General features: G+C 38.2%; 6 protein-coding genes, 4 long non-coding RNA genes and 2 pseudogenes across 19 annotated transcripts in view; 7 read left to right on the top strand and 5 right to left on the bottom strand.

The window, feature by feature from the left end:
- LOC126584349 (O-fucosyltransferase 16-like) overlaps positions 1 to 1,095 on the top strand; it is a 10,678-nt gene extending 9,583 nt beyond the window's left edge. Inside the window, exons 8-9 of the mRNA XM_050248757.1 lie at positions 201 to 509; positions 609 to 1,095. Of these exons, the coding sequence (XP_050104714.1) occupies positions 201 to 509; positions 609 to 1,077 (778 nt within the window). The 3' untranslated portion in view covers positions 1,078 to 1,095. The remainder of the gene's footprint in view (positions 1 to 200; positions 510 to 608) is intronic.
- A 7,029-nt stretch (positions 1,096 to 8,124) lies between these two features.
- Positions 8,125 to 16,244, top strand: LOC126585343 (uncharacterized). Of its 7 annotated transcripts, none has more exons than XR_007610449.1 (14): positions 8,125 to 8,643; positions 9,539 to 9,635; positions 10,461 to 10,545; positions 10,687 to 10,734; positions 11,374 to 11,491; positions 11,709 to 11,777; positions 12,698 to 12,837; positions 13,186 to 13,237; positions 13,485 to 13,580; positions 14,415 to 14,481; positions 14,788 to 14,983; positions 15,101 to 15,220; positions 15,708 to 15,879; positions 16,117 to 16,244. XR_007610449.1 is itself a non-coding variant. In XM_050249758.1 (5 exons), the coding sequence occupies exons 2-5, from the start codon at positions 9,591 to 9,593 to the stop codon at positions 10,705 to 10,707; spliced, it is 258 nt and encodes an 85-aa protein (XP_050105715.1). In that variant the 5' UTR covers positions 8,125 to 8,643; positions 9,539 to 9,590; the 3' UTR covers positions 10,708 to 10,721. The 7 variants fall into 7 exon arrangements, 1 of the variants encoding a protein (XP_050105715.1); XR_007610448.1 differs by lacking the exons at positions 8,125 to 8,643; positions 9,539 to 9,635 and adding exons at positions 10,097 to 10,207; positions 10,302 to 10,360; XR_007610450.1 differs by lacking the exons at positions 8,125 to 8,643; positions 10,461 to 10,545; positions 10,687 to 10,734 and adding an exon at positions 10,101 to 10,207 and having other exon boundaries at positions 9,599 to 9,635.
- A 4,193-nt stretch (positions 16,245 to 20,437) lies between these two features.
- Positions 20,438 to 22,424, top strand: LOC126585351 (uncharacterized). Its single transcript, XR_007610467.1, has 4 exons — positions 20,438 to 20,505; positions 20,632 to 21,219; positions 21,329 to 21,394; positions 22,019 to 22,424. It is a non-coding gene; the product is annotated as an uncharacterized LOC126585351 (long non-coding RNA).
- A 109-nt stretch (positions 22,425 to 22,533) lies between these two features.
- Positions 22,534 to 71,664, bottom strand: LOC126585314 (TMV resistance protein N-like). Of its 2 annotated transcripts, XM_050249706.1 has the most exons (7): positions 71,635 to 71,664; positions 37,482 to 37,902; positions 35,933 to 37,043; positions 35,422 to 35,727; positions 34,018 to 35,322; positions 33,024 to 33,870; positions 22,534 to 22,779 (listed from the first exon to the last, which is right to left on the bottom strand). In XM_050249706.1, exons 2-6 carry the CDS (start codon positions 37,664 to 37,666, stop codon positions 33,154 to 33,156), a joined length of 3,624 nt encoding a protein of 1,207 aa, XP_050105663.1. In that variant the 5' UTR covers positions 37,667 to 37,902; positions 71,635 to 71,664; the 3' UTR covers positions 22,534 to 22,779; positions 33,024 to 33,153. The 2 variants fall into 2 exon arrangements, with proteins under 2 accessions (XP_050105663.1, XP_050105662.1); XM_050249705.1 differs by lacking the exon at positions 71,635 to 71,664 and having other exon boundaries at positions 37,482 to 38,336.
- LOC126585347 (uncharacterized) lies at positions 23,316 to 32,053 on the top strand. Of its 2 annotated transcripts, XR_007610457.1 has the most exons (5): positions 23,316 to 23,544; positions 25,377 to 25,497; positions 30,860 to 30,919; positions 31,702 to 31,816; positions 31,891 to 32,053. It is a non-coding gene; the product is annotated as an uncharacterized LOC126585347 (long non-coding RNA). The 2 variants fall into 2 exon arrangements; XR_007610458.1 differs by lacking the exons at positions 25,377 to 25,497; positions 30,860 to 30,919 and having other exon boundaries at positions 23,324 to 23,544.
- LOC126584348 (uncharacterized) lies at positions 52,146 to 53,967 on the top strand (annotated as a pseudogene).
- LOC126584347 (disease resistance protein RPV1-like) lies at positions 64,388 to 71,659 on the bottom strand (the record flags this gene model as incomplete). Its single annotated transcript, XM_050248756.1, has 9 exons — positions 64,388 to 65,791; positions 65,887 to 66,158; positions 66,359 to 66,440; positions 66,545 to 66,621; positions 66,718 to 66,769; positions 67,458 to 69,461; positions 69,555 to 69,860; positions 70,020 to 71,118; positions 71,214 to 71,659. Coding segments are annotated over 9 exons (5,709 nt in total), but the record flags the coding sequence as incomplete, so codon positions are not given.
- Positions 71,665 to 84,282: 12,618 nt separating the features above from the next.
- Positions 84,283 to 86,505, top strand: LOC126585344 (uncharacterized). Its single transcript, XM_050249759.1, has 4 exons — positions 84,283 to 84,457; positions 84,598 to 84,833; positions 85,439 to 85,736; positions 85,889 to 86,505. Exons 1-2 carry the CDS (start codon positions 84,297 to 84,299, stop codon positions 84,749 to 84,751), a joined length of 315 nt encoding a protein of 104 aa, XP_050105716.1. The 5' UTR covers positions 84,283 to 84,296; the 3' UTR covers positions 84,752 to 84,833; positions 85,439 to 85,736; positions 85,889 to 86,505.
- On the bottom strand, positions 86,468 to 88,358 carry LOC126585322 (disease resistance-like protein DSC1; annotated as a pseudogene).
- A 261-nt stretch (positions 88,359 to 88,619) lies between these two features.
- LOC126584346 (TMV resistance protein N-like) lies at positions 88,620 to 109,958 on the bottom strand. The gene is made up of 7 exons (XM_050248755.1): positions 109,768 to 109,958; positions 107,233 to 107,797; positions 106,958 to 107,142; positions 89,255 to 90,365; positions 88,950 to 89,054; positions 88,740 to 88,813; positions 88,620 to 88,635 (listed from the first exon to the last, which is right to left on the bottom strand). The coding sequence occupies exons 1-7, from the start codon at positions 109,956 to 109,958 to the stop codon at positions 88,620 to 88,622; spliced, it is 2,247 nt and encodes a 748-aa protein (XP_050104712.1).
- A 12,695-nt stretch (positions 109,959 to 122,653) lies between these two features.
- LOC126585353 (uncharacterized) lies at positions 122,654 to 125,184 on the top strand. 2 transcript variants are annotated; one of them, XR_007610471.1, is made up of 5 exons: positions 122,654 to 123,315; positions 123,861 to 123,968; positions 124,065 to 124,181; positions 124,271 to 124,556; positions 124,751 to 125,184. It is a non-coding gene; the product is annotated as an uncharacterized LOC126585353 (long non-coding RNA). The 2 variants fall into 2 exon arrangements; XR_007610470.1 differs by having other exon boundaries at positions 124,271 to 124,606.
- A 2,058-nt stretch (positions 125,185 to 127,242) lies between these two features.
- On the bottom strand, positions 127,243 to 128,111 carry LOC126585359 (uncharacterized). The gene is made up of 2 exons (XR_007610477.1): positions 127,919 to 128,111; positions 127,243 to 127,843 (listed from the first exon to the last, which is right to left on the bottom strand). It is a non-coding gene; the product is annotated as an uncharacterized LOC126585359 (long non-coding RNA).
- Positions 128,112 to 129,789: the final 1,678 nt, after the last annotated feature.

Raw genomic sequence — 129,789 nt, 5'->3', positions numbered from 1 at the left:
CAACACTGGCTCTTGATGCCAAATAGAATTTTTTACGGGATAATTCCTTGTATTACTTCCTTGAAATATATACAAATACAATCCTTGTTCTATAAGGAAACTAAAAATAAAAAAGGACACAACAAATAATCCTTCCTAAAAAAGGATTCCTAATATTTACAATACATTTACATACTTATTTTTGAAGACTCACGTTTACAAAGACATGGTAGATGCCCGCTAACTCCAGAGGAAGTTGGTCTCATGCTTAGAGCGTTGGGTTTCGGAAGTGATATTCACTTGTACGTGGCATCCGGTGAAGTATATGGAGGTGAAGAGACATTGGCACCACTAAAAGCACTTTTCCCAAACTTCCACACAAAAGAGACTTTATTAAGTAAGAAGGAGTTGGCACCATTTTCATCCTTCTCCTCTCGAATGGCTGCATTGGACTTCACTGTTTGCGATGAAAGTGATGTTTTCATCACCAACAACAATGGCAATATGGCTAAAATGTTAGCTGGTCGAAGGTATTAAAACTCGAGTTAACAATACATTTATTTTTCCTCTGGTAAAAGGTTCTGATGTGATTCATGTTTTAGCTGTAACAAGTTTGTCTACTCACTCAGGAGATACTTTGGTCACAAACCAACAATCCGTCCAAATGCTAAGAAACTGTCTCCGTTGTTCATAAATCGTAATAACATGATATGGGAAGAATTTGCATCGAGGCTTCGAACAAGTCAAATTGGATTCATGGGAGAGCCAAATGAGATAAAGCCCGGCAGGGGTGAGTTCCACGAAAACCCAGCAGCCTGCATTTGTAGCGCATCTAACACAAAGGCTAAGGAAGTTCCAATTCCTCAAAATGAAAGTCCTGATATCCTTAAAATAGACAAGGACGATTATACGAACAAGGACAGTGGTTATGCGACAGATGAGCAAGTAACTGAGGATGAGCAAGATTGGTCTGAGGCGGATTATGCTGAAATTACAAATAGGTCTCTAGGGAAAGTGCTGCCTAGTGTAAGAGTTTCAGATCAAAGTCTTATACTTAAGTCAGACCAACCAGAACTCGAAGAATTCTTTTCAGACTGAAGTTTGACGACAGGATTTCCATTTTTTGGCAAGTTGGCAGTTTTGTCTTAACAAGCTCTTCACCAAATTCTTTGGGTCTTTCTGCCGCCCGTTTTGATAGGTTACTTACATGGATGAGAGTGATTTATACAATTGAAGTGGCCGTAACAGAAAACCACATTGTACATCCAGGCTTCAGCAGTTCATCAGCTTTGGCTTGAAATTACAGTAAGTGATGGCAGGCTATACAGGACTATTCAGATTTTGAACCTTGTACAGTGGTTCATGCCAAGGACAACATCGTATTTTCTTCATTGACGATTCTTTCCGTAAGGCAGGAACGTATATATGATGGAGATACGAGGCTTTAGGGTTTAGGGTGTGGTTATTGTATGCGCGGAATTCAGGTTTTACTTTCTCTTATAACTTTCTTCAGTTTCTGATGCATCGTCATCTGTTGTATGCATGGAATTCGTCAAATCTCTCTCCTTCACTCCAAATTTTGAGTCTCTTGTCTGGTTGTGGTTGTTGGAATTTGGAAAGAAAACCCTTCAATGTATTTAAGGAAGGCAAGATGAAGGAATGACAATGTATTTGTCTTTTTAAATTGGCTCTACAACTCGCAATTACACACACAATCCTAATCAGCGAGTCCGATTATCCGTTGTGTTTTTCCAATTTTAACAATAATCAATGAGTCTTTCAATTTAACCTTTTCAATTTGGGAAGAAGTTTTCATGCGATAAAGACAACTATTTGAGGAAGGCCAATGAAGTAGTTATTGTTTCCACACTATTTTGCCTGAACATTGTAAAAAGCAGTGGAGCATTTTGTTCCGTCTACAAGTTCAAAGCCATTATACCACGCAAACTCGCAAAAATGCGATTCAAAATCCAGACCCTCGTACCATTATAGTAATCGTTGAATGCACGCAACAAAAGATAGAGCGAAACCAAGAAATCTGTATGAAACCAACCAACTTTGTTAAACATCTCTCGTTCACGGTGACTAGTCCAAAAAGTGTATGTGGCACCGGTTCATAGTACAAAAAAACAGTGAAAAAGAATAATCCAAGTTATGGTAGCTCTACATTTACACCGCAACACCAGAGACGTTCAAAGCAACAAAACCAAAATCATCCTCCGCCACAAGACTTGCAACGCCGGCTACCACATTTGTTGTAGTTCTTCATCTTGCCCTGTATTAACAGCTATTTATTGGCTTCAGACTCGTCACTTCCCCGGGCTTCAGGCTCATCGCTTCCATTTGCCTCAGTTTCATATCATCCTTCATCTCCTTCTACTTGGGGTTCCTCCGACATGGCATCAATTCTAATTTCACCTACGGACTCCAACGAAGTCTGCTGAACATATCCAGCCGGTAGAAGTGAATGGAGAGGCCTCTGTGACAAGTTTGTAAAAACCAGCAGAGCATTTTTTTTTTCTCTCATCAAGTTCAAAAACTTCATACAACACGAATACGTGATCTGAATCTAATCTGCAGGAATAAACTTTTCGAACCAAACATGGAACTTGGAAAGGAAAATTGAATTCAGGGCCTTCACCATTGTTCATTTTGAAATTGTACTTGCATCCAAACTGCACCAGCCCATTGAACCAGTAAATCGTTGAGTGCAGCGACAACAGAGAGAGCGAAACCCAAGAAACCTTAACGAAACCGATTTGGAGGAAGCTTGATATTCATGGAAGATCCCTCATTGGGATTGTTGAACCAATATGGAATTTCATATCCCGGACCAACAATGGTAAGCAAAGACTGATTATAATTTTTCTGTAACGTTGTGGAGATCATATTATTTAATAGCTGAAGAAATACAAGTATTTATTCAATTAAGCAACACGAGAGAGAGAGAGAGAGAGAGAGAGAGGAGACAAGGAGTCCAAATCTTCTGCACCTAAAAATCCATGTGGCCTCTCTGTGTCTTTGTTAATTGAATCAAACATAATTAATGTTAATTTGATAATAATTAAAATAATAAAAAATAAAGCCAATTAACAAAGGTACAGAGAGGCCACAGGGGTTTTTGGGTGCAGAAGATCTCATCACGGAGACAAGTGGTAGCGGCAAACACAATAGGCCCCCCTTTCTCTTTACGTACAAAGTTTTGTTTTCCACCTATATCATTCGGTTATAATCGCTACGTTTTAACTCAATTTTTTTTTTATTTAATAGTTTTGGATTAAAATTTTAGCTTGAGATTTTTTTTCTTTTTTGGAGTAAAACGATATATTTTAAACTAAGGGATGATGGATTTTGACTAAGTCACATAATCGAGCGAAGAAGCCTTTTAACGGCCGTTGTAAACCAAGAACTCTACATGTGTTTTCCAACCAAAACGAAATTCACAATCCAACCAAAACAAAATTCACAATCCAACAAAATAAAAATTCACAATCACTGGTTAATGGAAGCTTCAAGCAGACTCTCCGCATAGTCCCATGGGTTTACACCAATCAAAACCTTCAAATTTCCAAAATCAAACCCCCAAATTCTTTCATTAAAAAAGGAAATACAAATAAAAAATCACTGATTCCATGTTTTCCAGTCGGTGCAGCGAAAATCCCGTATGAAATAAAAAAACCCAATTTTGAGTTTCTAATCCATTGAATTAAAGATATCAAGATGAAATCTCCCACGGATTTGAGTCTAAACCTACCCCCTCCCTCTTAATATAGATAATATCCTTTATTAAAAAAATAAAGGCAAACTTTCCCAATTTAATAGCCACCAGATTGGTGAATATGTGAACATAACAAACACAAGACGCAACAAAGGAATGCAACCAGCAGCAGCAATCCAAAGACAAAAGAACATTTTGCAATCACTTCATAACCCGCTACAAAGGAGGTTTTCACACAAAACTTCCGACAAAACTAGTTATTAGGAATATTTTGAGATTACAAATTGTTGGAAATTATATATTATAATATGAAATATTGTAATATATAATTTTAATAATTGAATGAAAAATAGTGTTAACCAATTTCTTAGAAAGATTATGTTGTTTAGGTGTATTCCCTTGATAAGTGATGTATACTTATAGATGAAAAGTTACATCTCTTTAATAAATAGAAGTTGAATTCTATATAAACCCATGAACCCATTGGTATTATATATAGAAAAATAGAGTTAATTGTTACTCTCTTGAGAAATAGGGTTTCCCCAACTTTGTTTCTCAAATGATTCGTGTGTCAAATTCCGAGTCGTGTCCTGAGAGTACGGATTAGATTGTTGGTGCAATATTAGAAAATATGAAAAAAAACAATATAATTCCAATGATAATAATCATAAAGAAATTCACAACATCAATTATATATGAGATTAATATAAACTACTAGAGTGAAAGTTAGAATAACTGACAAACTTGGAGATTGAGGCTTGCATAAATGCAATGTCCTAAAGATATTGTTGGTTATATGTCAACAATCTGTGATAATTTATATATGATAATAAATAATAAATGCAATAGGAAATAACAGAGTATAAACTAGAATACGAATTATAAAAACAAACAACTTGAAGATCGAGGCTTGCGTACCGCAATGTCCTTGAAATATAATTTTCGCCCCTACTCAGTGCTTGTAGTTCTACAGACGTCTGCTTCACCAGGATTCAACGATCTAAGTTAGAAATTCCAGCACCGGAAAATTGACTTCTGGCGAATATTAATGTGGTTCTCTCAGTAAGGATGTTTATGATTGCAGGAGAAGATTTATGATTTTTCTGTGTTCTAAATGCCATGCAGATGGATGATTATATAATGTGATTATACATATTCGCAATAGGTATGAGGAAGGGATGCATCTGTTGGGAGACATCTGCTGAAAATGGTGTTTTTTGCTTCTGCGTTTTCACACTTCAGACTTCATCTGAAAAGATGAGTTTGTTGGTAAAAATAACTAATTAATTAATTTAAATTCGAAATTAAAAATAATTAATTAATTCCTAAAATAATTAATTAATTTAATTATTAGAGCCCCAAGGCCCAAGACCCATCTTTTGACAATTAAATATATATTAATTATAATTAATTATATATATTAATTACCAATTAATTAGTACACCCCAAAGCCCAACCCCAAAGGTGAGCCCAATTTTAGTCTCCAGGCCTATTACTCCAATCACTTTCTATAAAGGACAAAGCCTTATAAAGTGATAAAATCTTTTGGGAATGACCAATGTGGGACAAAGAAATTTTTACTCAAACTACTCAAATTTCCAACAATACCCCACATTTGAGTTGAAATTTCATTCAAACTCCAACAATTACCCCACATTTGAATGCAAATGTAAATGCAAATGGATGATTAGGCTGCCTAAAACTGAGAGAGAATAGACATGATATGCATCGGGTGAAGTGTCTTTTGGACTTGAACTTACCCTAGTGAAAACATATCGGGCTTACTTGGTGACGCAGTGGATGTGGAAGATCTTGAACTGTTCACCGCAGTAGTAAACCGAGACAATATGCTACACACATATCATGGCTGCCACACGTCAATTCATACGGTTGTGTTCATTTTGGCCCTGAACAGATCCCGGATTTCGTAAGAGCTTTAGAGAATTTAGCCATATCAATTCTCATAAACATTTACTCCCATTTACTCCAATGAGTGTGTTTTATCAATGGTTACTCATGGTAAGAAAGCTTTTGTGATAACAAAAGAAGATACTGTATTCAAATTAAATCTTTGAACTCATTTTAGATGAGTTATTATCATCTTGAAAAGACGATGACTGGATTAAAAGTGTGGAGGTCTTTTTGAAAGAAATGACAAGACACTAAAAATGTGGGAGCATTTTGCAAAATGCATTAGACCCAATATGGCTTTATAATAAGCAAGCGTGGGCTTGGATATTTTCATGTTAGTCATGTATGAAACCAAAGCCAATTCCCTTGAGAAGAATTAGACATTGGAAGTTTGGGAATACCTTGCAATGATAAGAGTTTTGCTTTCTCTTGTTACTAGTCATAGCGAGGAAGAGTCAAATGAAATTTAAGATCAACATTCTTTGGCGGGGATTCTAGTCCCACGATAATTTAAAAACTCAGATGATAAAGTGTGAAAGCCTTTAAAAGCTTTTCCTGTAACAGCTTAGTGAAGCGTGAATGCCTAAAAAGATAGATAAAGTCTATCTTAGTTGTTCATTACTTAAAGTGGAAAATGTGATCGATTTAATGATAGCATTAAAAGAAACTACAATTATGAAAGAATTGTGGGGGTTGGTTAAAAGTAATTTGCTAATTGAACGACATTTAAGATGTCATGTCTTGTAATGAGTACTTGTTTAAGGTATGACAAGATTAGAGATCTTCTTACAAATAACTTAAATGTGGGGGAGTTTACCCAAGTGCTTAGTGTTAGCAAATTACTTAGTAATTAAGTCCTAATATAATTTTGAGGACTTGACATTTCAAATAATGTCAAACAACTACTCTCGTATGAAATATAATTTCATAAGATGGATTGTGCACACCATTAAAGATAGTCAACCTAAATGGTACCAAATATTAAAGGTTTGACTAGAGAGTAAGTTGATCATCGAGGGGAATGAGGCTAAAGCCAACATAACTAATGAATCAGCCGGGCGGAAACCTAACTTAGTTGATTGGAGATCCCATGGTCTAAGTTCAATAGGCAAACTGGTTGGGCATGATTCAAAGAAGTTAACACACTATATACCTCATTCCTATGATGGAAGAAGTGTGTTGTCTGCAGAAGTTTTAGGGTTTATATTTATATTTAATGACAGTGATATCTTATAAATAAGAGGAATAGAGCAGACTATTCTTAATCAGTGGTCACCTATGTGAGAGTAGAAATGGGTCGCTTCTATGAGAATGAGATGGCTAAATTCTCTAAAGCTCTCATGAATCCGGGATTTGTTCAGGACCAAAATGAACACAACTGTATGAACCAAAATATATTAGGATTAGTGATGTGTGTTGCTTATTGTCTCGGTTTACTGCTACGGTGAACAGTTCAAGATTTTATATTCACTGCGTCACCAAGTAAATCCGATAAGTATTCACTAGGGTAGGTTCAAGTCCAAAAGACACCTCTCCCGATGCATCTCTTGTCCGCCTGTACTCTCAAATTCTTCCTAATTTTTCATTCATGTGGGGGATTGTTGGAAATTATATATTATAATATGAAATATTGTAATATATAATTTTAATAATTGAATGAAAAATAGTGTTAACCAATTTCTTAGAAAGGTTATGTTGTTTAGGTGTATTCCCTTGATAAGTGGTGTATACTTATAGATGAAAAGTTACATCTCTTTAATAAATAGAAGTTGAATTCTATATAAACCCATGAACCCATTGGTATTATATATAGAAAAATAGAGTTAATTGTTACTCTCTTGAGAAACTTTGTTTCTCAAATGATTCGTGTGTCAAATTCCGAGTCGTGTCTTGAGAGTACGGAATATATAAAGTTCGCCAGAGTCCGAAGATTGAAGTGCTTTGACTTCGGATTATAGATTGTTGAATCCTAGGAGATGGACGCCTATTGAACTACAAGCACAAGAGTAGGGGCGAAATTCTATCTTTAGGACATTGCATTTATGCAAGCCTCAATCTCCAAGTTTGTCAGTTATTCTAACTTTCACTCTAGTAGTTTATATTAATCTCATATATAATTGATGTTGTGAATTTCTTTATGATTATTATCATTGGAATTATATTGTTATTTTTCATATTTTCTAATATTGCTCCAACACGAATTAGAAATTTTTTCTATTTAAGCCAACTTGTAGAGTTGAATTTTGTAATCTTTCTTAGTATTCAATCAATAAACTTTGAGGTTTTCCTAGATTGCTAATTCTAACTCAGGGTATTTCGCTCGATTTCCCTGTTACTAAATTGTGATTCGTTAGTTGGTCTGAGAGCATGTTTTCCTTGCTCCAAGGTGTCCTCAAATTTCAGAGTGCACCCTGATGGCATCCAGAAGGCATGTGCTATTGCATCGCTTGTCTCAAATGTGTCATCTATGTGGGTTCAATTTTCTTCCGGTGCAAAGCATCACGAATATTATTACTGTAGTCTAAAGAAGGCTTTGAAATTGGCACTATTCAAATGAACAGTGATTTGGGCCGAATTTCATTTTATTTACAAGGCTGCCACTGACTCTCTCCGCCGTTGATCATGATGCCCGCGTGTTGATGATCGTGGAAAGGCAGGGTGCGATCGTCACTTTACCGTTCTCTTCCTCCCCTCTTTCTCTCTCCCTCAGATCCCATTCTCTTCATCACTCTCTTTCTCTCTCCTTCAGTTTCAATCTGCTCACCCAAAATCCCCAGATCGAACATCCTCCATCTCAAATAAAAAAACCTTCCCCTTCAGAACCCATAGAATCATCACTCATGGAATAAGCAAGGATTTTTGTTGAGCTAATTTGATTGTTTCCTCTTTTGTAATTTGTTTCTGTTAGTTTATTGTTAATTTTTTTGTTTTCCGACTTGGAAGAGTCGACCATCGTATTCTCTCTCACAGCTCACAACGATGAAATCGCACAGGCTTCGTTGATTTCTGTCAACTCCGACCACGACCAGTATCGGGTAAGCTATCGACTACCCCCTCTCCATCTTCTTTTTCGTCTTCCGCTTCTCCCTGCGCATTCCAGTTTGACTGTATGTGTTTTGGATGCATCTTGATTTTCTTACTGAGGTATTTCCAGAGGGGTCACAGAGAGTGGGTCTTCCAGAGAGGGGTTTGGGTGTAGAGAATGATTCGAGGGAGGGATATAGGAGTAGAGAGACTAGGGTGGGTGCACGATTCACCTTTGATTTGGGGAATCGTTGCACGGACAGAGAGATGTGGAGAAATGTCGGGGTAGGGTTGGGGGGAACCCGTGTGCAGAGAAATGGGGTGGGAGGTATGTGCTGGTGGGTACGGAATTCTGGTCCTAGGGTTCTTGCTTCCCTTCGATTCAAATGTAAGCGTTTCTTTCAATTCCTAGGTCACTGTCTGTGTGCTTCTACAGGTGTTGATGTAGTTCTAGAAATTCTGGACTCTTCTTTCCATACCGATTTCTCTCACAAACCCTTTTGTTGCTCTCAAACCTGGCCTTTCCTCGCTCTCCGATCTCGACTTCTCTATCTTTCTTGCTGAAAACGACCAACCCTGTAAAAAATTGTTCAGATCTTCTTCTCGAAGACTATAAACCAGATGGTCTTATGACTGGAAAATAGTGCTTAGGAGTGTAAATTTGGATTTATAAATTTGTTTTTGGTTCAAATTTTATTATTCTGGTTTAGGGGGTTTTGTTTGTAGCTTTAGATCCTTCGACCTCCTCATTGGCAGCGGGTATTCCTATCTTCATTGTTTCTCTCCTCTTTGTATGTGCAAATCTATGCTTGCTCATTTAAAAAAAATGATTCTTCTAAATTTTGAATTGCTATCATTTTGATTTTGATTTTGATTTTTTTCTTTTTTTTTGTATTTTAATTGCAGAGGATGAGCATAATGCTCTATGGTTTTGGCTGGGGAAAGGGAAGCCACGTGAATGCAGGTTTATCTACATCTGATACTTGACAGTTTCACAACCAAGGTATTATATCTCAATTAAATATTCCAGCTTCTTGATTGGTTACTTTACTCCGTACATTATGCCAAGATTGATCAGACCCCATTGATCCAATTATAGATAGTTTATAATGGTTCAGGGATGAGGATGATTGATTATAGTTATTCTCCAAAGATTTTTCTCCAGTATATGACATGCCCACTGACTATGAAAACCATGCTAGGAATTTCAATATAATTGTTCTATCTATGAACATATATTGAGGTATTGATAACCTACCTTGATGGTGATATAATTCTCTCTCTCTCTCTCTCTCTCTCTCTCTCTCTCTCCCTCCCCGGTTACTATTCTTACTAATTCTGATCCATCCAATCCTGCTACATCTTAATCTTATGTACACTCATATCACTGCATCAGTACATCTTTTTGAGTTGGCGTGTGTAGTTACTGTTCTATTGAATATGATTTTCTTTTCTTGATTGTTTGTAGTTGGGTGAGAGGGCAACAAATATTTTTAAGCATCTCTTTCCAGTGCTAAAGCTGGATACGAAATGGATAATCACTTTCGGCAATCAATCTGACTACATTTCTTTTAGGTTGGTATGTTGTCACATCTCTATAAGGATCGTTGTTGATATATGATGTGTTAACAATGATTTTCACACTTCCCATAAATGCTACTATATGCAGACGTGGTGAATGTGGATAGGGCTTTCTTGAATGGTACCAAGTCGGCCTACTTTTAGTTGGTCAGAACATATATTATGCAACTGTTTTATTTGGTCATTAGATATGAATAACTGTTTTCCTTTGTGTTTCCATTTCCATTAACAATTTGAGAACCTACAGGCACCATGCTTATGAGAAGCCTGGAGGTCCTAGATCCATTGAGCTGAAGGAGATCAATCCTCGGTTTGAATTCAGGCTTTTTAAGGTTAGTACTCAGTATCTATCTTCTTTGTTGAGAAATTTGTGGTTTTTGCTTTGGTAAGCAAGCGCCCAAGAGTTCACAATTTGATTCTCATTTCTTTTGTTTTCGTTTCATAGTTAACAAATGTGTTTTTGTTCTTTGTAGATCATGGGTGGCAGATTCTAATGTCATGGTTGGGATCATTGAGGAAAAGTACCCTGAGCCTTCTCTCAAAACTCCTCCTGAATTTGCTTCTCTCTCTCTCTCTCTCATATTGTTGTTTGGAGCCCGTTTGGAAAACTGTTTCTCTAGGAAACACTTTTGCTAGAAGTGCTTTTATTATGAACAAGTTTATATTTTTATTAAAAACAACTTGAGAAACACTTGGAAGTACTTCCCGAAGTTCTCCATAACCTAGAAGCACACTCAAGTTAAAAAATTTCGATTTTTTCATTTGAGCCTTTTCTGTAAGAATATTTTTTTAATACTGTGAAAGTTGTGTTTTCTACAGTGTGAAAGTTGAATCTGTGGGAATTTTCAAATAAAAAAAATTATGGTGTCTTTGCTGTGCTAGGTGATGAAATTTGTAAAATAGTTGTAGTTTTATGAGAAAGTTGCGATTTTTAGTAATATTTTTCTCAATTGAAAGACTGGAAAATGATTGAAATAATGTTCTCTTCTTTCTTTTTTTTTCTTTTCAAATTTCTCTCGAGTTTTTTATTTCTTGGATTTAAAAGTATCTTTTCCCGATTGGTTAGAATGGTTATTCATCTCTCCAATTGGTTCTTTTTTATTCTCACGAACTTTTTTGTCTAATATTATTTTTTTTATTTTTTTTTTGACTTACTACAGAAGTTACAATGAGCTTTTCACATAACATGAATGATGAGTACGAGGTTGGGAGATGGTGGTGAGGAAAGTGGGAAAGTATGAGGTTGGGAGGACGATCGGTGAAGGGACCTTCACCAAGGTGAAGTATCCAAACATGAATCGCAACAGTTAGCTTTGATTCATGTTCTAATTAAACAAATAGTTATATTGCAGGTTTTAACTTGAATCATCTTTTAATATTAATATTAACAAACATAGTAAAAGCAAGAATGTTTATTAAAACAGTGAACTTTAGTAGTACTCAAAATTGGAAGATCTTTTTTCGATTAATTTGGTTTTGCTTTCTATCTCTGCAGCACTGCTCATTTTCCACCCTAATCGCATCTCAAATTCTTCCACTTTTGAACACGACATGTCCGGCGAAGGTTAGTAGCTTCATTCATACCCAGTTTACCTAAAGATAATTTTTGTTAGTGATGGGTTTTTAAATGGAGCTTCATTGTGTTAGGATTTTGTTGAATTCAATCTGATTTAAGGGTCATTTTCGCTGGTTTTGAAGAAACCAAATTAAATTAGCCTTTGGATCTTTCCATGTCATGCTTATGTTCTCCTTTATTGGGAGAGCGATTTAGTGTTTTAAATTGGTTCCATTATCTTATATTTGGCCTTTTTGTTGGTTTGGGAAAAACCAAATGGCATGTTCTGTCTTTCTATATCATGCTTAAGTTCTCCTGGTGGAACTTTTGTAAACTAAAAACCAACTTCATTTTGGTCATAAATGATATTGCTAATGTATGTGGTTTGTAATCTTGATTCGGCTGGTAATATTAATTCTATTTGTATGTTTTGTTTTATCAGGATGTCAATGTTTTTGGCAGATGCAAATTCTCCTGATCTTATGTGTTTCTTTTTGGCCAATCTGTGGTGTGCAGTAGTACTTTTTTGTTTTGCATCATTGCGGTTAGTGTTTTGAAGTTGTCTTACGCACAAATCAGTGCATGATCTACTGGAATCAGCTTTCTTTTTTCATCTCTGTATTTCCTGTATGGTTGTCTGTGATGTACTAGCTGGAATGGAAAAATATTCATGCATGTACAGTTTTGGATGCGGGTACTGAGTGAATATTCATGCATGTGTAGTTGTATGTGATGTACCAGCTGCATTTCCTGTATGGTTGTCGTTTAAAAGATTTTTGTTTGTGATTGATAAGAATTGAAGTTCAATTCAGTCTGCACACTATAGATCAATAGTGTCACCACAGGTTCTCTAGATATTACCTTTTGATTTTGTCCCACGATTTTATCATCAAGCATCATTGGTTCACTGTTTCTATTTTCTTCTGCAGCATGGAGAGCTGTGCAAGGCACCTCTGCAATTTATTGTAAAATAATGTTAAATTTTCCTTCTTTGGAAACAGCTTGAGCTAGGAGCAAGTCTGGTATCCAAGCTATACATTCATTGCATGTAGTACGGAGACAGAAGCATGTAAGTCATTCCTCTTAGTTTACGATTTTCCAACTACTTTTTTTTGGATAGGTTCAATCATGTATATAAGCATTTGATAGTGAATACATGTATGCTTCACCATTGAAAAGAGGTGGAATGGTAGTTTCAGGTAATTGTCAAGATTTTTGGTGATCCCCTTTTGTCATACTACCAATTTACGGTTCCTATCATATAAATTGGTTGACAAAAATGTTAATGTATGCAAAAAGGCTGTTGATGCTGCTCGGGTTTTTTTTTTTTTTTTTTTTCTCTGTAATCGATTTAAGAGTTGCTAATGTATTCTTAGCATAAAAGTTTGACTGCCACATATCCTTTTGTTTTCTACAGCTGCCAGTGCCTAAACCTCCAACAAAATGGAAAACTTTTGCCAAAACAAAAGGTAAATCATTACTGTAGGAGTCGAACAGTACCTTTCTTTTGTTTCTTTTTTCTATCTTCTTCCCCCTTATGGCTCTTTTTTGGTTTCTCATATGTGCCCATTTGGCGTGGGGAAATGTAGTTAGATTCAAGATTTTGAGAAATTGGAATATCTTTGAGGAAAATGAGACAGTTTGGGTTTGGACCTATCAGGTTGTTATAAGAAAAGTCATGGGTATCCACTCTGACCATTTTTTGATTTGTTGTAGGGATTTTCCCTAAGAGATGGTTGTGTGAGATGTTGAGAACCTATAAATTTGTGAGCTGTTCCAAGTCTGAAGGTATCACTCTGGAGAAACTCAGGAGTAAGTTACCAATCTATACCGATTTTGATTTTCAAAAATCCCTATTTTTCTTACTAAACTGAACAGTTCAAATGGTTTTGTCAGATGGTGCATGAATTTCCATATTCACTGTGGTAGTATGTTGTTACAGTAGTTTAACTGATGTTTGTCCATAGATTTTTGCTAATTTTAATTCCTGCATTCTCTATTTATCTATAAATTATTGTATAATTTTAACTTGAATTTCTTTGTTCTTTATTTCTTTTCTTTTCTTTCGTTGGTACTGGTGTTTGCATTTACTAAAATTGCACCAGATTGAGCCTTGATTATGCTGATGAAAGTGAGAGGCTGAACTCTTTGCATAAAATTGCTTCAGTTTATATAAAGATGAGATACATATGAACTCATTGCCTGTCTACCCCTACATATTTTTTGTTTTATCGTTCAACCTGGTCTTTTAAATCCTCCAACTATAGAAATCTGTCTATGTTTCACAAACCAATTTACGTAACAGATTTTTTTTTTCCTTCTTTTTCATCTTCCTCAATAAGTATTGTTTAATAATACTAAAATCTTTTAGTTGTAACAACCAAAGAAGCCAGTTAGATTTTCCTTCATTTTGAAACAAAGGAATTCAAACCTTTTTTGGTTTTTAGTATCTTCACATATTTCAGTTTTTTTAGTTTTCTGTGTATATATATTCTGTTTTGCATTCTTTTATTGGGTTTGAAACTACAAGTGAATATCAGAAGACTACCAACTTTCTATAAAGTGGTTCCAATAGTATAATTTTGTATATAAATTATAATACTCTTACACTATCTTTTACTAACTTTTCTTACACAATCACTGCAGGTCATGCTATTCAGAAAGTGGTTTGAAGAGTTCCAAGAGCTTGATTCACCCAATTTCTCCTCTTCATGTAAAAATTCTTTCAAAAAGCTTAAACATCTTTCGGTCCAAATAACATTAACTTTCTGTAACAATCTTTTATCCTTTTGAAACATAATCTTTTTATAGCCAAACCATGCTTGCTTTTGGTTCTATTGGACTCTCTGGGGGCATGGTAGAACTATTTCAGGCTTGCTCGGTGATCTGTCAAATGTTGCTTAATTGATCAATATTCATTATTATTTTATGATTTCTATATGCTGATGTGAAGTCTCCAGTCGTATGCATTATTACAATTATATATTTGTCTTAAACAACATGAATTTAAAATGTTCAGGTTTTGTCAGTGACCTTGGATGAATGGTCTGATGATGAAATTGATGCAATGATATGAGCTCCAAGAGTTTCTGAAACCTAGCTTGCGGATTAACTCAGGTCCTTCTAGAAAGAACTCTCTCCAGAGCACTCTCCAATTGAATAGTTTTTCTCGAAAGATTATCGATAGTTTCCGTTCAAATTCTTCATAGAAATCGGTAAATATTGTCACACCTTTTGTCTGCCTTTCAATTTTGTAGTTTGAGTATTAAAGTAAACGTTCATATACGTTGTGTGAGTGGAATATAGCTTTTTTCCATACTTGAAATATGCAGCAGGAAGGCATGGTAGAATTTATTGGTTTATTGAAGGTTAAGGTGATTAGAGGCACAAATTTAGCCGTTCAAGATATGATGACAAGCGATCCTAATTTCATCCTGACTCTTGGGAAGCAGGTTAATAATTCTTCGATTTTCTTTTTCCTTGGTATTGAAACTACAGAATCTGCTTGATATGCAAAAGCATGTAGAATTTATGAGATCCCTTGACTTCCTAGCCTCCTGGTTACTTTCTTTTATTTGAGCTTCATGTCAAAGTGAACATCCAAAATATCCCCAGGAGGGATATTAGAGAGAGAAAAACAGGGTTTGGACTTTGGAGGGACGAAAAGAGGGGATCGGGGGAGAGGGAGAGAGTTCATCTTTAATTGTTTTTTTGCATATAACAAGGAACATGGGGGTAAAACTTTCAAAGAACAAGGTTGTTGACACATGCGAACGGCTAGATTTGATTAAGCGTATTAGCCTATTTATAGATTGCGAACCGATATGTTAATTGTTTGGTTGGTTTGTTGGGATCTTTTTATATTATTTTGATATGGGTTGTTGATTTTGCTTTTCTTGCATTTTAGTTTGATTAATATTGTGAACCTTCTCTCTACAGTTTCCCAAATGGGTTCTGTTTGAATTTAGGGTTTGCTTTCACTGCGATGTATGCTGGGCTGTATGTGTGCTTGGATAAGAAAGTTGGGCCTGTTGCTGCTCTGCTCTGTGTTCTCTGCTGGGTTCAATCCACCCTGCTTGCTAGCCGTCTTGCTCACTCTCCAAGCCCAAAGGTTCCAATTTTTTGCATTCTTTTGGGTTTAATTATTTATGAAATTTGATGACTGATTTTTAAATAATGAGAAACAAATTTTTAAATAATGAGAAATTAGTTACTCGTTGTGAAATGTTCATTTTTCAGTGTTTCTGTTAAAACAACAAAATCTTTCTATCAAATGGGTTGTAATTTCATATGTTTTAATGTAAACAGTTCACTGATTATAGATGTGGTGGGTTGGTTTGAATTGCAGGATTATTAAGCTATGGAAAAGTTGCAGGTTGAGATGGACCAACTATTTGAGACCAGACTTGAAGAGAGGTCTTTTATCAGAATATGAAGAGAAGATATGTGGGATGACAAGGTGAGCGAGAGAAACTGTGAGGTTTTATTTTCTAATTTGGATTTTGAAACTGAGTAATTTTCTGCTTTGTGTCTTTTGAGTAGGTGTGGGATTTAGTTTCATGCCGGGGGTTGGGTTTTATACATCTCTTTCTGTTCATATTATTTCCTTTTCATTCTTGCTAAATTATTAGGTTATTTTATTTGTGTACAGATATTAGTGTATTTGTTAGTTGGACTTCGATAATTGGAGTTCAAATATTACATTGTTAAAGAGATACCAATTTCTCATATGATTGCAATTTGCGTGTGGATATGTGATGTTTGATTCAATACCCAGATGAGGCAATCAGATCATGAATTGAAATTTGCGTGTGTTGGGTTTTTTGGCTATCCTCTGTTTGGATGCTCGGAAAGTTTGGTGGGAATTGGAAATTTAGTTTGGAAATGAGAATTTGGAGTTGTTTTCTATATCGATTATGGGATTGACAATTTTCGGTTTAGCTTTGGCTAAGAAAGAATTAGACTGTTATTAAGTTGAGTTAGGAGGATTGCGGTGTCGAAAATTAAGAAGGGTTAGTGCTATTGTAATGGCACTTGCATTTGTTTTGAACCTATAAGACATTTGGCCCTTTGATTCATGATCTGATTGCTTGAGAAGGTCCATTTCTTGAAATAGCTTGCATCCTTATTGCTGGTTTGACATTCATTTTGTGGCTAATTGTGGTTGTTTCAAGTATCGTGTTGGCAATTTTCAATTCATGATCTGATTGCTCGAGAAGGTCCATTTCTTGAAATAGCTTGCATCCTTATTGCTGGTTTGACATTCATTTTGTGGCTAATTGTGGTTGTTTCAAGTATCGTGTTGGCAGTTTTCATGAACATTTTAATTGGATTGTATGCATCAATTGTAGTATATTAGGTTTGCTTACACAAGACTAATCATTGTAATCTCCTTGGCCTTTTAGGACACATTATATGTGTGAACTACATGTTTCTTCTCTTTCTTAAGGAAACAGAACTTTTTTGGAAACCATCTTTCTAATCAAAGACTTTCAGTTTCTTCCCACTCATTGTACAATGTGTTTATATGCCAGCTTGCTTAAATGTATATAAAAGCAAAACTGCTTATCTTATCGACCTCATTCACTCATGTATCTCTTTGTTTGTTCATAATTGTATTGAATTTATACAATTTAAATGTGTTTTATTCATCCGATTATGCCTGAAACAGCTGGTTCCCGCAACAACGTGCGGGCTAAATTTCTAGTCTATTCTAAAATTGAGGGGGATTTGACTGTAGCTTACCTACAGTCAAACCTTTGCTACTCGATTTCACGCTATTTACCACAATGCCACAGCCAAATGGGGCTGGTTGGAGGGTAATTATCAAAAGGTTGGAGGGTAATTTTGTCTCTGAACATATTTCGATATATTTACGGTTTTACCAGTATAATTCTAAAATGGGCCCTCGATTTTGCATTATTTACATTTCTGTCACTGTGTGTGTGGCTGTGGTGTGGAGGGTTTTCAGGGAGAGAGGCGTGGGATGGCAGGGAGGGGAAGGGAGAGAGGAGTGAGGCTGCCAAAAAGTGGGGTTAGGGTTGATTTTTTCTCTTCAAATCAAGGGTTGGTGTCAGTGATTGAGAGATTGAGAGGGATGGGAGAGAGAGACAGAAACACACCCGACCTTCATTTTCCCCTTTCTGGCAGCCAGAACCCGAAAACTGAGCCCATCTCTGTAATAGCATCGACTCTTGCTTTCCAAAACCACACAAACCTGCCCTCCATTTCTGTAACTCGAGAGCTTCATCTATCTTTGTTTTCAAAATTATAGGCTTCGATCATCTCCCCAACAAACCCAGAGCCTCCTTTTCTCCCGTTAAGCAAAAGAAAATCATCAAGGAGGCCTGCAACTTCGTTTGCAGTCCACCACTGCAAATCGGTCTGGAAACTGGAAAGTCCAGAGGTAAAACACACCGATCTATTTGATTTTGGTCTTTGCTGTGCATTTTAACAGACAAATGATAAACCTAACACATGCATGGTCTGATTTCCTTGGTAGGTTTCTTGAAATATTTGCATCTCATTGGCGCAATATTTTTCATTTTCTGGATGTGCAAAGTTTGGGTGGTACACATCATCGGGCCAAACATTTCCCAGGTAAGGAATTCCGTCGCGTTTGTTGAAATTATCTGCTTCCTCCCCTCTGATGTATGTGTATGTGTGATTTTAGATTGTAATGTATCACAATTTCGTGGCATGAAAATTGACATTTTTAGACTTACCCTGTGGTAAGATTTTTGCATGATTTTTTTTTTGGGGTTTGTGGGGTTTTTTAGAGATTTTTCTGTGAAAGCATTGTTATATGATTTTTTTATTGTGGGTTTTGATTGTTTGGTTATAATTTTGGGTATCTGTTTTGGTTTTTTGAATCGGTTTTTGTGCAAGTCAAAGTTTTATGTCGATGATCGTTGGTTCTGAACGAACCGAGTTACATATATGGCTTTGCTTCCCATCTACTGAAAAGGTTACCCTTCTTCTCTCTACAAATTCCCTTCTAACTGTCCACACTTTTACAAAACCAAAAACCAACTTTATAAATTTTGATCAGATTTTTCTTCAGATTACAGAGAGAGAAAGGGTCGTATATTTTTGCTATATTCAGAGAGAGAGGATTTGAGGTGGGTGGAGTGAATGAGTATTTAGGATTTTTTATGGGAGGGATGAGAAAAGAGTAAAAACGATTAAGAAAATCGAATTCTTTCTCTGAAAGTTCATCAACACTTTGTAAGAACTCCAATTCTGTCTCTCATATTTCATCCGTTTCTGTTAATTTTTGTAAATTTTCAGATTATGGGTCGTTCCCAATTTCCATTTTTTCTTTGGGGTATATGTCGTTTTGATGGAAAAAGGTCGTATTAGCAAATAGATGATATTTCAAAATTACAGTCGTCTGATTCACTTATTTTTGTTCATCTCTAATTTTCTGGATTTTTCCATGTACGTTACAAAATTTACTGACACTTGATAAATGTTAAACGAAGTCCTTCAATGAATCTCTCAAGGTGCTCGAAGCTGATATTCAGTTCGCCAACACTCTGTAAGAACTCCAATTCTTTCTCTACTTACACAATTCCAAAGCACTGTGTAATAAACAGTGGAATTTTTGTTCAGATTGTAGTAATTGCTGTGCAATTGTTTCCCAATATGTTTATACACTTATGGTACTCCAATCTCTCTCTCTCTCTCTCTCATTTCTTTTCGGTTTTGGAAATCTCTGACTTTCGGTGGTTTTGTTTTCTTGCAGATGTCCATGAATTTTACGGACTTCCTCTGTAATCCTTGCCTCAGAAAACAATCTCGACGCCGTTGCTGGTGGAGGAATGCCGTCATACGAGCCCCGGAGCACGCTGCTGCTGGTAATTTTACTTTTCTGATTTTATATGAATTTGTTGTTTGTTTGATGAGAAAACATGGGAAACTAGAGAAATTTTTTGAATTTAAGGTTGCTATAACACAAATTTTCACTATGATTTGTGATGGATTTTGGGTATCTTTCCTTTCTTATGCTTTTTATACTGCCTGCATCAACCCCTTTATGCTTTTTGTCTTATCTTCCAACTTATGCCCTCAATGATATTAGATAAGGCATTTTTAAATTTATTGCTAATATTTTGAACTTTATGTTGTACTAATGCCATAAGGCATTTTGATTTTTGACATTTTGTTACGTTGGTTGGAGAGTTGGAGACTTGCTCTCTTTGCATTTTGCTATGCTGGTTGGAGACTCGCGAACTATTGATTTTGAATGCTATTGCCCTCGGTATTCTTTACAATTATTGATTTTGAGTGCTATTGCTTCCTTTATTCTTTAGAATCGAGTATTGGAATTTTGAATGAGACAGGATTGGATGTATGACTTTGTGCTTTCCTGAATGGGTTTAGTTTTGCACAGCTTGAAATGTTGACATTGTTTTTGTTCATGTAACTTTGGTTCATTGTTCGTTGTGGGATGAGATTGGGATCTATTTCTTTGTTTCAGTTTTTGCATATCAAATTTTCAAGAGCTATTTGATAAGAATCAGACCTGTTTAGAGTCAGGTTTTATAACTCAAACCATTTCCAATTGCCATTTGGTAATAGGACAAGTAATTAAAGAGTGAGTTCATATATATGAAATCCTATTTAAGCTTACTTTTTCCCTTATGAATATTTCTTCATCTGATAGGCTGATGCTTGGGCTATTGAGAATTTTGCCTCGGTAGCAAAATGCCCGTCTGGCCAAATTATAGGACAGGTGTGCGGTTCTTATTTATTTAATTTTTTCTCCTTTCTCTCTTTTTGATACTTTTCATGTGTATTCACTTCGAAAAAATACTTTAGTCTTAATGATATTAATGTTGCATGATCTATTTTCTTCTAGAGCCATAAAATCTGCAAGAGGTTTCCAAGTATACAAGGAGGTTGCTAGCCTTTCCGGGCTTAACTTTGCTTACACAGATTACACTGCAGTATACCATACAAAGGTTTTTTTATTCCCTTTTTCCCCTCTTTTTGGGATATTAGTTACAAAATCTGTTTGGAGCATAAGTGTGAAATTAACAGGAGGGGTTGTTAATTAGTTAATATGATTATCAATGTATATGAGTTAGAGAACTCATTGCGACTTGCAGAGATTGCCTAAAGACAAAAAGAAAACAATGTTTGTTTTGAGTACTTCTCATGTCATTGAGGCACAAATGTTGTACCTGCATTAATTAATTTTCTTTATATCGAAATTGAATAAATCTAATTTTCCTAGATATCCAAATGTATTAAAGTAATTGTGATTGAAGTTTGTTTATGTCTGCTTTCCAAGATTCATTTTTTGGTTACCAGATATCTCACTCCGTTTACAAGTGCTTTTTAGTTAACTAAAAAAAGGCTTTTTATTATTTGGCTTACATGAGTTCTATTACCATTTACAAGTCAACCCCACAATACCAAAGTACAAGAGAAACAAAGATTGGAGGTAATTTTTGCTCTAACTTCTTTAGAAGTTAACTGACAATAGTTTCTAGGATATGTATTGTGCATTTGGCTAGTGTTAACTACCGAATCGATTAAAAAACATTATGTAGGGGCTGCCCCACCATTCAGTTACTCTTGGGCACTTGAGGAGGGTGTGATCATATGCCTCACTTCGGGTACAAGCTCTCACTATGTTTATTTGTTCTCAAAAGATTTGTAATTGATGTTGGAGCAATGTCATTGTAGTACTAATCCCTAAATGTATTTCATTAATGTAAAGTTTATAGAATACAAAATCAAACTGAAACATTTATTTTACCATGTGTATTCAGCTGCTTTGATTGATTCCTGAATTATATAGAGATCGGTGTGTTCAATTGTGGTTTGCAGAAATTTCTGAATTAAAATATTCATTAAATGTTTTGTGAAATAGGCATTTTTCAATAGGGTAGTTGTGCTGCTGGTTTTTTGATGATGTGCCTAATGTTTATTTTGGATTGAATTTCAACTTCTACATAGATTTATGATTAGTAAACTCTCATGGCAGTTTGGAAATGATAATTTGTTCACGAGCTTATGTGTGCTGTAATTGAGTGTGTTAGTGTTATTTTACTTTCCGTTCAGATGTTAAGAAAAAATTCCTCAACTTTACAAGGAATGGGGAAAGATGAATATACTAATACACTTCGTTTTCTCTTCAATATCAGTGATGAATATACTTCGTTTGCATCTTTCTTGATAATATTTTCCTACGTTCCCTTTAAAATTTGCTGATTTTGCATTTGTATTTATTTTTTTAGGAATTGATATTAGGAGGTGTTAAATGGACCGTTGGAATTGGGTTTCGAGTCTCTGAGGGACATAATGAGATGGGTTATTGATAAAAGGGTTAGGAGGAGAAGGTGGACAAGAAACCAGTACATTGGAATATTGGATGCACAATATCAGTGATGAACACTTTTCCTTTTCTTTGTTTAGAAAAAAATTGAAAGAGCCACTGGTTTTGAACGTGCTTAAATGCAAAGATTAGTTGCAAAATTTTGTTTAAATTTTTTGATGTTTAGAATTTTATTCCATAAAAATTGTGAGAGGAATATATAATGATAGACAAAAAACTATGTTAAACAAGTTTGGATGGTTTAAATTATAGAATTATTTTGGTTGATGGTAGAGACGGTTTCAAATCCCGCGGCAAAGCGCGGGCATTCCTGCTAGTTATAGCTAAGAAACACATATTGTACTTTTCCTCAGCGGGAATAGCAAAAGCAAAGAAGCACTCGTATCCATTACCTAAGAAAACCGACAAGTCGCAATATGCAAATGTTCTTGGCATAGATTATAGCTATGATGTATCTATATATAACTCATAACCTGCAAATCCACACAGCACACACAAAAGAGCATGTAAACTAACAACACTAGCTAGTGACAAAGTATGCAAGTGTACATCCATTTTTTATTCAACGCTGTTTGAGTCTACCGAGTCCTAGACATCAAATGAGCCCCAAGAAAGTAGATCATACAGTAAGGTCATAAATGTGGTAGCGCTGCAAAGTTGTACCTACAAAATAATTAAACACCTTTCATCAAAGACCAAACAAAATTATATAACACATAGAGCTCATGATTGCTTCCAATAATCATAAAAGCTTAACACACACGATAAGATTGCTTCCACTCTGTCAAGGTGCTTTCTTTTCTCAATAGCAATCAATCATTCAGCCAACATTTATTTATTAGAGAAAACTTTAGAATTAGTCTTTGAAATTTTTACCATGTTGATTCATCTATCTCTTGGTTTTTCAATTGCTTGGAGTTGAATGTGTTAATTTGTGGTTTTGTGGGAATTGCTCGAGTAAAATGTGCGTTATCTAGATTGCTACATTTGAGAATGCAATTGTTTGAGTGTACTTTTCTATGAATATTATCCAAGGTTGTTGTCAATTATAGTTTGAAAACCCGTAGCAGAGCGTGGTCAATTTTTCTAGTCTATTATGAAGTTGGAGGGGAATTGTTGTAGCTTAATTACAGTCACAAGTTTGCCCTTTGATTTTACTTTAATTACAAAAAAAAAAAAAAAACATCTGATCGGTGCCATCGCGTGATCTGCACTCTCCTTCCTCTTTCTTTCCTTGGTCTGCGTTCTTCCTCTGCTCTTCCTCTGTATCCGCTCCCCATATCTCTCGACGTGAAGCCCACAAACCAAGTAGTGACGGTCGACAACCCTCATACACGGCGGACGCGTACTGCAGGTACAGCGACGGTCGACAACCACCTCTGTCATCGATGAATTCAGCCGTCGGAAAGCGTCCTCGCTCCGATTAAGGTATGTTGAATTCCTCGAATTTCCGCCGTGTAAGTTTATCTTACATTGCCGGTCCCAAACCCGGATAAAGGAGGAGGGGGAGGGCGTCAGGTAGTCGACAGCCGGCACTCCATGATCACGTCGAATCCTTATGAAAATGAATCCAGAACGAAATCGCGCTAAAGCTAGGGCGTCACCCGTAAGTGGCGCGCTGTGTGGCCTGAGCACAGTGATAAGTGAGCAAGGGTCGCTGTATCTCCATCGGCACCCGGATGCAGTGTTAAATGAGCAAGGGGGCTATAGAAACTTCTTTTCGAACGACTCCACTCAAAGTTGTTTGGGAGCTGTTGACCCTAGAAACTACAAAAACCTACGTGGCGCGCAGGCCGAGTATTTTCTAAGCTAACTACGTCCTTCGGTGATTGCGGGGCGTGCCAACTCGTCGGCCGAGCTTAGCCGAGGAGTAAATTTGTTGATGTTGCGTTGAGCGCGCTGTTGACTTCTGTGTCTTGCGATTGCGGCCGAGGAAGGAACAATTCTCGGCCTCTTGGGTTCTAGAGCCTGAAGACAAGGCTGCTAATTTGCGAAGTTCAATCTCAAATTCGGCTGTCAATGTGCCGAATACAGTAACCTGGTAACACCTCACTTCGCCGAGAAGGCTGATGAGATGACCTCGACCAATAAGGATTTGGAAATCCTTCTCGACCGAGACTTGGATAAGTAACCAGTCGTCCTCGCCGTAGTGCTGTTGATGCCAACGGAAGATGCTGCGAGATCGGCTGATTCTACGGTGACAGAGCTATCTATGCCGACTTAAGATATCACCGGTTGCTTCCACAGTGCTGTTGATGCCAACGGAAGATGTGTCAGCGAAGAAAGGAAAAAGAAAAATCACAAGTTGTGAGAGTTTGCGCAGGGCAATTTTGTATTGATTTTGTAGGGGTCCTTTGAATGATCTGCCGCTTAGTATTTATAGAGATTTGCATGCTCAAGTCGTGGAAACCAATCCCAATTGTACTGTGACTCTAAGTCTTTATCTGTTGCTAATCCCACACCTTATCACATCAACCACAACTTGCCGACATCTTGAGAACCTGACCTTCCATCAAATTCGGCTTTCACATATTTATCCTGATGCAATCTTGGCAATATTCAATGCACTTTGTTGTTTTGATTATGTAGAGAATAAAAGAATATTATTTTATTCTTTACCATCTCTATCTTTCGCATGCCCCAAGAGACCATATCCATTTTAAATTATATCTCCTCTTAGATGGCACTTATCACTAACTTTTTGCTTGGTCAAGTTCCAACTTGATCCATTCTCATCCATGCAGATCCTTTTTCATATCTTTGTGCTGATCACTCCACGTATACACAAATTGCATGAAAAGTCCCTCACCCACACGCATATGCATCTCGCATGGAAGAAAATCTGTAACGCTAAACGGCTTCGATCACTCGAGCCGATTGTGTAATTTTAGGCCCAAACAAATTCATTATTAAAGATAATTATTATGATTAAAAATCATAATATTATCCTAACAACAAAATTATCCTAACTTTTCTATCTGACGGTGTGGAGCTATGCTTACTCAACGGCCTAGATTACTTGGGCCGATGATGTAAAATCGGGTCCAAACAGGAGCATATGCTCCTATCAACTTTACACGGGACACACAAAAGAAGTACTTTGATCCTATTAGACGGGGAAGGGTGAAGAAGCTAGGACAGAAGGGTAGAGTTCAAGAGAGCAAAATGCGTTTAGGAACGTGGAATATAGGAACCTTGACGGGAAAATCTATGGAAGTAGTAGGGGTTTTAGGGTTTCCTCACTCCTTTTTTTTTTCCAGAAATTTCACTGTATTTCTCAGATCGGAGCTGTTGTGGTTTTGAAAAAATCGGCCTAATTTTGATTTTTGGTTTCGTCTCTCTGATAATTACTTTGAACCCCCAAAAGATTTGAAATTTTTGGTAAATTTTTGTTAGAACCTAAATCTCAAACCTTAATGCACATAGAAGAGAAGGAAGGAGGAAGATAGAAGGAGCAGAGCTCCAATATTTTTGTATTGATTTGTTTTGTAAAATTCTGTTCTGTTTCAAACCAAAGAGCAGGTGCTCTTATACATGAAGTGTGATTGCCAGCTGGCATTTCTATCAAATTCCCCTAATAACCAGTAAAAACCCTCAATTACAACTAATTTGACTCTTTACTTTAAGCATAAACCTCAATTACAAATTGGGTTCATAACAATATTTCCCCCTTGAAAATTAGCCTTGTCCTTAAGGCTTAAAAAAGAAACTGTGGAAACTTGTTTGAACGCAGCAGCACTCTCCTCCAATTCCAGAAATGTCCATTGCAATCCCAATATCAGCAAGTTTCAAAGTAGGTGCCTCATTCACTCCATCAACAGTCATAGCAACAACCTCACCATCAATAGCTACTTGTTTATTCCGCACTGCAATTACCTTCTCAGCCATAGCATTTAGTTCAGACACCTCAAGCACACCATTGTTGACTTCCTCAGGATCAAGGAGAGGTAACTCAAATATAATGGGTCATAAGTCATGAGGCTCAACTCCATTTGTTCCTTTACCTTCTTGGTCCATAGCATCATTTCTCACAACATTATAGCTAGGCTGCAAAATATTAAGCACCATATCACTTTTATTCCCAAGTTCCATAATAAAACTCAAGTCCTGCACATCAACAATGTTTGCCGTTTCAAGCATTGGATAAATTCTGACCACACATTTGATGTTGTTCTCAACACTATTTATTGCTCGATGACATGTTGATCCCTTATCACCTGTACAACGAGCCCTGAAATTCCTTTTTGTCTGATGAACAACATCAACAAAAAACTCAATAACAAGTTGTTCCACAGGGTCCCTATCAATTGATATATCTAAGAAGACATGAGGGTTCTTCTTGCTTTGTTCCACAGGGTCCCTATCAATTGATATATCTAAGAAGACAAGAGGGTTATTTTTCTTGCTCTTATCTTCAATGGACGTTGATATTCCTTGTAATTTGATACCGTGAAGAGCCCCACCACCTCTCCGTAAAATCTCAGCAACCACATCTTCATTTCCAAGTGAATTTATAGAGCAGGCAGAGTACACCATTATTCCATGGTCTAATGCACCCGAATGCCTGCACGCAGATCTTACACACACAACCATTGCCACGTCTAAGTCATCGATAACCCAAGGTTGAGGGATAAGATTTTGACAAGTAACTAAAAAGGACATACCCTTCTTTGAGAGAACTTCTGCAAGCTGTGCATAACCAAGATCAAATATATTTCCAGCAACTATTCCTCTAATCAGATTCTCTACCCACTTGACTTCATCTTCAATAGCATCACTAAGGTCCACTACATTCTCAAACAAGGATATGGCCTTGGCATTGTCTTCATCCACATGTCCCACCCGGTTCAAAGCCTTAATTCTTGACAAAGCTGAGATCACATCCCCAAGAGCTGAAAGAGATTTATTGACGTTTTGAGCTTCCTTAAGGCTTTTCCCTAGAACTTCAGTTTTTGCTGGACTCTCACTGCCACCCACATTCACAATCCAAAGCTTGCTCATTGTGGACCCTTCATCGAACTTAAGCTTAAGCTCATTACACTGTGTAACCATCGCTGGAATTGCAGAAACCATATTGTTGAATTCGGAAATCACATCAGCAAATTTATGCACTTCAGAAAAGAGTTGAGAATAACCTTCCTCCCTCACCTTGACTTTACTTTCTATATTGTCAGCAAGAGATATACAATATTCACGAGACAGAAACTGGTTAAAAGATTGAAATCTGCCCTCACATATCGATCGTAAGGAAACTATCAAACTCAACAGGGAAGCTTCTTTTATTTTCTTGAGAGATACAATATTAATGTCCTGATTGTAGTCCGTGTTGGCCAAATATGCAGCAACTTGTGCAGCAGCCATTGCATAACTGGCAGAGTTTGAAGTTGGGTCTACAAACTGCATATGTCCTCTTTCACACCACAACATGTGATTCGCACCACAGCAGGGACGTACATCAATAGCCGCAGATACAAAATCTTTACCATACTTTTCCTCAAAAATATGCCTTAGTGAGATCAGTTTCAAAATCTCAGAACACCTAGAAGAGGCCAAGATTAAACTAGCAATTCCTTCTTTGAGACCAGGCTGACACTCCTTTTGCTCTGCGATGATAGAAAGTCTAGATATTACTAATTCACAGAAGAGCTTAATGAACTCATTGGTAGCCAAAGTGTTATGTTCTCTAATCACATGTTCAACCCGAATTCGAGCAGTAGCGTTTTTACCAGATTGTAGGAGCAAGGCAATGGCACGCCTCATTTGCTTCACTACCACCTGCCCCTTGTTCCTCAGCAGCTTTATTCGAGCCACCGCCATCTTCAATTGCATTTTGTTGAATTTAAAGCCTCCACCCTTATCCCAAATGCCATTACAGTAACACATGTCACCAATTGGCGTGGAGGAACCAATTATACTGGCCCCAAATGCTGCCTGTGATGTTTGAGTTGGACTTTCAAAATGACTTGTTTGAGCAAGATTGGACCCAAATGCTCCAAACATAGGCTTTTGACTAAAACCAGATGAACAAGCAAAAACTCTACCTAAAGCAATTGTACTTCCATATTCAAAACCAAGGTAGCAATTTAAGTCAAAATAATGGAGCTGGATGGCAAGATAGTCGAGATGGAGAACTTCAATACTGTGAACCAGTGGCTGAATGAACATATTGTCATTCTGTCTCTTAGACATTTCATCAAACATATCCAATGCATATAAATTTTTCTTCACAAATTTACCCACAAGATACCAATTAACCCATCCAAATTTATCTTTCAGGTATGCACCGTAGTAATCAGTCAAAAGAGAAGGGAATGTAGCCTCCGGAGTTGCTAAAATGATACTCAAATTAAGAACTACCTCAGGTCCAGTTTTCGTAGTATCAGAGAACGGGTGCTCATGGAGTAGTGGCGGAGCAGAGGTCATCATCGAAGTATGAATCCCCGTCTTCGATTCCGTAAATGAAACTGTAGCTGCAGCGGGGTGTTTCGAGTGTGGCTTGACGGCCGAAGTTGCCAGTGCTCGCAACAACGGTGAAGATGAGAGTAGCGGTGGAGCTTGGATTGTCGACGGAATAAGCTGCGATTAGGCTTCTTCAGCACAAATTGGGCTCCGAGGTAGCTGGATAGGCTCAATCGCAGGAGAAACATGATGATCAATGGCAAGAAGGGCATAGATGCCTACTGCGGCACCTCGAGAAAGCATTCCCCGATGAAATTTTTCAAAAGAGTCATCGAAGACATTGTCGAAGGCCTTGGCGTACTCAGTGGCGATGAGGGAAGGTAAAGAGGCGATGAGAGCCGCCAAGGAAGCCTCCACGGCATCAAGACGGGACTCCAAGGCAGAGTCGCAAGTAGCAGCGGATCGGCGGGTGTGCACAGAAGGGAATCCAGGAATCGATATGGGTGATACCATTGTTAGAACCCAAATCTTAAACCCTAACTCAAACCTTAACTATTGCACATAGAAGAGAAGGAAGGAGGAAGATAGGAGGAGTAGAGCTCCAATATTTTTGTATTGATTTGTTTTGTAAAATTCTGTTCTGTTTCAAACCAAAGAGCAGGTGCTCTTATACATGAAGTGTGACTGCCAGCTGGCATTTCTATCAAATTCCCCTAATAACCAGTAAAAACCCTCAATTACAACTAATTTGACTCTTTACCTTAAGCATAAACCTCAATTACAAATTGGATTCATAACAATTTTCTCATTGTTTACAGACTCACTATAAATCTTTGAGCTATTGTACGTGTGGTGTGCCTTTTCTTTATGCTTGGTGTTTTGATTCTTTTTGCGGTTTAGTTATTGTGTGCGCTATTTGAGTCCACCGAAATCAAAATTCGTATTGGGCTGTTTATACAACAATATTGTATGTGGTAATACATATTACACAAAACGAAGTTAAAGATGGTAATTATAAGAGTACCTATGAGTCTTTGCAAATCAATTCTGATCTTGCCTTGCAATTACAATTTATAAGAGTGCCCCTGAATCACTGCTAATCACTTCTTATTTTTTGTATCAGTGACAGGTTTTTAGATAATTGCTTTTGGAGTAGCCTTTTTAGCTAGTGCTAGCTCTGAACCTATCTTATTACTTCGTTTTCGAGCAAATCCTTGCAGTGAGAAGTTGAGATTTCCTTTGATACACGCTGTTGGTGAGTATGGGCTTGCACAGAGGGAAGGATACAGAAAGAGAAAGAGGGAGAAAGAAAGCGCTTGCACAGAGAGGAGGAGACAGAAAGGTATCCATCTCTCTCTTTGGCTTTTGCTTCGTTTTTACCTCTTTTTCCATTTTGGGCTAACATTTTGTGTTTCATAATTGGCTTTAAAATGAAATTTTTGAAGCTACGCATTTGGTTATGTTTGATTGTTTGTCTATTTAGGGTTTTTTTCTGTTTTGCTTGGTGGGTTCGGATTCATTTGGGTTTATATTTGATTTCGAGTTGGTTAATTTTTTATTAGTTGCAGATAATATATTACTGTGGAACTTTGAGTCTTTGCGGTTGTTTCACTGGTAGTTCTTGGGTACCTTGACATTTATCCAAAAATAAGTTGAAGACATTGGTCATGAAACAATTTTATGTTTAGTTTAGGAGAATGGGGTTGGTTCAATGAGATTTGGATCCAAGAGCTATAGACCCAAATTTATGAATCTTATCTTTTGTCTTGACATGTATGATTGTGCGTTGGAGATGTAAACGGAGAGAATGAATGAGAGGGTTGAATTGGAATCAACCTTGTGGTTGGGGACTGAACGGATGTAAAATGTTGGATCTGGTATAAATTGGATAGTTGAGCAGCCCAGTGCGGTTCTCACTTTGGTTTTTCTGAGAGCATATCTGTTGTGAGTGTGCTGTACTGACTACTTTAATTTTTGATGACCCTTAAAGATGGAGATTGAACTACAATGTTGTCGGGTGAAAAGTTATCTGAAAATATTGGAATGAAAATTTTCTGCATTGTGATTCTTTAATTGTATGATAATGTTTCCAATGTTTTAGATTACATTGATCTGTATTATTTTAAAGTATATATAAAGATTAGTTTTTAGGTGTATGCACTTAATATTGGATATATGGTATTTTCAGGTTATTTGACATACAATTGCATATAATCTCAATTTCCTCGTGCAATTTTTGTCTAAGCTTCGGAATCGTTGAAAATTGTCTAAATAATTCATTGATTGAACTGGCTGTTAGTACTGAATGAGGTGTTTACTGTTTTTTGGTGTGTACAGACTACAGAGTGAATGGTATGTTGTTAACGAAAAACAAGATGCAGTTTGCTGCATATAGAAAACGGAGGTTAGTTTGATTCCAACTCCTTTTCTTAGCTTATTTGAATAAAAAATTGGTCAGTTCGAATCCAATTTGATGATTTCTTGCAGATTCTGTAATCAGTGATTTTCTTAACCCACATCACACGTATGGATCCTATTTGATAATGAAATAACATAGTTATTTTAGTTATAGTAAGGATTAAAAACTCTCTTTTATCTGTCCAATTTTTCCAAACTTAATAGATTAGCTTAGTTCTTAACACCTTTTTTATACTGATCAATAAAAAATTTGTTTATCATTTTTTAATACATATAAAATAAAAATTTTACTTTTTACAATGCATTTTAAATCTTTGCAAATAACTTGATTCAATATTGTCATATGGTATGCATATTTCTTTGCTAAGTGTATCCAAATTAGTTTAGTTGGATCACAAGTTTAGATCACATGTTAATAAACTTGAGTCCAATTCTGTAATTTGTTGCCAAACTCTAAAATCACTAATTTTGGCAATCCTAACGACACACATGAATCCCGTAAACAACGAAATCACTTGGTTGTCATACTAAAAACTAAGAATTCCTTTTTTATCTCTCCAGTTTTCCAAAGTTAACAAATCAAATTAGTTTTCTATACCTTTTTCATGCTGATTGGCTAAGAATTTGTGTATCCTTTTAATACATGTCAAATAAGTTTTCTGCTTTTGCAATCCATTCCTAATCTTCATAGATTACTTGATTTAGTATTGTTATATAGTATATAAATTGAAGTTATTTAGTAGAGTAATTATGTTTGTTTGAATGTAGGGATCTTATTGAAAAGCAAAGAAGAATTGAATTATTTTATTGCAGAGCTCAGGATAAACTATGCTTCTTTACCAGAAAAATTTACGAAATAAGAGTTGGATAAGATGGTAAGTAGGTGGTTTTGATATTCAATGTGGTTGAGTTTAGTTAATTTCTGTAGATTATTAAATGTTTGAATATGTCTATCAGGCTGCGGTAGAATCTCTCATTAGGAAAGAGAGGCCAGACTTGAAATTGAGTGATCACAAAATTCCCTCTCGGATGAGCACACAACAATACTAGGTATATTTTAAATTTTCTGTACTGATTCCTCTATATTCTTACTTTCAGTATTCAAAGATGCAGTCAACTCTTAAACAGTATATTTTTACACTGTTCTTTTTGGGTTTATATGCTCGTCTGGTTTTATTTATAATCATGAGACTTGACTGCAGCAAGGAGCATAACAGTAATGGTTGGTTTGTCTTATTTTTAAAAATTTTATAGTTTAGCAAAGCCACTGATGCAAAGAAGAAGGCTACAAACAATTTCTGATTGGCTTAAGTACCATATTCCTTTACCCCAACCTCTCAGCTAAAATATTGGGAAGATTCTAATCTCTTTCCATTCACATCATCTTTCTCCGTATAAACTGTATCGATAAAATATTTCATATATGAAAATATACTTAGCATTGTCAACACAAAATACATCGATCTTCTGTCACACAAACTTTTACAGTAGAAAATTGGGGTTGCTGCCATTGTATTGTGATATGGTAGAAACTTGGGGTTTCAGATGCAAATGACAAGATGGGTATGTGTGTTTTTGCAAGAAATAGTGAACTTTTTGTTGAGGAAGAAGATTGATATTGATTCAGAGATGGGTTTACATTTTATGGTCAAATTTTTGTTAGAGATTGTTGTCTGAGATTACTGTAGGCTCAACATTTGTTTTTCTTGTGATTTCTAGACTTTTAGATTAAAAATGTTTGATGCATATGTAACTTTATAAGGGGTTTCAGCATTATTGTGTTTGCATCTATGGCAACTAATCACATTAGTTTTCAGTGCATGAGATTGATCTTTGTTTTATACTAAGATTTATATTAAGATGCCAATATGGATAGTCAAATTCTAATCCCGCAGCAACATGCGGGCATTACTATTCAGTATATCACATACCTATATTTTGTTTCTTATTGAACATTAGGATGTAAATAGATTTTGAGATAGATGTAGACAATTTTTAATATATTTCACACGTTTTAAAACCCGCGACATCGTGTGAGCCCAATTGCTAGTACTTACATATAATTTTAATTGTCAATTTCAACTACGTACCTTCTATTGTATTGTGGAATTGTGGTTGAATACTGGATGAACTCGATTTTCTATCTTTAACTATTTCTTTGATTGAAGTTTAGGAGAGGCTTGAACCAGCAAAAGACTCGTCATGTCCACTTGCTTGCTCCTACTTATCTCTTCCACTTGCTTCCTCAGACTCATCACTTGCTTCCTCGTCGCTTCCACTTTCTCCCTCATAGTCATCGCTTCCACTTGCTTCCTCAGACTCATCACTTGCTTCCTCGTCGCTTCCACTTTCTCCCTCATAGTCATCGCTTCCACTTGCTTCCTCAGATTCATCGCTTCCACTTAATTCCTCAGATTCATCACTTCCACTGGCTTCAGGATCACCACTCCTACTTGCTGCAGGCTCATATTGTTCTTGTAGCGACATGACATCAAATTTTAATTTCTCAGCATCTTCGGCATACAACAGGCATATCCCACACTTTTTCACTTCATGATCGAATAATGTTTCCGGTTGGAAGTGAACAGAGACCTTAGTGACACGGTCGAAAAAAGCAGAGGACCAGTTTGCTCCCTCTTCATATTCAAGTTCTGTATACCATACCCACACATTCTCTGAAGGTTCGGTTTCCAGAACATCGCGCACACAATTGATTTCAAGACTTTCCCCCTCTTCAGTTTTGAAAGTGAACATGTATTCACACAACAATAATGCTTTGGCTGTAACAACAGATAGAGCGAAACCCAAGAAGCCTTCACGAAACCAATTTGCAGGAAGTGTGACATTTATTGAAGCCCCCTCATTTTGATGTACGAACCAATTTGGAAGTTCAGATCCCGGACATACAATGATAACAAAGGGCTCAGAAGACTCATCCTGCAGCATTAATTGACATCATGTTACTTAACACACGCACGCACACACACAGAGACATACGTAATATTCCTCTTCTTTAAACTTTCCCTGCAACATTGATTGACATCATGTTACTTAACACAGAGAGAGAGAGAGAGAGAGACGTACGTAATCTTCCTCTTCTTTTAACTTTGAAGCCGCAGTTGCCACTCGCATGATTCTAAGCTGTGCATCAACCATTATGCTGCTCCTTGCATCATCACCCAACCTTGGGCAACCCGAAAAGTCAAGTAGCTCTTGAAGTAATTCACATCTATTCCAACATTGTGTAATTGCAGTCCTTGAACTCGACACTGTCTTCAGTGACTTGCAGCCATTTGCTTGAAGACAACTGAGCATTGGGAGCTCTGGTAAAGATTGAAGCCTCGTGCAGCCGATTAAGCACAGGCAAGACAGCTGAGAAGCTTGTTTAATGCTTGAGGGTATGCTCCGAATTTTGGTTCCTTCCAGCTTAAGAGCCCGTAATAAGGTTGAGCAAATGAAGCCCTCGGGGATTTCTAATATACCGCTGTATTTGAGGTTTAGTACTTCAAGAGAGAGAAAACCAACTGAGCCAGTCGGCTGAGGAGCTTGTTTAATGCTTGAGGGTATGCTCCGAATTTTGGTTCCTTCCAGCTTAAGAACCCGTAATGAGGTTGAGCAAATGAAGCCCTCAGGGATTTCTAATATACCGCTGTATTTGAGGTCTAGTACTTCAAGAGAGAGAAAACCAACTGAGCCAGTCGGCTGAGTAAAATTTCGAAGTTTCCGACAGTAACTAAAGCTGAGCATTTTGATATTTGTTAATTTGTAGATGCTACTTGGAACAACTTTTAGTTCATAGCAACCAGTGAGATCAAGTTCCTCAAGAGATTTCAACTTACAAATGCTCCTTGGGAGACTTGCAAGATAAATGCAACAATGCAGTTTAAGTCTGGTGAGACAAGAGAGACGCTCCATTGATGATGTGGGCAATACTTTTATTGCTGTGCGAGACCAATCTAATTCACCAATACCCCTGGGAAGCTCCCAAACCTTTTCAAGAGAGCAGCAGCCATATAGACTAAAAGCACCAGAGACTTTCAGCTTGCAAGTGTTGCTTGGAAGTTCCTTAAGTTCTTCACAAAATGTAATATCCAAGGAAGAAATTTTTTCATGAGACCAAACTGATGACGGCAACTCCTTTATGCCACTGCCTTGTAATCTTAAGAATTCAATATTGCCTGGCATCTCTGGAAGATATTCCAGACGCTCGCACATTGAAAGATCAAGATAAGTAAGTTTGTCAAGATTTTTAAAATACTGAGGAATTTCAACCAAACTTTTACATCCAGAAAGATCCATGTGCTCGATATTTGGACTCCTCGAGAGGTTTGGAAGTGCAGTCAGACACAAGGAGGAATGAAGATTGAGCACTTTTAAGTTGATAGGATTCTGTAACAAATTAAAGAGAAAAGGTAAGAATTAACAACTTAGTCTGAATAAGTTTCTACACTACATCTTACACAAACACACTATAACAAGCACATATACCTGGCCTCCATCCCAAAGTTGCGTGACTCTGTTGTAGGGCATATGAAGCTCAACAAGATTTTCAAGAGAAAATTCTGGGGGCAAAGATTTCAAAGGACATCCCTTCCAGGAAAGATAACAAAGAGAATTGGGAAGAGATAGAGTAAGCTCAAATTTGTAGAAATCTCTAGACATGTGAAGTGTATAATAACTATCAAGACGGAGCAATCTCAGATTATACATATTTTTAAAGTCTGCACGATCCACGTTGTGCCCAGGCCCAAAGATGGACCTGTTAAAGGATATGGCTTGAACCTTTTCAGTTCCCTGACAACCAACAACAAAGTACAAATGTGAACACACTAACACACAACAAAATTTAATCTAAACTACATTTGTAGGAATATGACTTATTTTTCTTGTAAATGAGTTTTCTCTAGCTGCCTTCTCATAGGAAGTACACGGTATTTTATTCATCTCTTTCTTTTCTTTATTGTTTAAAAGAAAAAGTGAATGCACTTTCGGATCTTACCGTGTTATTTTTCAATACATGATAGACATCTTCAGCTTTGAACAGCCTACTACGTTTGCCGGGCTCTTCAATACATTGTTCGCAAACAATTGCCCAACCCATTTCTTGTACCAAATCATGCATCTCTATGGTTTTCCATGCCGAATCAATCGATATGAGAGACCTATCACGGAGAACTCTAATTCCATCTGCCGCACATGAACCACCATGCATTTGGCCAAAGTCTACCATCTTTTTTACATCCTCAATACGCTCCCCTTTATAAAAGCATGCTATATCAAGAAATACGTCCTGCGCATTTCTTCCTAATCTATTATAGCTTACTCTGAACGTATTTTGAATTTCTTCATTGGGATAATTTATCAGTGTGCTCAATACATCTTCCCACTCGTCTTTGCTCTCACATGGAAACAATAAGGAACCCAAAACTTCAAGAGCCAGTGGAATGCCTCCAGCATATTTTACCACCCTTGCGGACAACTCTCTATATTCTGCTCTAGGAGAGTTATCCTTGAAGGCATGAGATTGAAAGAGCCGAAGAGCATCATCAGTTTTAAATTTCTCAACCTGATATATATATTTTCTCTCTTTAACAGCTTTCATGAGTACGCTCCATTCTCTACTTGTTACAATGATTCTACTTCCATCGCGGTAGCGAAGATTATCTCCAGCTAGATCTTTTATTTGCTTCCAGTCACTAACATCATCAAAAACAATGAGAACCTTTGTACGGCCGAGCCTTTCTCGAACAGAAGTCGAATCTATTGAGAGATTTTCTTCCTTTAAGATATCTCTAAGAAGTGTTTTTTTCAGTTGATTGACTCCATCTGTTTGCTCTGCTTTCTCCCTAACATTGCTAAGAAAACAACAAGCTTCGAACTTAGAAGAGAGTCTCTTGAACACAGCCTGAGCAAGGGTGGTCTTTCCAATGCCACCCATACCCCAAATGCCTACAGTGCAAACACCTTGCGAATCATTATTGCTTAATAACGATTCAACTTGCTCGATGCGGCTTTGAATTCCAACCAGGCCATTTAAGTCATATGAGGTTTCACGTTTCAATTTCGTTGAAATATCTTCCACAAGTTTCTCAATTAAATCGGCCTCCGTCCTGCAAAATATGATTACAAATGAGAAGCAATATATAGTAAGTAATGCCTTCATTAGTCTGTAAGATTTGTTTTAGAGTGGCGGAATTCGGGGGTCGGAATTTCAGGGCTGCGCGAGGAATTCGGTGGTTGGAATTTCAGGTCTAGTCAGGCAGAGGTGGAGGTTGTATGTTTCGACTCTGAAGGCCAATGATTTCTGGATTTTCGCCGGCAGATAGTATGCAATTCAACTGATATGCTTTTCCATTTTGGATTTTCGACGGCAGACTTAACAAACACAAAATTTCACTCTAGCTTTTATACATTCCTACTTTTAAATACCTAAATCAGGTAGTTGAAGTCTATATAATGAATATGGTTCCTATAAAAAAAAATTAAAGAAAAAAATTGAAAAGAAATAGTCACAAGTAGAAATTGATACAAGTTACAAAGTTACTTACCTTTTTTTGTTTGAATTATCGAACCCAGAAATATTGGCTGCAGTCCTCAAAGCTTTCCTCCACTTGCGCACCTTGCCCATACCGTCCTTGAAACGTTTTTCAAGTTGAGCAAATGCATCTGCATAACTCCCCTCTTGTTTTCGCACATCTGATGGATTGATGTCGTAAAATATGGGTACAACCATCTGGCCTTTTTTCTTTCTGCATTTGAGTATATGCACAAGTTCACTCAAACACCATGTGGAAGACGCATAGTTTTTGGAGAAAATTATCACCGAAAGCCTTGATTTCTTGATTGCTTTTAGTAGGGTGGGTCCAATTTCGTCTCCTGGCTTCAGCTTGTCGTCTATGTAGGTTTCGAATTTCTTCCTTTCCAAAGCAGCACGAAGATGGCTGGTAAAAGTAGGGCGAGTGTCCTCACCTCTGAAACTAAGAAACACGTCATACTTTTCTCGAAGAGGGGGGATAGCAACATCATCATCATCATTGTTATCCTCAACAGCAGCATCAGCAGCACCAGAAGAAGAAGAAGTCGACGAAGAAAATGTCAATGATCTACCCAACATGTACAACAGAGTCCCGATGGCGATTACGATGATGTTGAAAACTTGAATGAACCCAATCAACTCCATCTCTCTCTTAGAGAGAAGAGAATGAAGCCAGCGAGTATTTGATTGCAGAGCAGAGAGCGAATCCGGTCTATAGTTGAACCTGAGACTAGATCAGATTTTAGTACAGAAAAATTGAAATTGTACTACTTCTTACTGAGCATGTGCACAAAGTCACAAACACGCAACGGAGGACAAAAATTAAAAAGCAAGCACCTTTGATTCTGATTTTCTGAGAAAAATATAAGAATAATTCGATTGAATTTGGACCAAGAGAAAAATAAAAGGGCAATCGTTTATGCGAAATTACCAATTTGGTGTTGACGGAAAGGGCGGAGAAGACTTTGAACAAGCAAAAAGCAACCCCCTTTGATTCTGATTTTCTGAGAGAGAGAGAGAGGAGAGAGAGAGAGGGATAGAGAGGAGACAGAAGTTTCTATTCTTTGTTTTGTATTTTATCACCAATATGATTCTGATTTTCTGAGAGAGAGAGAGAGAGAGAGAGAGGAGAGACGGATAGAGAGGAGACAGAAGATTTCTATTCTTTGTTTTGTATTTTATCACCAATAAAAGTAGAAAGTTTTAGTTATAATAGAAACACAAGTAATACATCATGTATTTTAATAAGAGTGATGTAATATCTCATGTAACGATCACATTGAAAAATCATGTGCAATCAAACGTAAGAAAAGGGAAGAAAAGAGTAACAATATACCGCCAGTGCAATCAAACGTAAGAAAAGGAGCAAAAACCATGTGCATTCAAACGAAAGAAAAGGACGACGAAAAAAACAAAAAAATGAAAAAACGAATTTGCTAACCACTTTCGGCGCATGTGCATTCAAACCCTAGAAAAGGGAAGGAAAAGGTATAGAATCATTCGCTACTCAAAATGGGTATGAATTTTTATTCAAAATTCTTAGTAGTTTAATTACATAGTTTTGTGTTTATGATTAGAACTATTCATACTATGAATCACACGGTAAATATTATATCTGTAAAAAAATAAATTAAAACTAAGGTCGTTTAGTCAATCTATTATAGCAAATACATAAACGGTTCGTAATGTTTTTACCAATTTCGTTCATTGAATTTAGTGTTTTGTGACGCATACTTCGTCACATATCTCCTTGAACCAGGTATTCTAATCAATTATAGAGGCAAGTTTGATGAATGTATTTAATTAGACTACTTTCAAGTACATTAACAATATTGTACTAATGAATCTTAGCTATGCAGTCTAAAATATTTCAATTGAAGTAGTTTGTCATACTAATTAATATTTAAGATAAAATTTATAAATATTTTTCTTTTAAAAATAAAGTATATTTAGTAATTATTCTTTATTTGTTAAGAAAATTAAATTAATAGCATATATAGTATTATACATTTTTTGGTCATTTCACACCGTCACAGCTGTTTTACATAAAAGTTTATCAAACACTATCATATTGCTTTTTTTTTTTTCCAAAAGCACTTTTACAAAAAAAGTTTACCAAACACTCTGCTGCTTTATTTCACAGCCGCTTATTCCCACAGCATAGCAGAAACAACTTTTTTTCAGAGCACAACAATACCAAATCAGCCCTAACTCATCCAAACAATCATATACAACTTTTCTTTGTCAACAAAATAATTCATCATCTAACACTATAACCCACACTGAACCGTGTTGTCACCACCACTCCTACCAACAGATAAAACTGCGGCTGTCCAAGTGTCCATCTTTCTCTGTTTTCTAGGAACCGAAGGGCATAGGCTGCCTTTCTTTTTCTCCGTGCTGATGGGAACCAAAAGAAAACCATCCACTGCCTTGTACTATTGGCTGCATTAGTTCTTTACTTTTTTACATTGGTAACAAACGAATTAACGGAACATAATTTTTTTTTTTAAAAAGAAAATTTTGAAATAGGTTCAATTTTATAAGCTTACTTTTAAAATAAATTCAATTTTTAGTAACTTTTAACTTTTGAAATAGGTTCAATTTTTAGTTATTTTGGACTCATATCAAAATATCTCTTTTTATCCGTTGATCTTCTAACATGAATATATATTCTCGGGTGTGTTATTCACACGAAACCTTAGAGCTGCCTGGCTCAAATGATTCCTCACTTCACATTGTAGTTTAACTTTATAACATGATAACACGTAATAAATTAATTACATCATTATTTTAACGTTTTTGTTTCATATAAAAAATTAAATTTTTATTTAAAAATACAAATATCAAAATATCATGGTTATAACAGTATACCTTACTATAGACCACCATAAACGATCATATTAACATTTCTTTGTCAAAAAAAAAAAATTCACAATCTAACACTATGACCCACACTAAACCGTGTTGTCACCAACACCCCTACTACCAATAAAGTACTCGGGCTGTCTTCCTCTATTTTTCAGAAACCAGAAAGGCTTACATTTTCTTATACTTGGCAGTTTTTGACACGACACGGTGACACGACACGAAAACGACACGAAAATAACGGGTTTCGGATCAACACGATAACTTATCGGGTCACTATCGGGTGACCCGTTAAGAACCCATTAATAACGGGTTCTTAACAGGTATACACGCGGGTAACACGTGGGTAATCCGTTTCGACCCGTTAAGAAAAAAATTATTTTAATAATTTTAAAGTTTAATTACTAAAAGATTTATTATAAAATACAATAGTCATATTAATATTTACAATATATTCTATATTAAATATATAGTTTTGTATTATTGTTCTATATAAATTATAAAAAAATTTAAAAAAAAGTTTTAGTCATTATTTATTTTTATTATGAGAGTTCCTTATTATCATTACTAGGATAAATTTTACATAACATATTCTTGTCCAAAATTAAAATATACTAGTATAGTATTTGTATATGCAAGAACTAAGAAGACATACATACAAGTATGAAAAATGTGAAAAAATATATAAACACTCGGGATTTATCATTATTCCTCTACGAATAGATAATTGTTACATTTATATTATCGTTTAGATTTTTAAAATCCTTCAAACCCTCATGAATAATGTTTTTTATTTGAGGGCAAAATTAATAAAATTAATAATAATTATTGTAGAAGTGTAAAAAATGTAAAAAAATATATATACAATCACTCATATATAAAAAAATGTAAATGCTTTAAATTAAAGATCAAATTTATTCATTACATTCTTATAGGGTCGAGGAGTGTATATGTACAAAATCATCAAAATCGAAGCTAAAATAACCGTTAAATTGTGATTTTTCGTTTATAACCGTCGAAAACTTTTGTTCCGTTACGTTATCTCTGAATGTTTGTTTTTTACGATTTTTTTAAGTTTGCAATCTCGGAATGTGTACAAATAAGTTTGACGGTTGGATTGTTGAAAAATGTTTCGTAGAATGCATATTGCGTCAAAACGGTATATTAAACAAACACTTAGAGTTAATATTATACTTCTATTAAGTATAAAATAAGTTTTTGTGGTATCCACTAGTGTAAATACTTTAAATTAAAGATCAAATTTATTCATTACATTCTAATATGGCTGAGGAGTGTATCTGTAAAAAATCATCAAAATCAGAGCTAAAAGAACCGTTAAATTGTCATTTTTCATTTATAATCGTCGAAAACTTTTGTTCCATTACGTAATATCTGAATGTTTGTTTTTTACAATTTTTTACTTATGCGATCTTGGAATGTGTACAAATAAGTTTGACGGTTGGATAGTTGAAAAAAGTTTTGTAGAATGCATATTGCGTCAAAACGATAGATTAAACAAACACTTGGAGTTAATATTATACTTTTATTAAGTATAAAATACGTTTTTGTGGTATCCACTAGTGTAAATACTTTAAATTAAAGATCAAATTTATTCATTACATTCTTATATGGTCGAGGAGTGTATCTGTAAAAAAATCATCAAAATCGGAGTTAAAATAACCGTTAAATTGTGATTTTTTGTTTATAACCGTCGAAAACTTTTGTTCTGTTACGTAATCTCTAAATGTTTATTTTTTACGATTTTTTACGTATGCAATCTCGAAATGTGTATAAATAAGTTTGATGGTTGGATCGTTCAAAAAAGTTTCGTAGAATGCATATGGCGTCAAAATAGTAGATTAAACAAACACTTAAAGTTAATATTATACTTCAATTAAGTATAAAAAACGTTTTTGTGGTATCCACTAGTGTAAATACTTTAAATTAAAGATCAAATTTATTCATTACATTCTTATAGGGTCGAGGAGTGTGTCTGTAAAAAATCATCAAAATCAGAACTCAAATAACCGTTAAATTGTGATTTTTCGTTTATAACCGTCGAAAACTTTTGTTCTGTTACGTAATCTCTGAATGTTTGTTTTTTATGATTTTTTATGTATGCGATCTCGGAATGTGTACAAATAAGTTTGACGGTTGGATCATTGAAAAAAGTTTTGTAGAATGCATATTGCATCAAAACAGTAGATTAAACAAACACTTAGAGTTAATATTATACTTCTATTAAGTATAAAATAAGTTTTTGTGGTATCCACTAGTGTAAATACTTTAAATTAAAGATCAAATTTATTCGTTACATTCTTATAGGTCGAGGAGTCTATCTGTAAAAAATCATCCAAATCGGAGATAAAATAACCGTTAAATTGTGATTTTTCGTTTATAACCGTCGAAAATTTTTGTTCCATTACGTAATCTCTGAATGTTTTTTTTTTACGATTTTTTACGTATGCGATATCGGAATGTGTACAAATAAGTTTGACGGTTTGATCATTGAAAAAGGTTTCGTAGAATGCATATTGCATCAAAACGGTAGATTAAACAAACACTTAGAGTTAATATTATACTTCTATTAAGTATAAAATAAGTTTTTGTAAATACTTTAAATTAAAGATCAAATTTATTCATTACATTCTTATAGGGTCGAGGAGTGTATCTGTAAAAAATCATCAAAATCGGAGCTAAAATAACCGTTAAATTGTGATTTTTCGTTTATAACCGTCGAAAACTTTTGTTACGTTACGTAATCTCTGAATGTTTTTTTTATGATTTTTTACGTATGCAATCTCGGAATGTGTACAAATAAGTTTGACGGTTGAATCGTTGAAAAAAGTTTTGTAGAATGCATATTGTGTCAAATCAGTAGATTAAACAAATACTTAGAGTTAATATTATACTTCTATTAAGTATAAAATAAGTCCACTAGTGTAAATACTTTAAATTAAAGATCAAATTTATTCATTACATTCTTATAGGGTCGAGGAGTGTATCTGTAAAAAATCATCAAAATCGGAGATAAAATAACCGTTAAATTGTGATTTTTCATTTATAACCGTCGAAAACTTTTGTTCCATTACGTAATCTCTGAATGTTTGTTTTTTATGATTTTTTACGTATGCGATCTCGGAATGTGTAAAACCTTAAATTTTGTAATCATCAAAAGGTTTTGGACCGCCAGCAATAGATAATTTTGTAGTAGTAAAACCTTAAATTTATTTAACCGTCGATTGTCATTTACGCTTGATTCTTCTTACTGAATTTCATTTTTGAAATTTTATTTTTTGAAAACATGATCATCTGGCGGATGTAAGAAGATGATATCACGTTTCGATATTTACGGTTAACTGAAATATGAGTCAATGTCATATAATTTGTAGAAACTTTATAAACATCAAGCAATATTTTCACTAACCGTAAAACTCTAAATATAATATCAACGATCCAAACCGTTCATCTACCTGCACCCTCTAATAGATCATGTTTTCAAAAAAGAAAATCTAAAAAAAAACGAAATTTGATGAGAACAATGAAGCATAAATGTAAACAACAATCAACGGTTAAATTTTGATCTATGATTTATATGATTATAGTGGCGAATTTCGAAGTTAAGCTCTTGATGAAAGTTATAAAGTTTGTCATTACGAGTGTTTATATATTTGTTTTCTATATTTTTTTACACTTCTACATTAATTAAAAAACTATTAAAGACTTTATGTAAGCGAAAATATACTTAAAACAAAATTGCGTTTTTATGTTTTGGATGTGATAATATGAAATGTATATACTTATTTAGTATTATGTTTTTCATTTGATTATTTATTGGTTTAAAATATATTTTCCTTAACGAGTAACGGGTCGGGTCATATTACCTGTTAATATTATCGGGTCGATTTCGGGTCGGGTCATTTTACCCGTTTATTTTAACGGGTGTTACACGACACGACCCGTTAAGATATCGGGTATGACACGAAAACGACACGAACACGGAAAACACGACACGAATGCCAAGTCTACATTTTCTCTTTGCTGATGGAAACCAAAAGAAAAGCATCCAATGCCTTGTACTATTAGAATTTTTTTTCATTGTGACCGGAACACGAGTGATACATTGCATATTTTTATATAAATGGTAAAAAAATTTATTTTTAAAGTTAATAACTTTTTAACACATATATTTCACTATTTGTATAATGACACGTATTGTATCATCCCATATTTCGGTCATGCTGAGAAATTTCTCGTACTATTGGCTGCTTGCTGCCTTTTAACGAGAAATTTTTAGTTGTGATGGGAATACAAGTAGTACACCATGTGTTTCAATAGAAATTGTGAGAAATTTTATTTTTTAAGTTATTAACTTTTTAGCGCACATATCCCACAATTTATTTAGTGACATGTTGTGCATCACCTCGTGTACTGGTCACACTAAAAAATCTCTCTTTTAACATAGTCATCACGTGGCTTTCACATTGAGCTATTAAAATAGCCAATTAATTTTTTTTTTGACAAACGATATTATTTATACTAAGAGCTGAGGAAAATGGACTAAACCTCACAATAGATTAGCAATAATGTGGTTCAAAATTCGTTTTTTTGCGAGAAACGAATATAAAACCTCTCACTTACAAGTAAAGATGAATACCACTAAATCATAGTATTAAGTAGCAACAGCCAATCAATTGGCTTCAGTAAAAAAAAAGGGCCCAATCGGAAGGAGCCAGACCTACTAAATCCAATAGTAAGTCATCTCTAATGGAAAAGGCTAAAGGTCTAAAAGTAAAAAAAGACATTATTTGCCAAAAACTCATATTTAATCGATGACCAGACTGTAGTTCTACGAAGCCCACCAGACTATAATTTGGCCAAAGGGCATCATGCTAGTCAAATGTAGCCATCCCCCATCTTGTCATTACACATTTTTTTTGTTTTCACATGTCATTATTTCATTAGTGGTTATAGTTGACAAGTAATAATTGATCAAGGAAAGACAAATTTTCCTTTGGATTTGACGAAATAGTGGATGGAATCTACCAACAAGGGGTCAATTGACTGATTTCTAAGGTCATCTCCAACCGAAGAGTCAAGAGGGCCAGAGTGTCGAAAATAGCCCGAAAACTGTCTTCAACTGAGGATTAGATCAGATGGCTCGTGGGCCCTACGGAACCTGAAAGGGCCAAAAGGCTAAAGGGCTGGCTAGAAATTCATAGCAATCATGTCGGTTATAACTGACAAGAATATATTTAATATAAATATAACCGACATGATTGCTTAAAGAAAAATTTGAATCCAACGGCTAGCTGACGCTAGCTAGCTATTATTTTTGAATTTTTTTTTACAGTTTTATTTAATTTTTTTATTTACAAAATTTTTTCTATAACTTCTATTTTTTTTTTCTATAACTTCCTATAACTCCTATTTTACAAAATTTGTTTCATATTTTTTTTTAAATTCTATTTTTTTTCCTATAACTTCTATTTTACAAAATTTGTTTCCTACTTTTTTAAATTCCATTTTTTCCTATAACTTCTATTTCACAAAATTTGTTTCATATTTGACGTCACTTAGCCGTTGGATTTGAATTTAAGTGGTGGTTTTTAAATAATAAATTTTGTTTGGCCATTTGGCCCTCGGTTGGAGACAATTTTTTGTGACAGGGCTAAAACGAGCCCTATGGCCATTTGGCCCTCGGTTAGAGACGGAGGCAAATATGATCATATACTGTTCATTAAAATATTAATATCTTAGAGGGCCAGAGGGCTAAAACGAGCCATCTAACCAGCCCTTGATTGGAGATAGCCTAATAGTTCAGGAGGTTAATTTACCAAAAAAAAAAATAGTTCAAGAATCAATTTCAACTTGAATAATAGTTCAAAGAGTTAACTGATAGTTTACCCTAATATTAGATATACATACTTCAAGAAAAATCATCAGAAATTGGACACAAAAACATAAAAAATAAAAAGACGAAATTGTTGAAGCACTTTCGGTGCAGAAACGATGTGCATTCAAACGGAAGGAAGGGGTATAATTTATGGACTTAAAGAAAGAAAGGTGAAATGACACACCCCGTCCCGAAGGTGGGCATGCTGGCCGTCACATGAGAGTGATGTAACCATTTACACAGTTCGGAAACTTTTAAGATACAATTGCTAAGATGTAACCCCCGGGGGTGAGTCCTACTTTTAAAAATTCTATCAGAACACCGTTGGACTCCTCGTGGCCACCAAAACTCTGCTATCTTGAACCTGGAGGGGCGCAAAACAAGATTGAGTGGGTCAGTAAAACAAAGCTTTAAAAAAAAAATCATCTCATTGTCAAATTGCTAACCCATCGCTGTAAAACCCGTATACTTTCCAAAAAATAAGTAATACGTATATTTGTTTCAAAACCATATTCATAAGTAGTGAATTATATGCCATGCCAAAATATATCTCAACAAAACATATAAGTAGCTCATGAAAAATAATGTCAACCGGATCCATCTAAAGTGGCATGTACGGCTAAAACTATAGCTCATAATCAATCTCATCAATCAATCTAGCCGGAGTCATCACAAGTGACCTGTACGGCACTACACTGCACACAAGTCGGAACCCCCGGAAAGGTCTGTACGACTGGGTGAATATAGTTATGCTCACATTATCCTCCCCTGATAGCTATGCGATAAATCGCTAGTCACCTACGAATCAGAACCACCTCTAATGGTTTGTACCACTGGGCACCTAAATTGGATCCAATTGTGAGCATATGGTGCGGGGGTGACTCTATATATACAGGCCTAAATCATCTCTATCAAATCACAATCATCCTAGTGCAGGTTTATGAGCTTTCCATCATATCAACTCAACAATTACATAATTAAATTTATGAACTTACCTGGCACTTACCTGTGCGTCCGCAACACCAATCATGCATGTATGCAATTACTAATGCGTAAATAAATAGGCATATATTTTGCATGGCATTTCATATTGCATTTCAGTTAAATTGACTTTCTGGGAAAAATCTCATTTATATAGATATATACGGAAAACAAAACTGCCCACTCACAGATATGTCGAAGGGTCGTAGCCCCTGAGCCTCCCTTAATTGTGCTCATCATCCGTATAAACTTCGCCTATATGAGAAGTAACCGAAATGACGTTATTTAAGCACATAACTAACTCTATCTAATAACTTCTCGTATATTGCCCAAATTGGGTATATGAATATACCACTGTGATCCACACAACCTCAGGAACATCCCCATATTTTTAGAATTATTTTTGGGTTCCCCACGCGCCGCCACACACACGGCCAGACGCGCCCCCACGCGCGGCCACGTGCGCTGCACACTGATGGCGTCAGTTAACGCCGTCAGGAATATTCCGTCTAATCCTAACAGAAACCATTAACTTTAACTAACGGTGTCAGAATATTCCGTCAAAATTGATAGAATATTCGTCGTCTTCAACCTCCAGCTCCGGCGACCGTCGCCGGCGCCGGAAAACTCGGAAATTTTCAAACCTCTTATTCTCCGTTAATTCTCAACCATTTTTCACGCAATTTATACCAAAATGAAGCCCTAAGCATGTAGAATCACATTATACAAGTTTCAAGGTCTAAAATCCATTAAATCTTACCTGAGAAAGATCGATAATCCGGCCAAATCTGCAAAGCTTCGTTCTCAGTCCTCCGACGTCCAATTTCTACCATCTAAGCACCCCGAAGCTCGTGAGGACCTCCTCGAGCTTGCTATGGTTCTAAAATTCACGAAAACTTAAGGGTTTAAAAGTTCGTGAATAGTGACCAATTCGGAAATTTGAAAAACTAGGGATCCTTACGTCCAATTCCTTTAATTCTTCTTCTCCGAGCTTCCTAAGAACCTCCCTAAGCTTCCTAAGAGCTTCAACTTCCCTAAAACAACCATATTTACGTCCACATGAACAGTACTCAAAACTGGGGTTCAGATTTCACAAGTTTCCAAAGGTTCTAAGTTCCAAAAATGGTACCAATAAACTCACCTCTTACAAGCATTCTAAAACTTACCTTTTTAGTATCGATCCGTGAAGAAATGGACAAGTTCCACCTTTGTCCGTACGTGCACAGTGCACGGGAAGAAGAAACCTAAAGGAAGTCCACGGGAGAGAGAGAGAGCAGGTTTGTGTGTGTGTGGTCCACACAAAACAAACCATACTTTAATTCCCTAACCACACAAATTGTAATCAACTTTTAATCCACTTAAAATTTTCCAAGAATTTAGGAGAGTATGAAATATTCAAATAAACATGTCACACATACCTTAGCAACCGTTAATGGTAATTCCGTCATTTCACATCCCCAAGTATGAAATTCCGGGACGGGCTGTGACATGAAATAAAGAAGGATTTTTATCACCAATGGTCCTTGAGATTGATCAAACTCATCATTTTGGTCCCTCACTTTCAAAATCAATCAATGTTGTCCTTGACATTTACCACCGCAGATCAATTTGGTCATTCCGTTTAGATTCTGTCATCTATTTATGTTAGTTTGCATGTGAGACCCACAAATTCAATAAAATGGTGACATGTGAATTACACAAAAGAAGGGTTTTGATCACATATAACTTTGCCAAAGATCTCTGACAAAGTTTAGACACATAAATTTTGAAGGTCCAGCTACCCTACTATTATCCACAAGGGTAAAGCAACAGCACCACTGCTTGATAACTGGAAAGTCTCTATGTGTGTCAACCTCCGTGCTCCGTGGCAAGGCAGACTGGCAAAAATGCCCAACCTTTACTTATATTTGAGAAAACACTCCCAACAGGATTGTTTGCTTAAAAATCGAAGAGGCACCGCTCTCCCAATCTCGAGAGACAAACTCCTAACAAGATTACTTGCTTAAAAATCGAAGAGGCACCGCTCTTCGAATTTTGAGAGCCAGACTCCCAACAGCATTACTTGCTCAAAAATCAAAGAGGCACAACTCTCCGAATCTTGAGAGCCAGACTCCTAACAAGATTGCATTCTCAAAAATCGAAGAGACACTGCTCTTTAAATCTTGAAAGCCAGACTCTCAACAGGATTGCTTTCTCAAAAATCAAAGAGGCACCACTCTCCGAATCTCAAAAGCCAGACTCCCAACAGGATTGCTTTCTCAAAAATCGAAGAGGCACCGTTCTCCGAATCTCGAAAGCCAGATCCCCGATAAGATTGATTGTTCGAAAACCGAAGAGTCGTCGCTCTCCGAACTTCGAGAGCCATATTTCCTTGGATAAAGCTTGTCTGCAATCTTCATATGCAACATCAGCTTTCCAGATACCACAAACTACTTTTTCAAAGTGCTTTGACAAAGTTAAAACACGTGAATCTTGCAGCTCCCACTACATTGTTATGATCGAGAATGGTAAAGGAATAGCGTTACTACTCGCTTTTGGGACAATTCCTATATATGTCGACCTTCATCCTCCACAGCGAGGTAGACTGGCAAATAAAAAAAAATGCTCAACTTTTCTTCACATCTGAGAGGGCACTCTCAACAGAGTTTCTCGAAATACCCAGCTTTTTTCCCCCCGATAATACCTTTGCAAGCAAGCCACACCAGAGCAAGAGTATCTCATATCATCAGGGTTAAAAGCAAGAGTGTCCTATATCATGCTTTTTTCCTGTCTTTTCCTTTGCCCTTGTTCTTACCTGCAAGACAAGAAGAAAGAGAGCAATCAGTCAGCACTTGGAATCAAGCTTCCAGTCAGGAACTGACTACCTGAAACTCATTGCCTGATTACTTACCTGGCATTGCTCTCGAGTACTCATCTTCAACATCTTATGCTTCCAGAAAAGATACCGCATCTGCCTGAGGAACAGATAGGGCAAGTGAGAAGGATACAAGGAAGCATGTGGAGACATGCGCAACAGAACACGTGCCGATTCATTTATTACTTTGTCAACAACAAAAGTATCTCATATCATCAAGGTCGAACACACTATTAATTTGATGGACTTGTTTTGACCCTCAAATCCTTGAGTGAGCATTATACTGTGGAGGAAACTAGAAAACCTTCCAGCCCAGTTCAAGAATAAGCCTGTGGAAAGTTACTTCTTCAAAAGAAAAAGTATCTCATATCATCTCGTCTCCATGTTCTTTTCTTTGTCCTTGTTGATGTCTACAGAACAAGGAGAATGAGAACAATCAGCCAGAACACAAGATCAAACTTTCAATCTAAGACTGACTGCTTGGAACTCTGATTGCTTACTTTGTCTGTCACTTCTTTCGGCAGATCTCCTCGCTTAGAGACTTGGGGGGCTCCTACTATAGGGTTTGTATCAGGCTTGACCAAGCCCAAAACTACAAGTAACCTTTAAGTGAAATTGATACATTACCTTGTGCATCTCCATCGGTTAAAGATATCACCTTTGGATGGAGGAAAAGTACTTCCAGAGAAGATGCCACATCTACTTATAAGACAGATAAGACAAGTGAAAACGATACCACAATTCAGTACTTAGAAGTTTCATGATTACTCAACGGCTTGGATCTTGCAAGTCCCCAACCGAGGAGCATCCCTCACTCGGGAACTTAGGGGAGCACTGTTTGTACCATACTTGACCAATCCTGAAACTACCAAGCACCGGTCAACGTTATACTGTCAAGGACCTAGAAGAGTTTCCTTCTAACCAAGAGGACAATCACAGCACAACACGTGTCGACACCAAGAGACCAATCACATGGCGACACGTGTCAACACCAAGAGGCCAATCACAGGACGACACGTGTCAACATCAAAGGCCAATCACAACATGACACATGTCAAGACCAGAACAAAGCTAGAAACTCTCTTCTATAAAAGGAGATCATTCTCCCATAATAATCCCGAATGTCATTTGTACTAAATCATTCACTAGTACTCACTAAAGGAGAGCTTGAACCTATGTACTTGTATAAACCCTTCATAATTAATGAGAACTCCTCTACTCCGTGGACGTAGCCAATCTGGGTGAACCACGTACATCTTGTGTTTGCTTTCCTGTCTTTATCCATTTACATACTTATCCACACTATTGACTGGAGCAATCTAGCGAAGGTCACAAACTTAACACTTTCTATTGTACCAAAGTCCTCACTGATTTTGTGCTTCAACAATTTCTCTATTGCTTCGAGAAGGGCAGGTCCAATTTTATCTCCTCTCTCAAATTTGTAATCTATGTGGGTCTCAATTGAAACTAAAAAAGACGTTATATTTTTCTCGACGAGAAGTAACAACAACAGAATCATAAGAAGAATCAGCCATATTCACAACGTGCAAACCCACAAGTAGTCAAAGCATCATATTCTCCCAAAAGGCCTTGATTGGTATGAAGGATTGGATTGGAATGGATAAGCCAAGGTATGTTGAATGAAGAAATGAAAAAATTATGGTCAATTTGTTTGGGGGCAGGAAATGGATTACTCAAGAAGAAAACTTATCTATTCCATTCTTCCCAAAAATGAAAAATAATTCTCCTCTAACTTCACTTTACGTTGAATTTAGAGGGTTATCAATTCCAATCCAATCCTAAACACCAAATGAGACATAAATGTAAATGAAGCAATCATGCACCAACCAATATAACCAGTGTGATTTTGGCAAGATCACATTTTCAAATTTTCATGTCAGGAATATTACAGATACCAAATTAGCAGTTTCAAGATAGGTAAGTTGCAGAGAGATGAATTGCAAAGTGAGAAACAATATAATTCAAAAGAGAGTAAGGTGCTAATAAGCAAGCATCAGGTTCTAATTAAGCAATTGAGATAGAAGTTGCTGCCACAAAGACTACCTTGGAGCAATTGCATGCATAGATTTGATCAGGCTTTAGCAGTTGACATTGCAGTTGACTATCAAGTTACCGAAACTACAAAACCCAACAGTGAAAGGGTATTAGGGAGGTCCTATATGACCTACCCCATTGAACTACTTTCTCTGTCTCCTTTTTAGCATAGTAGTCCACTATTTTCAGGAGCCAAGAAGACTCACAAATGTATTTTAGCCTCCCTTTGCTACCATCGTGTGATTCATTAAGGTCAGGAATAGAACTCTGGACATACTATGTGGAATCGGGTCTAGAATAACTACTTTCTCTTTCTTACTTAAGTTCTAACATGTCGGTAGCAGAAGCTTCAAGTATTTTTCTGAAGAAAAAAAACAGTCCAAGACTCCAAACTCCAGAGTCCCTTGTCTCCAACATTGGGCTTAAGTCCATAACTTGAATTCAAGTTGGTCGGGTCGGGTTAGCGGCTAGTCTGATGTGAGCAAAATTGGTGGCATAGAAGTGGCCGAAATCATCCACTTTGGCATCATTGAGAGCTCCATCTTAACTTTATATATGATATTTGCCTCTGTAAATTTTGTCTGTCCAAGATTAATATGGAAATTATAAACCTAATTTTTCACCAAAAAAAATAAAAATCAATAATGATTTGTTCTATCAACGAAAAGAAGACATAATTCAACTTTGTCTTTAGTTTTCTCTAATTTCTTGCTCCATACACCTTGTATCTATATATATTTTTTGGATAAATTACACAAAACTACCTCAACTATGAGTCGAACGACATTATCATACCTCATCTTTTAAAAATGACAATGTTATACCTCATCTTACGAATTTGTGCCAATGTCAAACCTCCCTCAGTTTTTCTGTTAATTTCTCTGTTAACTGGATTAAAAAATAATTAAATATATTTTTAATAATCAAATATTAAAAAATTAAAAATAAAATTATTTTTTTATATTAAATTGTGGGATCCACCTTTCTCTCTCATCTTTTTTTCTCGCCTCTCTCTTTTCTTTGCATCCCCAAAATCCCAAAGCCCATAAACCTTTCCTGCCCGTCCCTACAACCTTCCTCCACCACCCTCTCTCTCTCTCTCTCTGAGCAACCCTTCCCCACCTCCATCGCCACCACCAAACAACCCCTTTTCTCCTCCACTCCCAATCTCATTCCCAAACTCCAATCCCCCTCTTCCTTTCACCATGACTCTTCCCACTGCTTTCCGTCGTTGAAGAAAACCCCCCCACTTCCCAATCCTCTCCGTCGCCAAAACCCCCGTCTCCCTTAAACACCCACCAACCACCGACACCCCTACTCCGACTTCCAAGAAAAAGTCCTCTACCTCGACTCCATCGGCCTCGACTTCTTCTTCCTAATCAACCACCACCCTCTCATCCTTTTCTTCCATCTCTCCCACATCAAACCCATTCACTTCCTCCTCACCTCCATCAGCTTCACCTCCTTAGAATTCTGCCTCCTGATCGGCATGTGTCTCGAAATCCTCTCCTCCCGCGTCACCGAAATCGTCCCAGTCCCTGCATTCCTCCTCCGCGAAGCCTATATCAACGACTCCGATCTCCGCCGCATCATCAATCGCCGCCCCAACTCCTCGCCTGCAACGTCAAAAGCTACCTTTGCCCCACCCTCTACATCCTACAGAGCATCAGCATTTCCCAAGTTAACAAACACACCTCCCTCATCTCCTGCAACATGGAAGACAAGCTCTTGTCCCGAATTGACTACCTAGAAAAAATCGGCTTCTCCCGCCGCAACGCGATGTCGATGTTTCGGCGGTTCTCGCAGCTGTTCTGCTACAGAAAAAGGGAAGAAAGGGAGGTTTGATGGGATTTTGGGTTTTGAGATTTGTAATGGGATTATGGGTTTTTGGATTTTGGGGATGCAGGTTGCCTAGAGGAAGAGAGAAAAGAGAGAGGGGCGAGAGAGAGAGGATGGTGGAGGAAGGTTAGGGGGGATGGGTGGGAAAGGTTTCTTGGCTTTGGGATTTTGGGGATGCAGAGAAGAGAGAGAGAGAGAGAGAGAGAGAGAGAGGAGAGAGAGGTGAATCCCACAATTTAATATAAAAAAATATTTTAATTTTTAATTTTTTAATATTTAATTATTAAAATTATATTTAATTATTTTTTAATCCAGTTAACAGAGAAATTAACAGAAAAACTGATGGATGTCTGACATTGGCACAAATTCGTAAGATGAGGTATGACATTGTCATTTTTAAAAGATGAGGTATTAAAGTGTCGTCAGACCAATAGTTGAGGTAGTTCTTTGTCATTTACCCTAATTTTTTATTTCAAACAAAATAAGTAGAGGAAGATCTAAGAAAACTTGGAAATAGACTTTAAAAAAAAAGACATGAAGTAGTTAGAGCTAATGGAAGACTTAATGCAAAACCGAGCGTAATGACGTTTTAAAATTAATATAATTGACCGCACTTAAAAAAAAGTCTTTATTGTTGTTGTACATGCTCTACGATAGCCATGGAACATCAGATGGCCTTTTACTTCTCCTTCATTTCTTTCTTCTCCTTCGTTTCTTTCTCCCTCAAAATTTCAATCTTTTGTATCTGGATTTTTGTAATGAAAATTTGCCCCAGCAAATTAATTAGCTCTTCAATATGCAAATTAGAAACATAATTTTCCCCAAAAAGTTTACAAACATAATTAGATTGAAGGCATTCAACTTCTACTAGAAACCTGTCATACTCAGCACTCCTCTTTTTTTTTAAATTAAAAAAACAATGCCACTTCCACTCCAACGTACCTATCATAAAAAAATGCGAGTTTTAACAAAACACTCTCGGTACTGTTCACTTTTAATGAAAAACCACATTTTTACCTTTCCCTAATACTATTCACTACACCTTTATTTGTTATTTTTCATTAAAACTAAATTTTTTTTGGACTTTTCATTAGTTTTCCTTAAAAAAAAGAAAGACATTATAGTGAATATATTGAAGAAGAAAAAAAAAATAAAGATACAAAAAGTTAGAGGGAACATGAAACCATACCCTAACAAGAAGTAGAAAGATGACTAGTGGTAAAAGTCGGATTGCGAGGCTTCCTTCAAATTAAAAATTGTAGGTCTTGGGTTTGAAACCTGCTGCTGACGTGGAAGCCAGACTTGTGCCTAGGGAGAGGCTGAAATGCCTGAGGCCCCCAGAAGAGGTGGATAACTGTGGCACGGAGGACAAGAATTCCACCAATAAACCCCAACATAATCAACACCATAGTTTGCCAAACAATCCACCACTTGATTTCATTCGAAATAAATGTGAGAAAACAGAAAATGGATGGGGAGAGAGAATATGCAACAATTTGCCCAATCAACCGATAAACGGTAATGCACCTTGAGGAGATCCATTAAAAAGAAAATGCATTACCAAAGAAGAATCTCAATCCAAGGAGAATGCAAACCCCAATCCAAAGCTAGCCATATAAACAACATAAATAATACCTTTAAGTTCCACCTCCAAGTAGCAATTTGCAAAAATCCTGACACATTAGTTTGTTTTTGTTGTTTCTCTACTTGAACGGTGAATTGTTAACCTCCGGGTGGGACGTGGGTGGACTCATGTTTTAGTCTGTTTGTCTGTCCTATGCATTTCACATTGTATTCTTCAATGTAGCTATGGTTATTAAGACAACGCTCTTTGTACCCCAGAACCAAACTACCACTTGAACTTTTCTCATCAACCAAGTTAAGCTTCTATGTGCCATCTTAAATAGTTATAATTTATTGCTTCAAATTACTTTAGATGCAAAATTGTTTTTTTTTTTTTTTGACCAAGCGATATTATCTATACTAAAGGGGATGAGCTGAACTTAGCCTTACAATAAGCTAACAATAATGTGGTTCGAATTAAAAGTATGAACCTCGAGTTCATAACTCCCACAAATGAAAACATATATACAAGGGAATATATGTATAAAGATATTAAATTAAATTAAATGGGTTAACATAACCCAGGCCCAAATGTTGCGCTACGAAAGGAAAAATGAAGGCCAAGTCCCGATAAATAGGGTTTCGGATTTCATATGGGCTAAACGAAATAGGCCTAAAAGAAAATAAATAATTTTCTCTCACTTGGATTAGATAGCAAGTCAATTGGGAGAAAATAAATGGATTAGCATGGAAGTACAATATGCTTGAGAATCAAGGAAATCTATATTGATACATTTGATGAGTTAATTGGAGTATCTCACTCGGATTAGACTCGTCATGTCTCGTATCTTCTTCTACTTTTACTTTCCATAATCATAACATCAGTTTTAATTTCACGGCATCTTCGGCATACAACAGGCTGATACCATACTTCTCCACCTTCAAATAGGAAGTGGGTTGGCCGGAAATACTCATTGGCCAGAAATGAACAGAGGCCTCCGTAACAAGTTTGTAAAAATTAGTGGAGTATTTAGCATCTTCTTCAAGTTCAAAGGCATTGTTGGTCACACCATAGATAGAGCAAAACCCAATAAACCATTACGAAACCAGTTCGGGGGAAGGTTGATTATTATTGAAGGTCTGTCATTTTGATTCATGCCCCAGACATCCAATGGTAACCAAAGGCCAAGAAGAGTTTTCCTGTAACATTGGTGGACAATTGGACTATATATTTTAGATCAGTGAAAAGTAGCAACAGAGGGAAGAGAGAGACATACATCATATTTTTCTTCTCTTAACTTCCATGACGCAAGGCAAAGGATCTAGAAAACTCAGGGTTTAAACTATGGTATTCGGGCACAAATAGAACGAGAAACGGTGTTGGCATCATCGTGGACAAGACCTTGACACAAGATGTTGTAGATGTCAAGAGGGTAGGAGATAGAATCATGGCAATCAAGATTGTAATAGGACAAGAACTTATCAATGTGATTAGTTCGTACGCACCTCAAGTAGGGTTGGATACGAGTTCGAAGGAGAAATTTTGGGAAGACCTTGGAGACTTGGTGCAAGGAATTGCTCAGACGGAGAAGTTATTTATAGGAGGAGATTTAAATGGACACGTGGGTAGGGAGACAGGCAACTATGGAGGTTTTCATGGTGGCCATGGTTTTGGGGAGAGAAATGAGGATAGGGAAGCTATCTTGGATTTTGCAATGGCATATGATCTCTTCTTAGCCAACACATTCTTTAAGAAGAGAGAAGAACATGTGATCACCTACAAGAGTGGGTCGTCAAAAACACAAATAGATTTTCTTCTAATGAGGAAAGGGGATCGTATAACTTGTAAGGATTGCAAAGTTATACCAGGAGAGAGCGTGGCTAATCAACATCGCTTGTTGGTGATGGATGTACATATCAAAAGAGTGAGAAAAAAAAAACAAGACTTGGAAGTGCCCAAGGACTAGATGGTGGAATCTAAAAGAAGAAAAATAAGCCATTTTCAAAGAGAAAGTAATCACCCAGTGTGTGTAGGATAGAGAGGGGGAAGCTAACCAAATGTGGGATTCCATGGCTAGTTGTATCCGAAAAGTAGCAAAAGAGGTATTAGGAGAGTCCAAGGGCTTTGCCCCACACCAAAAGGAATTTTGGTGGTGGAATGAGGAGGTACAAACAAAGGTGAAGGCTAAGAATGAATGTTGTAAAGCCTTATACAAGGATAGGATCGATGAAAATGGTGAAAGGTATAGAAAAGCGAAGCAAGAGGCGAAGAAAGCTGTGAGAAAAGCTAAGTTAGCGGCTTATGACGATATCTATAAGCGACTAAATACCAAAGAAGGAGAGTTGGATATCTATAAACTAGCTAGAGCAAGGGAAAAGAAGACAAGAGACCTAAACCAAGTGAGGTGCATCAAGGATGAGGATGGAAAGGTTCTTGCTACAGAGAACGCGGTTAAAGACAGATGGAAAGGTTATTTTCATAATCTTTTCAATGAAGGACATGAAATGAGTGCTTCTTTAGGGGAGTTGAGTAACTCAGAAGAGTGTAGAAACTACTCTTTTTATCGTAGAATCCAGAAGGAAGAAGTGGTTGTAGCTTTGACGATATATCAATCGAAGTGTGGAAAGTTTTGGGAGAGACAGGTATAACATGGCTCACTGACCTTTTCAATAGGATTTTGAAAACGAAGAAGATGCCAAATGAGTGGCGAACGAGCACTTTGTGCCTATCTACAAGAATACGGGCGACGTACAAAATTGCATGAACTATAGGGGTATTAAGCTAATGAGTCATACAATGAAGCTCTGGGAGAGAGTCATTGAGCATAGATTGTGGCAAGAGACACGGGTTTCGGACAACCAATTCGGGTTCATGCCAGGGCGCTCAACCATGGAGGCAATCTATCTCTTACGAAGATTGATGGAAAGATATAGAGATGGGAAAAAGGATTTACACATGGTCTTTATAGATTTGGAAAAAGCGTATGATAGGGTCCCAAGAGACATTCTTTGGAGGATTTTAGAGAAGAAAGGAGTACGAGTAGCATATATCCAAGCTATACAGGATATGTATGAAGGAGCAAAGACTGCCGTAAGAACTCATGAAGGACAAACCGAAAGCTTTCCCATAACTGTAGGATTACATCAAGGCTCATCCTTAAGTCCTTACCTTTTTGCGTTGGTAATGGATGAGTTAACAGGACATATTCAATATGATATTCCTTGGTGTATGCTTTTCGTAGACGATATAGTGTTGATAGATGAAACTCAGGAAGGGGTAAATGCAAAACTTAACCTTTGGAGAGAAGTGTTGGAATATAAAGGTCTTTGCCTAAGCCAATCAAAGGCAGAATATATGGAGTGCAAGTTCAGTGCAAATGGAGGCCAAAACGAGTTAGGGGTGAGGATCGGAGATCAAGAAATACCAAAGAGCGACCGTTTTCGTTACCTAGGATCTATCTTGCAAAAGAACGGAGAATTAGATGGAGATCTTAACCATAGAATACAAGCTGGATGGATGAAGTGGAAGAGTGCATCCGGCGTGTTGTGTGACCGCCGTATGCCACTGAAGCTCAAGGGAAAATTTTATAGGACGGCAATAAGGCCGACGATGTTGTATGGCACAGAATGTTGGGCGGTGAAGCATCAACACGTACACAAAATGGGTGTAGCAGAGATGAGGATGCTTCGTTGGATGTGTGGGCACACAAGAAATGATAAGATTAGGAATGAGGATATCCGGGGTAAAGTAGGAGTAGCTGAAATTGAAGGAAATATGAGAGAAAATCGGTTACGGTGGTTTGGACATGTGCAAAGAAGGCCTACTGACGCTCCGATTAGAAGATGCGACTATGGTACAGAGGTTCAGGGCCGAAGGGGTAGAGGAAGACCTAGGAAAACTTTGGAAGAGACCCTAAGAAAAGACTTAGAGTACTTGGATCTAACGGAGGACATGACACAGGACAGAACACAATGGCGTTCTAAGATTCATATAGCCGATCCCACTCAGTGACTTGGATTTTCCAAGTCTCCAACCGAGAAGTTTTCCTCACTCGGGAAATTAAGGGAACACTACCTCAACCTATATGCTCCACTCACAAAGCTTCAAAATACAAGCTTCAACAAAAGAAAATTCAAAGAACTTAGCGAAGAAGGCTTTGGTGTATTTAACACAATACGTTGAAATGAAGGAAAACTTATTTATTGATATCCCCGATAAGTTACAAATATGTACATATACTTGAGTCAAAATAAACAAACAAGAGGGAGCCTTCACAAAGGTTGCTTAGGAGAAGTCTCAGCAGTCGGTAGAGCCCCAGAAAGAGAAGGCACCGGAGGGGGATCATTCGGAGCCTCAGTACTGGACAGAACCCTAGAAGGAGGAGGCATCAGAGATTGATCATTTGGAGCTTCATTACGCGGTACAGCCCCAGAAGACGAAGGCAATAAATGCCTTTGGAACAAACCCACAAATCTCTGATGATCAAGTAAAACCTGACCATCAGATTCCTTCATCTGGTCAAGCTTCTTCTTCATGTTTGTAGCATAGTCATGTGCGAGCCGGTGCAACTGTTTATTCTCATGCTTGAGCCCTCTAATCTTCTGTTTGAGACTCATCACTTCAGCCGCCAATGATTCAACTTGGCGGGTTCGAGCAAATAGGCGTTGGGCCATATTAGACACAGAACCTGCACACTGAACACTGAGAGCCAGAGAATCCTTAACAGCCAACTCATCAGACCGTTTGGAAAGTAGTCTGTTATCTTTGGGAGTAAGAAGGTTCCTGGCCACTACCGCAGCGGTCATATCATTCTTCATCACGGAATCCCCAACGGTAAAAGGACCAGTAGAGGAGACGAAGGATGGGCGCCATATGTTGTCTAGAGAAGTCGGGGCTGCCTTTTCAACAAGGTTCAAGTCAAAACGACGGTCGGAGGGGCCAGACATTTTCAAAGGTGTTGAAGAGAGAAGAGGTCGGACAAATCAAGATCTTAGAAGTGCAAGAATGGAACTTCTACGGGTGGATATTCAAGTGTGTTTTGGAACTTAATGTCAGCCCCTTTAAAATCTGCACTCGACGAAGCTTCAGAAATCGAAGAGGCGCCTGCTCAGAAATCGAAGAGGCGTTTGCTTTCTCAAAAGCTGGGCTGCTCAGAGACCACGAGGGTCGATCTCAGAAATCGAAGAGGCGTTTGCTTTCTCAAAAGCTGGGCTGCTTACAGACCACGACGGCCGATCTCAGAAATCGAAGAGGCTTGCTTTCTCAAAAGCTGGGCTGCTCAGAGACCACGAGGGCCGATCTCAGAAATCGAAGAGGCACCTACTTTTCCAGCCTTGTCAGCACATGTCACACGCACACTCAGCTTTGCGGAAATTATGGGCATTCTATCGAAGATTTCCGGCGAAGTAGAAAGCACATAAATCGTACTGTTCAATCACCCACTTCCCACACGCAACAGTAGCTCATGGGTACCACAGATAACTTTGCCAAAGTTCTCTGACAAAGTTGAGACACGTGAAGCTTGCAGCTCCCACTACATCGCTCTGACCAAGAAGGGTAAAAGAATAGCAAAGAAACAACACTAACAAAGTTTAGACACATAAATTTTGAAGGTCTAGCTACCATATTATTACCCACAAGGGTAAAGGAACAGTACCACTGCTGGATAATTGGAAAGTCCCGGTGTGTCAACCTCTGTGCTTCGTGGCAAGGTAGACTAGCAAACATGCCCAACCTTTACTCACATTCGAGAAAACACTCCCAACAAGATTGCTTGCTCCAAAATCGAAGAGGCACCGCCCTCCGAATCTCGAGAGCCAGACTCCCAACATGATTACTTTCTCAAAAATCGAAGAGAGGGTAAAGGAACAGTACCACTACTGGATAATTGGAAAGTCCCTGTGTGTTAACCTCTGTACTTCGTGGCAAGGTAGACTAGCAAACATGCCCAACCTTTACTCACATTCGAGAAAACACTCCCAACAAGATTGCTTGCTCCAAAATCGAAGAGGCACCGCCCTCCGAATCTCGAGAGCCAGACTCCCAACATGATTACTTTCTCAAAAATCGAAGAGAGGGTAAAGGAACAGTACCACTGCTGGATAATTGGAAAGTCCCTGTGTGTCAACCTCTGTGCTTCGTGGCAAGGTAGACTAGCAAACATGCCCAACCTTTACTCACATTCGAGAAAACACTCCCAACAAGATTGCTTGCTCCAAAATCGAAGAGGCACCGCCCTCCGAATCTCGAGAGCCAGACTCCCAACATGATTACTTTCTCAAAAATCGAAGAGAGGGTAAAGGAACAGTACCACTACTGGATAATTAGAAAGTCCCTGTGTGTTAACCTCTGTACTTCGTGGCAAGGTAGACTAGCAAACATGCCCAACCTTTACTCACATTCGAGAAAACACTCCCAACAAGATTGCTTGCTCCAAAATCGAAGAGGCACCGCCCTCCGAATCTCGAGAGCCAGACTCCCAACATGATTACTTTCTCAAAAATCGAAGAGAGGGTAAAGGAACAGTACCACTGCTGGATAATTGGAAAGTCCCTGTGTGTCAACCTCTGTGCTTCGTGGCAAGGTAGACTAGCAAACATGCCCAACCTTTACTCACATTCGAGAAAACACTCCCAACAAGATTGCTTGCTCCAAAATTGAAGAGGCACCGCCCTCCGAATCTCGAGAGCCAGACTCCCAACATGATTACTTTCTCAAAAATCGAAGAGACACCGCTCTCCAAATCTCGAGAGCCAGACCCCCAACAGGATTGCTTTCTCAAAAATCGAAGAGGCATCGTTCTCCGAATCTCGAGAGCCAGATCCCCGACAGGATTGCTTGTTCGAAAACCGAAGAGGCACCACTTTCCCAACTTCAAGAGCTGGACCTCCTTGGATAAAGCTTGTCTATAATCTTCACACGCAACATCAGCTTTCCAGATACCACAGACCACTTTTTCAAAGTGCTCTGACAGAGTTAAAACATGTGAAGCTGGCAGCTCCCACTACCGTGCTATGACCAAGCAGGGTAAAGGAATAGCATTATTACTTGATGTTAGGGAGACTCCTATATATGTCGACCTCCATCCCCAACGGACAGGCAGACCTGCAAAAATGCTCAACCCCTCCTCTTATCTGAGAGGGCACTCCCAACGAAGCCTTTCGAAATATTCAGCTTTCTTTCCCCCCGATAACACCTCTGTAAACAAGCTATACTAGAGCAAGAATATCTCATATCATCAGGGTTAAAAGTAAGAGTATCCCATATCATGTTTTTTCCCTGTCTTTTCCTTTGGCCTTGTTCTTACCTGCAAGACAAAGAGAAAGAGAGCAATCAGTCAGCACTTGGAATCAAGCTTCCAGCCAGGAACTGACTGCCTGGAACCCCTTACCTGATTACTTACCTGGCATTGCTCTCGAGTACTCATCATCAATATCTTAGGCTTCCAGGGAAGATACCGCATCTGTCTGAGGAACAGATAGGGCAAGTGAGAAGGATACAAGGAAGCATGTGGAGACAAGCGTAACAGCACACGTGTCGATACATCCACTACTCTGTCAAAAGCAAAAGTATCCCATATCAGCAGGGTCGAACGTACTCTAGATTTGATGGACTTGTTTTGACCCTCAAATTCTTCAGTCGGCCTTATACTCTGGAGGAAACCAGAAAACCCTCCAGCCCAGTTCAAGAATAAGCTTGTGGAAAGTTACTTCTTCAAAAGCAAAAGTATCCAATATCATCTCTTCTCATTTTTCTTCTCTTTATCCTTCATGCTGCCTGCAAGATAGGGAGAATGTGAACAATCAGCCGGAGCTCTGATTGCTTACCTTGTCTGTCACCTCTTTCAGCAGATCCCCTAACTCGGCGACTTGGGGGACTCCTACTACATGGTTTGTATCGCGCTTGACCAAGCCTGAAACTACAAGTAAGCTTCAAGTGAAATTGATACATTACCTTGTGCATCTCCACCAGTTACAGATACCACCCTGGATGGAGGAAGAGTACTACTAGAGAAGATGCCACACCTACCTATGAGACAGATAAGGCAAGTCAAGACGATACCACACTCCGGTACTTAGAAGTTTCGTGGTTACGAGATCATTCTCCCACAATATTTCCTAATGTCATTTGTACTAAATCATTCATTTGTACTCACTAAAGGACAGCTTGAACCTATGTACTTGTGTAAACCCTTCACAATTAATGAGAACTCCTCTATTCCGTGGACGTAGCCAATCTGGGTGAACCACGTACATCTTGTGTTTGCTTTCCTATCTCTATCCATTTATATACTTATCCACACTAATGACCGGAGCAATCTAGCGAAGATCACAAAAAGTGACCCTTTTCGCTACCTAGGATCTATCTTGCAAAAGAACGGAGAATTAGATGGAGATCTCAACCATAGAATACAAGCTGGATGGAGGAAGTGTAAGAGTGCATCCGGCGTGTTGTGTGACCGTCGTAGGCCACTGAAGCTCAAGGGAAAATTTTATAGGACGGCAATAAGGCCAGCGATGTTGTATGGCACATAATGTTGGGCGGTGAAGCATCAACACGTACACAAAATGGGTGTAGTGGAGATGAGGATGCTTCGTGGGATGTGTGACTACGGGACAGAGGTTCAGGGCCGAAGGGGTAGAGGAAGACCTAGGAAAACTTTGGAAGAGACCCTAAGAAAAGACTTGAGTACTTGGATCTAACGGAGGACATGACACAAAACCGAGCGCAATGGCGTTCTAGGATTCATATAGCCGACCCCACTTAGTAGAAAAAGGCTTTGTTGTTGTTGTTGTTGTTGTTGTTAACTTCCGTGACGCACTTGCAACTCGCAAAATTCTAAGTTGTGCATCAGCCATTATGTTGCTCCTTGCATTGTGCTCTAAATTTATGCAGTCAAAAAAGTTGTATTTCTTGACAAAATTTATCCCAACCTTGCGTGAGTGTTGTCCTTGAACTTGACAGTGTCTTTAGTGATGTGCAACCTTCTGCTTCAAGATATACTAGCACTGGGAGCTCTGGTAAAGACTGAAGCATCTTGCAATTGGTTAACCACAGGCGAGACAGACGAGGTGCTTCTTTGATGCATGCAGGTATGCTCCTAATCAGGGTTTCACTCAGATTTACCTCTTTCAATGAAGCTGAGCAAACGAGACTATCAGGGATTTCTGATATACCGCTGCGACCAAGGTTTAGTACTTCCGAAGAGATCAAACTGACAGTGCCGAAAGGTAATTCTTTGAGTTTCTGACAAGCATAAAAGTTGAGAGTTACAAGATTTTTTAAATTGTAGATGCTGCTTGGGACAACCTCAAAGTTCCCGCAAAGATGGAGATCAAATGTTTGAAGCCCAATTAGATTATCAATCGAACAAGGAAGCTTTTTAACCGCAGTCCCTTTGAAACAAAGAAACTCCAGATGTTCCATTGGCTCCAATATTTCTGGGAAGTATTCGAATCTAGAGCAACCAGAGAGATCAAGTCCCTCAAGACATTTCAACTTAAAAATGCTCGTTGGGAAACTTTCAAGCCTTTTGCAACCTTTTAATTGAAATGTTTTGAGAACAGGGAGAAATTCGATTGTTGAGTGTAGCTCTTTAATAGCTGTTTCTTCTAAACTAAGAAACTCCAAATGTTCCTTTGGATCCAAGATGACTGGGAAGTATTTAAATCTAGAGCAACCAGTGAGATCGAGTTCCTTAAGAGAATTCAACTTGCAAATGCCAATTGGGAGACTCCCAAGCTTTTGGCAATCCTTTAGTTTAACTGTAGTGAGACTAAAGAGGTGCGCCATTGATGATACAGGCAATAATTTTGTTGATGTCCTAGCCAAATCTAACACACTAATATCCTTGGGAAGCTCGGAAAACTCGCCAAGAGATAAGCAGTGATCTAGACTAAAAGTACCAGAGACTTTCAGATTACAAGTGCTGCTTGGAAGTTTCTCAAGTTCTTTACAATCCTCAATATTAAACTCAGAAATTCTTTCATTAGACCAAACTGATAATGGCAACTCCTTTATACCAGAGCTTTGTAAACTTAAGAATTCGATATTGCCTGGCATCTCTAGGAGATAATTGAGACTCTTGCACCATCCAAGTTGAACATAAGTAAGCTTGTCTAGAAATTGAAAATACGAAGGAATTTCAACCAAACTTGTACAACCAAAAAGATTTAGATACTCAATCTTCAAACACTGAGAGAGATTTGGAATTTCAGTCAAATTGCTAGAGTAACTAAGATCAAGCACTTTTAAGCTCATAAGATTCTGTTACAAATGAAAGAGAAATAGTAAGAATTAATACTTTAGATTGAACAACATTCTGCCCTGCATGTTATAAGAAGTAAAATAAGCATATGTACCTGGCCTTTCTTCCAAAGTTGATCAACTAGGATGTGGGGCATTCGAAGCTCAACAAGATTTTTTAGAGAAAATTTTGACGGCAAAGATTTGAAAGGAAATCCACAGCAGTAAAGATAACAAAGAGAATTGGGAAGATCTAGAGAAAAGTTTAATTGGCCACAGCTAGAATTATCAACATTTAGGAACTTCGGTTGATTCATTTTTTTGAAATCTGCATGATTCAAGTGTTGTTCTTCAATCTCAGATATGTTAAAGAAAACGGCTTCAACAGCTGAAGTTCCTTGTCAATCAAGAGCAAATTATAAATTTGAATACAATACACAACAAAAGTTAACCAGAATTACATTTATAAGAATTTAACTTATTATAAATGAGTTTCTAATAGAAAGTTAATGACATTCTGTAAAGTTAATGCATTTGGCTTATACCATATTATCTTTCAATACATGATAGACATCCTTAGCATTGAACAACCTCTTACGTTTTCCAGGCTCTTCAACGCATTGTTCACGAACAATTGCCCGACCCATTTCCTGAAGCAAATCATGCATCTCTATGGTTTCCCGGGTTGAATCAATTGATATGAGAGACTTGTCAATGAGAACTCTAAAACTAAGGCGGGTGTCCTCACCTCTGAAACTAATAAACACATCATACTCTCGGGAGGAGAGGGTCTAGATAAAGGAGGAGAAGAAGAAGATGAAGCCATATCTCCCTATCCACAACCTGCACACCTACAAGTCAAAACATGCAAATTGGCTGTATATGAATAAGAAATGAGTGATCTTTCGACAGATAATTTATGCAACAGAAAAAGTCAGTTGGATTACCTCCGGAGTCCAGACCAAGATAGAAGTTGCCAAATATTACGACCAAAACAACCTAATTAAGAAGGCGTTGCACTGATCACGACGAAATTAAGCATGAGAGCTAGAAAGCAGTTGCAGAGATCCCTTTATGTTTTAACAATTGTAGTGACTATTTGCACAAGAACAATGTAGGAAAATCACCAGACGTTAACAACCAAAAAAGTTAAACTTAAAACTAAAATTAAAAAAATAGAAACTTCCAAGGAATTCAAGCCATGCAACTCTGACTATCTGGTGGCAACTCAACAAAACTGCACAAATTTAAAATTATCATGACAACATAACGAGGCCCTTTCGCACGGTTTTCGAACATTTTGCTCTTTGTTTTTCTCTTCGCAAAATTCTCAGTCTTCCAGCTTGACGTGTGCTCTATAGAAGACCATACTTTTTCAATGGAGAAAAAAAAAATTCCAATTTATACGCTATTTGGTAGTTCAACTAATTTCATGAAATGTTTGAGGTAGAATACGTACCTTAAATCGTATTACAATCAAATTTCGGACGGGAATGATTTGTTTTATTTCTTTCGGTACATGGGAGAGCAGAAAGCACAAAACAAGAAAGACTACCACAGTTTTTAAATTAGACTACCAAGTCTACAATAGTTTTTTCTCTACAATCGAGCATAGTTGATCTTGCACCTCGAGTTTTGTTCCCTTTCGGGTACTGGTCATCCCCTTGTTTCTTACAAGAACTCAAAGTATCACTTCCGCTTGCTTAGTATCTTCAGCATACAACAGGCGGACTCCACACCTTTTTACCTTCACTGTGTATGAGTTAAGCGGTCTGTCATGATGATCTTTGGGGTAGAACTCAACAGATGCCTCAGTGACACCATTGTGAAGAGCAGTAGAGCATTGTGCTCCCCCCACAAGGTCAAATGTATTATACCACACAAACACGTGGTCCGAATTGAAATTGTAGCCGTTGCTTTCTTCACCTTGGGTTTCACCCCACAGTCGATCACACAAACGACAGCTAAATTCATGGCTTTTACCACTATTCCCTTTGAGTGTGGATTTACATCCGAACTCCAATCCTTGTTCAACATTATAGTTGTCAAATTCAACAAGAAGAGAGAAAACGAAGCCCAAGAAGTCTGACCCAAAACAATTTGGAGGAAGACGGATATTTATCGAAGATCCCTCATTTTGAGCTCCGGACCAATTAGGAATTTCATTTCCTGGACATACAATGGTAACTAAAGAATTTCCATCCAACGATTCCACATTGTGTGACGCCGCCATTCGCAAAATTCGAAGATGTGCGTCGTCCATTATGCTGTTCCGCGCATTCTCATCCAATTTCAAGCAACCAGAAAATATAAGTTTCTCGGGGATCCTTCCATAAACTCCATGTTCATAATCATCACGACCTTGTACAAGTTGAGTCCTTAAACTTGACACTTTCTCCAGAGAAGTGCAACCATGTGCTTCCAGCCAACGTACCCCTGGGAGCTCGGGTAAAGATCGAAGGCTTTTGCAATTATTTAACAACAGGCAAGACAGCCGAGAAGCTTGTTTGATGCTTGCTGGTATCCACTTAACCATGGTTCCTCTTAGATCTAATCCTCGTAATGAGGTTAAGCAAACGAGGCGATCAGGGATTTCTAATATACCGGAATAACTGAGAGTTGCTTCTTCCAAATCGTTCAAGCCAAATGCGGATGAAGGCAATTTTATAAGTTTAGAACAGCCATCAAAGCTGAGAGTTCTAAGACAGTTTAAATTGTACATGCTGCTTGGGACAAACTCAAGCTTCTTGCACAGACGGAGATCTAATGTTTCAAGCCCAATTAGATTTTCGATTGATGAGGGCAGCTCTTTAACTGCTGTCCTTCTTAAACTAAGAAACTCTAGACGTTCCATAGGCTCCAAGATTTCAGGGAAACAGTTGAATCTACAGCACTCTTTCAGGTTAAGCTTCCAAAGGGATTTCAACTTACAAATGCTCTTCGGGAGACTCATGAATCTTTGGCAATTTTTCAAGTCAATGATTAGGAGATGAGAGAGAAATTCGATTGATGAAGGTAGCTCTTTAACTGCTGTTCCCTTTAATGAAAGAAACTTCAGATGTTCCATAGGCTCCAAAATTTCTGGGAAGCATTCAAATTTAGAGCAACCAGTGAGATCAAGTCCCTCAAGACATTTCAACTTACATATGCTCGTAGGGAGACTGACGAGACTTTTGCAATCTTTCAGTCCAATTTCAGTAAGACCAAAGAGACACTCAATTGATGAAGGCAATGTTTCTATTGCTGTCCCATTCAAAAATAACTCTTGTATATCCCTAGGAAGCTCCCAAACCTTGCGAAGTGATGAGCAGCCCTCTATACTAAACCGAAAGGGGAATTTCAGCTTGCAACTGCAGCTTGGAAGATTCTCAAGATCTTTACAAAAATCGATATCCAGGTGAGAAAGATTTTCGTTTGACCAAACTGATGAAGGCAATTCCTTTATTGCAGTCTCTGACAAATATAAGGTTTTAATGCTAATTGGCAACTCCGGAAGATATTTGAGATTCGAGCATCCTCTCAGCCCAAGAAAACTAAGTTTGTCAAGATATTGAAAATACGAAGGAATTTCAACCAAACTTTTACAGCAACCAAGATTTATATGTTCAATTTTTCGACTCAGGGAGAGATCTGGAATTTCAGTCAGGCGTTTGGAGAAGCTAAAATCAATCACTTTTAAATTCGCAAGTTTCTGTAGAAAGAAAAGAGGAATGACAAGAATGCATAACAAAGCCAGATAATTCCACACTAAGTTTTTGACAAGAACTAAAATAAGAATATATACCTGGCCTTTACTCCAAAGCTGTTCGACTTGACTGTGGGCCATTTGAATGTTAACGAGATTCTGAGGAGAAAATTTTGATGGAAAATATTTCAAAGGGTATCCCTCCCAGTGAAGATAACTAAGCGTATCGGGAAGAGACTGAAGACCTTCAGGAAGGTACAATTTGCTGCACTTATTGTCCAAGCTAGAAGAATTATAGATCTCCAGCACTCTCAGATTATACATCTTTTTGAAGGCTGCGGGATTCAAGTGTAGCTCTTTAATCTTAGACATATTAAAGAATATGCATTCAACTGTTGCAGTTCCCTGACAAACAAAAGACCAGAAGTATAAACGAGGATGCTAGAATATTCTGATTTTTTTTTAATCATAAATGAGTTACTTCTTGGTGTCTTTCATAGAATTCAAGATTTTTTTTTTTTTTTTTTATAGAAAAAGAAAAAAAATCTTGCATTTGGCTCTTACTGTATTATTCTTCAATACATGAGAGACATCCTCCTCAGTGAATAACCTACTGCGTTTTCCGGGCTCCTCAATACACTGCTCACGAACCATTTCCAGTCCCATTTCTTGTAGTAAATCATGCATTTCTAGGCAGTTCATCTCTGAAATTGAAATGAGAGACTTATCAATGAGAACTTTAATACCTCCTGCAAAAAAACCACGAATATCTAACATTTCTTTTGCAAGACGTATATCCATCCCTTTGTAAAAACATGCTATATCAAGAAATATCTCCTTTGCATTTTTTTCTAATCCATCGAAACTTAGTCTCAACACATTCTGAATTTTATGGTTGGGAAACTTTTTCAACTCGTTCAATTGATCTTCCCAGTCTTGTTTGCTCTCACAGTGAAGGAATAAGGAGCCCAAAATTATAAGAGCTAGTGGTATGCCTCCAGCATAATCGACCACCATTCTTGACAACTCTGTATAATATGACCCCATAGAGTCATTTTTGAAAGCGTGCAAATGAAAGAGCTGAAGAGCTTCATCACACCTTAATCCCTCAACCTTGAATATCTTGTCAGCATCAGCCATTTTCTTAAGTAGTCGTCTGTCTCTAGTTGTTATAATGATTCGACTTCCGCAACCAAACTGAATATCATCACCAACTAGAAGTTCCAATTGGCTTGAATCATTCACATCGTCAAGAACAATGAGTACCTTTGTACGGCTGAGCCTTTCTCGAACAAAACTTCGTCCTATAGATGGAGTGTCAATATTTAGATCTTTTTCGTTTAGTATCTCACGAAGAAGTACATTCCGCAAGTGCTTTAGTCCATGTCTTTCTGACTCCTCCCTCACATTTGGAAGAAAACATGAAGCCTCAAATTTAGAAGTGAGTCGGTGAAAAACAGCTTCAGCAAGGGTAGTCTTGCCAATACCACCCATTCCCCAAATACCCACAGTGCAAACATCTGGTGAATCAATGCATAATAATGATTCAATTTGCTCAATTTGGATTTCAATTCCGACCAGGCCCTTTAAGTTGCTTGACGATTTGTGATTCAATTTGCTCAAAACATCTTGGGCAACTTTCTCAACAAAATCGGCCTCTGTCCTGGAAAATATGATTGTGCAGCACAAACAGTATGTATTTAGTATGCCTTAAAAATTATTGTAGTAGAAATTGAAACAAGTTAGATGGTTAGTTACCCTGTTTTGTTTGAGGCATCAAACCCAGAGATATCGGCTGCATCCGTCAAAGCAGCCCTCCACTTGAGCACCTTGTCCATACTGTCCTTGAAACGTTGTTCAAGTTGAGCAAATGCATCTCCATAACTCCCCTGCTGTTTTCGTACATGGGATGGATCTACGCCGTAAAAAATGGGTACAACAATCTGTCCGTATCTATCCTTGCATTCTAGTATATGCGCAAGTTCCTCCAAACACCATGTGGAAGAAGCATAGTTTTTCGAGAAAATGACGACCGAAAGCTTTGATTTTTCGATTGCTTCTAGAAGGTTGGGTGCAATTTTATCCCCACTCTCAAGCTTGTAATCAATGTAGGTCTCAATTTTCTTCCGAACTAAAGCGGAATAGAGATGGCTGGTGAAAGTATCGCGGGTGTCAACACCTCTGAAACTAAGAAACACATCATACTTTTCTTGACAGACGGTATCCGAAGCAGAAGAAGAATCAGCCATATCATTCATAAACTGCAAACCCACAAGTCAAAGCATCATACTTTCACCATAACCAAGCTCATTTTTGCCAAATTCATACATAATACATATTGATTTTACCATTTTTTCTTTTCAATAACCGAAATAAATTACAACGAAGATCCTCTCCGGATCTTAAACCAGAAATTTACCATCTTTTTTACTATATTAAAGATACAACAAGAGATTGTGTTGTCATACAGAACTGTCGGAGCGTAAATAAAAAGTTAAAAATTGCAGAGAGATTAAATGCTAAGTAAGAAACAAATGTAATTAAGGAAGGATGAACTGCACCTCAGCCTCAGGAAATTATTAACAAGTTGAAAGTTGCAGAGGGATTACCTTAATTTCCACTTTCCGGGAAGAGGAAATGTATGCAGAGATTTGACCAAACTTGGAACCAAATGTCTTGTATGGCTTGCTCACCCATTCTACACCAAACAACCCATAACTGGAATGAGACGGGTCGGGCGGGTCGGGTCGGGTCCCAACTAAAATGATATAGTGAAAAGAGTTTTGTTTTTATTTTAGAAGAGACAATATTATCTACGAAAATGGTGATCTTAACCTTATAATGAGTTAATAATAATATGATTCAAATTAAATTTAATTAAAGTAAGATATTTTTTATTTACAAATGAAGTTGTATTTTAAATTGTAATACTCAATGGTATAGTGATAAGAGTTGCAACATGTAGCCAAACTCCATCCTCGTCATCATGCATCACCATCACGACTTAATTACGTCGTCGTTCAAAGTTTGGAAGCCCCCTCCACTCAGAGATTGAGGGCTCAAAGAAATTCTAATTTAGTATTTCTTATCAACTTTATAAATTTATTTTTTACTCTAATTGTTTTCTTGGTCTATATTTGTTATTTTGGAAGTAGTTTCCGAAATGTGATGTGTAATGGCTCATTTGGTAAGTGTTTTTAAATGACTGAAAGCGTTTATAGAGAAAAAAAAATTTGGATTCCAAAAACACTAGTTATGTGCTTCTTGCTAGAAGCATTTCAAATGCTTTTCCAGAATTAATTTGTATTTTTACTAGAGTTTGGTTTCAAAATCATTTTATTTAAAAGCATTTTCAGTTGTTTAAAAACTTTTGTCAAACGAGCCCTAAATAACTTCCACCCACACATAAAAAAGGGAATGTCTAGAAAAAATCACGATTTGTTGCTTATCTCTTTCAATCCCCCCAAAATGCTAAGATTAGGAGGTGTTAATTCCTTTCATGGCCAATCCCTTGTAATCCCCCACAAATGAGAAATTATTTGTCTCCAGCCCTCAATCTTCCCTCATACCTTGAATTATATGAATTATGTGATTCAACCGATTCCAATGTATCATACACACGAAACGAGTGATAAGAAGAGTTTACATTTTATATGATGAAAATTTGGACAACATGCATACTAGATATCTAACAGGGAACAAGGATCCTTTCCGGATCCTCTTTATGGGGATCCAGGGGATCAATCAATCTTGTACGATGATCCTCTGGAACCCCACAAAGAGGATCCGGAGGGGATCCTTGTTCTCTAATAGGGAATCGATATCTGGAAATAATGTGTTTCTTGTTGGAAACACTTCAAATGCTTTTCCAGAATTAACTTGTATTTTTACTATGGTTTGGTTCCAAAAATATTTTATCTAAAAGAACTTTCAGTGTTTAAAAGCATTTGTGACACACCCCGATCCGGAATGTCGACTAGGACTCCGAATCGAGCTGTGCTGGCCGACACCTGGAAGGTGACGAAGCCATAAAGTATGATGATGTGGAAAAATTGTGAATAAATTTAAACCTAAGAGTGCCTAAATACCAGAGTGCATTGGTGAACGGGTATGAACCCACTTCACATGTGACGTTAGAGCATAAGTAAGTACAGAAGAGTGAATTAAGAATCGTACCCTCAAAATAATCTCCAATACTCAGAATCGCCACGAATCTTCTACGATAAGAAAGCTCAGCTAATAAAACCTAGAGGGTGATGACAAGACAAGGGTGAGTGGCCCTGTAATAAAATTTTAATAGAAACCATATAAAACATCATAACCCCTTGCCACGACACTTGTATAATTTCCAAAAAAAATCATAAATATATCACAACACTGCATCTCGTCAGCAATATCAAATAATTATGTGATTAATAACTCATACTAGTACGCAAGTCGAAGTCACCTATGGTGACTTGTACGACTTACCCATATATCATCACATATACTAGTTCATCACATATTTCATCACATATGCTAGCTCATCACATATTTCATCACATATGCTAGCTCATCAAATATTCATTACATATGCTAGCTCATCACATATTCATTACATATGCTAGCTCATCACATATTCCTCACATATTCATTACATATGCTAGCTCATCACATATTCATTACATATGCTAACTCATCACATATTCATCACATATTCATCACGTATGCTAGCTCATCACATTTTCATCACGTATGCTAGATCATCACAAATTCATTACATATGCTAGCTCATCACAAATTCATTACATATGTTAGCTCATCACATATTCATCACGTATGCTAGCTCATCACATATTCATTACATATGCTAGCTTACAAGTCAGAGTCACCTCTAGTAACCTATACGACTTATCCATATCTCCTCATATATCTGTACGGCTAATTCTATAGCTCATTCTAGCCGGAGTCACCTCTAGTGACCTATACGGCATTACGCCTGCACACGAGTTGGAACCACTGTAGTGGTCTATACGACAGGACTGGGTGTAAATGAATACGCTCAAGTGCTACGATCACGTGAAGAGTCACCTACAAGTCGGAATCACCTATAGTGGTCTATACAATAGGCATGTGCACCTACCTTGAATTCAAGGTGAGCGTTTGGTGCGGAAGGTGAACATTATGTGAAGGACTGTGCCCTGGCCACAGACGGGAGCACTAACACCGCGGTGCAGGTTTATGAGTTTTAAATGCATTTAATACCACATGTACGAGTCATAAGCAACTTGTACGACAATGCCGGAGTTGCCTACTATTGCAATCTGTACGACTGTTCGGAGTTACTTAAAACATAAATGTAGTCATACCATAACCCCCTAAGTTCAACTAATACCATATACTTACTTGAACTTACCTAAACTTACTTGAACTTACCTGAACTTACCTGTGTGTCATGCGTTCACCTTTGCACTTCAGAGCGTTCACAATAATTATGTGCAAAGAATATACATATGAATATGCCATGATGAAATCTAAACTTAAAACATTTCATAATATTTCCAATTATAAAATACGGTGTACTAACTATTAATCACCAAAACATAAAGTTAAAACGCACATTTTTCACCAATATCCCTCACATTGCTCAATTCCTTAAACAAGGTTATTGTCTCGATTATTTAATCTCATTTCCTATATGGCTGCATCTAACATCTCGTTAGACTGCCTACGTACCCTAAACAGGGATCAAACCATTCATAGTTCACGATAGTGTTTCAAAGCATTCACAGTAATCATAAGCAATAATCAATTTATAAACATTTATGGAATTGTCCATCATATATATATATATATCTATATATATATATATATAATATACGATAGAGAGGAAAAGACTCCCTCACCTGAGGTCTACTTTACGATTCCCTATCATGCATATCGAGACATCACGAACCATCGTTGCCTGCGACCAATTACTAACTCATATCTCAGAGTTTTGATCGATAAAATACATAATTTACATAAAACGCATCCCTACGCAATTCAATTCGAAAGATCTGCATCACGGATTTTCGATCCGTTGCTTCCAAAGATCCACATTATGCTTCTAGAATAACATACTAAAATTTCATTACGATCCAACGGTCGAATTTCCGTCAATTGTCCAAAACTAAGTGACAATTAACTATTTTATAAAATTACAATCCAATTTGGGAAGATTCATATGTTGGATTCCCGATACGTAAGTTCCTATGATCTTCAAATATTATGCACTATAATGTATTAAAGTTTGGTGACGATCCAACGGTCAGATCGTCGATTCATATTTTGACCTATTCACGTGTCGAAATGAAACTAAGCCCAAATAATGAAATTATGTCATAGGGATATCAATTATGAACCCAGGCATCTAATAGCACTTAATTAAAAGATCATTGGCCCACAGGCCACGTGTCGCCGCATGCGCCGCTGCGGGTGGCGGTCGGCCCCTCGTCGGAATATTAAACTATTTTTAAAAATTCTCAAAAATTACAAAATTGAAGATCTCAAAGAGTAGAGTAAATTTTTTACATGTGGCCAAGTCCCATTGGGCCTAAAAAAGCTCCAATTTTGCTAAAACCGTATGAAACCCTAGAAGTGAGTGTGATTCAATTCGACCTCCAAACTTGCTTCGACGCTTCCATCACTGCTTGGGCTTTGCTCCTGGGTTTTAGGGGAGTGTTTTGTTAGTGGTAATTGAAGGAAAACGTTTCACAAATTGGTGGATTTCGGGTAACCTTTCCCCGCGGCACCCATGGTGGTTTTTCCACCAAACTTCAACCAATTTCCTTCTAATTTTGGGTGGAAATGGAAGAGGGAAGGTTATGGAGTAGGTTGCAAGTAGTGGGAAGGTTTGCATCGCTGGAAAAATGGCCAAATTTGGCCGGGTGCTTGTCGGGTCAAGGAGGAAGCCCGGTTTCCCCTGTCATTTTCTTCTTCCTCATTTCCCTCCTTTCTCCCTTCTCTGGTTGGACACTTCCTCCTCGCTCCTCTCCTCATTCGTCTATCCTCTCTCTCTCCATTTTCTGATTGGGCAGTAGCCCTTTCTTTTCTTCCTTCCCCCTTTCCCTACACTTCTTCCCCTTTTCTTCCTCTTTTCAAATAACTAAATATAAAAAAAAATAGTTATAAACATTATGAAAATATATAAATAGTGACTTAAACCAAAAATACTTCTCGAGTACTTCAGGAAAACGCTAAACGATTAATTCATACACCTCACTATATGTTGATCCATGAAAGTCAATACCCTCGCCTCTAAAGGTATTTTTCGTAAATTCACATTTTAAAATTTATAAAATAATAAAATTTGGGACGGGTTGTCACAACTTGTCAAACGAGCCCTAAATAATTTCCACACACACAAAAAAGAGTGTTTGAAGAAAAAAAAATCATGATGTGTGGTTTATCTCTTTCAATCCCCACATAATGCTATTTTCGTTAGGTATTATTTATATTCAATTTAAAATTTAAAATTTAAAATGATTTCTAATCGCACGATATACGATGAACGGACACGATTAATTGATCCCCCGGATCCCCATAAAGAGGATCCATAGAGAATCCTTGTTCTCTAACAGGGAATTTGTCACATCCCGGCTCGGCCAATCGTGGTCGTTGAAATTTGATTCAACGGCTACAAATAGTGGGGCCCTCTAAAAATTATAATAATTGTAGCCGTTTGATCAAATTTCAATGGTCACGATTGCCTGCTCAACAGGCTCAGTTTTTAAGGGTCAGGAGATGATCCTGATCCCTACTTTTCTATGTTTTTCTACCATCATTAACATCATTTTCTTAAAAAAAAAAAATTAAAAAAAAAAGCACTTTTATTTTATTTTATCAAACACATTTTATGTTCTAAATTTTTTAATAAGCTAGTTTTTTTTTCTTTCAAAAAGCACCACAATTGTGAAATCCCGTTTCCGGATTTCATTGTTATAATCTACGTATTTGTAATATTGAGATCTTATATTATTTTTCAAAAAATTATGTTAATTTATTTGAATTTAGATTTCAATTAAACTAGTTACGAAGAGTAAAGTTTAGAAAATAATTATTTAAAATTCGTTGACCTTTTGAGGTCACAAGTAACATTTTCAAATAGATCTTGAAACCATGAATGCATATGCGAAAGCCGTTTACGAATCCGGATTATAACGGTATAGTTACAGACGTTTGAAATCGTTTTACTAAACTATAGGTTTTAAATTAATTAAAACTTCCACCATGTGGGAATGGTAACCAATCGAAGTTGAGGACCAATTAGATTAGTTGTTGAGGGACCAATCTGAAATTAAGTAGGGGAGGAAGGAATAACCCAAAAAACATAAAATAAAAAAAATAAAAAAAAAGCTACCTGATGGCAGCGAGGAAGGGGGGGATTGAGGGAGAAAATGAGGGAACCGGGGGGGGAACGAATTAGGGAGAAGGAGAAAGGGAGGGTACCAATGGGATAGGAGAAAAGGAGGGAAATGAGGGAGAAGGGGAAACAACCAACCCCCTAACCCGTTTTCAACCCGCGAGCTATCAATTTTGACCCGTCCGTATCTTCCTCAGACTTCCGTTTTGGGTGATCTTGGTGTCCATGGAAAGGTCTCGACAATCCAAACATCTAGGTGTTGTTAGATTTCCCATTTTATCACCCATTTTTCTAGGTTGAAGCCACAAAGAGCCGAGGGTTTTCCGGCAAATTTTCTCCTTTTCCGGTGATTTCGAAGGCTATTGCTGTCAATCCCCACCATGAATAGACTTACCCCCTAGGGAAAAAAATCTCAAGCAGTGGTGGAGGCATTAGAGCTCGTTTGGAGGTCGAATCGACGAGCACCTTTTTATGAGGTTTCCGGCGGATCAAGGCAGATTTGAGGTGTTTCCCGGTTGAATTGGACTTCGGCCCATGTATAAAAGTTGTTCCCCTCATTGAACCCTACTTGCTTGTAAAATTTGGTAATTTTTAGAGTTAGTAAGAAAATTAGGTTTCTGGCGAACGAAAATCACCACCCACGGCGGCGTGTGGCCAGTGGGCCGACGATACCTTTCTGAGTTCAATTAGATCTCCTGATTTTGTATTTAATATTCGTATGACGTGGTTTGATTGTTTGAACCTAATTTCACTATGATACATTACTTGATCAAAATATGAATTGATGATCCGATCGTTGGATCATTACCAAACTTTAATATGTTATAGAACGTAATATTTGAGGATAGTTGGAACTGACGGATCAGAAATTCAATTTACGGATCTTCCCAAATTAGATTTCTACGTTAGTAAAATTAATTGTTAACCATCACCTAATCTAGCAATTGGCGGAGATCCTACCGTTGGATCACGATAAGAATTTAGTATGTGGTTCTGTGAGCATAATGTGGACTCTAGGAAGTTATGGATCTGAAATTCGACGAACGGATCTTCCGGATTGAATTTCGTAGGGTTGTAGACCTTACCGTTGATCGAGAGTTGACTTTTGGTCAACATGTCTCGAAATGTTCTAAATACTAAATCTAGTACCATGGAATATTAAGTGAAGTCTAGTGGGACCACTTTGGTATGGGAGTGACTTGAATATACGTGATATAGTTATTGCCTTGATTTCTTATATTAATATCCTATGTGAATATGATTTGGGTTAAAAATGAAATTTCTATTGAAATGTGAATATGATATATATATATGCCATAGATCTATGTTTATTAAATGTGAATTCTATTGAAGTGTTATTTTTATTTCTGGCCATTGATCTATTTTTATTAAGTATGATTTGACTTGTGCATTGGAAATATGGTTTGTATTGTATGATTGGATTAATGTGATGAAATGTGAGGGCTAGTAGTGGACTGTTAACCCATTGTCATGGGGTTTATTGCTTCGAAACATGTTTCACCCCTCATGTCATTATTTCATTTCTCATTTTGTTGAGTCTTTGTAACTTGAGTAACCTAACTTGATCCATGTCATGTTTCATTGATTGGTGTTATACATTGTACTTTGCGATTCCGTTGAGTGATAGTCCAGAATCGTATCCGCTTAGATTCCGTTGAGTAATGGTCCGGAATCCCTTTTACTTCACGATTCTGTTGAGTGATGGTCCAGAATCGTATATTGGTTTGGATTCCATTAAGTGATGGTCTGGAATCCCCTTTGGTGTCTTGGTTCCATTGAGTGGTCTGAAATCCCTTTTTCCAAAGATGAAGGCTTCAGCCGAACTGTGTTGCTCTAGCCCTGCATTTTAGTGTGTTGTACGTGTTATTATTTGGTGTGATTATTGGATGATGTTGGATGTAATTGTTATGATTATGATAGACCGTTGACCATTATGGCTATGGATTATTATTGCGCTTCGTCGATTGCTCTTTGAGATGTTGCTCGTGCTGAATTGTGTATTTTGTTGAGACATGACGGTTTATGTGAGGAATATTCGAGTGTAGTGAAAAGGGTGAACTACGAATGGCTTAATCCCTATTGAGGGTACGTAGGCAGTCTAACGAGGAGGTTAGATGCAGCCATAAAGTATACGAAAAATCACTACTCAATTTGAGGCTTGAGCGTGCTTGGTTCATATTATGGAGGCGGGTTATGTTAGATATATGGATACTTGATGACGTCACGTGTCAATCCTGAACGTATGTCGGGATCGGGGTGCGACAACAGCCCTAAACCGTCCTAACAAGTTTGTGAAAATAAGAGCAACATTTTCTTTGTTTTCTTGGTAAATCAACAGTTAAGCATTTAGCTCCCTCTACAAGTTCAAATACATTATGCCACAAACACATGATAGGAATCTAATATAAGCTTATAGGACCAAAACATTTCGACATCCAAACACGGAACATAGTAAGGTTTTTCGAATTCATGGCTTTCGCTGCTACTAGTTTTGAAACTGTACTCACATCTAATCATAAAATTCAGTGCGACAGTACAGTGGTTGAATGCAACAACAACAGATAGAGAGAAAGCCAAGAAACCTTCACGAAACCAATCAGGAGAAACCTTGATGTTTATCCAACATCCTTCAGGAAGAAGCTTTCCTATAAAATTATGGACATCATAGTTTTTTAACACATGAAAACATAACAGTTCGTGCGACAGTAGTAAGATAGAGTGTATACGAGAGAGAGACCATATAATTTAATTGAAGTTCTGGATCATCTGATGGTTCTTCAAATTTTTCAAGTTCAAGATCTGAATTAGCCTATTATACTTTATAAATTTCTTCTAGGTGAGTTTAAGCCTTTTCCTACTGGGCAAAGGCGTTTCCACCGCCGCCCCACCTCCAAATGACACGCCCTGATCCCAATGTCTGGGGGACAGTGGGATGGCCACGTGTTGGCCGACATCCTAGGGTGATGCAAGCCATTTAATGAATACATATGCCGAGAACATGTGAAATATGCATATAAATTTCACACTAACTACACCAAGAAATTTTCATATACAAACGTTATCCAAAATAATATAATAATATTCAACTGTCAATAAAATGATAGTGGTAATGCATGACATGTTCAGAGCATACATCTAATTCAAAATACAAGCGGAAGATGTAACGGAAAGTACCATTACAAGTGATGTCAAAAGCAGAAAGGATGATGCAATATCATTGGTAGGGGAATGCCTCGTAGCTTGGATCGTATGCCGTGTTCCTATGTCCCGAGGAGGCGCAAAACAAACATGAGTGGACTAAGTTGATATATAAGTAGTACAAACATAGATATTCACAATGTACTAACCCCCAAAATTTATGAAAACTAATAGCATAATATGTGATACGTTTTCCAAAAACCCTAGCATGCCATAAAACTTTTCATAAAACATATATTATATATAGTGTGCTTAGTAGTGGTATCAAAATCGTCCAAAGGCTCCCCTTCACACACCCGTAGGCAGGACATACACCTGTAGGCAGAACATACGCCACTAGATAAGCACAAAAACATTGTATATAATCTTTCCAACATAAGTACATATATCTCAAAACATCTTCACAGTATATAGTCATCCATCATATATATAACAAAGAATATGAAATTGATAAAGCATGATATCTCATAAAAAGTAAAATCTAATTTACTCATAAAACGTAACCATTAATTCATACTTTTCATGTATGCATTTCTAATAGCAAAATTATGCATTTTCGAAAAGGTCCACTCATAGATACTTCGCCGCCGAAAAGTCATGCAAACTAGCGAAAATGGGAACGCAAGAAGGGTCCCGGGCAAATTTCGTAAAAGTCAACACAAGAATATTCCACAGAATATTCCATCGAATCCGGGTCGTAAGGGTTGGGCGGTTAGTGGGTTTGGGCTTAGTAGTCTGGCCCAAAGGTTTGGGCTGGTTTCTAGGATGGGTTTGGATCTGGGTATTAGGATCTCGGGTTGGGTCGACCCGGTTTCAGGCCAAGAATTGGCCGGTTTCTGGGTTGGTTTTCCAAGGCTCATATCTCCCTCAATACTCAACCAAATCAAGTGAAACAAAAACAAAAGTTGTAGTTCTCAATGAGATGAAGAGATTGATACCTTGCACGTCAACCAACTAGCTGTGGTTTAGCCGAAAAATACCTCGAAAGTGGCGGTATTCGTCGGCAAAGTGGGGAAAGCTACTTCGAGTTATTTTATGTGTTTAACACGTATGTGCAACTTAAAACAAGTTTCGATCTAACACTAAAACACATACCAAAGGTTTCTAGATGCTTACCAAAGTCAGAAAAATCTAGAAAGTCGCCGGAGTTCGTCGGGAGAGGGTGTACCATGACTGTCACGGTTGAGGTGCCATATTTTTGGCCTGGGTTTCAAGGTTCAACGTCCAAGTCTTGGGGTCATTGTTGTGGTGAGAGTGAGTTCAGAAAGAGAAGAGTGAGATCGCAGGGAGCGAGAGAGAGCTCGGGGAGAACTAGAGAAAAGAAGAGAAAGTGAAAGGGGAGAGAGAGAGTCCTTGCAAAAATCAGAAAAAGAAAAGGGAGGGGAGGGGGGGTCACAAATTGAAAGAAAGAAGGGGACATGTGGGCCCTAGTGGTTCGCAAAACAAGATCACTAAATACGAAACACAGAAATAACCGAAAACGTTTGACATTTGAATGTAGAACCTTCATTATACTTCCGAATTCGTATTCGTTCGCACCTATGTGTTTGTGGTGATAAGTAGGTTTAAAATTATGCTTTTTGCAAGTGGCCCTTTACAACAGTGGTGAAAAGGTGTTGAGCCCTTGCATGACGACATGAGTTCAAATCCCGTCAGTAACTAATCTAACAAAATATCATTTGAAAAAAAAATTATGCTTTTTGCACTTTCTAAGAACAGTAGTCTCTCGATCACTACATAGTCAATAATAACCTTCAAAACAGAATCCGAACACAGACAACACCATTAATAATGCAAAAGTGCAGAAAACTAAATATGAAGCACATATAATCCAAAGGATTGAGATAAATAACGTTACAAAGGTTGACAATTCATTTTTCAAGAAATATTCAATCAAAGGAAAAAACTACAAAAGTATAGAGAAAACGTAGACGAGGAAAAAATGCAAAAAAACAACCATCTACACTCACCTTCGTTTAGGGCTGTACAAGTCTCCACCAATAGCCGATGCCTTCATTACGTCTCCACCATTTCTTAGGTTTTGCCGCCATAAATTTTCATGTAATAGGGTTTTGGTTTTTTAATTTGTTTGGTTTTAAAGTTTAAGTGTATTTGTGTCTATTTAAGTGATATTTTGGATGTATTTGAAAGTATTTATAAAACTAAACCATTGCCGATCTCAAGTTCTCTCTTGCCGATCTCCTCCTCTTTGCGCCTCCTCCGAAACCCCTTTGGTAAAATTCCGAACTTTACTCCTAGTTGTATTTTCTCTCTCTTTCTGCACTTTCGAAAAGTTTCAGTTTTTTTGTGTTCCTAAGCTTATGTCTCTGAAAGCAATTTAATTTTGTGTTTAATTTGGATTTTTGCATTGCTAATTTTGAATTTTGTGTTTTGAATTTTGAATTTGTAGCCTGATCTTCCATTGGAGTTAGAACATCCAAATTTTGCATTTGTTTATGTTAGAGCATCTTCAAAGGAGATGTCAAAATCCTAGGTGGAGTGACACTGTGCATATTTGACATCAAAAGTTTATTCAACCGAAGTATTATTTGCTTACTAGATTTGAAGACTTTGTGATTTGGAGTCAAATTTGACAATGTTAAATTTATTTTTAATTCATTTTAATGGTGGGTCCCTTATTCCACTAACATTTCAACTAATAAAAATTTTATTTCGACATTTTTTTAAATTACAACCATTTTTTTTTAATTACAAACATTTTTTTTTGGATTTTGGGTATAGAGGCCGTGTGTAGAACCAGCGATGCAAGGGCGGGATATGATCAATCGCGCTCAAACTGGAAGGGGGAAAACTCATGCTTTTGGGATTCCTATATTTAATAAAATCCATAAACATAACGCCACTCACACCCACATGTATGCGATTTATGTTTAATTATATATGACCGTGTATGGTGGTCTTTCCAATGCCACCGGTGCAAATACTTTTCCAATTATTAATGCTTAATAGCGATTCAACTTGCTCAATGGACAACCATTTGCAATGCAAGGAATTTAAATTTGATCAAATCAACTCAACTCTTGCAAAGACTCGTTTTCGTCAATTTTTCACATCCTTCCTTTGTCTCGACTAATTGGGCTTCGTTTGGAAATCGGCCCAAAGTGACCTTGAATGTGCCAGGGTCGGGTCTGGTCGTATGACAGAAATGAGCAGCGACAAGTGGCAGAAAATCTGTCCACTTTGGAGAATGACGTGGCAACACAGAGAAAGCTTTGAAAATGGCAATGGCTCGGAGGCTTCCTACCCTCCATCACCGTGACTCCGAAACGCCATCGTTCCAAGCCTCACTCTCATGGTGTCGGACTTTAGCTCCAGACCATCTCCTTCCTTCGTCATCTCCTTCCACCTCTACCGCCACTCATTCGTCTCCTCCCTTCAACAGGAAAGCTTTCATTTTTTCCACTTTTATTCACAAATCGCAAGAAAAAACCCATATTTTTGTTTACAAACTTGAAAAGAACCCATTATTTATCTTCAAATTTGAAAAGAACTGAATTTTCAATTTTTGATTTGTGTGTGCAGGGACCAATACGTGGCGTTTCATGAAATGTACGGCCAGGGCGGGAGCTGGGGCTGTGAATCTTGCTCGGGGGACACCCGTCAGACCCTCCAGCATACTGGTTGTCGGCGCCACCGAGACTCTGGGGAGGCAGATTGTGAGGAGAGCAGTTGATGAGGGATATGTTAGGTGCTTGGTTAGGCCGGGACCAACCCCTTCCGATTTTCTAAGAGATTGGCATGCTACTGTTGTCAATGTAATTCCAATTCACTAACTCTTATAAATTTTTATGAATTTTATAAGAGATTGGAGTGCTACTGTTTGTTCGTTGTCTAATTTTAGCTTCCTGCTTGCTTTACAGTATTCGGGCTTTATGTTATTCCTTGTTCAAATAAAAAATAGGTTTCACTTAAACTTAAACTTAAACTTAAACTTAAACTTCCTCTCTTACTATATTGTTGCTGGCATATCCAGATTTGTGCTTCACTGTCAGCTTGATGTTTCAAATTAATTTCCGTATCTCATATAGCACTCCTCCTACCCCCATTTACTTTCTTTATCAGAAACAGCAATTAAACCAGACAGAGTTATAAGAAGTTGCACGTATAAAAATCATTCAAAACACAGGCATGCATCTAAGCACACACACCCTGAAGAGGTATGCATATGCGTGGAGAATGATCATATGTTCGGAAAGGAATCTTTCCAAGGACACGATTTCATGAAACAATCAATAATTATGTATGCTAGTTATCCTTCTGTCATTACAGTTTCTTGTGTTTCGTTGTGAGATGGAATATCTATTTTGATGTTTGTACTAGCTACTGAGTGAAAAGGCTTATCTTTACGTTTTATTCTCAGGGAATTATTGGACGGTATGCAGTATTGCAGTGCCTATATTAGAAGAGAAATCAGTATGGGGAACAGATGCCCGCACAAGAATTACATACATGGACACCCAGTTTAATCATGCATTGACTGTTTCCCTGGTTGATTTTAGAGCTACTTTCTCTTTGTTTACCTCTCGTTATGGTATCTGAACAGTTTTTATTTTTGGTATTAGGATGTGGCTCCTCTGATCCTTATAGGTTTAAGAAATGGGAATGTCAATGGGAAGCTTCTCACATTTGCTGGCGCTTGCGCTTGGACAACCCAAGAGGTGAGCGAGAATGTTTATCACCAGAGGCCCTTCATTGTTCTTTCTTCCTCTAATTTTTTTACTCTGCAACTGAACTTAAGGCCAGCTCCTACTGTGCCTCACCCTCATTATAACCAAGGTCTAGGGTTTTTAAAAGTGCCTTTTGCTTTCAGGTAATAAGGCTTTTTGAGTGCACAAATGATGTTGCGGATAGATTGGCATTTTCAGAGGTAAGTTCTTAAAATGAAGGATGTGAATATGATCAAAGAAAATCGTATTTCAGAATGTTTTATTTGCACTCATTTTTTTCTTTCTTTTTGTTCGTATGTTTATGAGGAAATTAAAAACAAGCTCAAAGGCCTTGCACTTTTTTCTTTTCTCAATATCGTTGAATTCTTTTTCCCGTAAATGTTGCTTATTATTTTCTTCAACAGGAGTTCCAATGAATTTTATTTCTCTTGTGAGAAAATTTTCTCTAAAGGAAATGCTAGAAGGTATCTGTTTGGGTTTTGTTTTTGTCGTAATATATTAGATAAATTTTGTTATGGGCTTCGATTTTTGAATCAACTGAATTCTTTGGTTTGTATAACAATCTTAATTGATAGGTGGTCTATTATGACGCAGGTATTAGTTATATTTGTAGAACTCAATGAATACTTTATATTTCTTAAACAATGATTGCCTGTCGGTATGAAATTTCTCATCTCTTACTCCTCCCTTAATTAGGATGTAAATAGATTTTGAGATTGATGTAGACAATTTTAATATATTTCACATGTTTAACATAGAATTGTGGTTGAATACTAGATGAACTACTCAATGTTTTATCTTTAAATTATTTTTTACATTGAAGTTTAGGAGAGCCCTAAACCAACAACAGACTAATCACTTCGACTTGCATCTGGCTCGTCACTTCCACTTGCTTGCTCAGACTCATCTCTTCCACTTGCTTCCTCAGACTCGTCATTTTCTTTTGCTTCCTCGTCGCTTCCTCTTTCTCACTCAGAGTCATCGCTTCCACTTGCTTCCTCAGATTCATTGCTTCCACTGGCTTCAGGATCACCACTCCCACTTGCTGCATGCTCATCTTGTTCTTGTCGCGACATGACATCACATTTTAATTTCTCAGCATCTTCAGCATACAACAGGCACATCCCACACTTTTCCACTGTACAGAATCCCCTTTCTTGCCAGAAGTGAACAGAGACCTCAGTGACGCGGTCGTAAAAAGCAGAGGACCATTTTGTTCTCTCTTCATATTCAAGGTCTTTATACAATACGAACACATGCTGTAGATATGAGTAATGACAAATTCCTTCATCTTTAATTTCTAAATTGAAATAACAATTGATTTCATGACTTTCCCCCTCTCCAGTTTTGAAATTGTACTTGCATTCAAACTGCACATGTGGAGCAAAGAGTATGGATGCAACAAAAGAGAGAGCGAAACCCAAGAAACCTTCACGAAACCAATTTGCAGGAAGCCTGACATTTATTGAAGCCCCCTCATTGTGATGTACGAACCAATTTGGAATTTCATCTCCCGGACATAGAATGGTAACTAAGGGCCCAGAGTACTTTTCCTGCAACATTGATTGACATCTTGTTACTTAACAGAGAGAGAGAGAGAGAGAGAGGGGGGGGGGGGGAGGGAGAGGGAGAGAGAGAGAGAGACTCCTTTTAAATTTGAAGATGCTGTTGAGAAACATACGTAATCTTCTATTTTGATATGGACAGAGCGAGAGAGAGATAAGTAAACTTCGTCTGCATATGAGAAACATACGTAATCTTCCTCTTCTAACTTTGAAGACGCAGTTGCCACTCGCATGATTCTAAGCTGTGCATCAACCATCATGCTGCTCCTTGCATCATAACCCAACCTTCCGCAATTAGAAAAGTTAAGTTGCTCTCGAAGCAATTCATATCTATTCCAACATTGTGTAATTGCAGTCCTTGAACTCGACACTGTCTTCAGTGACTTGCAGCCATTTGCTTGAAGACGACTGAGCATTGGGACCTCTGGTAAAGATCGAAGTTTCTTGCACTTGATTAAGCACAGGCAAGACAGCTGAGCAGCTTGTTTAATGCTTGAGGGTATGCTCCGAATTTTAGTTCTGCTCAGATTAAGATCCCGTAATGTGGTTGAGCAAATGAGGCCCTCAGGGATTTCTAATATACCGCTGTATTTGAGGTTTAGTACTTCAAGAGAGGGAAAACCAACTAAGCCAGTCGGCTGAGGAAAATTTCGGAGTTTCCAACAGTAACTAAAGCTGAGCGTTTTGATATTTGTTAATTTGTAGATGCTACTTGGGACAACTTTAAGTTCATAGCAATCAGTGAGATCAAGTTCCTCAAGAGATTTCAACTTACAAATGCTCGGTGGGAGGCTCACAAGATTTGTGCAATCCTTCAGTTTAAGTTTGGTGAGACAAAAGAGACACTCCATTGATGACGTGGGCAATACTTCTATTTTTGTTCTTGAAAAATCTAATTCACCAATGCCCCTGGGAAGCTCCCAAAACTTTTCAAGAGAGCAGCAGCCCTCTATACTAAAAGCACCAGAGACTGTCAGCTTGCAAGTGCTGCTTGGAAGTTCCTTAAGTTCTTCACAATATGTAATATCCAAGGAAGAAATTTTTTCATGAGACCAAACTGATGACGGCAACTCCTTTATGCCACTACCTTGTAATTTTAAGAATTCAATATTGCTTGGTATCTCTGGAAGATGCTTGAGACACCCGCACCATGAAAGATCAAGATAAGTGAGTTTGTCAAGATTTTTAAAATACAGAGGAATTTTAACCAAACTTCGACATTCAGAAAGATCCATGTGCTCGATATTTGGACTCCCCAAGAGATTTGGAAGCTCAGTTAGATGTTTGCAGTTACAAAGTTGGATCACTTTTAAGTTCCGAGGATTCTGTAACAAATTAAAGAGAAAATGTAAGAATTAACAACTTAGTCTAAATAAGTTTCTACACTACATCTTAGACCAAAAAAAAAAAAAAAAACTAACAAGCATACCTGGCCTCCATCCCAAAGTTGCGTGACTTCGCTGTTGGGCATATGAAGCTCAACAAGATTTCCAAGAGAAAATTCTGGGGGCAAAGATTTTAAAGGATATCCCCTCCAAAAAAGATAACGAAGAGAATTGGGAAGAGAGAGAGTTTTATGGTTTGACATTTCATACATCATTTTGAAGTCTACACGCTTCCCACACTGCCAACAACTAACACTGAGCAATCTCATATTATACATCTTTTTGAAGTTTGCACTATCCAAGTTTTGCTCTCCAATCCTTGACCAGGGAGAGAATATGGCTTGAACCTTTTCAGTTCCCTGACAACCAACAGCAAAGTACAAATGTGAACACACTAACACACAACAAAATTTAATCTAAACTACATTTGTAGGAATATGACTTTTTTTGTACATGAGTTTTCTCTAGCTGTCTTCTCATAGGAAGCACACAGTATTTTATTGATCTATTTCTTTTCTTTATTGTTTAAAAAAATTGTGAATGCACTTGCGGCTCTTACCGTGTTATTTTTCAACACATGATAAACATCTTCCTCAATGAATAGTCTGCTGCGTCTTCCGGGCTCTTCAACACATTGTTGGCGAACTGTTTCCCAACCCATTTCTTGTACCAAATCATGCATATCTATGGTTTTCCGTTCCGAATCAATCGATATGAGACACCTATCACGGAGAACTCTAATTCCATCTGCCGCACATAAACCACCATGCATTTGGCCAAAACCTACTATCTTTTTTACATCCTCAATATGATTCCCTTTATGAAAACATGCTATATCAAGAAATACCTCCTGCGCATTTCTTCCTAATTTATCATAGCTTACTGTGAACGTACTTTGAATTTTTTCATTGGGATTATTTCTCAGTGTGCTCAATGCATTTTCCCACTCGTCTTTGCTCTCACATTCAAAGAATAAGGAACCCAAAATTTCAAGAGCCAGTGGAATGCCTCCAGCATATTCTACCACCCGTGCTGACAAGTCTGTATATTCTTCTCTAGGAGGGTTATCCTTGAAAGCATGAAATTGAAAGAGCTGAAGAGCGTCATCAGTTTTTAATTTCTCAAGCTGATAGATATGTTTGTTATCTCCAACAGCTTTCCTGAGTACGCTCCGTTCTCTACTTGTTACGATGATTCTACTTCCATCGCCGTAGCGAGGACTAGGTCCAACTACATCTTTTATTTGCTTTGAATCAGTGACATCATCAAAAACAATGAGAACCTTTGTACGCCTGAGCTTTTGTTGAACAGAAGTCGAATCTATGGAGGGATTTTCTTCCTTTAAGATCTCCTTAAGAAATGTTTTTTTCAATTGATCGATTCCATCTGTTTGCTCTGATTTCTCCCTAACATTTTTAAGAAGACAACAAGATTCGAAGTTAAAAAAGAGTCTCTTGAACACAGCACTAGCAAGGGTGGTCTTTCCAACACCACCCATGCCCCAAATGCCTACAGTGCAAACACCTTTCCAATCATTAATGCTTAATAACGATTCAACTTCTTCGATGCGGCTTTCAATTCCAATTAGGCCCGTTAAATCATCTGAGATTTCACGTTTCAATTTCGTTGAAATATCTTCCACAACTTTCTCAATGAAATCGGCATCCGTCCTGCAAAATATGATTATGAATGATAAGCAATCTATAGTAAGCAATGCTTCACTAGTCTGTAAGGTTTCTTTAAAAGCTAGTTTGGTATTATTGTATTTTTGTTGTACTTTTATAAAAAACTGCTTTGTTATAAGAATAAATAGTTGTATAATAATAATTATTTTATTTTTTATTTATAATCTTTAGGCTTATTATATTAACATTTCACAAATTTTTGAATAAACTTCACATACTTAATACACTCCCTTTTTCAATGAATAATTATCTTAATACACCTCACATACTTCCCCATAATACCCTTACACCTCACATTCTCAATATACACCTTACATTTTTTCCATGCATCCCATATTTTCCATACACTCCACATTTCTCAAATCTTATAAAGCTTTTAATTTGGACAAAAAATGCCGACTGAAATTTTGACAAAAGATGCCGCCTGAGATTTAAAGCATATGTTGGTTGTTTTCAATTCCACCATTAAAACTCATGTCGTCTATTTTTAATATTTGGTGGTAATTTTAGGTGTTTAATTCTTCATGTAATCTATGTGATCCCTAAAAGATAAATACGAAATAGAAATTTGAATAACGCAACAAAAGCAAGATTAAATAATTATAGATATCGTCAAAATCACTAAAATAATAAAAAAATATGAAGTCTTACATCATTTGAAGCTTCCAAAAAATCGATTTCGTGTTTCATTTGTCAAAATTTTTTTCTTCTCAATTAACATGTTTGTAGTTTTATTAGTTAGAGTTTTGTTCAACAATGCAGGGTCGGAAGGATTTTGATAGTTAAAGAAGATAAATTGTTTGTACCATACTTGACCAATCCCGAAACTACTGAGCACCGGTCAACGTTGTATCGTCAAGGACCCAGAAGAGTTTCCCTCCAACCAGGAGGCCAATCACAGCGCGACACATATCGACATCAAAAGCCAATCATAGCGCAACACATGTCAACATCAGAAGCCAATCACAACATGACACGTGTCAATGTCAGAATGAAACTAGAAACTCTCTTCTATAAATAGAGATCATTTTCTCACAATATTTCCTAATGTCATTTGTACTAAATCATTCACTAGTACTCACTAAAGGAGAGCTCCTCTACTTCGTGGACCCTTCACAATTAATGAGAACTCCTCTAGTCCGTGGACGTAGCCAATCTGGGTGAACCACGCGTACATCTTGTGTTTGCTTCCCTGTCCCTATCCATTTACATACTTATCCACATTAGTGACCGGAGCAATCTAGCGAGGGTCACAAACTTAACACTTTCTGTTGTACCAAAGTCCTCACTGATTTTGTGCATCAACATTTGGCACCGTCTGTGGGAACGACACTTATTCCCACTCTCTTCAGCTTTGTCAAGCTAGTTTCCATCATTCGTACACTCTCTTTTAACCAGGCATCCCTTTCCAACATGGGGAGCGAAGGAAGGCACAACACAGAGAATGACACCCCCTAGTCCTACAGCTCTTTGCGGAAGTAAACAAGTTGAAGGCCGAACGTTAGGCCAAGATACCTGACTAGAACCAACCCAGGCCTGGCCCTCTCACAAGGAAGATCCTTGACACCCTCTTCAAGCGAAGACAAAACAAAAGCTTGGTTTACAACTGTATACTGGAAGGGAGGACCCAATTGAACACCTTAACCTCTTTGAGTCCACTATGGCATATCAGATGCACATCGACGAAGAGCGATGTCTTCTCTTCCCCTCCACCCTCTCTGACGAAGCTCTAAACTGGTATTGTCGTCTTCCACCTGAGACAGTAGACTTATTTGAGGAAATGAGGAAACTGTTTGTCTCTCAACACATCTTCCAGACCGATCGCTTGCATTCTGCAGATGACTTGTACACTATTCGCCAGAAGCCGGACGAGTCACTACGAGAGTATGCTGGTCGTTTCAGCCATGAGTATTCTCGCTACGTTGAGGCAGATGACAAGACCGCCCTCAAGGCCTTCACGGCAGGCCTACGTGATTGTTTCTTCAAGTACATGATCAATGCCAACACTTGGAAGACTTACTCTGAGGTGATGGCACAGGCTTACAACCATGCCTCTGCCGAAGTAAGGACATATCAAGGGAAATCCCCCACAACCACCCCTTATCAGCAAGTAGGGAGTGGAAGCCAGATCCAACCTAATGAGAAGACCTCGACCTTCCAAACAGCAGCGGTGCCTCCCTCTGCCTTACTTAATACTTTGCCAAGTCAACAGACATATCAATCTCAGGGCAAAAGGAAAGATTTCCATGCTCACTAGTCTCATTTTAGTAAAAGGAGTAAGGGACACTACCGCGATAACCAAGGGTATCGCCATGATAATCCTCGACCCCAGGCAGTCAACACAGTGGGTCAAGCACGTGTCAGGACAGCCCCTACCCCGAGGTATAAGGCATACACACCTTTGAACACCACATGCGTGGCCATTTACCCCAGCATAACACACTTGATACCGAAGCCAAAGCCGAGGCACCCGGATTACAAGCCCACAAAGAACACGGGCACGTTTTGCTGCTATCACGAGCATAACGGCCATGACGGCGAGAAGTGTATCACCTTCGTGATCATGTTGAAGCTTTGGCACGTGAAGGAAAAATTAATCAATTCCTCATTCACCCTCCAAGAGGTAACCGTAACCAACGCCAGGTGAATGTGATATATTCTATAAGTGGTGGCATACCCATATCTAAATCTTCCAACATGGCTATGAAAACTAGTGAACGAGCTTTAAGGTCTGGCCACCAAGTGTTTCACGTGGAATACATCAGGGGAGGTAAGTATCAAAAGCCTAACTGGGATCCAATATGTTTCTACCCTGAGGAAGAAAGAAGTATCATCTACCCTCATAACGACCCACTATTCGTGGAAGCTCACATAGCCAACTTTGAAGTACGATGAATCCTGGTAGACACGGGGGCTTCGGTCAATATCATGTTTGCTGAAGCTTTCAAGGCACTTAATGTAGCTGAACACTTGCTCGATCACTTGATTTCCCCTCTGATAAGCTTCTCCGGTGATATCGTGCAACCTTTGGGGAGTATACACTTACCTTTCACCATTGGTACATGCCCTTACATAGCTACCATTACCACTAACTTCCTGGTGGTTGATTGCCCAATCGCATACAATGTCATCTTCGGACGCACAAGCATCAATGATCTCAAAGCCATGGTATCCACACATATGTTGTTGATGAAATTTCCAACCCCCTATGGCAATGGTTACATCAGAGGAGATCAACTTAGTGCATGATCATGTTACAACACTTCGGTCAAGTAACAACACCTACCTGTGCCCAAGGAAACCCTTTCTATACATGATCAAGTCATAAAGACTAGCCCAGACGAAGCCAACTTGGATCTTCACGGTGGCAACAGTCAACCCGACGATCCTTGAGATGACTCTTTCACCCAGTAAACACAACTCGCTGAAGAGTTAGAGAAGGTCTCTATCTCAAAAGATTATCCGAATCGCATGGTGAAAATTGGTACCACCTTGTCACCACCCATTCGGTTGGCATTGATCTCTTTTTTTGCAAGAGAACACTGAGGTCTTTGCCTGGTCATATGAGGACATGTCAGGCATCTCTCCCGATATAATCTGTCATCACTTAAGTATTGACCCCAAGACCAAGCCAGTGAGACAGAAGCGAAGATTTTATGATGCTGAACGGTATGAGGCAATGAAGGCAGAAGTTGAAAAACTCAAAGGCATAGGCTTTGTCCGTGAAGTCAATTATCCAACGTGGGTAGCAAATGTTGTCATTGTTAAGAAGAATCAGACTAAGGAAAGTCTCCTGCTCCACAAGGTCTTGTAGAGAATGTGTGTCGATTACACCGACCTAAACAAAGGATGCCCGAATGATAGTTTTCCTCTTCTTCTCATAGACATACTTATAGACTCTAAGACAGGGTGTGAACTTCTGAGTTTCATGGATACTTACTCAGGATACAACCAAATCCTCATGAACCCTCCGGACCAAGAAGACACAGCCTTCATTACTGACAGGGGACTATATTGCTATAAAGTCATGCCCTTTGGCTTAAAGAATGCAGGAATGACTTATCAGAGACTGGTCAATTCAATGTTCGCCGAACAGATTGGGAATAGCATGGAAGTTTACATTGATGATATGCTAGTCAAGAGCAAACATGCTGACCAACACATCACCAACCTATTTGAAACTTTCACCATTCTGAAGAGGTATCGAATGAGGTTAAACCCCAACAAATGTGCCTTCGGCATAGGCTCTGGAAAATTCTTAGGCTTCATGATAAGCCAACGAGGCATTGAGGCTAATCTCGAGAAGATCAAAGCAATCATCGACATGAAGGAACCGGTAACTTCAAAAGACATCCAGAGCCTTACTGGCAAGGTGGCAGCCTTAACTAGGTTCATCTCTAAGGCTACAAACAGATGTGCTTCTTTCTTCAAAGCACTTAAGGGAAGTAAGAAGTACATTACATGGACTGATGAATGAGCTGAGGCATTCAAGAACCTCAAAGACTACATGAGTAAAGCCCATTTGCTTTCCAAACCTGAGGTTGGTGACACTCTCATTATCTATTTGTCGGTATCGGCTTCAGCAGTAAGTTCCCTTCTTATTCGAAATGATGGTAATGTCGAACGACCTGTCTACTACGCTAGCAAGGCCTTACAAGATGCGGAGACGCGATACTCTAACATTGAGAAATTGGCTCTAGCATTGGTCATGTCTGCTCGAAAACTTTGCCCTTACTTCCAAGCACACTCTATCATCGTGCTTACCAATCATCATCTTCGACAGATACTCCAAAGTCCTGACACTTCTGGGTGAATGATCAAATAGGCAATAACATTGGGTGAGTTTGACATCTCTTACCAACCAAAGCCAGCCGAGAAGGGCCAAGCAGTGGCAGACTTCATCGTTGACTTCACATATCCTGTTGACATTGTTTCTACGCCTAAAGAAGTGGTTTCATTACCATCGGAAGCTCAGAAAATAGAACCAACAGCCCCAACATAGAGTCTATATGTTGATGGCTCGTCCAACCAACAGAGTTGTGGAGCAGACTAGTCCTTACGACCCTTGACAAAGTGGCGATGGAGTATGCTCTTCGTTTCAAATTCAAGGTGTCGAACAATGAGGTCGAATATGAAGCCCTCCTAGCAGGCTTACGTTTGGCCAAACACCTTGGGGTTAAACGAATTGATATCTTCAGTGACTCCCAATTGGTGGTTAACCAAGTCACCAACAACTTTGACGCTAATGATAGCTTCATGACAGCATATCTGGCACAAACACAATTGTTGCTCAAGCACTTCCACTACCAGATCACCCAAATTCCTCAAGCGGCAAACAGTCATGCAGATGCTTTGGCTCCCCTCGCCTCAGCGGTGGAAGACAAGATTGGGAGAAAAATTCAAGTCGAATTGTTGGCAGCACTAAGCACCATGGCTGCGGAAGTGTGCAACCTACAACAGGGGGATAGTTGGATTACCCCAATTTATAGATTCCTTGCTCATGGCACCCTTCCAAATGACAAAGTCCAAGCTAAGCAGATTCGATACAAGGCTACCCGTTACTTGATTCTTAATGACTAACTTTACAAACGGGGTTTTAACCTACCATACCTAAGATGTCTTACGCCCGCAGAGGCGGAAACTGTTCTTCGGGAAATACATGAAGGAGTCTGCGAAGATCATGCTGGATCTCGATCCCTAGCACACAAGGCTTTTCGCCACAGATATTACTGGCCAACACTCTACCAAGATGCCATCAGAATATCCCACTCATGTGATAAGTGTCAACACTACGCAACTATTCCTCACTCCCCTCCCGAGCCGCTCACTCCTATGATCAGCCCTTGGTCATTCGCCCAATGGGGACTTGATTTGATCTGCCCAATGCCTGCAGGGAAGGGCAAGGTTTACTATGCAATCGTTACAGTTGACTACTTCATAAAGTGGGCCGAAGTAGAACCCTTGGCAACCATTACTGAGGCAAAAATAGAAGACTTCATATGGAAGAACATCATTTGCAGATTCGGCATTCTCAATGCGATAATCACTGACAACGGGCGACAGTTCGACAACAATAAGTTCAGGATGTTCTGCTCTAAGTTCAACATCAACTTATGTTTTGCCTCCTCAGCTCATCCTCATTCTAATGGACAAGTTGAAGCCATCAACAAAATAATCAAGCGAACTTTGAAAACCAGTTTGGACAAGGCTAAAGGTTGTTGGCCATAATTTATACCCCAAGTTCTTTGGTCATACCGCACTTCATATCGGACATCAACAGGAGAAACCCCATTCTCACTTACCTTTGGTACAGAGGCAATTGTCCCAGTTGAGCTTAAGCAAGCAACGTTCCGAGTCCAGAACTACGTGCAAAGCGAAAATGACAAACAACTTATCCTCAACTTAGATCTAGTTGAGGAACACATAAACCAGGCTCACTTGAGGAATGTCGCCTACAAGCAGTGCATCTCCAACTATTATGACTCAAGGGTTAAACCTCGTTCTTTCAAAGTAGGGGACTGGGTATTGAAGAAAAGATTACTCTGCGACAGAGTCCCAAGTGAAGGAACACTTAGTTCAAACTGGGATGGACCGTTTGAAGTTGTTGGCATTAGTCGCCCTGGCTCCTACAAGCTTAGAAGCTCTGATGGCAAGACCATTGGCCATCCATGGAATGCTGATCACTTGAAGTACTATTACAAGTAAACTCACATTGTACAAGTGTTAAGCTTCAGCCGTTCGGCATCCTATGTAACGAAGACTATTTGGCATGAATTCAATAAAGAGGTGATTTAGACAACTCGGTCCTAATCCTCTTACATTCCTAGCAATGAAACACTCGGGTTCAAAGCTTCAACATGAATGCTTCCAACATGAAACAAAGTCTAAGTATATGTCAACAAGACTATACAAATAAACGAACAGCTTCACAGTATATTCGGTCAATCATACATTCCAACACATTCATACATAAGCTAACTGTGCTTTGAAAGGATTCAACATACTTTATGTCATTCGACACTTGCTACAATGTGCCTATACACCTTGCCCTTATTCTCACCAACTAGGTGATGAAATGTGAAGAAGGAACTCATCTTCATGCCATCAACCAGGTGATGAAATGTACAACCCGTACTCTTTTTCATGACACTAACCAGGTGATGAAATGTACAACTCGTACTCTCGTTCATGCCACCAACCAGGTGATGAAATGTACAACCCGCACTCTAATATCCTTTGGCAACTTGCCATTCATGCCACCAACCAGGTAATGAAATGTACAACCCGTACTTTCCTTCATGCCACTAACCAGGTGATGAAATGTACGATCCGTACTCTAATATCATTTGGCAACTTGCCACTCATGCCACCAACCAGGTGAAGAAGGAACTCATCTTCATACCACCAACCAAGTGATGAAATGTACAACCCGTACTCTCCTTCATTCCATCAACCAGGTGATGAAATGTACAACCTGTACTCTAATATCATTTGGCAACTTGCCATTCATGCCACCAACCAGGTGTTGAAATGTACAACCCATACTCTCCTTCATGCCACAAACCAGGTGATGAAATGTACAACCCGTACTCTAATATCATTTGGCAACTTGCCACTCATGCCACCAACCAGGTGAATAAGTAACTCATCTTCATGCCACTAACTAGGTGATGAAATGTATAACCCGTACTCTAATATCATTTGACAACTTGCCATTCATGCCACCAACCAAGGGGAGAAGGAACTCATATTCGTACCACCAACCAAGTGATGAAAGCAACTCACCATTCATTCCACCTACCAGAAGACGAGTGGTACAACTTGTACATGTGAACTCCTAGCATTCACAAATAATCAAAAACCCTCAAGCTTGACAACTCAACTAGGGGAGCACTTATGCCCAACAAGAGTTATAGTCACCAACAAAGGTTTATTGCAAGCCAACAACAACTTCAGTGCATGGCATACGAAAATCAAGCTATTCAGCCCTCTTGCATATGCTTCAAACATTTCCCCTCTGTAACAATGTAAACATTACAACTGGTAGAAAGCTTCACACACTCTTGATCAAGACAGTGTGAAGCAAAACCAATTTATGGTGCCAACAAGAGCTTCATCAATGGAGGGCAACCACAATTCTCAAAAGCTTCACACACTCTTGATCAAGACAGTGTGAAGCAAAACCAATTTATGGTGCCAACAAGAGCTTCAAAAAAGGAGTTCAACCATAATTCTCAAAAGCATCACACACTCTTGATCAAGACAGTGTGAAGCAAAACCAATGTATGGTGCCAATAAGAGCTTCATCAATAGAGGGCAACCACAATTCTCAAAAGCTTCACACACTCTTGATTAAGACAGTGTGAAGCAAAACCAATTTATGGTGCTAATAAGAGCTTCATCAATGGAGGGCAACCATAATTCTCAAAAGCTCCACACACTCTTGATCAAGACAATGTGAAGCAAAACCAATTTATGGTGCCAACAAAAGCTTCATCAAAGGAGTTCAACCACAATTCTCAAAAGCTTCACACACTCTTGATCAAGACAGTGTGAAGCAAAACCAATTTATGGTGCCAACAAAAGCTTCATCAATAGAGGGCAACTACAATTCTCAGACCTTCGAAGCAAATTCAAGACTTTTCGAAGCAAATTCAATTTATATGGTTCATCCAAACCTTCGACTACTACAAGGTGTGGCTTGCATCACAATCTCTTGCTCAACAGTGTGGAAACAAAATTTGTATATGTTGTCTCTCCCACATTTTCAAATTTCTAGTTTCCCAAAAAAAAAAAAAAAAAAAAATTGGGAAATTCAACAAAGCTTCATCAATGGAGGACAACTACAAATTCTCAAAAGCTTCACACTATCTTGATCAAGATAGTGTGAAGCAAAATCAATTCATGGTACCCAACAAAAGCTTCAACTCCAAAGCTTCACCTACAAAGCTTCAACTCCAAAGCTTCACCTACAAAGCTTCAACTCCAAAGCTTCACCAACAAAAGCTTCATCAATGGAGGACAACTACAAATTCTCAAAAGCTTTACCCAACAAAAGCTTCAACTCCAAAGCTTCACCTACAAAGCTTCACCTACAAAGCTTCAACTCCAAAGCTTCACCTACAAAGCTTCAACTCCAAAGCTTCACCAACAAAAGCTTCATCAATGGAGGACAACTACAAATTCTCAAAAGCTTCACACTATCTTGATCAAGATAGTGTGAAGCAAAATCAATTCATGGTAACCAATAAAAGCTTCAACTCCAAAGCTTCACCTACAAAGCTTCAACTCCAAAGCTTCACCTACAAAAGCTTCAACACAAAAGCTTCACCCACAAAAACTTCAACACAAAAGTTTCGCCAACAAAAACTTCATCAATGGATGACAACTACAAATTCTCAAAATCTTCACACTATCTTGATCAAGATAGTATGAAGCAAAATCAATTCATAGTATCCAACAAAAGCTTCAACTCCAAAGTTTCACCTACAAAGCTTCAACTCCAAAGCTTCACCTACAAAAGCTTCAACACAAAAGCTTCACCCACAAAAGTTTCAACACAAAAGTTTCACCTACAAAAGCTTGACCCACAAAAACTTGACCTACAAAAGCTTGACCTACAAAAGCTTCACCCACAAAAGCTTTACCTACAAAAGCTTGACCTACAAAAGCTTAACCTACAAAAGCTTGACCTACAAAAGTTTCACCCACAAAAGCTTTACCTACAAAAGCTTAACCTACAAAAGCTTGACCCACAAAAGCTTGACCCATAAAAGCTTGACCTACAAAAGCTTCACCCACAAAAGCTTCACCGACAAAGCTTCACCACAAAAGCTTCACCTACAAAAGCTTCACACTATCTTGATCAAGATAGTATGAAGCAAAATCAATTCATAGTGTCCAACAAAGCTTCAACCTTAAAGCTTAACCTACAAAGCTTCACCTACAAAGCTTTAATATATATATTTTTTTTTTCGGAAATTCGAAAATTCAAAAATTCCGAAATTCAAAAATTCAAAATTCGGAAATTCAAAAATTCGAAAAAAAAAAAAATTGCCTAGGCCTCCTCTTCTTTGGGCCTAACAACTTTCATAACAAATGTATATGAAGGAGTTTTGGGCTACCACTTAGAAAGGAAATGCCTCATTCGTCAACTCCTTCGACCGGAGACTTGGGGGACTCCTACCATATGCTACTGCACCTTGATACTCGGAAGTCTCACGACCACTCAGTGACTTGGATTTTTCAAGTCTCCAAACGAGAAGTTTTCCTCACTCGGGAAATTAAGGGAGCACTACCTCAACCTACATGCTTCACTCACAAAGCTTCAACATACAAGCTTCAACAAAATGAAAAATTCAAATAACTTAGTGAAGAAGGCCTTGGTGTATTTAACACAATACGTTAAAATGAAGCAAAGCTTGTATATTGATATCTCCGATAAGTTATAAATATGTACATATACATGAATCAAAATAAACAAACAAGAGGGATCCTTCACAAAGGTTGCTCAGGAGAAGTCTCAGCAATCGGTAGAGCCCCAGAAAGAGGAGGCACCAGAAGGTGATTATTTGGAGCCTCAGTACTAGGCAGAACCCCAGAAGGAGGAGGCACCGAAGGTTGATCATTTGGAGCTTCATTACGCGGTACAGCCCTAGAAGACGAAGGCAATAAATGCCTTTGGAACAAACCCACAAACCTCTGATGATTAAGTAAAATCTGACCATCAGATTCCTGCAGCTGGTCGAGCTTCCTCTTCATGTTTGTAGCATAGTCATGTGCGAGCATGTGCAACTGTTTATTCTCATGCTTGAGCCCTATGATCTCCTGTTTGAGACTTATCACTTCAGCCGCCAATGATTCAACTTGGCAGGTTCGAGCAGGCGTTGGGTCATATTAGACACAGAACCTGCACACTGAACACTGAGAGCCAGAGAATTCTTAACAGCCAATTCATTAGACCGTTTGGAAAGTAGTCTATCTTTGGGAGTGAGAAGGTTACTGGCCACCACCATAGCGGTCATATCATTCTTCATCACAGAGTCCCCAACGGTAAGAGGACTAGTAGGGGATAAAAAGGATGGGCGCCGTATGTTGTCTTGAGAAGGCATGACTGCCTCTTCACCAATGTTCAAGTCAAAACGATGGTCGGATGGGACAGACATTCTCAGAAATGATGAAGGAGAAATGAGGTGCAATAAATCTCTGAAATAAGGGGAAAATTCCTACAAGCAATAACTCTCTAAATGTACTTCTTGCACACAATTGGTGCCCTTATAAAAGAAAGGGCAACATGGCTGTTGGTTCAAAAATTGAAAAGGCACCACTCTCCGGATTTCGAAGAGGCACTACTTTCCACACGCGACATCAGCTCATCGGGTATCACATATAACTTTGCCAAAGACCTCTGACAAAGTTTAGACACATAAATTTCGAAGGTCTAGCTACCCTAATATTACCCACAAGGGTAAAGGAACAGCACCACTACTTGATAAATAGAAAGTTCTAATGTGTGTCAACATCCGTGCTCCGTGGCAAGGCAGACTGGCAAAAATGCCCAACCTTTACTCACATTTGAGAAAACACTCCCAACAAGATTGCTTGCTCAAAAATCGAAGAGGCACCACTCTCCGAATCTCGAGAGCCAGACTTCCAACAAGATTACTTTCTCAAAAATCGAAGAGACACTACTTTTCGAATCTCAAGAGTCAGACTCGCAACAGGATTACTTTCTCAAAAATCGAAGAGGCACCGTTCTCTGAATCTCGAGAGCCAGATCCCGGACATGATTGCTTGTTCAAAAACTGAAGAGGCACCGTTCTCCGAACTTCGAGAGCCAGATTTCCTTGGATAAAGCTTGTCTGCAATCTTCACACGCAACATCAGCTTTCCAGATACCACAGACCACTTTTTCAAAGCGCTCTGACAAAGTTAAAACATGTGAAGCTTGCAGCTCCCACTACATTATTATGACCAAGAAGGGTAAAGGAATAGCATTATTACTTGCTCAAAAATCGAAGAAGCACCGCCCTCCGAATTTCGAGAGCCAGACTCCCAACATGATTACTTTCTAAAAAATTGAAGAGTCACCGCTCTCCGAATCTCAAGAGCTAGACTCCCAACATGATTGCTTTCTCAAAAATCGAAGAGGCACCGTTCTCTGAATCTCGAGAGCCAGATCCCGGACATGATTGATTGTTCAAAAACTGAAGAGGCACCGCTCTCCGAACTTCGAGAGCCAGATTTCCTTGGATAAAGCTTGTTTGCAATCTTCACACGCAACATCAGCTTTCCAGATACCATAGACCACTTTTTCAAAGCGCTCTGACAAAGTTAAAACATGTGAAGCTTGCAGCTCCCACTACATTATTATGACCAAGAAGGGTAAAGGAATAACATTATTACTTGCTCAAAAATCGAAGAAGCACCGCCCTCCGAATTTCGAGAGCCAGACTCCCAACATGATTACTTTCTAAAAAATTGAAGAGGCACCGCTCTCCGAATCTCAAGAGCTAGACTCCCAACATGATTGCTTTCTCAAAAATCGAAGAGGCACCGTTCTCTGAATCTCGAGAGCCAGATCCCGGACATGATTGATTGTTCAAAAACTGAAGAGGCACCGCTCTCCGAACTTCGAGAGCCAGATTTCCTTGGATAAAGCTTGTCTGCAATCTTCACACGCAACATCAGCTTTCCAGATACCACAAACCACTTTTTCAAAGCGCTCTGACAAAGTTAAAACATGTGAAGCTTGCAGCTCCCACTACATTATTATGACCAAGAAGGGTAAAGGAATAACATTATTACTTGCTCAAAAATCGAAGAAGCACCGCCCTCCGAATTTCGAGAGCCAGACTCCCAACATGATTACTTTCTAAAAAATTGAAGAGGCACCGCTCTCCGAATCTCAAGAGCTAGACTCCCAACATGATTGCTTTCTCAAAAATCGAAGAGGCACCGTTCTCTGAATCTCGAGAGCCAGATCCCGGACATGATTGCTTGTTCAAAAACTGAAGAGGCACCGCTCTCCGAACTTCGAGAGCCAGATTTCCTTGGATAAAGCTTGTCTGCAATCTTCACACGTAACATCAGCTTTCCAGATACCACATACCACTTTTTCATAGTGCTCTGACAAAGTTAAAACACGTGAAGCTTGCAACTCCCATTACATTGCTACGACCAAGAAGGGTAAAAGAATAGCATTACTACTTGTTATTAGGGAGACTCTTATATATGTCGACCTTCATCCTCCACAGACAGGTAGACCTGCAAAAATGCTCAACCCTTCCTCATATCTAAGAAGGCACTCCTAACGAAGCCTCTCGAAATACTCAGCTTTCTTCCCCCCAATAATACCTATGCAAACCAGCCACACCAGAGCAATAGTATTTCATATCATCAGGGTCAAAAGTAAGAGTATCCCATATCATGCTTTTTCCTTGTCATTTCCTTTGCCCTTGTTCTTACTTACAAGACAAGGAGAAAGAGAACAATCAGTCAGCACTTGGAATCAAGCTTCCAGTCAAGAACCGACTGCTTGGAACCCCTTGCCTGATTACTTACCTGGCATTGCTCTCGAGTACTCATCTTCAACATCTTATGCTTCCAGAAAAGATACCACATCTGCCTGAGGAACAGATAGGGCAAGTGAGAATGATACAAGGAAGCATGTGGAGACAAGCGCAACAGAACACGTGTCGATTCATCTATTACTTCGTCAACAGCAAAAGTATCCCATATCATCAAGGTCGAACGCATTCTTGATTTGATGGACTTGTTTTGACCCTCAAATTCTTGAGTTGGCATTATACTCTGGAGGAAACCAGAAAACCTTCCAGCCCAGTTCAAGAATAAGCCTGTGAAAAGTTACTTATTCAAAAGCAAAAGTATCTCATATCATTTATTCTCCATTTGCTTCTCCTTATCCTTGTTGCTGTTTACGATACAAGGAGAAGGAGAACAATCAACTGGAAGCCGAAGTCGAACCTCCGATCCAGGTTGCTTGCTTGGAAGTCTGTTACCTCTTTCGGCAAATCTCCTAGCTCGGCGACTTGAGGGACTCTTACTATAGGGTTTTGTATCGCACTTGACCAAACCCAAAACTACAAGTAAGCTTCAAGTGAAATTGATACATTACCTTGTGCATCTTTATCGGTTAAAGATACCACCCTTGGATGGAGGAAAAGTACTTCCAGAGAAAATGCCACATCTACGCACAAGACAGATAAGGCAAGTGAAAATGATACCACACTTCGGTACTTAGAAGTTTCGTGATTACTCAATGGCTTGGATCTTGCAAGTCCCCAACTGAGGAGCTTCATTCACTTGGAAACTTAGGGGAGCACTGTTTGTACCATACTTGACCAATCCCGAAACCACTGAGTACCGGTCAACGTTGTACCATCAAGGACCCAGAAGAGTTTCCCTCCAACCAGGAGGCCAATCACAGCGCGACACGTGTCGACATCAGAAGCCAATCATAGCGCGACACGTGTCAACATCCGAAGTCAATCACAACACGACACGCGTCAATGTCAGAATGAAACTAGAAACTCTCTTCTATAAATAGAGATCATTCTCTCACAATATTTCATAATGTCATTTGTACTAAATCATTCACTAGTACTCACTAAAGGAGAGCTTGAACCTATGTACTTGTGTAAACCCTTCACAATTAACGAGAACTCCTCTACTCCGTGGACGTAGTCAATCTGGGTAAACCACGTACATCTTGTGTTTGCTTCCCTGTCCCTATCCATTTACATACTTATCCATATTAGTGACCGGAGCAATCTTGCGAGGGTCACAAACTTAACACTTTCTGTTGTACCAAAGTCCTCACTGATTTTGTGCATCAACATAAATAATATGTTAAAAATGATTTGAGGTATATTTAGATTCTTTTTTAACCTAATAAGGTCAAAATTTTCATTGCATTGTAGGGTAAATAAATAATTTAATATTAAATTTTAATATAAGGATATATTCAACATTTTGTAATATACTAATATAAAAAACCTAATCTTTAATTGCTGACTATTTAATAATTTTTATCTTCTATATTTCATAATTTTCGCGGTCAAAATCTCCACACTTTCTCGACGACCAAACACCCCATTCTCTGTGGCTCTCCAAACCCTAAACCCAATCCCCAACTTGGCCCACTCAATCTCTGCCCCTCTGGTACGCTGCAGTTCCGGTACACGCACACGCCGCCGAAGGTGCTCCGTCTCTGCCAGAAAGTTTATGGGTCGTGCAACAATCTTCGCAGGGAGAGGAAGAGAGAAAGGAGGGGGTGGTGCAGGCATGGTCCGATGCGGATCTGGCCGAACTGAACAGGTGCAGTGAAATTTTGGTGTAATTCTGAAGAATTTGGGCGAAATATATGTGGGTTTTTTTTTTTTTTTTTTGGCATGAAGGCGTGCAATAATCTTTGCAGGGAGAGGGAGAGGAAGGAGTGGAAGAATTTCAGGGGTCGAAATTTCAGGGCCGCGCGAGGAATTCGGGGGTTGGAATTTCAGGTCTTGATATGATTGTAATAAGCAATCAGCATAATCACTTAATTAGGAGTAATACTATTTATATACCACATTTTTATATCATCTTGGTAGTATTTGATGTGACAGTCACATCATTTGAATTAATCAGATTTTTAAATTTTGTTCATTATTTAATAAACTAATAATTAAAAAAAATTAGTTAATTAAATGATGATTGTGATATATGAAGAGTCATTCTTCTTCGTTTCTTTGCGTTTTGCAAATTTTTTAAATGATATGGTTGTCCATATCAGATGTTATCTAAAATGGTATAGAAATATGGTATAAAAACATGATATAAATAACATTACTCTTTAATTAGGGGTTTAATCAGAACTTAATAGCTAATTAGTTAAAGTTGTTAGGAATTGGCAAAATGTATATGCTCAGTTGTGTAAGAGCTTTGTCCGTGAGTGAAAAGGCAACGATTAGAGGTGGGTTTAGTGATTTTCAATATTTATTGGAATTTAAATATTTTTAGATTAAAATGTTCATAAAATTAAATTATGATAATCTACATAATTATTTTTTAAAATTAATTTAAAAAACAATTACCCTAAATTTATTTTTTAATAATCTCGGATAAAAAATTTAATCTAGAAGGATTGGAAGAGAAAAATTATTTCTAAGTTAGAACCTAAATTTTCTGATTTAATTTTTTAAAAAATTTTAACCCAATAATTATATATGGAAGTACCAAACCTTACCTAAATCAGATTGTCGAAGTCTATATAATGAATATCGTTTCTTGAAAAGAAATAGTCACAAGTAGAAATTGGTACAAGTTACAAAGTTAAGGACAATGTAATTTAATACGGTATTTGTTATTTTTAAACTCTCATTCATTGAAATTGGAAAATGATACTCTTTAAACTTGAGAATTAGAGGTTCCAAATCCTAAGATTTTTTTCTATGCAAAAATTATAAGTTTTTATATTTATGAATCCAAACAAGAAAATTAATGCATGTCAATTTATAAATTCTGATTTTTGTCAAAATTCTAAGTTTAATTCCTTCATCCAACAAAGTGTTACTTACCCCTTTGTGTTTGAATAATCTGCCCCACATAAACCGGTTGCTTCCACCAAAGCAGCTTTCCACTCGATCACCTTATCCATACTGTCCTGGAAACGTTTTTCAAGTCCAGCAAATGCATCTTTATAACTCCCCTCTTGTTTTCGCACATCTGATGGATTGATGTCGTAAAAAATGGGCACAATCATCTGTTTATATTTATTTCTGCATTTGAGTATATGCACAAGTTCAATCAAACACCATGTGGAAGACGCATAGTTTTTGGAGAAAATGATCACCGAAAGTCTTGATTTCTCGATTGCTTCTAGTAGGGTGCGTCCTATTTCGTCTCCTATCTTCAGCCTGTAGTCTATGTAGGCTTCGATTTTATAGCGAAGTAAGGCAGCATGAAGATGGCTGGTAAAATTTTTGCGGGTGTCCTCGCCTCTGAAACTAATAAACACATCATACTTATCTCGAATAGTGGGGATATCAACATCACCATCGTTATCATCAACAATATCAACAACAACAACATTAGAAGCAACATCAGCAACAACATCATCAGAAGCATCAGCAGCCTCAGCAGCAGCACCAGAAGCATCAGCATCAGCAACATCAGCAACACCAGCATTAACAGTATCAACATCAGTAGCATTAGAAGAAGAAGTCGAGGAAGCAAATGTTAATGATCTGCGGCACATGTACAACAGAGTCCCGATGGCGATGACGATGATGTTGAAAACTTGAATGAACCCAATCAACTCCATCTCTCTATCCCTCAGAGAAGAGAATGAAGTGATCAAAGCGAGTATTCGATTACGGAGAGCAGAGAGCGAATCTGAACTATAATTGCACTTGAGACTAGATCAGATTTTAGTACACAAAAATTGAAATTGTACTACTTCTTATCGAGTCTGCACAAAGTTACAAACACGCCAGGAGGACAAAAATTAAAAATTTGGAGAGACAAGGACTAGTCACCTAACAAGTATTTGATAATGCTACTACTTTAAAATTTTCTTTTAAATATGCTTAATTAAAAGAAAATTCTGTCCAAAGCACTCTTTGTAAGTCATGTTTCTATAAAATATATGTACAAACAACGGTCCAGCACATTCGGCATAGAAATTGTGTGCATTCAAACGGAAGAAAAGGTTATAATATATCCCTAGTTGAGGACTTAAATATAGAAAGGTGAAATTAATAATGAATCCCACCTCCTCCTGATGCGAGGAAGTTTCCTAGTTTTTATCGAGTATGTGCACAAAGTTACAAACACGACAGTGAGGACAAAAATTAAAAATTTGGAGAGATAGGGATTAGTCACCTAAAAAATATTTGATAATGGTGCTACTTTAAAATTTTCTTTTAAATATGCTTAATTAAAAGAAATTTGTCCAAAGCACTCTCGGTAAGTCATCTTTTAATAAAAGGAAAACTAATGAAAATGGTTTGAAAACTTTGAGTTTTAATGAAGATGAAAAAAAAAGTGTTGTAAGTGAATAGTACCAAGATTGATTTTTTAGAGTAAAAATATGGTTTTTCATTAAAGTGAACAGTATCAAAAGTTTTTCATTAAAGCTCCTTTTAATAAAATATACGTACAAACGGCCATCTAGAAAAATTATTAAAGATTAGACGAAATAAAAATAAATAAAAAGATGAAATTGCTAAAGCACTTTCAGTGGAGAAACAAAATGTAAAAATAAATATTAAATCAGTCGTAATGACAAGCTTTACAACTTTTGTAAAAGGGTCAACTCCGAAATCCAACATCATAATCCATAAACCTTAGAGTTATATTTAACCATCAATTATCGTTTACACTTTATTCTTCTCACTAGACTTCATTTTTAAGATTATTATTATTATTTTTTTGTAAAAACATGATCTTTTAGAGGATGCAGAAAAATAAACAGTTTGAGTCTTTGATATCACGTTCCTGTGTTTACGATTAACTGAAATATGAGTCGATATAATATAGTTTCTAGAAACTCGATATAATATAGTTTCTAGAAACTTTATAAACTCCGAGCAATGAATTTCACTAACGTTATAAATCTGAACGTGATATCAACGATCCAAACTGCTCATCTTCCTATATCCGCAAAATGATCATGTTTCCAAAAAAGAAAATATAAAAAAAATGAATTTCGGTGAGAAGACAGGAGCGGAAATCTAAACGGCAATCAATGGTTAAATTTAAATCTATGATTTATGAGATTATAGTGGCGAATTCCATAGTTGACTTCTTCACAAAAAGTTGTAAAGCTTGTCATTATCAACATTTGTATATTTTTCACACTTTTACATTAATTAAAAAACTCTTATTTTTAGATATGTAATACTTGAAAGACAAATGTGTTTTATGTATTGAAGTAATATTTATGTCACAATGTGGTATGTAGATACTAATTTAGTATTATGTTTTTCATTTGATTAGTTATTGATGTATAATATATTTTCTTTAACGGCTAACGAGTTGGGTTATATTACTCGTTAATATTAAAGGGTTGAGTTTGGTTTGGGTCATATATCCATTCATTTTCACATGTGTTATACAACACGACCCATTAAGATATCGAGTATGTCAAGAAAAAGATATGAACACAAAAAACACGGCACAAATGCGAGGTCTACTACTTATTGAGTATATGCACAAAGTTACAAACTCGCCAGGGAGGACAAAAATAAAAATAAAATTGGAGAGATAAGGCTTAGTCACCTAACAAGTATTTGATAATGCTACTACTTTAAAATTTTCTTTCAAATGTGCTTAATTAAATGAAAATTTTGTCCAAAGCACTCTGAAACTAATAAACACATCATACTTTTCTCGAAGAGGAGGCATATCAACATCATCGTTGTTATCATCATTAACAGCGGCAGCAGCGTCAGCAGCACCAGAAGAAGAAGAAGAAGTCGAGGAAGAAAATGTCAATGATCTGCAGCACATGTACAACATAGTCCCGATGGCGATGATGACGATGTTGAAAACTTGAATGAACCCAATCAGCTCCATCCCTCTATCTGTTAGAGAAGAGAATGAAGCAATCGAAGCGAGAGTATTTGATTACAGAGAGCAGAGAAAGAGAATATGAACTATTCTTGCATTTGAGACTAGATCAGATTTAGTACAGAAAAATTGAAATTGTACTGGTTCTTGTTGAGTAAGTGCATAAAGTTACAAACACACCAGCTGAGGACAAAAATTAAAAATTTGCAGAGACAGATACTAATCACCTAACAAGTATTTGATAATACTACTACAAAAACAACAAAGCCTTTTCCCACTAAGTGGGGTCGGCTATATGAATCCTAGAACGCCATTGCGCTCGGTTTTGTGTCATGTCCTCCGTTAGATCCAAGTACTCAAGTCTTTTCTTAGGGTCTCTTCCAAAGTTTTCCTAGGTTCTCCTTTACCCCTTCGGCCCTGAACCTCTGTCCCGTAGTCACATTTTCGAACCGGAGCGTCAGTAGGCCTTCTTTGCACATGTCCAAACCACCGGAACCGATTTTCTCTCATATTTCCTTCAATTTTGGCTACTCCTACTTTACCTCGGATATCCTCATTCCCAATCTTATCTTTTCTCGTGTGCCCATGCATCCCACGAAGCATCCTCATCTCCGCTACACCCATTTTGTGTACGTGTTGATGCTTCACCGCCCAACATTCTGTGCCATACAACATCGCTGGCCTTATTGCCGTCCTATAAAATAAAATTTTCCCTTGAGCTTCAGTGGCCTACGACGGTCACACCACACGCCGGATGCACTCTTACACTTCATCCATCCAGCTTGTATTCTATGGTTGAGATCTCCATCTAATTCTCCGTTCTCTTGCAAGATAGATCCTAGGTAGCGAAAACGGTCACTTTTTGTGATCTTCGCTAGATTGCTCCGGTCATTAGTGAGGATAAGTATATAAATGGATAGAGATAGGAAAGCAAACACAAGATGTACGTGGTTCACCCAGATTGGCTACGTCCACGGAATAGAGGAGTTCTCATTAATTGTGAAGGGTTTACACAAGTACATAGGTTCAAGCTCTCCTTTAGTGAGTACAAGTGAATGATTTAGTACAAATGACATTAGGAAATATTGTGGGAGAATGATCGTCTTGACTTTCCTTATCTGTCTCATAGGTAGATGTGGCATCTTCTCTGGAAGTACTCTTCCTCCATCCCGGGGTGGTATCTGTAACTGGTGGAGATACACAAGGTAATGTATCAATGTCACTTGAAGCTTACTTGTAGTTTCAGGCTTGGTCAAGCGCGATACAAACCATGTAGTAGGAGTCCCCCAAGTCGCCGAGCTAGGGGATCTGCTGAAAGAGGTGACAGACAAGGTAAGCAATCAGAGCTCCGGCTGATTGTTCACATTCTCCCTATCTTGCAGGCAGCATGAAGGATAAAGAGAAGAAAAATGAGACGAGATGATATGAGATACTTTTGCTTTTGAAGAAGTAACTTTCCACAGGCTTATTCTTGAACTGGGCTGGAGGGTTTTCTGGTTTCCTCCAGAGTATAAGGCCGACTGAAGAATTTGAGGGTCAAAACAAGTCCATCAAATCTAGAGTATGTTCGACCCTGCTGATATGGGATACTTTTGCTTTTGACAGAGTAGTGGATGTATCGGCACGTGTGCTGTTACGCTTGTCTCCACATGCTTCCTTGTATCCTTCTCACTTGCCCTATCTGTTCCTCAGGCAGATGCGGTATCTTCCCTGGAAGCATAAGATGTTGAAGATGAGTACTCGAGAGCAATGCCAGGTAAGTAATCAGGTAAGGGGTTCCAGGCAGTCAGTTCCTGGCTGGAAGCTTGATTCCAAGTGTTGACTGATTGCTCTCTTTCTCCTTGTCTTGCAGGTAAGAACAAGGCCAAAGGAAAAGACGGGGAAAAAACATGATATGGGATACTCTTGCTTTTAACCCTGATGATATGAGATATTCTTGCTCTAGTATAGCTTGTTTACAGAGGTATTATCGGGGGGAAAGAAAGCTGAATATTTCGAAAGGCTTCGTTGGGAGTGCCCTCTCAGATAAGAGGAAGGGTTGAGCATTTTTGCAGGTCTGCCTGTCCTTTGGGGATGGAGGTCGACATATATAGGAGTCTCCCTAACATCAAGTAATAATGTTATTCCTTTACCCTGCTTGGTCATAGCACGGTAGTGGGAGCTGCTAGCTTCACAAGTTTTAACTCTGTCAGAGCACTTTGAAAAAGTGGTCTGTGGTATCTGGAAAGGTGATGTTGCGTGTGAAGATTACAGACAAGCTTTATCCAAGGAGATCCAGCTCTTGAAGTTGGGAAAGTGGTGCCTCTTCGGTTTTCGAACAAGCAATCCTGTCGGGGATCCGGCTCTCGAGATTCGGAGAACGATGCCTCTTCGATTTTTGAGAAAGCAATCCTGCTGGGGCTCTGGCTCTCGAGATTCGGAGAACGATGTCTTCGATTTTTGAGAAAGTAATCATGTTGGGAGTCTGGCTCTCGAGATTCGGAGGGCGGTGCCTCTTCGATATTGGAGCAAGCAATCTTGTTGGGAGTGTTTTCTCGAATGTGAGTAAAGGTTGGGCATGTTTGCTAGTCTACCTTGCCATGAAGCACAGAGGTTGACACACAGGGACTTTCCAATTATCCAGCAGTGGTACTGTTCCTTTACCCTCTCTTTGATTTTTGAGAAAGTAATTATGTTAGGAGTCTGGTTCTCGAAATTCGGAGGGCGGTGCCTCTTCGATTTTGGAGCAAGCAATCTTGTTGGGAGTGTTTTCTCGAATGTGAGTAAAGGTTGGGCATGTTTGCTAGTCTACCTTGCCACGAAGCACAGAGGTTGACACACAGGGACTTTCCAATTATCCAGCAATGGTACTGTTCCTTTACCCTCTCTTCGATTTTTGAGAAAGTAATCGTGTTGGGAGTTTGGCTCTCGAGATTCGGAGGGCGGTGCCTCTTCGATTTTGGAGCAAGCAATCTTGTTGGGAGTGTTTTCTCGAATGTGAGTAAAGGTTGGGCATGTTTGCTAGACTACCTTGCCACGAAGCACAGAGGTTGACACACCGGGACTTTCCAATTATCCAGCAGTGGTACTGTTCCTTTACTCTTGTGGGTAATAATATGATAGCTAGACCTTCAAAATTTATGTGTCTAAACTTTGTTAGTATTGTTTCTTTGCTATTCTTTTACCCTTCTTGGTTAGAGCGATGTAGTGGGAGCTGCAAGCTTCACGTGTCTCAACTTTGTCAGAGAACTTTGGCAAAGTTAGATGTGGTACCCATGAGCTACTGTTGCGTGTGGGAAGTGGGTGATTGAACAGTACGATTCATGTGCTTTCTACTTCGCCAGAAATCTTCGACAGAATGCCCATAATTTCCGCAAAGCTGAGTGCGTGTGACAGGTGCTGACAAGGCTGGAAAAGTAGGTGCCTCTTCGATTTCTGAGATCGGCCCTCGTGGTCTCTGAGCAGCCCAGCTTTTGAGAAAGCAAACGCCTCTTCGATTTCTGAGCAGGTGCCTCTTCGATTTTTGAAGCTTCGTCGAGTGCAGATTTTTATAGAGGCTGACATTAAGTTCCAAAGCACACTTGAATATCCACCAGTAGGAGCTCCATTCTTGCACTTCTAAGATCTTGATTTGTCCGACCTCTTCTCTCTTCAACACCTTTGAAAATGTCTGGCCCCTCCGACCGTCGTTTTGACTTTAACCTTGTTGAAGAGGCAGCCCTGCCTTCTCCAGACAACATATGGCGCCCATCCTTCGTCTCCCCTACTGGTCCTTTTACCGTTGGGGATTCCGTGATGAAGAATGATATGACCGCTGCGGTAGTGGCCAGGAACCTTCTCACTCCCAAAGATAACAGACTACTTTCCAAACGGTCTGATGAGTTGGCTGTTAAGGATTCTCTAGCTCTTAGTGTTCAGTGTGCAGGTTCTGTGTCTAATATGGCCCAACGCCTATTTGCTCGAACCCGCCAAGTTGAATCATTGGCGGCTGAAGTGATGAGTCTCAAACAGGAGATTAGAGGGCTCAAGCATGAGAATAAACAGTTGCACCGGCTCGCACATGACTATGCTACAAACATGAAGAGGAAGCTTGACCAGATGAAGGAATCTAATGGTCAGGTTTTACTTGATCATCAGAGATTTGTGGGTTTGTTCCAAAGGCATTTATTGCCTTCGTCTTCTGGGGTTGTACCGCGTAATGAAGCTCCAAATGATCAACCTCTGATGCCTCCTCCTTCTAGGGTTCTGTCCAGTACTGAGGCTCCGAATGATCCCCCTCCGGTGCCTTCTCTTTCTGGGGCTCTACCGACTGCTGAGACTTCTCCTAAGCAACCTTTGTGAAGGCTCCCTCTTGTTTGTTTATTTTGACTCAAGTATATGTACATATTTGTAACTTATCGGGAATATCAATAAATAAGCTTTCCTTCATTTCAACGTATTGTGTTAAATACACCAAAGCCTTCTTCGCTAAGTTCTTTGAATTTTCTTTTGTTGAAACTTGTATGTTGAAGCTTTGGTACGCAGACGGGACGGAACGGGACGGGACGGGACGGGACGGAACGGGACGGGACGGGACGGAACGAAGGTGTAATTTTTGAAAAATACTTGGGGTATATTTGTCTTAAAATGGTAAAACAGTGTGTTCCACATACGTGGAACAAACCCGTTCCAGGGGGGAGATGGGACGCAAAAACACCCAAAATTTATCCCGTGGAACAGCCCGTTCCACCCATTTTTGGCGTACCAAACGCGGGACGGAATGCCTCGTCCCGTTCCGTCCCGTCCCGTCCCACGTACCAAACGCACCCTTAATTTCCCGAGTGAGGAAAACTTCTCGGTTGGAGACTTGGAAAATCCAAGTCACTGAGTGGGATCAGCTATATGAATCTTAGAACGCCATTGTGTTCTGTCATGTGTCATGTCCTCCGTTAGATCCAAGTACTCTAAGTCATTTCTTAGGGTCTATTCCAAAGTTTTCCTAGGTCTTCCTCTACCCCTTCGGCCCTGAACCTCTGTCCCACAGTCGCATCTTCTAATCGGAGCGTCAGTAGGCCTTCTTTGCACATGTCCAAACCACCGTAACCGATTTTCTCTCATATTTCCTTCAATTTCGGCTACTCCTACTTTACCCCGGATATCCTCATTCCTAATCTTATCCTTTCTCGTGTGCCCACACATCCAACGAAGCATCCTCATCTCCGCTACACCCATTTTGTGTACGTGTTGATGTTTCACCGCCCAACATTCTGTGCCATACAGCATCGCCGGCCTTATTGCCGTCCTATAAAATTTTCCCTTGAGCTTCAGTGGCATACGGCGGTCACACAACACGCCGGATGCACTCTTCCACTTCATCCATCCAGCTTGTATTCTATGGTTGAGATCTCCATCTAATTCTCCGTTCTTTTGCAAGATAGATCCTAGGTAACGAAAACGGTCGCTCTTTGGTATTTCTTGATCTCCGATCCTCACCCCTAACTCGTTTTGGCCTCCATTTGCACTGAACTTGCACTCCATATATTCTGTCTTTGATCGGCTTAGGCGAAGACCTTTAGATTCCAACACTTCTCTCCAAAGGTTAAGCTTTGCATTTACCCCTTCCTGAGTTTCATCTATCAACACTATATCGTCTGCGAAAAGCATACACCAAGGAATATCATCTTGAATATGTCTTGTTAACTCATCCATTACCAACGCAAAAAGGTAAGGACTTAAGGATGAGCCTTGATGTAATCCGACAGTTATGGGAAAGCTTTCGGTTTGTCCTTCATGAGTTCTTACGGCAGTCTTTGCTCCTTCATACATATCCTGTATAGCTTGGATATATGCTACTCATACTCATTTCTTCTCTAAAATCCTCCAAAGAATGTCTCTTGGGACCCTATCATACGCTTTTTCCAAATCTATAAAGACCATGTGTAAATCCTTTTTCCCATCTCTATATCTTTCCATCAATCTTCGTAAGAGATAGATTGCCTCCATGGTTGAGCGCCCTGGCATGAACCCGAATTGGTTGTCCGAAACCCGTGTCTCTTGCCTCAATCTATGCTCAATGACTCTCTCCCAGAGCTTCATTGTATGACTCATTAGCTTAATACCCCTATAGTTCATGCAATTTTGTACATCGCCCTTATTCTTGTAGATAGGCACCAAAGTGCTCATTCGCCACTCATTTGGCATCTTCTTCGTTTTCAAAATCCTATTGAAAAGGTCAGTGAGCCATGTTATACCTGTCTCTTCCAAAACTTTCCACACTTCGATTGGTATATCGTCTGGGCCTACTGCTTTTCTATGCTTCATCTTCTTCAAAGCTACAACCACTTCTTCCTTCCGGATTCTACGATAAAAAGAGTAGTTTCTACACTCTTCTGAGTTACTCAACTCCCCTAAAGAAGCACTCCTTTCATGTCATTCATTGAAAAGATTATGAAAATAACCTTTCCATCTGTCTTTAACCGCGTTCTCTGTAGCAAGAACCTTTCCATCCTCATCCTTGATGCACCTCACTTGGTTTAGGTCCCTTGTCTTCTTTTCCCTTGCTCTAGCTAGTTTATAGATATCCAACTCTCCTTCTTTGGTATCTAGTCGCTTATACATATCGTCATAAGCCGCTAACTTAGCTTCTCTCACAGCTTTCTTCGCCTCTTGCTTCGTTTTTCTATACCTTTCACCATTTTCATCGGTCCTATCCTTGTATAAGGCTTTACAACATTCCTTCTTAGCCTTCACCTTTGTTTGTACCTCCTCATTCCACCACCAAGATTCCTTTTAGTGTGGGGCAAAGCCCTTGGACTCTCCTAATACCTCTTTTGCTACTTTTCGGATACAACTAGCCATGGAATCCCACATTTGGTTAGCTTCCCCCTCTCTATCCCACACACACTGGGTGATTACTTTCTCTTTGAAAATGGCTTGTTTTTCTTCTTTTAGATTCCACCATCTAGTCTTTGGGCACTTCCAAGTCTTGTTCTTTTTTCTCACTCTTTTGATATGTACATCCATCACCAACAAGCGATGTTGATTAGCCACGCTCTCTCCTGGTATAACTTTGCAATCCTTACAAGTTATATGATCCCCTTTCCTCATTAGAAGAAAATCTATTTGTGTTTTTGACGACCCACTCTTGTAGGTGATCACATGTTCTTCTCTCTTCTTAAAGAAGGTGTTGGCTAAGAAGAGATCATATGCCATTGCAAAATCCAAGATAGCTTCCCCATCCTCGTTTCTCTCCCCAAAACCATGGCCACCATGAAAACCTCCATAGTTGCCTGTCTCCCTGCCCACGTGTCCATTTAAATCTCCTCCTATAAATAACTTCTCTGTCTGAGCAATTCCTTGCACCAAGTCTCCAAGGTCTTCCCAAAATTTCTCCTTCGAACTCGTGTCCAACCCTACTTGAGGTGCGTACGCACTAATCACATTGATAAGTTCTTGTCCTATTACAATCTTGATTGCCATGATTCTATCTCCTACCCTCTTGACATCTACAACATCTTGTGTCAAGGTCTTGTCCACGATGATGCCAACACCGTTTCTCGTTCTATTTGTGCCCGAATACCATAGTTTAAACCCTGAGTTTTCTAGATCCTTTGCCTTACGATCAACCCACTTAGTTTCTTGTAGGCACATAATATTTATCCTTCTCCTCACCATAACTTCTACTACTTCCATAGATTTTCCCGTCAAGGTTCCTATATTCCATGTTCCTAAACGCATTTTGCTCTCTTGAACTCTACCCTTCTGTCCTAGCTTCTTTACCCTTCCCCGTCTAATAGGATCAAAGTACTTCTTTTGTGTGTCCCGTGTAAAGTTGATAGGAGCATATGCTCCCAAACAACTTTGAGTGGAGTCGTTCGAAAAGAAGTTTCTATAGCCCCCTTGCTCATTTAACACTGCATCCGGGTGCCGATGGAGATACAGCGACCCTTGCTCACTTATCACTGTGCTCGGGCCACACAGCACGCCACTTACGGGTGACGCTCTAGCTTTAGCGCGATTTCGTTCTGGATTCATTTTCATAAGGATTCGACGTGATCATGGAGTGCCGGCTGTCGACTACCTGACGCCCTCCCCCTCCTCCTTTATCCGGGCTTGGGACCGGCAATGTAAGATAAACTTACACGGCGGAGTTATTTGATAATACTACAACATTAAAATTTTCTTTAAAATATCACTTAAAAATCCGAATATAATGTAGGTGTACGTTTATTTTCTACTTTAACCCTTTGCTAACACCAAGCCCAAGGTTAAAACCAAACGACATGTCCTATTTTTTCGTTATTCTCGAACTCAACATCTCGATTCTTTCACCACGAACGGCCTCAACAACCTCCGTTTCCATCGAAACTTACCATATCTTGTGTCGTGGAAGAAAAATGCTCTCCTTCAATTTTCCCCAATTTAATGATTTAATAAAACTAAAAATTTGGATCTTAAATTCTAAAATCAGAGAAGTCTTTCCATATAAAACAGCTCCAACAGGGTTTTCTCCTAGATGTTGAGGTGATTAAGGGGTGGTTTAGGAGTGAGGTGCTTAAAAAAAAAGCACCCATGAAAAAAAGCTGTGAGGGTTTTAGGTGTTTGGTAAACTGAAAAAAAATGGCTTATTTTGGAAGCTGCTGTGAGAATAAGCTGAAATCAAAGGAAAAAGCTGAAGCTGCTATTTGCAGCTTTGGAAAACTGGCTTTTTTTTTAAAGCACACGGAGCTACAGTGCTTCTTTAATGAAAAGACCCACTATCAGACTGTTTTTTTTTTCCAAAAGCACTTTTACAAAAAAGTTTACCAAACACTCTGCTGATTTATTTCACAGCCGCTTATTCTCACAGCACAGCCGCTTATTCTCACATCAGCTTTTTTTCAAAGCACAGCAATACCAAACCAGCCTTAATTCTGTTACACCCAACCCCCGATTTTTAAAAGGGTTTTTTATCACAAATGGTTTCTGAAATTGACTCACCCAATCAAGATAGTCCCTGAAATTGAAAATCAATCAATGTAGTTCCTGAAAATGGTTGTTGCAAATCAATGTGGTCCTTCCGTCATAATTCCGTTAAATTTTTTTGTTAAATGTTGATGTGGCACATAAATGGGTCCCGCAAATTTAATTAAATATTATTATGTGAATAAAAAATATTTAAATAATAAAAAACAATTGTTATTTTTTATAATTAAAATCTTAATCAAAATAAAGGAAGGAGCATCATCTCCTTCCCCTCCTATTCACAGAAATATTCATAGAAATGATGAAATTGGAAGGAGAAAATCCAGTTCCCTATATGAAAGTCACAACAAATCATAAATCCACAATTCAGAAAAGGATCTCGTCGCCCTCAGTCACCATATTTTAAGGCTTATTGAGGTTTTTTCAAAGGCTTTGCATCGCGTCTCCATCGCCACCAGTGAATCCTCCACCTCCACACTCTCTCTCTCTCTCTCTCTCTCTCTCTCTCTCTCTCTCTCATAATATCAATTTCTCACCCTCATCATTCGAACACAAAAAAAAAAAAGTGAAGATTTTCTCTTTTTTGCTTTTCCCCTTCTTTTTCCTCTGATACGTTGGATAGATGTCGACCCTCTGCTCGCTTTTTCCTTTTGCGTTAATTAGAGATTGATCCTTGGTGTTTGATAAATTTAATCTGAACCTCAACACAGTAAAGCTCTAATCTTTGTTGGATCTCATTTGGGAAACAAAAAACTCAAGTTTTGTGCTTTTTATTGTAATTAGAGAGTATTTTCATTTTTTGGATTTCGTTTTCTGTGGCAATTAGTTAGTGTGGGAATTATTTCAGGTGTTAAATGGCTTCGAAAGCGAATGCAGATGGTCAGACTAGGAGCTTGGGATTTCTCCTTCCAATTTCATCATTTCTGTGAATAGGAGGGGAAGAAGATGATGAACAGTGTTCAATCATCTCCTTCTTCATCTTTTTTTAATATTTTAATTATAAAAAAGTAACAATTGTTTTTATTATTTAAATATTTTTTATTCACATAATAATATTTAATTAAATTTGTAGGACCCATTTATGTGCCACATTAGTACTTAACATAAATTTTAACGGAATTGTGACAGAATGACTACATTGATTTGCAACAATCATTTTCAAGGACTACATTGATTGATTTTCAATTTCAAGGACCATCTTAATTGGATGGGTCAATTTCATAGACCATTTATGATAAAAACCCTTTTTAAAAATAGTTTTGAGTTTTTATTTAAAAAATTGTTTTTGGGTCTTAATGTGTGTGCCCGTGGAGCCCTATTTCTTTTTTGGTCTCCCCTACCTGCCCCCCTTTCTTCTATTTTTTCCTTTGGACTTGTGAGTCTTCTCTCTCCCTTTCTCTGCAACTCTCTCCTTCCCTCCCCAAAAATTAGCGCACACGCGCACCCATTGACAGTCACCACCTCATCCACCCCCACCTAAACCTTCCCGTGTGATCCACAAAACTTGGAGCAAGGTTGGAGCACACCCAAAACCTCCCCGTTCTCGTGGTGCCGTGGCGTTGCCACTGTGCATCTCCTTCTGTGGCGAGTTTTTAGATTTCCAATGATGGTAAGTCCTGAGAATCACCCAAAACTTCTTGGATCGTATTTTGGGTAGTATTTCTAGTTTTTCTAAGACATTTGGTGCAAGAAACGTCCTTGGAAACTCAAATCCAGTTTCCGGTGAGAAACCGACGGCTTTCGAGCCAATTTCCGGCCAAACCACGGTGATTTGGCCACAAGAACCAAATCACAATCAACTCATTCAACATTCTGATCTGTACAAGGACCTCAGTATATAAACTGAGTTTGCAAGCTAAACGACCTAATTGAAACCAATCTCTTAGAAACAAGAGATTAGGATAACAATACAATAAACCAAAATAAGTAACTTATCTATAGAAGAAGACAAGATTGATGGCACAAAAGATCGTTTCCTACACTCTATAGAAACTGGAATGTTTATGCTCTCAATAGGACTTAACACAATATTAAGCCTATATTCTACGAGTGCGGGGATCAACCTTTTATAGTCCCATAACCTTATTGATATCCTACCTAATACTGTTGAAATGTCTCATATCGACCGTATCAATGAGAAAATAAGAGTTTAAATATTCTAACCCCACTCCAACTAATACCGAGGTTTTTTGTAATAAAATCCCACACCTGACGGATTGTGCAAGTGGTAATTACTAAGTTGGGGACAATATCGGTGTTGTTGGAAGTGGGCCGTATGGCCCGTCTCTCTGATAATTCTACATGGTATCAGAGTCAGAGAACGGGCCTGTACTGTACTGCCACGTGATGGGTAGGTCCCCTTGGCCCTGTGCGATGATGGTGGGTCCCTTGGCCCTGCGTGTAGGGTGAGTCCCTTTGGCTCGACGTGATTGTCTATTTGTGGATCTCCTACTAGTGACCCACTAATTGGGTCTCACGTGAGGGGGCGTGTTGAAATATCCCACATTAACGTATCAATGAGAAAAGAAAAGTTTAAAAATCCTAACCCCACTCCAACTAATACCAAGGCCTTTTGTGATAAAACCTCACACCTGACAGATTGTGCAAATGGTAATTACTAAGTTGGTGTTGTTGGAAGTGGGCTGTATGGTCCGTCTCTCTAGTAATTCTACAATTACAAACACCACCAAATGCTCCATCGATACGAAGAATATCTAAGAACTTGATTTCTAAGGCTGTCGGGTTGGCTACCATATGTTAAATAGATACCCCAGAGATATTTGCTTCCCACTACCTTGGACTAAGGTGATAACCCTTAGGGTGCGTTTGGTACGCAGACGGAACGGGACGGGACGGGAAGGGACGGAACGGGACAGAACGGGAAGGAACAGATGTTCTTTGTTATGTTTGGTACGCACAGGACGGAACAGGATGATTGTTCCGTCCTGCGTTTGGTACCGCATGGACGGAACAAAACCCAAAGATTAAAATGACTAAAATACCCAAAACCCTTCTTACGGCAACACAGAACATCGCCACTGCTGCTTCTTCTTCTTCATCTTCCACTATCTTCTCTCACCCTCCAAACCCAACATTCATCGCCACCCCTTCTCTTCTCTCACCCACCACAACCCGCCATCTCCACCATCACCGCACCTAGTAAGTGAGTTCTCCCGCATCCTCAACGACCACAGGAACCCTCACCACGACTTGGAGCTCTCCCTCAACGCTCTGTCTACCCAAATCTCCACATACTTGGTTGAGCAAGTTCTGAAACGCTGCAAAAATCTAGGGCTTTCTGCACACAGGTTCATTCTTTGGGCTAAAACAATTCCGGGTTTTCGACATAGTGTTGAAAGCTATCACATTTTGATTGACATTTTAGGAAGTAGCAAGCAATATGCTGTGTTGTGGGATTTCCTCATAGAAATGAGAGAGTCCAAGTGTTGTGATATTGGCCCGGAAATTTTCTGGGTTATTTTTCAGGTTTATAGTAGAGCTAATTTGCCTCGCGAAGCAATTCAAGCTTTAAATCGAATGGTTGAGTTTGGAATTAAACCCAGTGTTCATGATCTTGATCAGCTTCTTTACACATTATGTAAAAGAAAGCATGTCAAGTATGCCCATGAATTTTTTGATAAAGTTAAGAGTGGGTTTCAGTTGAATGCGAAAACTTAAAGTATTTTTTTATGAGAGGTTGGGGAGACGTTGGTGATTCGGATGAAGCACGTAAGATGTTTGATGAAATGACTGAATGAGGATGTTTGGTTAATGTGCCTGCGTATGATAGTTATTTGGAGGCTCTGTGTAAAGGTGGGAAAGTTGACGAGGCGTATAAGATATTTCGGGAGATGGGGTCGAATGGAGTTGAACGGGATGCTTGTACCTATTCGATTTTCATTCGTACTTATTGTGAGGTGGATGATCTTCCACCTTTTATGCTTTCTTCCAGCCCGTAGAACCTACTTTATTTAGATTGTCTGGGTCCTGCGATTTTGTGATAATCTTCCATGGGAAATGATTTTTGTTTGTTTTGGTTGGTCTGATTTCAAATTGTTTGTTTTGGCTTGCTGCACATGATATGATCTTCAATTGATAATTTATGTGTGTTAATACTTTATGCAATTATTTCTTATGTTCTGGGTGAGTCTCAACCTCACAGTTTTAACCTTATTCCAATGGTGTCCTTGGATCGCATAAGATATGCACTGTTATTTTTTTTTTAATTCTTCCTTATCCCTTCTCTCTCTTTCCTCTTGCAGTTCTCCCGGGACTAAGGAGAGTCCTAACAAGTAGCAACAAGACTCGATCTTTGTATGTTCGAATTTACCCCTCTATGGAAGAGTACAATAAGCCCAGTTGCGGTGGGTTTTCCGATGAAGATGAGAGTTTTTTCTGGCCAATTTCAAGCATTTCCCACCTTTTTTTGGGTTCGGCGAAGGTAATAGGCATACAACGGTTTTTTTTACCTACTTTCAAAATTATTTTATAAGTAATTTTTGTATCTATGAATTGCTTGATTCAAATGTTATATCTTATCTGCATATTGAGGTTTTTTGGGATAAAGGTTCCCCACTCCACAATATTGATATAGGGCTAGAGATTGACGACGTAGGACGTACTATACACCATCTAATTTGTCTAATTGATCGCATAGCTGTTGGCCAGAATGCTTGAAGTGGAACCATGTAATATATTCTACAAACATGGGAAGAGAATGATGCTCCATATCGAGTTTTAAGAGATCACTTCAATCTGTTAGCGTTTTTCATACAAGGGCTATATATATATACATACACACACACACATATTCGATCATGTAGACCAAATTAGAATCGATTACTACTCTGTGGTGAACTGGATACATTCATTTTATGCAATAATTTCTTATATAAAGAAATTAATGAATAACTTTTAGATCGAAGTTTAAATTTTGTAGTTTCTTTTTTTTCCATTAAGATAAAGACTTATTATCTTGTTCGATAGATGCATATTTTGCAGATAATGAATCTGGAGCACATAAAATATCTATCACACCACAGTGTACGTAGATGTGTTTGCTTGGATGGATGGCCACGATTCATGAATCAATTGGTATATAACGATTATGCCCCATCAACTTCCCAAAGTTTTTTAAGTTATACTGAACTGTTTCTTGCAATCATTATTCTTTTGTTAATTCTTTTGCAGCATCCTTTTGTGCATTGTATTGGGTTTTAGTGTTTGAAGCCGTAGCCACATAAGTTGGCCAAGTAGCTGTGCCAGCCATCCCTCATTGCCCTTTTTGGAGCTGCCACTACTGCTATGGTAATTTTCGCTTCTTAATCTTTGTAATAAACTACATTATGAAATTGATACAAGCATTTAAGATAATGATTCATGGCTTATGCAAGAAGAAACGTAAACTAGAGGAGGCTTGTAAATACTTTGAGATAATGATCGATGAAGGTATACCGCCATACTCTTCTACTATTGAGATGCTAAGTAACCGGAGTAGGGGCTTAGGGCTCCTCGACCATGTTGAGACACTTGCAAGTAAGATGGAACAAAGCACTTCTTGCTCAATACAAGAGTTGGAAAACTTTATGAGAGATAATAAAGCTTATATAGCAACGAGAAGTGTAGAGAGTGACTTTGAAAGTGACTGATGAACCAAAGGTCGGGTATCGGATGAAATGTAAGGTGTAGTCCCGTCCTGACCTTACCATGTCTCAGTTTGTCTATTAATATATGTATCTTTCTCTTGCATGTCTATTTGTACAGGCATGCTCAATGAAACTTTTGTTACTTGGTATGTAAACTATTGTTGCTGTTATGCTTTGGTGGTCAGTCTTACAGCTTGCTGGCAGTTATGAATCTTCCATGATATTTTGCAGTTATGAATCTTTCTGATTTCTGATAGCACGGATGATGTTAAACAAACATGATCTCCAAATTTCTCACCAAAAAGAGCAGAAGATAACAAGAATCCTTTGAAGCCAACCAAGAACACAAAGTGGTCATGTCCGGTTGAAAGCTTACCTTGATAAACAAGCGTTATTCGGTCTAGAGAAGGCGGCATGAGAGCTTACCTTGGTAAACAAGTATTATTCGTGCCAAGAATAGTCTTTTCGTTTTCTATTCTCTTGATGATTCTTTACTTTCTAGCGATAGATAGGACAGCTTGAATCAATGAAATTAATTTACCTAGTTGTTCGAAGAACTTCTTCTCCGGTTATTTTTAAGGTCGGGTATTTGATAAATTGAATTGAGCATCGGTCGTTGCTTCCTTCAGTTTTGTATTCACTAGTTGTAATCATATATATTATCTTGGAACCAATGAAGCCGGCAACCCTCAACGAGTTTTTTCTTTTACGTGAGAGAAATGCTAAGGGGTGTCTATGGAGAACACGAATTCCCTCCGGATCCATTACGTGGAGGTCCAGAAGAATCAATGTTTCTCATTATCTTAAACACAATATCAGCTGCAAGTATTAATGACAAACCTTTGAGCTAAAGTTCTATCTCAGTAACTCTCTCTTTCTCTCTATATAAATTTTATCCTTGTAGATCACTATCTACTGCTTAATAACAGTTACTGTAAATGAAAAGGCTGTTTTTCACTACAAATTTACAGTCAAAAAATTGCATATTAGCGAGGCACCTCACCTCCGGAATCTAGCACAGAATCACCTGCCCTGAATCACCCTTTAATTGAGAACCAAGTCCTCAGATTTCTTCTATATATAAGCCCGCACCATGGCTAAGTTTAATGATATTATCTTATTCATGAGAACCATGTAATGGTTGTCATGCAAGGATGAAAAATATATAAGTTTAATCATATTATCTTGCTAAAGCAATAAACATGAAATATCCAGAACTTAAACATGAAATCCCAAATTAAACATTCGTCCTGACTTGAAAAAAAAAAGATAAGGTCTTACTAAGCCCTAGAAGTTGATATAGTTCATATCATACTAAACCCCCTAATGCTCCGATGCCATCCATAAACATTTTAATGAAATCTGGCTTGTCAGAGTCATCCAGGGTACACCAAAAACTAAACATATCAGTATCTTTCACTAACTTCATTGAAATTTTCAGCACCTGATCATACGGGATACCCATGGCCTTAAGCTGAGAAGGTAACTTGGCTTTAGCTTCTCTTAAAGTAAAACTTTCCCCTAAATTCTTCATTTCTGTAACTGCTTTATCCCAACCTTCACGAATAACAGCTACAATATTTGCATCAACATCATTCGTATTCCTCTTCCTCTTCCTAAGAGGTTGAGATGCAATGGATGTACCAACAGAATGAGATGGGGTAGGTGAAGTCGGAGGCATCTCGAAGGTCTCATCGCAATCCTCATTTTCCATTCCCATGTTTTCCATTGCATTTGCTGCTGATTCAGCCATACTACCCGTAGCTCGGTCTCTCCCAAACACCGTACACAAGCGTGGATAGAATGGAAATGGCTTATTTGGTTTGTAATATGCATTAGGATATTTCTAAAATAAGAACCCAAAGAAATCAAAGTTATGACTTCAAAGAAATCAAATATTGAAATTGAATATTTTAAAATAAAATTGAACTTAGTAGAACCTGTGCAAGATTGTGCACGTGCAACTGTGCAAGATTGTGTTTTTGAGACAACTATATATATTGGGAAGGGTGAGACAGCTATATATATTGGGAAGGGGCCTATGAGTTAATAATAATTTGGTATTTAACTACAAATGAAGAAAAATCTTATTAAAGCAACTAATTGAAAAAGAATAAGAAACAAAATATACCTTCACCCACAGCTGTAGTACATCGTCACTATCCACAACAACACATTTTTTTTCGTCATTCCAACCAAATCCAGAGGTATTCATCATGTCATATGCAGAGGAATACTTTTCTTTCAGACGCTTCAGCTTGTTTTGTTTATGCTTTGGCTCTATATTAATGCTCGGAATCATCTCCCTCATCTTGGTGGCAACCATTACAAATGTACCAACCTTAAAACTGCCGGTCTCACACCTAACACCATCAACTACCATCTCCTCGAGGATGGTAAGCAGCACATCCTCTTCATTATCATTCCAATTACGTGAGGTGGCCATATAATCTATCAAAGAAGCCATAATATTACATATGAAAAACAAAGAAACATATTGTTAGTGGAGCAAACATGATGCAATTACGTTAATATCTACCTACAGCTTTTTACAAAGCTAAATTACTTCCTAGTGGACAAGGTAATCAATTATCAATTTATTATCCATGTACTCAAGGCTACATGGCAACACCAAGGGATAGCACTTACAAACAAAAAATTTAAAGATCATAGAAAATGCACTTAATTAACATAGAAAATGCACTTACACCAAGGGATCTCAATTACCACATTACAAATCCACTTAATAAACATCTCAATAGTCTTCAAACAATGAAAAACAATTACAGCAATCATCTCAGTAAAATGTCATCAAACAATAAAAGATAATTACAACAACTACTATGTCAACCCATTTTCAAGCCCTCCTTCCTCTCCACTCATCATATATTTCTCTTGCAAGATCATCCCTCCATTGAGTCCATATTTGGCTTGACTTAACGGTTTCAATGTAGGCTAATACTTCTGGTAAATCTTCCCCTATAGGCAATTCATCAAATGCAAGCCTTGCATTTTCCTCAGGATCAACCGCCATGTACATTCTAATAAAATTATGAAGTAAACTACATGCAGTGATCATTCGTCCCTGAATCTTAATTGGATAGTAGGAAGGACTTCGCAAGATAGCCCAACGTCTTTTGAGGAGGCCAAAACATCTCTCAATGACATTCCTAGCATGTGAGTGTTTCATATTAAAATATTCTTCATGATTCGTAGGTGCCCGTGAATTGCCTTCCCACTCTTGCAAATAGTATCTAGTGCCTCTATACGGTGCCAGAAAACCCTCACCATTCGTATATCCGGAATCAACCAAATAGTATGTACCTACATTAGTTGATAATAAATTTTAGTTGTTGGCCAACAAAGGTAAGGAAGAATACTAGGTCTTGTCTATCTTACCAGTTGGGACCTTGAGGCCATTAGCTCTAGTAACAGCGTCACCAAGAACTCTCGAATCAGTAGCTGATCCCTCCCAACCGGATAACACATATACGAATTTGAGGTCATGTGTGCATACGCCTAACACATTAGTTGCTATATGACCCTTCCTTGTTCTATATCTTGGTCTATCGGCCTCAGGCACAATGACCCCTATGTATGTTCCATCTAGCGCTCCTAAGCAACCCTAGACAAAAGAAAAACTTATATTAATTACCAACTACAAATAATTATGTTATTAATGATTTTACTATGATGCTTACCTTAAAGCATTTCCATCTCGATTCCGTGCAATCCTCCGGGATAGGGGTTGGTTTTGCAAACAACACCTCTTGCAAATTGAGCAACGCATGCAATACTCTGCGAATATACCGACTAATAGTTTCACCAGACCTAATGAATCTAACTTGCATTGACCTATTTTTATTGTGGTGGGCTAATATGTTAACAAAAGTAGCAACTTGCTCCTCTATTGTAACATGACCATCATCTACCAACCCACCACGAGTTTGTAGTAAATCACATAAAACTGCAAATGCATTCCTATCCATTCGCAGCTCCCACAAATAGTTAGTATCACTCAATTGCGTGATACGATTTATTTCCTCTCTCCTAACATGAAGTCTAACAAATGTCCTTTGCTCTAAACTAGCTTTTTCCTGTTGTCTCCTTTGTTGTTGTCTATACCTCAACAATTGGCAATTCATACTAAAGACTTGTGCCATTATAATCCAAACGTTCAAAAGAACAAAGAATTGAGTCTCATAATCATCCATACCGTCACATGAAAAAAAAACATACGCAAGATTCAATTATTGAATGAATCAAAATATGATACTAAATTTTCAGAAACATCGAAAGAACCCTAATAGGAATTGATAATGATAAAAGTGTCCAAACTAAAACCTGGGATGACATATTGAACCACAAAGAGTAAATTGCAAATAAGTAAATTGCAAATAAAAAACAAAGTCAACATAGGGTCAGTGGATACTATACACAGTACACTTCCAAGTTTCATACATTTCATCTGGTGTTCGATTTTTCAGGAAGTTGTGTACTTGAGCAACTGTTTCAGTTTTAGCCAATTTCATATGGTGTTCGATTTTTCAGGAAGTTGTGTGCAACTGTTTCAGTTTTAGCCAAGACCAATTTTATAGCTAATTGATAGTTCCATGTCCTGTATCTGCTATATGATTGATCTTCAGTTTAGGATATGTGGGACTTGCTGTGAGTTTCTTAACCTTTTTGTTGAGTTGCCGAGAGTTTGCTTATTAATGATGATTTTTAGGTGCTATAGTAAATACACTTTTTCACTTTAAAAATAAGGAAATGTGAAGTCAAATTCTCAGATTAGTTGTAAGCACTGCATGTTCACCAGTTATTTTTTAACATACACGATTCACCAGGTATTAACTTATACAAAATATGTCGATGCTTAACCCAATATTTTCTACTAAATTAACATGAATATGAACTTAAATTAAATTTGAATGATTTTGCTTTATAATATTTAATTTAATTATTCCTTTTTCATGCTCAACTGGGGTTTCTTAATCCCCAAATTACTCAACTAGATGCGGCTTGCAATCTGGATTAGGTCGCTGAGAAGGAGCAAGAGCCAGAGGAGCATTTAAAATTATTGGTGTTGACATTAACCCCGATAAATTCATCAAAGGTTCTAGTTTATATTTAATCCAACAGAACCCAATCCAACAGAGAAAAATCCAAAACATAATCCAATCCAACAAAACCCAAAGACATCAGATTTGTACATTTCAGCACATAAAAATCGAAACTTGAACACTGAAAAAAAATGAATCCAGATGGAG

This window comes from Malus sylvestris, chromosome 10, assembly GCF_916048215.2.
Source record: "Malus sylvestris chromosome 10, drMalSylv7.2, whole genome shotgun sequence".
Classification (NCBI taxonomy): domain Eukaryota; kingdom Viridiplantae; phylum Streptophyta; class Magnoliopsida; order Rosales; family Rosaceae; genus Malus; species Malus sylvestris.
This window is presented reverse-complemented; position numbering and strand designations above follow the sequence as displayed.

Excerpts from the sequence above, each read along its gene's own strand:
- LOC126585343 (XM_050249758.1), top strand. The coding sequence starts at position 9,591 with ATGCAGGTTTATCTACATCTGATACTTGACAGTTTCACAACCAAG. Across the intron at positions 9,636-10,100 it reads TTGACAGTTTCACAACCAAG|TTGGGTGAGAGGGCAACAAA; the intron begins GTATTATATCTC and ends GATTGTTTGTAG. Across the intron at positions 10,208-10,460 it reads TCTGACTACATTTCTTTTAG|GCACCATGCTTATGAGAAGC; the intron begins GTTGGTATGTTG and ends GAGAACCTACAG.
- LOC126585314 (XM_050249705.1), bottom strand. The coding sequence starts at position 38,113 with ATGGAGTTGATTGGGTTCATTCAAGTTTTCAACATCATCGTAATCGCC. Across the intron at positions 37,044-37,481 it reads GATAATTCAAACAAAAAAAG|GACGGAGGCCGATTTAATTG; the intron begins GTAAGTAACTTT and ends CATATTTTGCAG. Across the intron at positions 35,323-35,421 it reads AACTTTGGGATGGAGGCCAG|AATCCTATCAACTTAAAAGT; the intron begins GTATATGTGCTT and ends AATTTGTTACAG.
- LOC126585344 (XM_050249759.1), top strand. The coding sequence starts at position 84,297 with ATGGCAATGGCTCGGAGGCTTCCTACCCTCCATCACCGTGACTCCGAA. Across the intron at positions 84,458-84,597 it reads CATTCGTCTCCTCCCTTCAA|CAGGGACCAATACGTGGCGT; the intron begins CAGGAAAGCTTT and ends GATTTGTGTGTG.
- LOC126584346 (XM_050248755.1), bottom strand. The coding sequence starts at position 109,958 with ATGGAGCTGATTGGGTTCATTCAAGTTTTCAACATCGTCATCATCGCC. Across the intron at positions 90,366-106,957 it reads GATTATTCAAACACAAAGGG|GACGGATGCCGATTTCATTG; the intron begins GTAAGTAACACT and ends CATATTTTGCAG. Across the intron at positions 89,055-89,254 it reads ATGTGTTGAAAAATAACACG|GGAACTGAAAAGGTTCAAGC; the intron begins GTAAGAGCCGCA and ends GTTGGTTGTCAG.